Source organism: Megascapheus bottae, chromosome 14, assembly GCF_031878675.1.
Source record: "Megascapheus bottae isolate mThoBot1 chromosome 14, mThoBot2.hap1, whole genome shotgun sequence".
NCBI lineage: Eukaryota > Metazoa > Chordata > Mammalia > Rodentia > Geomyidae > Megascapheus > Megascapheus bottae.
The window spans coordinates 30581537-30697578 of record NC_143522.1 but is presented as its reverse complement, the minus strand read 5'-3'; the positions used below and the strand labels follow the sequence as shown (position 1 = coordinate 30697578).

At 50.4% G+C, this 116042-nt stretch overlaps 3 protein-coding genes across 8 annotated transcripts; 2 read left to right on the top strand and 1 right to left on the bottom strand.

The window, feature by feature from the left end:
• The first annotated feature begins 20888 nt into the window (after positions 1 to 20888).
• Hsp90aa1 (heat shock protein 90 alpha family class A member 1) lies at positions 20889 to 27097 on the top strand. The gene is made up of 11 exons (XM_090344855.1): positions 20889 to 20995; positions 21459 to 21620; positions 21722 to 22088; positions 23700 to 23833; positions 24125 to 24445; positions 24588 to 24753; positions 24872 to 25062; positions 25165 to 25312; positions 25475 to 25743; positions 25888 to 26221; positions 26374 to 27097. Exons 2-11 carry the CDS (start codon positions 21459 to 21461, stop codon positions 26481 to 26483), a joined length of 2202 nt encoding a protein of 733 aa, XP_090200981.1. The 5' UTR covers positions 20889 to 20995; the 3' UTR covers positions 26484 to 27097.
• A 3786-nt stretch (positions 27098 to 30883) lies between these two features.
• On the top strand, positions 30884 to 41923 carry LOC150054929 (uncharacterized). 6 transcript variants are annotated; one of them, XM_090345425.1, is made up of 6 exons: positions 32256 to 32330; positions 35367 to 35389; positions 36637 to 36755; positions 38307 to 38363; positions 40457 to 41044; positions 41733 to 41914. In XM_090345425.1, exons 3-5 carry the CDS (start codon positions 36657 to 36659, stop codon positions 40997 to 40999), a joined length of 699 nt encoding a protein of 232 aa, XP_090201551.1. In that variant the 5' UTR covers positions 32256 to 32330; positions 35367 to 35389; positions 36637 to 36656; the 3' UTR covers positions 41000 to 41044; positions 41733 to 41914. The 6 variants fall into 6 exon arrangements, with proteins under 6 accessions (XP_090201552.1, XP_090201549.1, XP_090201553.1 ...); XM_090345426.1 differs by lacking the exons at positions 32256 to 32330; positions 35367 to 35389 and adding an exon at positions 30884 to 30956; XM_090345423.1 differs by lacking the exons at positions 32256 to 32330; positions 35367 to 35389 and adding an exon at positions 31437 to 31503 and having other exon boundaries at positions 41733 to 41913.
• Positions 41924 to 42141: 218 nt separating this feature from the next.
• On the bottom strand, positions 42142 to 115098 carry Dync1h1 (dynein cytoplasmic 1 heavy chain 1). Its single transcript, XM_090344854.1, has 78 exons — positions 114758 to 115098; positions 100444 to 100531; positions 98112 to 98285; positions 97673 to 97928; positions 97147 to 97333; positions 93558 to 93829; positions 93242 to 93469; positions 91499 to 92575; positions 90848 to 91027; positions 90124 to 90273; positions 86540 to 86686; positions 84999 to 85139; positions 84236 to 84412; positions 84025 to 84135; positions 83822 to 83941; positions 83096 to 83335; positions 81173 to 81328; positions 80715 to 80828; positions 80438 to 80548; positions 80150 to 80359; positions 79821 to 79967; positions 79205 to 79371; positions 78947 to 79120; positions 78247 to 78412; positions 77975 to 78163; positions 77562 to 77756; positions 76641 to 76923; positions 76332 to 76432; positions 74271 to 74430; positions 72604 to 72847; positions 72312 to 72495; positions 71793 to 72005; positions 71363 to 71601; positions 71037 to 71193; positions 69229 to 69456; positions 68424 to 68654; positions 68058 to 68198; positions 67641 to 67874; positions 67346 to 67552; positions 67144 to 67265; positions 63820 to 63985; positions 61864 to 62027; positions 59180 to 59309; positions 58867 to 59000; positions 57772 to 57886; positions 57527 to 57688; positions 57227 to 57441; positions 56928 to 57132; positions 55443 to 55616; positions 55236 to 55355; positions 55018 to 55138; positions 53142 to 53337; positions 52634 to 52751; positions 52329 to 52544; positions 51567 to 51779; positions 51304 to 51431; positions 50891 to 51044; positions 49311 to 49457; positions 49068 to 49218; positions 48707 to 48960; positions 48452 to 48586; positions 48260 to 48354; positions 47935 to 48109; positions 47425 to 47500; positions 47063 to 47223; positions 46812 to 46923; positions 46671 to 46731; positions 46464 to 46587; positions 46268 to 46381; positions 45705 to 45875; positions 45374 to 45591; positions 45172 to 45275; positions 44412 to 44623; positions 43650 to 43803; positions 43060 to 43202; positions 42820 to 42988; positions 42582 to 42709; positions 42142 to 42488 (listed from the first exon to the last, which is right to left on the bottom strand). The coding sequence occupies exons 1-78, from the start codon at positions 115020 to 115022 to the stop codon at positions 42360 to 42362; spliced, it is 13950 nt and encodes a 4649-aa protein (XP_090200980.1). The 5' UTR covers positions 115023 to 115098; the 3' UTR covers positions 42142 to 42359.
• Between the last annotated feature and the right edge of the window lie 944 nt (positions 115099 to 116042).

Here is a 116042-nt window from a genome sequence, read left to right as displayed (position 1 = left end):
GTGTGCTAGGCAAGCACTCTACCAGGGCCATGCTCCAGGGCCCCTAAGCAGAAACTTTTTTACATTCTGAGTCCCTAATGCAAACTCGTAGCTTTGGGAGTTGCTCAGTGCTTTGATCATCCTACGTAAGGAATGTACTGCCTCCAAAATCCAAAGAATTGGGCCTCTTTCCTGGTTGCAGAAGGGGCTGTGTGCAACAACTGACCCTTCACCTTAGAAAGGATATCTTAGTATGCCCCACATACTGGACTCGTAGAAATTTCTATGAGGTAGGAGTTTTGGAGCTTTAGTTGGATTCATTCTCCAGCCTTCTAGTACTCAAAAGCTTTACCAACACACCTACCATCGTTGGTTACTCCCTTTCTTATTCAGTCCAGTGAACATGTCAGCAGTGCATGGAGCAGCAAGAGAGCTGGTGGACGAAGTGGCAATCAAGTTTCCTGAGAATTACATTGTGAAACAAGGATGGAGAGTTAATATACTCCTAATGTAGGACAGTGAAGATATACTCCTGGCCTTACCAGCTGAAGGAAAGTTCCTGTGGATGGGCCTTAAGGACAGATAGGAAGAAAAAGCCATTTGCCTGATCAGTCACTCAGTCCACTGCCTACCAGGTATTAGGAAGAGGTGTGTTAATCTGCTCAAGCAAAGAAACCACATCAAGCACAGCAACTGCAATCCCTTACCACTTGGTAACTGTTATCTCTGAGGTTCATCTGCCTTCTGCACAGGCCAAATAAAGTGGAAGAAGGTAGGCCCGGAGTTTGGCCTCGTGGTAGAGTACTTGCCTAGCATGCATGAAGACCTGGGTTCGATTCCTTGGTACCACATATATAGAAAAGCCAGAAGTGGTGCTGTGGCTCAAGTGGTAGAGAACTTGCCTTGAGAAAGCCCAAGAACAGTGCTCAGGCCCTGAGTTCAAGCCCTAGGACTGGCAAAAAAAAAAAAAAGTTGAAGGTGATAAACATGCCATCCCTAAGCCTGGCATCAATGGTTCACGCCTGTAATCCTAGCTACTCGGGAGGCTGAGATCTGAGGATTATAGCCCAAGCAGAAAAAAGTCTATGATATTCTCTATCCCAATAAACTACAAAATATAAAAGGCCAGAAGTAGAACCTTAAATGAAAAAGCTAAAGGAGGGGCCGGGAGTTTGGCCTAGTGGTAGAGTGCTTGCCTAGCATTCACGAAGACCCGGGTTCAATTCCTCGGTACCACATACATAGAAAAAAGCCAGAAATGGTGCTGAGGCTCAAGTGGTAGAGCTCTAGCCTTGAGAAAGTCCAAGGACAGTGCTCAGCCCATGACTGGCAAAAAAAAAAAAAAAAAGAAAAAGCTAAAGGATAGCAAGCTGGTCCTGAGTTCAATCTCTAATACCATCACAAAAAGAAAAAAGGACTGTCAGGTCTGTGGTCATGATTTCTGTGAGCTTCCAGATTGCAATATTATATTGTTATTGCTCAAAGAGTGGCAGTTCTGATAACTTTCCTTTTGCCTTTACCAGCATAACAACCCTCTGCCCACACATTAGGAAAAATACTTTATCAGCCAGGCGCCAGTAGCTCACACCTATAATCCATACTACTCAGGAGGCTAAGATCTGAGAATCGTAGTTCAAGGCCAATCCCAGGCACTAAAGTCCACGAGACTCTTATCTCCAATTAACCACCAGAAAACTGGAAGTGGCACTATGGCTCAAAAGGTAGAATACTAGCCTTGAACTGAGGAGCTCAGAGACAGCACCCAGGCCCAGAGTTCAAATCCCATGACCGCAAAAACAAACAAAAACTCAAACTTATCTATCCCAAGTACACATTCTGGGAATAAGGAAATACATGACCAGGAACCCACCAAAAACACTGAATGGGAGCCTTGGTTACGTTCCGTTGATCACCAATGACTATAAGCTCTCTCTGACTGAAGGAGTGCCATAGCATTTTGGATCTACTAGAATCAAAGTCAGTGCAGAGCCAATGGCTTCAATGTTCAAGTTACCTGGTAAAAGCCCATGGGTTCCTTTGGGAATTAATGTTGACAAATTCAGTCTGTTGCAGTTTTATTTTCCTTCCACCATTAGCCTACACCCATTTCCCGACATCTGCCTAGGTGAATGAAAACCCTTAAGTTCTGTAGCAGTATACGACACCTCGTCATGGATCGCTCTGTGTATCCCATCTTTGACCTGGCACACACTTCAAGGCCCAGAGTTAAATTAAGTTTGCAATTCAACTAATCCAGTAATGAAGGCCTGCTTGGCTTTTGACAAGCCTCAGGACAGAAGCCTCCTTTAAGGCACACTTAGTAATGTTGTGTTTACACACTTCTTTACTTTTGCCAGTCAAGGGGCATGAACTCAGGGCCTGAGCACTGTCCTTGGGCTTTTCTCAAGGCTAGCGCCCTACCACTTGAGCCACAGTATCACTTCTGTATATGTGGTACCAAGGAATCAAACCTGGGTCTTCATGCATACTAGGCAAGCACTCTACCACTAGGCCAAACTCCAGCCCTTACACACTTCTTGACCTGGGAAATTACATCCCTGAGCTCATTATTTTTCCATTGTTACTCTGTGCAGAGCTGCTGGAAGTAATCACATTCTCTAGTTTTCCAGAAATATTTAAAAGTATTATGTATAGGGCCGAAGGATAAAGGAGTAGAGTGCCTACCCGGCAAGCATAAATCCCTGAGTTCAGAACCTCTGTACTGCCATAAAATAATTTTTTTGACAGTCCTGGGGCTGGAACTTCGGGCCTGAGTACTGTTGTTGGGCTTTCTCTAGATTAGAGCTCTACCACTTGAGCCACAGCACCATTTCCAGGTTTTTCTATGTAGGTGGTACAAAGGGAAGCAAACCCGGGTCTTTGTGCATGCTAGGCAAGCATTCTACCACTAGGCCGAACTCCTGGCCCTAAAATAATATTTTTAAAAGAATCTTGCATATAGTCACTTAAATTCTTTGTCTCACAAGTGGCAAATTAGAAATATCTCATATAGGGCCCGGGAGTTTGGCCTAGCGGTTAAAGTGCTTGCCTAGCATGCACAAGGACCCGGGTTCGATTCCTCGGTATCCCACATACACAACCAAGCCGGAAGTGGCAGAGACGAGACTGCGACGGCGACAGAGAGCGAAAGCAAGCAAGCGGAGCCCAACCGAGTGGTGGCTGGAGCGAGCGGGGCCAGAAAGAGAGAAGGGGGCCAAAAAAAAAAAAAAAAAAAGAAATATCTCATATATTTACGTGACACTCTTCTTTTGAACTGTTCCTGCTGTCTAGACTGTAAGAAGGACAATTCTTAGTGAAGTTAGGTCTAATCAGATTAGAGGGCCAACCTCGAAACTACAGAACCAACTAGGGAAATGTAACTTTGTTTCTCTAGAACCACTCTTGCTAGTAAAATCCAAAATCTGTATGTTTGCTTCCTAGAGGAACACAAAAAAATAGTGTCTATCCATCCATCCATGTGTTTTATAAAATTGTAATTATACAGTGATTTTTTTGGATTGTCTTGCACAGTTGGAGACTGTTGTATCCCAACAGTGACCATTCAAATGCTAGAAAAGCAGAAAAGCAGCTATTAAATCCAACAAGATTGATGCCTCCAAACAAGGGGACCAGTGAAACATGGCTGAAGCCCAGGAAGCCCCTGATGTCTGTTCATGTTGAAAGCCTGGAAGCGGCGGGGGCCAGTGGTTCTCCCCCGTAATCCTAGCTACTCAGGAGACTGAGATCTGATTATCATGATTCTAAGCCAGCCAGAGCAGGAAAGTCCATGAACTTCTAATCTCCAATTAACCACCAAAGCTTGAAAGTGGCAGTGTGTCAGCTCTTGAGGAGGCCGAGATCTGAGGATCTTGGTTCAAAGCTCAGGGACAGCACTAAGTCCTGAATTCAAAGAATGGCTAGCATCATGGCTCAAGTGAGCATCTGTCTAGAAAGGATGAGGCCCTGAGTTCAAACCCCAGTGCTGGGGAAAAGGAATCTATCATTCTGTCAGAGACACAGAACAAATGATTGCCTGGATATTATAAACCCAACTAAGACAGCTCTTACGCAGCTGGAATTCAAACTCCCTAGAGATGGTGGCTGGTGCTGTAATCTCAATTGATGAGGAAGGGTCAGGCAAGGTCAAGAATTTGAGTCCAGAGGGCCTCACGCCTGTAATCCTCCTAGCCACTCAGGAGGCCGAGATCTGAAGATTGAGGTTCAAAGCCAGCCTGGGCACTAAAGACCATGAGGCTCATCTCCAGTTAACCACCAGAAAACCAGAAGTGGAGCTGTGGCCCAAGGGGTAGAGAAATAACCTTGAAGTAAAGAGCTCAGGGACAGTGCCCAGGCCCAGAGTTCAAGTCCCATGACTGACAAAAAAAAAAAGAAAAAGTGGGGAGTTTGGCCTAGTGGTAGCAGGCTTGCCTGCACACACAAAGACCCACAAACATAGAAAAGGCCAGAAGTAGCCGGGCACAGTTGTTCTCCCCTGTAATCCTAGCTACTTAAGAGGCTAAGGCTTGAGGATCATGGTTTGAAGCCAACCAAGCAGGAAAGGCTCTGAGACTCTTATCTCGAATAAACCACCTGCCAACTGAAGTAGCGCTGTTGCTCAAAGTGGTAGAGCATTAGCCTCAAGTAAAAAGCTCACAGACAGTGATTGGGTCCAGCCTGGGCCACAGAGTGAGCGCCAGGCCATTCTCTGTCTTCAAAATAAGAATTCCCTTGTATTGCTAAGCCTATTGTAAATGCTCAGATCAAATACATACTAACTTGAATTTCTAGTTTTCTCCTCTTCCTCCATTGTCCTCCCGTTAGTATATGGAATAGTCCATATGTATGCATGTATGGAAATGTCCTAATGCACAGTTATACTGCACTAATGGACAAAATCAGCCCAATCCTCTCTATTGCTCTCCATCCCTACCACACTTTCCACTTTTGGGGGTTTTTTGGTCTGAGACCAGGGCTTAAACTCAGTATCTGACATTTTCCTTCATTGGCTTGAGCTCCACCAGCTGAGCCACGCTTCTAACCATCCTGCCTTTCACAGTTTTACCAGGTTACCTTGTTCTGATTTCAGGTACTAAGTCTACACTTTGACCGTATTCACCCTCACCCATCCTGCTGGTATCGCATGCCCAGCACAGCCTGTTTTTCCTTCCTCATAGTTTGGGGTTTTCCCTTCATTTTCTTCCCAGTGTTGGTCTTCCCACACGCCTTCTGCCTGGGCACTGGCTCTTGTGGCTCTTCCTGCCTGTCACTCCTGTGCTTTCATGTAGAAGTGAGGTTCCCCTTCCTGTCTGTCCATGAGGGAACAGAACACTGCCATCCTTAAACTTTAGCTCCAGAATCACCTCTGTAAAGCCGACTCGTGGCTCTTCTGTGCCCTCTCTCCCAGGCTTTTCCTGACACCCCAAATCTAACTTCATCACCTCGTTTTTTTCTGTAGCATTATTTATTTGTAGCACATAACCACAATTTCTAATAGAAGATCATTTTATATACACATTGGATACAGTATACAATTTGAGGCTTGATGAGTGTAAGAACTGCTGCCTGGATATGTGTGACTGAATGGTTCTTGACAGAAAAAAAAATATTTAGGAATTTGGTATTAAACATTTTTTTTTTTTTGCCAGTCCTGGGCTTGAGCTCAGGGCCTGAGCACTGTCCTTGGACTTTCTCAAGGCTAGAGCTCTACCACTTGAGCCTCAGCACCACTTCCGGCTTTTTTCTATGTATGTGGTACCAAGGAATCAAACCCGGGTCTTCGTGCATGCTAGGCAAGTACTTTAACCACTAGGCCAAACTCCCGGCCCGGTATTAAACATTTTATTTTTTGGTCAGTTGTGGGGCTTGAACTCAGAGCCTGAGCGCCGTCCCTGCGCTCTTCAGCTCAAAGCTACCGCTCTATGCCTGGGGCCAGAGTGTCACTTCCAGTTTTCGAATGATTAATTGGACATAAAGAATCCCATGGTCTTTAGTGCCCTGGCTGGCTTTGAACTGCGATCCTCAGATCTCCGTCTCCTGAGTAGTTAGGATTCTAGGTGTGGGCCACTGTGCCCAGCTGAAACATTTTCTTTTTAGCATGTTTGTCACAAATAGATTTTCTTTTTTTCTTTCTTTTTTGTTGTTGTTTTTGTTGTTGGTTATGAGGCTTGGGCTCTCGGTCTGTGCACTGTCCTCTTCAGCTCAAGGCTACCACCCTACCACTTAAGCCACAGCAACAGTCCTGGCTTTCTGATGGTTATTTGGAGATAAGTCTCACAGATTTTTATTTTTTGTAGGTCATGGGGCTTGAACTCCTGGCCTGGGCGCTGTCCCTGAGCTCTTCAGCTCAAGGCTACCGCCTACCCCTGGAACCACAGCCTCACTTCACATTTTCTAGTGGTTAATTGGAGATAAGAGTCCCAGGTTCTTTAGTGCCTGGGTGGCTTTGAACCTTCATCCTCAGATCTCAGCCTTCTGAGTAGCTAGGATTACATACATGAGCCACCACGCCCAGCACAAACAGATTTTTTCTTTTTCTAATTTCTTTTTAATTTTTTGCAGTCCCTTGAACTCAGAGCCTGGGCACTGTCCTTGGGCTTTTTCCTGAAGGCTACCACTCTGCCACTTGAGCCACAGCACCAATTCTGGCTTTTCTATGTATGTGATACTAAGGAATGGAGCCCAGGGCTTTGTACATGCTAGACAAGCACTCTACCAGTAGGCCAAACTCCTGCCCCCCCAAGCTTTTTATTTATTATTTTTGAGGTGGGGAGGTGACTGTGGGTATTGAACTCAGGACCCAGGTGCTATCCCTAAGCTATTTTTTGCTGCTAGCATTCTGCCAATTGAGCCACATTTCTACTTCTGGCTTTTTGGTAGTTAATTAGAGATGAGCATCTCATGGACTTTCCTGCTAAGACTTACTTGAACCATAATTCTCAGATGTCATCCTCCTGAGACAATTTAACAAACAGTATGATATGTAATAGGATTATAAAGTTAGTATTATTTCAAGTTAGAAAGTAACTAACTGGGTGGGGTAGCTCATCCCTATAGTCCTAGCTACTCAGGAGGCTGAGATCTGAGGATTGTGGTTCAAAGCCAGCCCGGGCACTAAAAAGTCCTTGAGACTCTTTTCTCCAATTAATCACCAGAAATCTGGAAGTGCTGCTGTGGCTCAAGGGGTAGGATAGTAGCCTTGAGCTGAAGAGCTCAGGGACAGCGCCCAGGCTAGAGTTCAAGTCCCACCACCAACAGGATAAAAAAAAAAAAGTAATTTATGGGCTGGGAATGTGGCCCCAAGACTGGCCAAAAAAAAGGAAAACAAAAAATTTGTAAAACAAAACAAATTTCTAAAGCAGACCAATAATGGTAATGGTGGGTATGGTATGGGGTCCTGCCTTCATGGTGAAGTGGTATAGCATTACATCCCAGTACATATGAATAGATGACCCATATGGCAACACAAATTTAATAAAAGGTAGCGAAGCAATCAGCCAGTCATGTATAATAGCAGACTACAGCCTCCTTACTCCAAAATAAACTCCAGATGGCTGAAAGGTTTAAATATAATAATTAGCCATAGGAGTCCAAAAACAAACTGCCTGACTAGATTTGTTTATAATTGAAATAGAGGAGGCTTTTCTAAGCATAGCACAAAACTCAGAAGCCATACTATTTTTGTTTCAAATCTTGTATGGTGCAAATCACCACTTAAAAAGACAGACAAAGCTGGGCACTTGTAACTCATGCCTATACGCTTAGCTACTCACAAGGCTGAGATGTGAGGATCAAAGTTTGAAACCGTCTTGGGAAGGAAAGTCTATGAGATTTATCTCCAATTAACCACCAAAAATCCAGAAAAAGGAGGATGGTTCATGTAGTAAAGCACCAGGTTTTAGCTAAAAAGCTAAGAGAAACTGAGAACTTGAGTTCAAGCCTCATTACACACACACACACAGCTTTAAAATGCTACAGAAAGACTCAGAAGAGCAAACTAAGTACATGGAAAAGCACACCATGTTCTTGAGAAAATGACTCAACGTCACAGGGTATTTTGAGTTCTTAAGTGAATGAATATGTAGATGTAACAGACCGAGGCTGTAGCTTAGTGTCAGAGGACTTGTCTAGCATGTGCATAAGCATGGGAAGCCACAGCTCCACTTCTCAGTAATGGTAGAGCACTAGCTTTGAGTACAGAAGTTCAAGGCTAGCACCCAGGCCCTGACCAAATTCAACCCCCGGGACCAGTACAAAAAAAAAAAAGTTTGCCGGGCTTCGGTGGCTCACATCTGTAATCCTAGCTAGGATTCATTATGGTTCCTTCATCTTCACTCATAGGTTACTAGGTTTTGAAATTATTCGCTTTTGCATGTTCCCTTCCCCCTCATTTCCTGCATGGATACAGCATGATAGAGCTGAGTGCTGGTGGCTCACACCTGTAATCCTAGCTATTCAGGAGGCTGAGATCTAAGGCTCATGGTTCAAAGTCAGCCTGGGTAGAAAAGTCCCAGTGGAACATGTTTTTTGTTGCCATTGGTCATGGGATTTTAACTTTGGGCCTGGGCCCTGTCCCTTAGCTCTTAAGTTCCAGGCTAGAGTTCTACCACTTGAGTCACAGCGCCACAGCGCCACTTCTGGTTTTCTTGGGTCATGGGGCTTGAACCTGGCCTAGGCGCTGTCCCTCAGTTCTTTATCTCAAGGCTACCGCCCTACCATTGAGCCAATCTCCCTTCCCATTTTCTAGAGGTTCATTGGAGATAAGAGTCTCAGGTCCTTTCGTGCCCAGGCTGGCTTTGAACCTTGATCCTCAGATCTCAGCCTCCCAAGTAGCTAGGATTACAGGTGTGAGCCACAACCTGGCACTTCCGGTTTTCTAGTGATTAATTGGAGATCAGAGTCTCATGGACTTTTGTTCCTGGGTTGGCTTTGAACTGTGATCCTCAGATCTCAGCCTCCTGAGTAGCTATAGCTAGGATTACAGACCACCAGCACTGAAACTCTTACATCCAATTAACAACTCAAAAACCAGAAGTAAGCTGGGCGATAGCTTCTGCCTGTAATCCTAGCTACTCAACGGGTTGAGATTTGAGGATTGTGGTTCAAAGCCAGCCAGGGCACTAAAAAGTCCATGAGACTCTCATCTAACCTTGAACAAGGTAAGGACTTAACAGGGGCTGGGAGTCTGGCCTAGTGGTAGAGTGCTTGCCTAGCATGCACAAAGATCTGGGTTCAATTCCTTGATACCACATACATACAAAAAGCCAGAAGTGGTGCTGCTGCTCAAGTAGTAGAGCTGTAGCCTTGAGAAAGCCCAAGGACAGTGCTCCAGTCCCGAGTTTCAAGCCATAATACTGGCAAAAAATAAATAAATAAAAGAAGTTTAACAAACTTTCCTGCCCAGGCTGGCTTTGATCCACGATCCACAGATCTCAGCCTCCCAAGTAGCTGAGATGACAGGTGTAAGCCATCACCATATGGCTGACATTTGCCTTTTTGAACTTGGCTTGTCCCACTCAATATGATGTTCTCCACTTTCATCCTGTTTTCCTGTGAGTGATGTCACTTCGTTGTTTCTTACAGCTGCATCATTCTCCATGGCACATTTGTATCATACCATTATTATCCACATTCATTTGCTGGGCACTTTATGATTCCACCATGTTCCTCTAGGGAAGAGACCTGCAATAAACACTTAGAGACAAGTATCTTTCTTCTACATTGTAGTGTGTGTGTGTGTGTGTGTGTGTGTGTGTGTGTGCGTGCACGCGCGCGTGCGCGCACACTCGCATGTGAGCTGGTACTGGAGCTTGAACTCAGTTCCATGTTCTCATTCTGTTTTTTTTTTTTTTTTTTTTTTTTGCCAGTCCTAGGCTTGAGCTCAGGGCCTGAGCACTGTCCTTGGACTTTCTCAAGGCTAGAGCTCTACCACTTGAGCCTCAGCACCACTTCTGGCTTTTTTCTATGTTGTGGTACCGAGGAATCGAACCCGGGTCTTCATGCATGCTAGGCAAGCACTTTAACCACTAGGCCAAACTCCCGGCCCCTCATTCTGTTTTGTTGCGTGTGTTGTGTTTTGTTCTTCTCATAGCTGACCCACTTGAGGCACACCTCCAGGTTTTGTGTTTATGTTGTTTTGTTTTCTGGTTATTTGGGGATATAGAGTCTTTCAGAATTTTCTGCTTCAGCTGGCTTTGAACCATTATCTTTGGTGGGTTTTTTTTTTTTTTTTTTTGCCAGTCCTGGGCTTGAGCTCAGGGCCTGAGCACTGTCCTTGGACTTTCTCAAGGCTAGAGCTCTACCACTTGAGCCTCAGCACCACTTCCAGCTTTTTTCTATGTATGTGGTACCGAGGAATCGAACCCGGGTATTCATGCATGCTAGGCACGCACTTTAACCACTAGGCCAAACTCCCGGCCCCTGAACCATTATCTTTGGGTTTCATCCTGAGCAGCTAGGATTACAAGCACGAGCCCCCAGAGCTGGGCTTTGTTGACTTACCCACAGCGCTGTGCTGTGTTTGGAGTTTGAGGAAGCTCTGTGCCGATTCCCAGCAGTCTACATTTCACCAACCTTTGCTCCTACATCTGACAGTTAAAGTTTCACCAATTAATTGTCCATTATAAAATGACAAAAAATTCAGTAAACCCAAAAAGAAATGAAATTCAGTGCACCATAATTCCACTAGGATCAAGAAGAAGAAGACAGCAGCTACTGTCTCTGCTACCACTAAATGGTTCTTAAGTTATTAACAAGTGCTGGTGGCTCACACCTGTAATCCTAGCTACCTCTCAGATCTGAGCTACCTCTGAGGATCATGGTTCAAAGCAAACTTGAGCAGATAAAATGTAGAGACTCCTTATTAACCAGCAAAAAGACAGAAATGGGGGCTGGGAGCGTGGCCTAGTAGAAATGCGCTTGCCTGCCATGCACAAAGCCCTGGGTCTGATTCCTCGATACCACATACACAGAAAAAGCCGGAAGTGGTGTCGTAGCTCAAGCAGCAGTGTGCTAGCCTTGAGCAAAAATTGTCCAAGGACAGTGCCTAGGCTCAGAGTTCATGCCCCAGGAATGGCCAAAAAAAAAGGCAGGAATGGAGGTGTTACTCAAGTGGTAGAGCACCAGCCTTAAACAGAAGCACTAATAGTTCGAGGCCCCGAGTTCTAGCCCCAATACTGAAACAATCAAAAGACAAGCCAGTCAGGCTCTAGGAGCTTACGCCTGTAATCCTAGCTGCTCAGGAGGCTGAGATCTGAGGAGAGTGTCTGGGTAGGGAAAGTCCGTGAGACACTTACCTTCAAAACCAGAAGAAAGTCCAAATAAAGGTGTGGTTCGAGTGGTGGAGTGCTAGCCTTGAACACAAAGAGGCTCAGAGACAGCCCCCAGCCCCCAGTTCAATCCCCAGGACCAGGGCAAAGAAGAAGCTCCAGGGAGGGGAGGAGGGAGCAGGCGTGGTGTGGAGTAGCACACCCCTATGTGGAGCGAGGCGAGAAGAGCTCCAGCACTCCATGCAGCGCCTAAGCAGTATGAAGGGCTTTTTCTTCCTTCTTCCAAGTGCTGGCAAGAGGCAGCACAATCCTCTTGGTAGGGGTGTTCAGGATTTATGCAGAGCTATCTGACTTTGTGGCTTGATTTTGTGGTCCTCACCTCTTTTCCTCTGTGTGCTGATACTGGGACTGCATGCAGGGCCTGCGCACTGTCCCTTGGATGTCACTCCCGACTTCATACTCTACCACTTGAGCCGCAACCTCACTTCCAAAGTTTCGGTGCCTAATTGGAAATAAGACTCCTACAGACATGCCTGCCCTATCTGGCTTTAAACCTCGACCTCACAGCTCTGCCTCCTGAGTAGTTAGGATGCCAGGCGTGGGCATTGAAGCCACCTCCTTCAGCTGTCAACAACAAACAGCTGAGCAAGGAGCAGGGGCTGGCCCCCTGCCTGCCCCACCACAAGCCCCCTTTCTTCTCATCAACATGGAGTCATCATTGTAGACACTGAATTTCTTCTCAGAAAGCTCCCTACTGGACAATAGCTCACAGAGCAAAGGCTCGAGATGAAATGATGCGGGCTCAGCACGACGCATGGAAAGTCAACACTAATAAAATATTTGGATTAAAATGGACTTGGGGCTGGGGTATGGCTTGGGAGAGCCCTTGCCTAGCAGGCATGAGGCCTTGAGTGTGATCCCTAGCACAAAGACAAAGGAAAAGAAAGGAGCAAAGAGAAGGGGAGGGGAGGGAAAAAAAAGAAACCTGAAAAACTTCCAGGAGCAAGTGCATGGTTTCTGAAGGTCAGGGTCATTGATCGAGAGGGTTATTTTGAACCAAAGGAGAAGCCAATCTCCACCACTGCACCAACACAAAAGACAGCCAGACTGCCAGCTCCTGCTGGCACTGAGTTGTCCCCTTCCCTGTCTGTGCCACTGCCACCACTTTCCAATTTCTCCTCGTAATTAATCTGTGGCCTTCAAATCTGAAATCAACCCACCACCAAAATCTACCTAAAACACAAATCTCAGAACGATTGATCTCCTTCCCCCCCTTTTTCTTTTTTTTTTTTTTTTGCCAGTTCTAGGGCATAAACTCAGGGTCTGAGCACTGTCCTCGGGCTTCTTCTTCAAGGCTAGTACTCTGCTACTTGAGCCACAGCACCACTTCTGGCATTTTTTTTTTTTGTCAGTCCTGGCTTGAGCTCAGGGCCTGAGCACTGTCCTTGGACTTTCTCAAGGCTAGAACTCTACCACTTGAGCCTCAGCACCACTTCCAGCTTTTTTCTATGTATGTGGTACTGAGGAATTGAACCTGGGTCTTTGTGCATGCTAGGCAAGCACTCTACCACTAGGCCCCTCCCTAATTTTTCCCTTTTCTTTTGGTGGGAATACTGGGTTGTGCAGAGGGCCTGAATGCTGTTCCTCAGCTTTTTCAGTCAAAGCTAGCGCTCTACCCCTTGAGCCACAGGGCCACTTCTGGTTTTCTGGAAGTCAATTGGAGAGGAGTCCCACAGACTGTCCCACCCAGGCTGGCTGTGAACTTCACCCTCAGATCTCAGCCTGGTGAGTAGCTAGGATTACAGGTGTGAGGAACTAGTACTCAGTTCTCACCTCTCATGTGTCCCGTGCAAGCTGAGGAAAGTGCTGGCTGAGTCCCTCCTCCCACGCCTCTGAACTTTTCATCCCTTACACCCTTACAGCAGGCACTGCGGAGCCTGGCTGTCCCTTTCAGATCCGCTCAGCTGTCATCTGCCATCACAAAGTCTTGATTCCCAGAGCCTCCATCACACCCTGGGTCTATTTTTGTCATGGCACTTATGTCAAGGCACACAAGTACCTATTCCTGGCTCTGCCTTCTCAGCCCGAGCTCCTGAACTGGGTGAACAGGAACTGGGTCTTGTGGATCTCTGAAGCCCTAGGCCTAGCAAACACTCTGGCACATTGAAAACTAGGTCAGCGTTGGTGGAATGGAAGTTGAATGAAACGCCTTTCAAGGGACGTCAGGCACTAATGTTGCCAGTTCTCTATTCTTGCAAATTATTCCTTGTAAATGATTTTGGAATGTTTGAAATGCTTTGGTATTACACACACAAAAAAGGACTTTTTGCTTTGTTTTTGTTTTTTGCCAGTCTGGGGCTTGGACTCAGGGTCTGAGCACTGTCCTTGGGCTTTTTCTTCAAGGCTAGTACTCTGCTACTTGGGCCACAGCACCACTTCCAGGTTTTTTGTTTTTGTTTTTGCCAGTCCTGGGCTTGAGCTCAGGGCCTAAGCCCTGTCCTTGGGCTTTCTCAAGGCTAGAGCTCTACCACTTGAGCCTCAGCACCACTTCCAGCTTTTTTCTATGTATGTGGTACCGTGGAGTCGAACCCGGGTCTTCGTGCATGCTAGGCAAGCACTCTACCACTAGGCCAAACTCCAGGCCCCCAGCTTTTTTTTTTTCTATGCATATGGTACCGAGGAATCAAACCCAGGTCTTTGTGCCTGCTAGGCATGCACTCTACCACTAGGCTAAACTCCTGGCCCCTCCAGGTTTTTTTTTTTTTTTATGTATGTGGTACAGAAGAATCAAACCCAGGTCTTTGTGCATGCTAGGCAGGCACTCTACCACTAGGCCAAACTCCCAGCCCCTCAAAAAGGCATTTTTATAATTAAAAAAAATGCTGCCATGTGTAATGGCTCTTGCCTATAATCCTAGCTCAGGGACAATGTCCAGTCCACAGTTCAAGCCCCCACGACTGACAAAAAGGGAAAAAAAAAAAAAAGATGAAGTAACAATTTGGCTCACGCCTGTAATCATAGCTACTCAGGAAACTGTGATCTGAGGTTCAAAGCTAGTCTAGGCACAAAAGAATGTGAGACTCTTATTGTCAATTAACTTCTAGAAAACTGGAAGTGGGGCTGAGGCTCAAGGGCTAGGGCAGAAGCCTGGAGCTGAAGATCTCAGGAATAGTGCCCAGGCCCAGAGTTCAAGCCCCATGACCCACCAAAAAAAAAAAAAATTAGTGAATTAACTACTCTTCCTTCAACTCAAGAGACTCCTGTTTATGCCTTATTGCCTGGTACTGGATCACATGGCCCTCTGAGTTTTTTTTTTGTTTTGTTCCCCCTCACCCCCGCCAGTCCTGTGGCTTGAACTCAGGGCCTGGGCACTGTCCTTGAGTTTCTTTTTCTCAAGTCTAGCACTCTACCACTTGAGCCATAGCACCACTTCAACCATTTTCTGTGTATGTAGTACCAAGGAATCAAACCCAGGGCTTTGTACAAGCTAGGTAAGCACTTTAACACTAGGCCACGCTCCCTCAAAGAAAAAAAGTGTTTTTTTTGCATTGTTGGTCATGGGGCTTGAATTCAGGCAGGGCTTGAGTGCTGTCCCCAAGCTCTTTGGCTCAAGGTTAGCATTTTACCACTTTGAGCCACAATGCCACTTCCAGTTTTTTGGTGGTTAATTGGAGCTAAGTCTCAGGGACTTTTCTGCCTGGGCTGGCTTCTAACCTCAATCCTCAGATCTCAGCTTTCTGAGTAGCCAAGATTACAGGCGTGAGCACCAGTACAGGCTTTCAGAGAAGCAGTTCTCCCTAAAGTCAGTAGAACAGAGGAGGGACAAAGAAGGGGCAAGGAGGAAAGGCACAGGAGTCTACTGACCTGGCTTTTCAAGGAAGGGTGACATTATCAGGCAGGAAGAATGGCCCGGACACAGAAGTGTAGCTCAAGAGCTTGTGGGGGCAGTGGCTGATAGGATCTGGTTATAACCTTCCAGGCCCAGCCCAAGAGCCTCTTGGCATGTGTCCAGCCCCTGGTCCACTGGTCACAAAGGTAGATGCCTGATAGTTACGGTGGGCAGCCTCTGCCTCTGTGTAAACAGAAAGAACTGTCAGGTCCTGAGCCAGCCAAGGACCTCCGGCCTGCAGATTCACTGTCTGCCTGTCCCACTCCGCTGGCTATCATAGAGAAATCTCAGCCCCTGGACACCTGTCAGGTCCACTTTGGCTGCATCTTCCACAGGAGGCTGTCCAAGCTAAAAGGAAGCCCCGTGGACAGCAAAGCTAGCTTGTACCCCTCCTTCCCACTCCTGCCCCCATGGGCCCAAAGAGATAAGGAGATGGGAAGGGGACCGAAGAGACAGCCCAGCTTTCTCAAGATTAACACTGCAGGGGGCCAGGAGACTGGCCTAGTGGTAGAGGGCCTGCCTAGGATGGGAAGCCCTGGGTTCGACTCCTCATACACCACATACACAGAGAAAGCCAGAAATGATGCTGTGACTTAAGGGGTAGAGCGACACAAGTCTGGAGGAAAGCCAAGGACAGTGCTCAGGCCCTGCGTTCAAGCCCCAGGACTGGGGAAAAAAAACAAAAACCAAAAAACACTGCATGGTTCGGGGTGGGGGGGGGGGGAGAGTGAGCAAGCGAGTGTGCAGGAGAGCCGGAGTGCCTGCTTCTGCAGCTTCTGTAGTTTCAGCAAGTGGGAGGACAGATGGGGACAGTGGCTGGAGCCTAGAAAACACAGACCCCATCTTAGAAAGTAAGCAGCTTTATACCTGTCAGCCTAGCTGCTCCTAGACTGAGCTCTGAGGAGCAGGTACATGGTTCAAAGACAGCACAATCAGGAACATCTGAGACTCTTATTGCCAATTAACCAGGGGTGGGGGGGGAAGAAACCAGAAGTAGTAGAGCACACGCTTTAAGTGACAAAGCTAAGGGATAGCACATGGGCTTTGAGTTCAAGCTCCAGCATTCGCACAGGCACATGCAACCACACACAAATATAAAGGACCAAGTGTGGCTCAGGTAGTCCAGAATCTGCCTAGTAAGTGCAAAGCTCTAAGTTCAAACCTCATTGCCCTCAATTAATTGAGTGACTGACTGATTTAGGGGATGGAGGTCTAGCTCAGAGGTACAGCACTCATCCAACAGACTCAAAGCCCAAGGTTTGATCCTCCACACCATAAAATATACCCGTTCCCTTCCCTTCCTTGACAATTACAGCCAGCCTCATTCTATGCAGTGGAATACTAGAATCTTTGCCATGAACTTCTTGGGATGTGAAATTAAAGATCTTGATCTGCACTGACGGTCACGTCACATTTCCTACTGGGAGTTTGGCCTAGTGGTAGAGTGCTTGCCTAGCATGCACGAAGACCTGGGTTCAATTCCTCCATACTACATACATAGAAAAAGCCAGAAATGGTGCTGTGGCTCAAGTGGAAGGGTTCTAGCCTTGAGAAAAACCCAAGGACAGTGCTCAGGCCCTGAGCTCAAGCCAGGACTGGCAAAAAGAAAAAAAAGAAAAAAATCAGAAATGGGCTGGGAGTTTGGCCTAGTGGTTAAAGTGCTTGCCTAGCATGCACGAAGACCCGAGTTCGATTCCTTGGTACCACATACATAGACAAAAGCCGGAAATGGTGCTAAGGCTCAAGTGGTAGAGCTCTAGCCTTGAGAAAGTCCAAGGAAAGTGCTCAGGCCCTGAGCTCAAGCCCAGGACTGGCAAAAAAAAAAAGAAAAAAAAGAAATCAGAAATGGTTCTGGCTGGAGGCCACAGTTCACCCATCACCAGGTGGCGCTAGAGGTCCACTTCTCCCTTTGGTCCCTTTGGTTCTGATTTTGGACAGATGTCATTCATTCTGTACACACAGATAGCTGCCCGTCATGGTGCTGGGTTTGGAGATGGGTTGGTAGAGGAGTAATAAGGTGAGAAATACAGCCTCATTTCAGTGTGTTCCCATGGGCTAAGGGCAGTGGAGGCACCGAGCAACTCTGGCCAGAGAAGATGGTTTCAGTGCTGATCAGCAGACACATTTGCCTGGAGAAGAGGCTTTGGGCACAGCCCATGGTGGGGAGAGATCAGATGGATCGGGCAGTGGACTCTGGGACTGCTGCACCGATCGGAGTGTGGTGACGTGCATTGTGCAGCGTGTGTTTCCTGGATGGGGTGGAGAGAGAAGCAGCACACTACCAGGAGCTGGAAAGGGGAGAGGGTGGCTAGCACAAACCAGAAGACCATGTATCAGCATAGTCATTGCAACCCTACCCAAACCCCCCTCTACAGAACGCGTTCTCTCCATGTCTCCACAGTGGCTGAGCTGCTGTGACCGAGGGACTTGGGGTGCCTTTGGGCTGAGGAGCCAAAGTCCACCTTGGTGGAGAATATAGGTCAGTGCCTCAGTAGGGCACCAGAGAGGTAAAATGAGTGCGCTAATGATTTCCTGAGGGTTTTTTCTTTTTGTCAGTTGTGGGGCCTGGGTGTTGTCCCTGAGATCTACAGCTCAAAGCTACCGCCCTACCCTTAAGCCACAGCACCACTTCAGCTTTTCTAGTGGTTAATTGGAGATGAGTCTCACATTCTTTAGTGCCCAGGATGGCTTTGAACCACAACCCTCAGATCTCAGCCTCCTGGGTAGCTAGGATTACAGACATATGCCAAGCCACCAGTGCCCAGCACAAACAGATTTTTTTCTTTTAAATTTCTGGGGGTTTTCTGTAGTAGAAAATGGGACAGAGAAAGGGGCAGACCAATCCCGCAAGGGCCAGCTGAAGTATGTAGGTATAGCAGGCCCTGAAGGCCTGGACCAGGATGTGGGAAAAGAGCAGATCAAAGAAAACAATTAAAAACCTGCTAGATTTGGCAGCCTTCAGACATGGAGGCAGGCAAGGCTGAGTCAAAGATGACGCAGAGGTTTGGAAGTGGGTTCCAGGGAGAAAGACCGTTGCCAGCATCGAGGCCTGAAGAGCTGCCCTAACGCTGTCCCCTGGTCCTCCACTGTGCATATGTGGGGCCCTGAGGCTCCCCTGGGGGGGTTGCTCCAAGTCCCTGGCCTGGCTGGGGTTGCGGGGCTCACACATACCTATCCACCACCAGACTTGGTGTGGAGAGAAGCAGATGGACTCCATCAGAGGAGACAGACACCTTCTGAACCAGACCCCACTCACAGGCTGGGCTCCGTGTCCCCTGCATCTCTCCCACCTAGCTGGAAGGCTCTCCAGCTCCCCTGAGATTGCTGGGACTGTCATTACTGGTGTAGGTGGTTAACTGGAGGTGAGTGTTGGCTGTGGTGACATTGGGTCTCTCACAGCCCCTCCATTTCCCCCTTTCCCCCTTTCAGTCCCAGGACCATGAGATGTATACGCCGATAGTGATGTGTGCCAACTGTCACCACTGGCCCAGGCCTCAAGCTCCTGATCATGGTCACACGGCTACCCAGGACCCCCTGGCTCCTTCCTTTTGCTGGCTAGCCAACATTCCCTCCCAGCTCTGCCCTTTCTCTACCACCACCAACGGGTCACAAGGTCTCCAGGCTCCCTGGCGGGCCAGCTCCTCTGCAGCCCCAGGAGGAGATGGAACGGGGCTCCCGGGAAGCCCCTCATTCCTGCACAGTTCAGGTCCCCTGGCCCAGATCACCTGGGCTTTGGCTCCTGTCTATCTCTCTAGCTGGCCACCTCCCACCCCCCACTGTTTGTTTGCTGTGCTGGCACTGAGGTTTGAACTCAGACCCTCATGTCCCCACTTAGCTTCCCTACATATCCCAGGCTGGCCTTCACTCTACCACTTGAGCCACCCCTCCACTTCTGGCTTTTTAGTGGCTGAAGATAAGTCTTGTGGCTACGTGCGGGTGGCACATCCCTGTAATCCTGGCTGCTCACGAAGCAGAGATCTGAGGATCAAGGTTCATAGCAGCCCAGGCAGGAAAGCCCCTGAGCACAAGGAAAAACAGGCTCAGGGACCCAGGGGCAGGCTCAGGCCTGTGATCCTAGCTCCTCAGGAAGTTGAGCTTTGGCGATCATGGTTGGAAATCGGCCCAGGCAGGAAAGGCCATGAGACGCCCATTCCCAATTAACCATCAGAAAACCAGAAGCTGCGGCCCAAACGCAACCTAGACCCTAAGTTCAAGCCCCACGACCAACAGAATCTCAGCCTTCCTGTCCCATCTGGCTTCCAACCACAATCCTCAAGCCTCAGCTTCCTGAGTAGCTAGGATCACGGGTGTTGAGCCACCTAAACATCTCATCTCTCCCTCCTCTCTAGCCCTACAATCACCAGCTCACCTGCAAGTCCTTCACAAGCCAGCTGAGCATGCCAAGCCTTTGCTCTGCTCCCAATCCAGAGCTAGGATGAACATACAAGGAGAGCAGAGAGAGCTCTGACTCAAGAGCCTGAGCCAGAAAGGATCACAAATTCCAGGCCTGCTTGCTCCACATAATGAGACGATAGCCTCAAAAATAAGAAAGACAGGGGCCGGGGGTTTGGCCTAGTGGTCGAGTGCTTACTTAGCATGCACGAAGACCCGGGTTCCATTCCTTGGTACCAAATACATAGGAAAAAAACGCTGGAAGTGTTGCTGTGGCTCAAGTAGTAGAGCTCTAGGCTTGAAAAAGCTCAAGGACAGTGCTCAGGCCCTGAGCTGGCAAAAAAAAAAAAGACGAAGAGGAGGAGGAAAGAGACAAAGAAAAGGGCTCTGGCTGGAAGTCGTTCAGCGGTAGAGCATTTGCATGTGCTTGGATCCCAGGGGCCGCACTCAGGTCTGAAGGGGCGACACAAAACCAGCCCACAGCTTTGTCCCATTGTCCCCTTCCATCCTTCCGGAGCCCTGCTGACAAGGTCAGAGGCCCCCACCCCGCAAATACTTGGCTTTGCGCTCTGGTTCAGCGCGGGGACTGGAGGTAGACGGTGTGGGGGGAGGCCTGGCTTGGGGGAAGCTGAGGAGTCGAGCTGGCCGGCGAGGACCCCGGAAGGAAACGGCCAGGGCGAGTTCCCTCCCAAGCGGAGGTCTTACTCTCGTGAGCCAGGCGGCTCCGGCCTCCCGAGGCCGTCCCAGAACCCAGCCGGCCTTCACGAAGCCGCCTGGGGGCCGACGACCCGACGACCCGGCCGGGGGCGCGGGAAGCCGAGGGCCGCGCCAGGGCGGGCGGGCCCTCGAGTCCGCAGGGGTCCAGAGTGCTGGCCTGGGGCCAGGGGTGCAGGGACCCCGCCCCCCGCTCCCCACCCAGGCCGCGGCCCGGGCCTCGCCTCCGGCCCCTCCCCGGGTCCCCGAGTGCCCAGCCCGCCGCCAGGCCGCGCGCGAGCCCCGCGGGGCGCCATGTCCCCGCCGCTAGGGTCGCAGCTCTAACCCGCACCGCAGCCAACGCCCCCGCCCGAGCCAAACGCCCCGAGCTTGAGAACACGGCCCGCGAGCGCCGGGCCTCGGCGCCGCGCGACGCATGCGCGCCGTGGGGGGCGGGGAGGGGCGCGGCGCGGCGACGCGGGAACGCGCTGGGCGGGGGGCGGGGCCCTGGGACACCGCGAGACTTCGCGAGAGCGGCGGCGCGCGCCGGCGCGCGGGGCTCGTGGGGGGCGGGGCGGCCGCCTCGGGGGCGCAGGCGCGGGCGCGCGGCCGCGGCGGCGGTTGGGGGGGGGCTTCCGGAAGGTTCCCGAGGCTTCTGGAAAAGGCGCCGCGCGCTGGGCGGGCCCGCGTCTATATAAGCGAGCCGCGGGGGCGGCGCGCCAGTTGCTTCTGCGTCCCGGGGTTGCTACGCGCGGAGCCTTGCGCTCACCCAGCCAAGGTGAGCGGGTTTCGGGGAGGGCGGAGGGGGGGCGCCCCGGGCGGGCGGGCGGGCGAGGCCGCGGTGGCGCCCGGACCGCCTCAGCCGCGGGCCCCGGCCGCGGCCCCGGGGCCTCGGCCGCCCTTCCCCGGGAGCGGGCCGCGGAGCCGGAGCGGGGCCGGCGGGCTGGCCGGGCGCGCGGCGCCTGCGGGCCCGGTGGGCGCCGCGGCGGCGGGCGGGGCGGGGGCGTCCGTTTGGGGGTCGGGGTCGGGGTCGGTCCGGGCGGCCTCGGCGCACGCGCGCCGGGCGGCGGCGGCGGCTGGAAATGAGGTCATCCTTTGTGAGCCGGCCGGGCCGCGGGCTCGGCGCCTCCCCGCCGGCACGGCCCCCGGCGAGCTGGGGAGGGGCCCCGGGCCGCCCCCCGACCCCCGTCCGCCGCCAGGGGCGCGGCGCGAGGCTTGAGGCGGCTCGGTGCCCTTTGCAGATGCCGGAGGAAACCCAGACCCAAGACCAGCCGATGGAGGAGGAGGAGGTCGAGACCTTCGCCTTCCAGGCGGAGATCGCCCAGCTGATGTCGCTGATCATCAACACCTTCTACTCGAACAAAGAGATCTTCCTGCGGGAGCTCATTTCGAACTCGTCCGATGTGAGTCCGCGGGGGGAGCCTGGGTTTCCGGGGTCGCGTCTCGGCCTGGGCCGCACGTGTTCTCCACCCCCATCCCCTTGGCTTCCTCTTTTAACATGCAGGCTCTGGACAAAATCCGCTACGAAAGCTTGACAGATCCCAGCAAACTAGACTCGGGGAAGGAGCTGCACATTAACCTCATCCCCAACAAGCAGGATCGCACCCTCACCATTGTGGATACTGGCATTGGCATGACGAAGGCCGACCTGATCAACAACCTCGGGACCATCGCCAAGTCTGGGACCAAAGCCTTCATGGAGGCTTTGCAGGCCGGTGCCGATATCTCTATGATCGGCCAGTTTGGTGTCGGTTTCTACTCTGCCTATCTGGTTGCCGAGAAGGTGACTGTCATCACCAAACACAACGATGATGAGCAGTATGCCTGGGAGTCCTCGGCAGGGGGCTCCTTCACCGTGAGGACTGACACAGGTAGGCCCTGGGAGAAAGAAGGGTTCTGTCACGTGGGGGCAGGGTGCCGCACGTGCTGGGCTCCTGCGAAAACGCTCTTTAAAAGACTTTAGGGTTGGGAGTGTGGCCTAGTGGTAGAGTGCCTGCTAAGTATGCATGACATCCGGAGTTTTATTCTTCCGTACAGTGCTCAGACCTTGAATTCAAGCCCTAGGACTGACCAGAAAAAAGATTTTAAAAAATTCCCTTGAAAAAAGGCAAACTTGGGGGCTGGGAGTGTGGCCTAGTGGTAGAGTACTTGCCTAGCATGCATGAAGACCCAGGTTCAATTCCTTGGTACCACGTACATAGAAAAAAGCCAGAAGTGGTGCTGAGGCTCAAGTGGTACAGCTCTAACCTTGAGAAAAGTCCAAGGACAGGGCTCAGGCCCTGAGCTCAAGCCCAGGACTGGCAATAAAAAAAAAAGGCAATCTTGGGCCGGAGCATGGCCTACTGGAAGCATGCTCGCTTAGCATGCAGGAAGTCCTGGGTTCTATTCCCCAGAACCACATACACAGAAAAAGCTGGAAACGGCACTTGGTCAAGTGGCAGAGCACTGGCATTGAGCAAAAAGTGTCCAATGACAGTGCCCAGGCTCTGAGTTCAAGCACTAGAATTGGGGGGAAAATTGTTCACACCTATACTTCTCTATCCAGCAGCCTGAAATCTGAAGGTTGTGCATTGAGGCCACCCTGGGCGAGAAAGTCCAGGGGACTCATCTCCAGCTAACCACTTAAAAGCCAGAAGTGGAGCTCTGGCTTCAGTGGCCAAGCGCTAGCCATGAGTAAAAGAGCTCACAAGTAGCAGCAGAGTGCTAGTGGCCCATGCCTATAATCCTGCTTATTAGCTTAGGAGACTGGGAGCTGAGGGAAAGTCCCTGTGGGACTCCTCCAGTAAACTACAAAAGAAAAGGCTGTTGCTCAAATGGTAAAGTACTAGATTTTGAGCAGTAATTTTACACATGCATAATGAAGTGGGGTAAGCCAGGTGCCTGGTGGCTTGCTCCTGTAATACTTCCCATAACTGCTTGTGGAGATAGTGGTTTAAAACCAATACAGACAGAAAAGTCCTCAAGCTCTTCACCTCCAATTAAGCACTGTTCCAAAAGCTAGCAGGGGAGATGAGGCGGAAGTGGTAGAGCACCAACCTTGAGCAAAAAATGCTCAGGGTCAATACCTTGACCTTGAGTTCAAGTCCCAGGACAAACGCAAAAGTAAACTGCAGGGGGCCGGGAGTTTAGCCTAGTGGTAGTGTGATTGCCTAGCATGCACGAAGACCCGGGTTCGATTCCTCGGTACCCCACATACATAACAAAAAGCTGGAAGTGCTGTTGAGGCTCAAGTGGTAGAATGCTAGCCTTGAGAAAGTCCAAGGACAGTGCTCAAACCCTGAGCCCAAGCCCAGGACTGGCAAAAAGAAAAAAAAGTAAACTGCAGGTGTATGGGAGTGTTATTGTGCTGGGACCATTTTGCTAACATTTTTGAGACTATGTCCTGCTAACTTGAGGAATCCTTTTTAATCCTTCCCAGTGGTGGGATTACAGGGATAGGCCACGCCCAGCTTGATCTTGTTTTCACTCCATTTCCCTTACAGGGGAACCTATGGGCCGAGGAACCAAGGTTATCCTGCATCTGAAGGAAGACCAGACTGAGTACTTGGAGGAAAGGAGGATCAAGGAAATTGTGAAGAAACATTCTCAGTTTATTGGCTATCCCATTACCCTTTTCGTAAGTATTCATTTAATTGTCGAGCTAAGATGAATGCCCAGGGTCTGTTTTAACAGGGACTTAAAAATACTAACTAGTATGAAACCTTTCTGGGAGCCTGAGCAATGGAAGGCTACACACTGGGTAAAGGTGCTGGGCCAAGATTGCTTGAAAGGTAAATGACAATGCAGAGCTTAATGTCACTGTGCCTAATTTGTGCTTTGGTGTAATCAAGCCAGTTTCTGTAGATCATCTTTTCATGTGTACATACAGTGCAAATCAAAATGATTAGTGGCTTTTTTTTTTTTAAAGGTCGAGAAAGAACGTGACAAAGAAGTCAGTGATGATGAGGCTGAAGAAAAGGAAGATAAAGAGGAGGAAAAAGAAAAAGAAGAAAAGGAGTCTGATGACAAACCTGAAATAGAAGATGTTGGTTCTGATGAAGAAGAAGAAGAAAAGAAGGATGGTGACAAGAAAAAGAAGAAGAAGATTAAGGAAAAGTACATTGACCAGGAAGAACTTAATAAGACAAAGCCAATTTGGACCAGAAACCCTGACGATATCACTAATGAAGAGTACGGAGAGTTCTACAAGAGCTTGACCAATGATTGGGAAGATCACCTAGCAGTCAAAGTAAGTAACCAGTGAGAGGGCTCAAGGGGGCTGAAGGGCTGAAGCATCAGCCTTTAAGCACAAGCATATCTGTCACAGCTCATTCCCTGGCTGTTAATGAGTGCTGTTTGTGGGTTTTGGTTTTTTGTTTTTTTTTTTGCAGCATTTTTCCGTTGAAGGACAATTGGAATTCAGAGCTCTTCTTTTTGTCCCAAGACGTGCTCCTTTTGATCTATTTGAAAACAGAAAGAAAAAGAACAACATTAAGCTGTATGTCCGTAGAGTTTTCATCATGGATAACTGTGAGGAGCTGATCCCTGAATACCTGAGTAAGTATGAGCAGGAGGCGCGTGCCGCCTGTCCTGTCACCATGTCACCTTTTGATTTTGAAGCATCCAACTCTTGTATTCTTGTTCTTGAAGTGACCATGCTCTGTCTTTCTTTCAGACTTCATCCGAGGGGTGGTGGATTCCGAGGACCTCCCTCTAAACATTTCCCGTGAAATGTTGCAACAAAGCAAAATTTTGAAGGTTATCAGAAAGAATTTGGTCAAAAAATGCCTAGAACTGTTCACTGAGTTGGCAGAAGATAAAGAGAACTACAAGAAGTTTTATGAGCAGTTCTCTAAAAACATAAAGGTAAGTGGATACATAATTGACAGCTTTGAGCGGGGCCTCGTTTTAAAAATGGTTTCTTGAATGCAGAGCAGACCAAGTTGAGTGCGTGGTTTGTTGTTTCAGCTTGGAATCCATGAGGACTCGCAAAACCGGAAGAAGCTTTCGGAGCTCTTGCGCTACTACACGTCTGCTTCTGGGGACGAGATGGTTTCCCTCAAGGATTACTGCACCAGGATGAAGGAGAACCAGAAGCACATCTACTACATCACAGGTGCGTGCAGGCAGGACCGACAGGCAGCCGGCCGCCCATTGGCTCTGCTGGCTTTAAAGAGGTGGTGGAGATGTTGGCTCTACCCTGAACTAGGTTCTGGTTAATGAGGCTCAGCAGAAGGAGGGAATAAGTCAGTGAGGAAGCTCTCACGATGCCTTGCAGGGGAAACCAAGGACCAGGTTGCCAACTCTGCCTTCGTGGAGCGGCTTCGGAAACACGGCCTGGAGGTGATCTACATGATCGAGCCCATCGACGAGTACTGCGTCCAGCAACTCAAGGAGTTCGAGGGGAAGACACTAGTGTCGGTCACCAAAGAAGGCCTGGAGCTCCCAGAGGATGAGGAGGAGAGGAGGACACAGGAAGAGAAGAAGACAAAGTTTGAGAATCTCTGCAAGATCATGAAAGACATCTTGGAGAAGAAGGTTGAGAAGGTAGGTTACCACTGGGGGCGCTGTGTGCTCGCCATGGCAGAGCTTTGCTTGCCCGCACACTTGACCCGGAACACGGTTCCTGCCCCTCCTTGTAGGACTAGCTTGGGAGGTGGCACAGTCACCACATGGGGATTTCAATTACAGGTTGTCGTGTCCAACCGCTTGGTGACATCCCCGTGCTGCATTGTCACAAGCACGTACGGCTGGACAGCCAACATGGAGCGCATCATGAAGGCCCAGGCCCTCCGAGACAACTCAACCATGGGCTACATGGCGGCAAAGAAGCACCTGGAGATCAACCCTGACCACTCCATCATCGAGACCCTGAGGCAGAAGGCAGAGGCGGACAAGAACGACAAGTCTGTGAAGGACCTGGTGATCCTGCTCTACGAGACTGCACTCTTGTCCTCGGGCTTCAGCCTGGAGGACCCCCAGACACACGCCAACCGCATCTACAGGATGATTAAACTGGGGCTCGGTGAGCGGGCAGGCTGGCGGGAGGAGGGTGACTTAACAGTGTGCTTGCAGGGACAGAAGCGTGGGGTGTCAAGTGACGGAGAGTGCCGGCCCTGCTAGGCTGCTTCTGCTTTGCTGGTTTCACCAACTAATGCGGGTTGTATTTCTGAGCAGGGATCGACGAAGATGATCCCACTGCAGACGACACCAGTGCGGCTGTGACGGAGGAGATGCCCCCCCTGGAGGGGGATGACGACACCTCGCGCATGGAGGAGGTGGACTAGGCCACGCTGCCCTTCTCTCCCTCAGATGAGAAGTCCAGGATTCTGTTTATTTTGGTTAACATTTTAAAAAGTCTGTGGCATGACCCCTGCTTAAAGGGGAGGATAAGATTTCTTTCTACTCTTAAGTGATACTGTGACGCTATAGGCAAAGCAGAGGTTAGTGATGCTTTTTCTAGTTTCACCTTGGTTTTGAACAGGTGGAGATGTTTGCTGTTAGCTGTAATGTGACCTATTATGGTCTGGAGTGTTAAGCTATTAAGCCAGATTCCTTAGTAAACCAAATCTTTTGTCACTTACGTGTGTTCTGGCATATTTACCTTGACATTTAAAGAAAATTTTGCGTTTCAACAGAGGGTCCAATTTTTTTTTTCCCACCCCTTGTAGTTCTGCATGTGCTAGTCCCTAGAAATACGTATGTTAGGCAGACACGGCTGGATGGGAGGAACTCCACAGGGCTTGTTTTCCAAAGAAAAGTGTACTATTGAGAGAAATACAAGTAAACTCCCTAGATGTTGTGTTGTAAAAACATTAAAGCAGCAGAGCTTGTATGTGGAGATGTAGTGTGCCCACAGTGTGCTTTAAAAGGTAGCAAATACAGATGAGTTAAAAGAAAATGGTGGAAGTGTCTTTATTTTGGAGTGGGATTCCTATCTTGCTGTTTAAATAAGATACTTTTTTCTTGCGCTGGGAATGTATGGCTTAGAGGTAGAGAATGCTTGCCAACGTGCAGGAAGCCCTGGGTTTGATGACGTGGCTCAAGTGATAGAGCAAATGAAGCTCAAGAACAGTGCCTATTCCTCGTTTAAACCCCCAAGACTAGCGAAAATGCCTGAGCCTGTGTTTGAAAAGTTGACCATAATGCTTGGGTGCTTGTGTTGTGTGCTGCTACTGGGGCTTCCACTGGGCTTCACTCTTGGCACTCCACGTGCTAAGGCATCACACTTAAGCCATTCCTCTTTTTTTTTTCCCCAGTCCTCGGCTTGAGCTGAGGGCCTGAGCACTGTCCTTGGACTTTTCTCAAGGCTAGAACTTCAGCACCACTTCCAGCTTTTTTTCTATGTATGTGGTACTGAGGAATCGAATCCGGGTCTTCGTGCATGCTAGGCAAGCACTCTACCACTAGGCCAAACTCTTGGTCCTGCCATTCCTTTTTTTTTGCCAGTCCTGGATTTGAGCTCAGGGCCTGAGCACTGTCCTTGGATTTTTCTCAAGGCTAGAGCTCTACCACTTGAGCCTCAGCACCATTTCTGGCTTTTTCTAAGTATATGGTGCCAAGGAATTGAACCTGGGTCTTCATGCATGCTAGGCAAGCACTCTATACCACTAGGCCAAACTCCCAGCCCTGCCATTCCTTTTTAATAGTTGGGAGGGATTTTTGATTCCTGGACTTGAACTCAGATACACAACAATGGTTTGCTGCCTCCTAACCAGGTAGCATTGTGGGCATGAGCCACCAGTACCTGGCTTTCAGAAGCTTTGGTTAGTATGCACCAAACGAACGAAGAAAGACTGGGGTGGGGAAGGAAGGGGGAGGGTAGAGAGAGGGGCCTGGGGTCCAGTACTAAGGAGAAAGGGCCTGGTAACAGTAAGCAATCACTTCAGTTGAATCCTTAGTACTTCTCAGTCCCAAATTTAAAGCCTGTTAATCATCGAAAAACTTCCCAGCTAGGAGAAAGCTATACAAAAAAGCAAGAACATAAGCTGTACTCCAGTGCATTACACTGTAATCCTAACTACTCAGGAGCTTCAGGATCGATCAGGCACTCAGTCGAGTTGGCAAGGAGGTATCTGACACACTCATCTCCAGTTATCAGCAAAAATTCTCAGCAGGGAAGTTGTAGCTCAAGTAGTCAAAAAGTTCAGGGAGTGTCTGGATACAGGACTCACACTGCATGCTCTGAAGATCAACCTTCTTAATGAAAAACTAGCTTGGTACATGACATGGACTTTTGGGTACAGTACTCCTAGCTACTCATCTGAAGCCAGGAGTTTGGAGCCATTCTGGACACTTTTTGCTGGCCTTGGCTTGAACTCGGCCTGTTTGTTACCTGTTCCTGAGCTTTTGCTCAAGGTAAGCACTCTACCACTTGAGCGACAGTACCATGTCCCATAAAAACCTCAATCTGCTTTTGTTACGTGCTTGTTCAAAGCCAGTCTTTTTTTAACTACTAAAAGAGCCAGAGATACAGAGCTAGCTCAGGCCGTGAGTTCAAGCCTCACCACCAACCAAAAGGACATTACTGATCATCAAAAGTAGGAACGTTCTGGAAGTGGGTGATGGTGATGATGGCTCAGCAATCTCGACCCTATAGACCCCCTCAAGTGCGCATGAGTGTTAAAGCAGGACTGAAGCTGAACGCTGTAAGCCTAGCTACTCAGGAAGCTGAGGTCAAGAGCACAGATTGGAAGGCAGCTGCAGAAGGCAAGTCCATGAGACTTGTGGAGCTGTGGCTCAACAGTGTCAGCTTTGAGTGAAAAGCCACCACACAGACCATGTTCAAATCCTAAGACCACACCAAAAACCCAGGCCTGGAGGTGTGGATCAAGTGGTAGATAGCCAACCTAGCCAGCAGGCGCAAGGCCCTGACGTCAGACTCCAGCATTGCCACAGGAAAACATGGTTAAAGTTTACACCAGGTACTGGGGGCTCACGCCTATAATCCTAGCTACTTGGGAGGCTGCAAGGTTAGAGGTTCAAAGCCAGTCCAGGCATAGAAGTCCCAATTAAACAGAAAACCAGGAGTGGTGCTGTGGCTCAAGTGGTAGAGCGCTATCCTTGAGCTGAAGAGCTCGGACAGACCCTAGGCCCAGGGTGGGCAGAGTTCAAGCCCTACAACTGACAAAAAGTTTACATATAATCACAAACTACTCAGCTTCCGTGTATGCTGGGGTCCCACAAAGATTAGTGTGACAGCCCTGGGCCCCTCCGCGTCCCCCTTCCCCCCCGCGACACCCAGCAGGCACTGACCACTGAACTATAGCCAGGTGCTGAGTTGGTTTCTTGCCCTCACTAGGTTTTCCGTGTTACCCAGCTTGGTCTTCAACTCTTGGGCTCTGTTCCTTCTACCTCAGCTTCTCAATTGCTAGACTTAGGAGCTACACCCCTAACCTGAATTCAGATTCTTTTTTTTTGGGGGGGGGGTTGGGGTAGTCTCACTGTAGCCCAGGTTGTCATCTATGCAGCACAGTTGGCTTTAAGCCCACAGCCAAGTTGCCCCAGCTAGCTCATACCCACATAAGCCACAAACAACCAAATCCCTTGCTTTCCAAACTGGTCATCTCTGGATACTGATTTTTCCACTACTTTACCAAGGCCGCATGCTTGGCTAAGTCCATGTCATGCATCTGTGTCCCAGAGACAAGGTGGAAAGATTTGCCTCCAGTGGGTGGCCGTCACAAAGGAGGATTTGGGCTCACCTTAGGGATTGAACTCGGCTGGATGCTAGCCCTGTACTTTGATGTTGTTGGTTGTGGGGCTTGAACTCTGGGCCTGGGCTCTCTCCCCAAGCTCTTCAGCTCAAGGCTAGCACTCTACCACTTGAGCTACAGCACCACTTCCAGTTTTCTGATGGTTAATTGGCTGGCTTTGAACCTTGATCCTCAGATCTCAGCCTCTTGAGTAGCTAGGACTGCAGGCGTGAGCCCCTGCGCCCAGCTGGTCCCTGGACTTGTGTACAAGGCACTTTCACTTCCGTTTCCAGCTGCTGGTTAATTAACTGGAGGTGAGAGTCTCATGGAGACGTTTCTGCTGATCCCGGAGTGGCTGGGAAAATCTTTTTCTGACAGAAATCCCAGGCGTCCCTGCACTCCGTCCTTCCCTGTTGCTGCTGGGAAGAGTGCAGGCCGTGTGCACGGGTGGCGCTCCTGCACGGGTGGCGCTCCTGCACTGACCCCTGCTCGTGCTCTCCCTTTCTAGGCAGCTTTTCGGTGGAGGCTGCCTGTCCTGGGAAGGAAGGCCTGAACCTGACTTATTTATGGCTGTCTTGTGCCCGTGGCAGGCACCTGACTCACTGGTGGACCACATGAGTAGTGCTAAGTACAGCTGGTATTTTCCCCTTCCTGAACAGATGACAATGGAATGATTTTGTGTTATTTAGGAAACGTGTTTCTCCTGCTCAGCTTCCAGATCTGTTCAGACCTTTAAAGAATGATAGCAGATTCGTCTTCCATGGGAAGAGACATCACCTCGTCAGCCTGGGAAGAACGTTCTGGAGAGCCACGCTCCTGATGAATCACCGAGTATTAATAGCACCACCAAAATCTGAACAAAGGTTCCATTATGTGAGCGCAGAAGCCATGAGCTGAGCGCGTCTTCCTGGTCTGTGACTCCACACTGGGCAATGGAAATGTCAGCAGCTGGTGACTCCCATCTGTAATCTTAGCTATCAGGAGGCTGAGATCTGAGGATCACGATCTGAAGTGAGCCCAGGGAAGGGAAGTCTGTAAGAAGAATCTCCAGTTAACCAGCAAAAGGTTCGAAGTGGAGCTATGGCTCGAGTGACAGAGGGCCAGCTTGGAGCAAAAAAAATCTCAAGGCTAACGCTCAGGCCTGGGGTTCAAGCCCCAGAACTAGCAAAAATAAGTCTTGTCAGTAGTTGCTTTGCCAGCAGTGTGTGGAATACTTGGGTGCTTCGGGCTGGGAGGTGGGTTGGGGCTCCCCGGGTTTACTGTAGGAATGCGGGGTCGGGCGGGGCCCTGGGTCAGACGCGCTCAGCTTTGGACCAGAAGCTGTGGCAGTCACGTGAAGGGTCCTGAGACCCCCGGGGAAGGACAGTCGGGAGGCCTGGCTGGGACACAGGGCAGGGGCCCTCCCAAGCCCCCAGGTGGAAGGTGTGGAGCAGGTGGGTGACCTGTGAGGGCGGGGAGGAGCGGGTCTGCCATCCAGGCCAGGCGCTGCCCAGAAGCTGCCCTGAGAGCGGTTGCCATGGAGGCTCCTGTGACCTCACTGGGCCTGGGCCCAGGGCGGCGCCACCACCTCCCTTAGCACTCACGGGAGCAAGATGGATGTCCCATCCTGGAGGTAAACCTGGAGGGAGAGCCTGGAGCCCAAGGGGTCTGACTTCATTTAACAGCTGCCTCTTTCAGGGGCCAGGCCCGCCCCATGTGGGCTCCTTTGGGCCATGGGGATCTCTGGGCAGGGGGAGGTAGAAGGGCAGGTCTGACAGGACTGCAGTGCTCCAGGCCCCCTGGAGGATGGAGGCTGTCGGGTGGAGGCTGGCCTCCAGCTGTCAAGGAGACCCCTGCTCATCTTGTGAACCCCCCCAAGAGATAAGACCCTACTGCAGGGTGAAAATGGGGACCCCACTTTCCAGATATGGCCTGCAGCAGGGGGACCTGGCTTTGAGGTGGCCACGTGGCACCTGCTGTCTGCCACATGGGGCTGAGAAGGAGCGGGGTAGGGGGGGGAAGGCGTCTAGGGTGGAGCTAGCCCTTCCCCTGACTTCAACCCAAATACAATTGCATTGGAGGCGTTTCCTGTCCAGCAAGGACTGTGCTTTGTGCAACACTTTATTTATTTATTGTTGGTTATGGGGCTTGAACTCATGGCTTGGGTGCTGTCCCTGAGTGTCTGTTCTCTAAGCTCTACCACTTGAGCCACAGCGCCACTTCTGGCTTTTTCTAAGTAGTTTATTGGAGATAGGACCTCATGGACTTTTCTGCCTGGGCTAGCTTCAAACTCTGATCCTCAGATGTCAGCCGCCTGAGTAGCTAGGCTTGCAGGCCTGAGCCCCTGGTGCCAACAGGCTCTGCTTGGTGCAATTTTGTGATCAGATGGATTCTGAGAAAAGCCGTGACCTTGTGGTGACTGCCAGTTGGGGAACAGTCACCCTATACCTCTCCGCAGAGGTGGGTTGATCTGCCCTTCAAGCTTCCTTAGCGCTGTCTAGAATTTGAATTGTCTTTCAGGGGCCATCAAGATGGAAAACTGCAAACTAAAAGAAATAATACATTGTTAATTCTTTTCATTTTATTTTTTGCCAGTTTGGAGGCTTAGACTCAGGGCCTGGGCACTGTCCCTGAGTGTCTTCTGCTCACCCTACCACTTGAGCCACAGCCCTGCTTCTGGCATTTTCTGTGTATTTGCTACTGAGGTGCATGCTGGGCAAACACCCTACCACTAGGCCACACTCCCAGCCCTCGTTTAAATTTTTTTTTTTTTTTTTTTTGCCAGTCCTGGGCTTGAGCTCAGGGCCTGAGCACTGTCCTTGGACTTTCTCAAGGCTAGAGCTCTACCACTTGAGCCTCAGCACACCAGTTCTGGCTTTTTTCTATGTATGTGGTACTGAGGAATTGAACCCCGGTCTTCGTGCATGCTAGGCAAGCACTCCACCTCTAGGCCAAACTCCTGGCCCCTCCTTTTAATTTTTAACTTTAAATTTATTCTTGTGCAAATACTGGGGCTTAAATGCTGGTCCTCACCCTCTTGCTTGGCTTTTTCACTCTATGCTGGTGTTCTGCCACTTGAGTCACAGCTTTTTGTGAGGTTAACTTGTTCAAAGCCAGTCTGGGCTTTGAGCGAAAGGCTTCAGATCCCAGCCTCCTGAGTTAGCTAGGATGATAGGTCTGAGCCCCCATGCCTAGCTATTACTCCTCTTTAATATACCAGGAAGAGTGTCTATGTACACATATACACACACACGTATATATTATATATATAATAAGTGATATATGGTGGCTGGGAGTGTGGCCTAGTGGTAGAGTGCAATTCCTCGGTACCACATACGTAGAAAAAAGCCAGAAGTAGTACTGAGGCTCAAGTGGTAGAGTTCCAGCCTTGAGAAAGTCCAAGGACAGTGCTCAGGCCCTGAGTTCAGTCCTCAGGACTGGCCAAAAATAAAGAAAAATTCCCGGGGCAAAAATAAAATCTGATTTGCACATGAACGTACAGGCGAGCTGTCCCTCGGTGGGGGGGGGGGTCACAAAGTGGCATTTTCCTCTGGACTGCCAGCTCTGGTCTGTGTTCAGGAGAAGTCTGTCCTGTGACTTTGCTTAGATGAGAATAATGGTTCCTGTGCACTGACCCCAGCTAAGAATAGGGAGAAGCAGGATCTCAGAGTGCTGTGTGTGTGTGTGTGTGTGTGTGTGTGTGTGTGTGTGTGTGTGTATCTCGGAGTGCTGTATGCGTGTGTGTATGTGTGTGTGCATGTGTGTGCGCGCGCACATGCACGCATGCATGCTCGTGTGTGTGTGTGTGTGTGTGTGTGTGTGTGTGTACCCCTCATGGTGTCCTGTTGTTCAGGAAAGGAACTTGGGTATTTGAAGCCTGACTGTAAAGGAAGGCTCCCATCTGCTGTCCACGCTAAAGCCGCCTAATCCTCTCAAAGGCCCAGCTGGGCAGAGCTCAGGGAATCTTTCCAGGCAGCGCCCGCTGTGGGTGCGGGCGTGCTGAGAAAATCTGCACCGCTAAGCCTGGCCTTCAGGGCTGGGCTGGCAGCGGGCTGCTAGCAAGTGGCAGAGCAGTAGACCTGGGTGAGTGGCGTCTCCGCCCGCGTGCTCACGTCCCTCATCTCCACACAGCACGCTGGGATAGCTGGACTGCAGTCACATCTTTTTTTTTTTTTTTTTGCCAGTCCTGGGCCTGAGCTCAGGGCCTGAGCACTGTCCTTGGACTTTCTCAAGGCTAGAGCTCTACCACTTGAGCCTCAGCACCACTTCCGGCTTTTTTCTATGTATGTGGTACCGAGGAATCGAACCCGGGTCTTCATGCATGCTAGGCAAGCACTTTAACCACTAGGCCAAACTCCCCGGCCTGCAGTCACATCTTTATGACGTTTTTTTTCTTTAATTTTGAGAGCGTCTCTCCATGTTGTCCAGGCTGGCCTCACAAGACTGTCCTCTCGGCACTGCCATGTCTTGCTCTGTTTCCTTGTTTTTGGCCAGTCCTTGGGCTTGAACTTGGGGCCTGGGCACTGTCCCTGAGCTGCTTTTGCTGAAGGCCAGTACTCAACCACTTGTGCCACAGAACAACTTCTGGCTGTTTCTGTGTATGTGGTACTGAGGAATTGGACTCAGGGCTTCAGGCTTGATAGGCAAGCACTCTACCACTAAGTCAGGCTGGCTTTGAACCCCTGTCCTCAGATCTCAGCCTCCTGAATAGCTAGGATTACAGGCGTGAGCCACCAGCACCCAGCTTCTTGGTCAGTTCTTGTATTTCCTGTGCATTTGGGGTTCTTTCTAGAAAATAATTTCTGCACTAATGTCTTGAACTGTCCTGTTGTGCTTTCCTCAAGTAATTTCACAGTTTTACATCTTGGCATTTCTGTTAGATCATCTGGAGTTGGGATTTTTTTGTATAGCATGGTACCTGGCGCTCTCGTTCCAGTCTCTTCTCTGCATACCCAGTTTCTCAGCTCTGTGGGAGAGGCTGTCTTTCCTCCAGTTATGTTTGTGGTGCTTTCACTGAGTCATGTGGCTGTGGGTGTATGGTTTATTTCTAGCATCTCTGTTCTGTGTTCCTATGCGTATGTGCTCTGTGTGTGTGTGTGTGTGTGTGTGTGCTGAGTCATAAGGGTATTAGAATAAGGAAAGAGTAGAAAATACTGTCAAGCAGATGAGTTCATGGAGATGCTGGAACAGGTGCAGGGTCGCTGGGAGCTGGAGAGTTCGAGTCTCTTTGGTTCAGTTTCTGGTACAGGCCTGGCAGGTCCAGGAGCAGGGGTGGCCTGCGTGGAGGTGTTCAGTGCCTTCAGCTGAGGGGTGGGGTGGGGGTGTGGGCTTTGACCTTGAGATTAAGATTCTAAGAGCTAGAGAATTTCAGGATGGCCCCCTGGGGAAGGAAAGTGAATGGGTCAAGCCATGCCGATTCCATCCACTGTGTGTGTGTGTTTGAGTCACGGTCAAATAGCTCAGCATGGCCTCAAACTCTCCATCCTCCTTCCTCAGCCTCTGGAGTGCTGGAATTACAGGTATGCCCTACTCTGCTACTTTGTTACAGGTGGATTTGCACATCAGAAATTGTGATATTTCTAATTTTGTTGTTTTTGTTCAAGATTGCTTTTCTGGCTGGGAGTGTGGCCTAGTAGTAGAGTGCTTGCCTAGCACACACAAAGCCCTGGATTAGATTCCTCAGAAAAAGCCAGAAGAGGTGCTGTGGCTCAAGCGGTAGAGCGCCAGGCTTGAGAAAGCCCTAGGACTGGCAAGGAAAGAAAAAGACTGCCTTTCTACCTGAGATCTCTTGGGATTCCATGTGAATTTTACAATTATTTTGTCTGACTCTGTGAAGAGTATCCTTAGTGAGGATTGCAGTGAATCTGTAGATTGCTCTGGATGGTGTGGGCTTTTTGCTTTTAGTCAGTCCTGGGGCTTGAACTCAGGGCCTAGGTGCTGTCCCTGAGCTTTTTTTGCTCAAGGCTTTGCTTTCACTTGATCCACAGCTCCACTTCCAGCTTTTACTGTGTATGTGGTACTGAGAAATCGAAACCAGGGCTTCGCGCCCGTCAGGCAAGCACTCTACAGTGAAGCCACGCTCCTAGCCCCAAGTGCATTTATTTTGGGACAGTGTTACCCCTTCCCTCAGCACCGCTCCTGGTTTTCTGGCAGTTAACTGGAGATAAGATTGTCGTGGACTTGAGCCGGGAATCTGGCCTAGTGGTGGAGTGCCTGCCTAGCATGTACAAAGACCTGGGGTCATCAATTCCTCAGGACCACATACATAAAAAAGGCAGAAGTGGTGCTGTGGCTCAAGTGGCAGAGCTCTAGCCTTGAGAAAGCCCAGGACAGGGCTCAGGTCCGCAGCCTTTTCTGTTTGTGGAACTGAGGGATTAAGCGTCTTCATGCCTGCGCAGCGAACGCTCCACCACCAAGTTACATCCCTGTCCTCAGCTTGTTTTCCTCAAACTAGCCATGTCTCTGACGAGTTCCGTGGCTGGCCTTGCTGGGGTTTATTGAACTCGTGGCTCTGGTGGTGGGCGTGAAGCTGGCGCCTGGCGTTCTTTGTGGACTTGGTTGTTCTCTGGCCTCAGCCTCCTGAGTGCTGGGCTGCAGGCAGGGCTGCCACGCCTGGTGGCTTGGGGCTATGGACCGAGTCCTGTGGGCAGTGGTCAACTGCGGTGAGATAGAGGCTCCAGAAAGTTCTGCTGGTGCTTTGGGGTCCCCCCTCCCGCCTCTGGGAGCCTCTGACTGCACTTTGTCCTTCCTGGCTGGTGTCTTCTAGGTAGGTAACAAGTCTACACCATGGCCTGCCTGAGGCACGGCCAGCTCAGCTGCATCAGGGCAGCGTTCGGCACGTCCTGCTTCCGAAGGCGGCAGCGAAACGCGCGCCATCGTCTCCAGGTGCCAAGGCGGGCAGGGCCGGGAGGGGTTGGGGGTGGGGGGGCGCCGGGAACTCAGGGGCTCTTAGTTCACCTGCAAAGCTCTCTCCAAAGAACTAGACCTGTTAACTAACGTCCCAGTGCTTCGAGAGTCCTTCTAGTAAGAAAAGCAAAATCTGCCAGGCACTGGTGGCTCACACCTACGATCCTAGCTACTCAGGAGGCTGAGATCCGGGGATTGAGATTCAAAGCCGGCCCGGGCAGGAAAGGCTGTGAGACTCTTCTTTCCAATAACCATCGAAATGCTACAAGTGGACTATGGGACCAGTGGTGAACAAAAAAGCTCAGTGACAGGGCCTAGTCTGAGTCCAAGACTCAGAATTACACCCAAAAAAGAAAGGAGGAAAAAGGAAGAAAGAAAGACAGAAGCTGAGGGCCAAAAGTTTGGCCTAGTGGTAGAGTGCTTGCCTAGCATGCACAAAGACCTGGGTTCAATTCCTCAGTACCACATACATAGAAAAAACTGCAAGTGGGGCCGTGGCTCAAGTGGTAGAGCTTTAGCCTTGAGAAAGTCCAAGGACAGCGCTCAGGCCCTGAGTTCAAGCCCCAGGACTGGCAAAAAAAAGAAAGGGGGGACAGACCAGGAGTGTAGGCTAATGCTAGAGTGCTAGAGTGCTAGTCTTGAGAAAGCCCAAGGACGGTGATCAGGCCTTGAGTTCAAGCCCCAGGACTAGGGAAAAAAAAAAAAGCTGGGTGGCTGTGACTCACACCTGTAATGCTAGCTATACAGAAGGCTGAAGTCTGAAGACTGAGGTTCAAAGCCAGCCTGGACATGAAAGACTGTGAGATTCTTATCTCTAATTAACCACCAGAAATTGGAGGTGTCACTGTGGCTCAAGGGGTAGGGCCCTAAGCTTGAGCTGATGAGCTCAGGGACAGCGCCCAGGCCCAGAGTTTAAGAGATGGAGAAAAAAAAAAAAAAAAAAGGAAAGGGAAAGGGGGGAGGAAAGGAAGAGATAGCCCAGGAGTGTGGCTTAGTGGTAGAGTGCTTGCTTAGCATGCATGAAGCCCTGAGTTCGATTCCTCAGTCCCCCATACACAGAAAAAGCTGGAAGTGGTGCTGTGGCACAAGTGGTAGAGTGCTAGCCTTGAGCAAAAGAGACTTAGGGACAGTGCCCAGGGCCTGAGTTCAAGTCCTAGGACTGGCAAAAGAAAATGGAAGCAGCCCTTGGGCTGTCTGAGGCTCATGGACAGGGCCCTGGGCCCACTGTCCTCTCTGCGCCTCAGCTGCCGTCAGTGGTCAGTGGGGGGGAGTGACTGGGAGGGCTCTGGCTCTGGGGTGGCCTTGATGGTCCCCCCCATGGAGAGAGGGGGTCCTGCTGCTCCTGTTAGAGGCCCAGGTCCACATCTGAGTCCCACCGACCAAATCTGCTAAGAGCCCCAAGCTTCTGCTCAGGATCTGGGTGGCTTTCCTCCTGGACAGCTGTCCAGCATGGCACCCCTGCAGTGTGGGCGCCTGGCAGGCTAAGCTGCTCTCTGGCCTTGTGTAAAATTTCCTCTCCCACCTCCCCAGGTCTGTCACAAGAAGAGTCATCTGGACCTCGCAGTTGCTGAAGGGGTCTGGAGAGAGGTGTGTCCAGAATGTTCCCGGGAGCCCCAATCCTAGTGACTGCAGAAGGGACGGTAGAAGCCCCGCCCTCCCGTCAGACCCCTGAAAGGCTCTTGGTCCATGGCCTTGTAACATGCTAGGCAAATGTTCTGTCATGCCACAGCCCATTTCTGTTTAGTTTTGTGTGCCAGTACTAGGTTTTGAACTCGCAGCCTGGGCACTGTCCTTGAGCTGCTTTGGCTCAAGGCTAGTGCTGTACCACCTACGCTTTTTGTGGTTAGTTGGAGATAATCTAACAGAAAGCCACGTACTGTTGGCTCACACCTGTAATCCTAGCTACTCAAGCACCAGAGATTTGAGGATCACGGCTCAAAGCCAGCTCAGGCAGGAAACTGTGAGACTTTTATCTCTAATTAACTACCAGAAAACTGGAAGTGGTGCTGTATCTCCAAGTAGCCTCGAGCAAGAGTGCAGAGGGCTGGGAAGGTGGCTTAGTATGCATGAAGACCTGGGTTCAGCTCCTCAGTACCACACACACAGAAAAAACTGGCCCACGTGGTGGAAGCTCAGGAACACTGCTCAGGCCGAGTTCAAGCCCCAGTACTGGGAAAAAAAAAAAAAAAGAGTTGAGACAGTACGCATGCCCTGCATGTAAACACCATGACCAACCCCTCCTCTCCTTAACCCCCCAAAAGTCACAGACTATTCCTGCCCAGGCTGGCTTAGAGTGCAGCCCCTAATAGGATCACAGGCATAAGCCAGCTGGCCTTGTTTTTTTTTTTTTTTTTTGCCAGTCCTGGGCTTGAACTCAGGGCCTGAGCTCTGTCCTTGGACTTTCTCAAGGCTAGAGCTCTACCACTTGAGCCTCAGCACCACTTCCGGCTTTTTTTCTATGTCTGTGGTACCCAGGAATTGAACCTGGGTCTTTGTGCATGCTAGGCCAGCACTCTACCACTAGGCCACACTCCTGCCCTCCTGGCAATGGTTTTTTTTGTAAGCAAAGGGAAATAACTGATAAGCTCTCGTTAGCCTGGGCGCTATACGAAGCCATAGGTTTGTAGCTGGTCAACCTCGTAAAATTACTGTGCCCACACGGAGAGCCGCTTCCTGGGCAGGCGGGGTGGAGGAGGAGGTGGACGGGGCACTCGGGGAGGCTGCACCTGCCAGTCTTCCCAAGAGAGACGTGCGCTGGGCCCGTGAGCTCTGAGGTTCCCCTGCCCCAGGGCAAGTGCCGCGGCGTGCCGTCTGGGCAGGCCGATCCTTTCCCGTGTGCACTCACACAGGTATGTGTGCACTCGGGTCAGGGGTGTCACGTGCTCAGTTGTCCGTCTCCAGAGCTTTCCCTGGGGAGCTCAGGAATGACCCCAATGTGCAGCCACCCAGGCTAGCCAGGGGACCCAGGGTACCTGGGGGACCAGAACTGCCAGATTCACTCTCCCTGAGGCAGGCAGGGACCCCTGAGGCAGGCAGGGACCCCTGAGGCAGGCAGGGACCCCTGAGGCAGGCAGGGCGTAGCTGCCTGTGTGAGGCCCTCAGGAAGGGTAGGGAGAGCTGGTGCCAGCGTGAGTGCGGCCTGGCGGGGGGCGGGGGCTGTCCCCCAGCTGCTGCTTTGCCCTGGGCCCACGTGGGCAGCAGTGCTCTTCCAGCTAGAAGGCTCACAGCCCGCCACAGCTGACCCGGGCAGGTGGTGTACACACACCTCGGGAGAGTGAAGGAAGCTAGACTTGGGATCCACTTATTTTGTTCACCCTTCCCCAGGGCAATGGCTCCGGGATGGGCAGAGATGAGGGGCTGGGCCCCCCAGTAGATGGCAGGGCTTAGGCTGGGCCGGGAGATGGAGTCCCGGGCTCCAGTGCTCTTCCCGCAGTCCTTGGGCTCCGAGCGGCGGGGTCGAGGGGCATGGTCCACAATGCCTGGGCATTTGCTCTCGTGCCTGAATAGATTGTGCTGGGCACAGTGGCACAGACCTGTAACTCATCACTCGAGGCCACTCCCAGGCCAGCGTGTGCTGGACTAACACTCACCCAGCAATGCAAGGCCTGAGCTCAGTCCCCACTCCCAGGGCCGATCAGTCACCGGCGCATGCGTCACACGACACCACCGCTTGTCTTCAGCTTTTAGACTCCCGTGACGGCCACTCAGATGTCCCTGGTCATTCCTACTACGGCATCCACCGACCCCTGCGCCAGAACAACTGTGCCAGCTCTCCACCCATCCCGAAGTCCCTGCGCCCAGAGGAGGGGCAGCGAGAGGACACATCCTCCGGAACCCAGGACCTGCCGGTGGACGCTGCCAGCTGCACCCCACAGCCCCCGGCCTCTCTGGAAGCCAGTGACGTGGACATGCAGCCTGTGGGCGAGGCCAGGCTGCCCACAGCTGCCCGCAGCCCCCAGGGCTCTGCAAGGCCGGCCTGCAGGCCATGTGCACGGCCTGAGGACTGGACAACAGCCTGGCCAGCCCTTGTCTCCATGCAGCCCTCTGAGGTGGGCAGACGCCTGCTGGGCAGGGCCCGGGGGACGAGGTCACCACCAAGGCTCGGGAGCGAGAGAGACAAGGCGCCAAGACTGGTACTCTCCAAGAGAAAACTGGAACTTTTACTTGCAGAACCCGTGAAAACTAAGAGAAAGAAGTATGTGGCCTGTTCTGAGGTGATATGATTGAGTTCTCGAAGGATCTGGAAGGCTCCAGGGGCTGGGGTTCAGGTTTGTGTGTGTACAGGGGTGTGTACATGTGTGTGTGTGTGTGTGTGTGTGTGTGTGTGTGTCTATGTGGTACTGGGTCTTAAGACATGGCACTGATGTTGTCCCTTAGCTTTATTGCTGGTTGGTTGGAGATAAGTGTTTAAAAACTTTGGTTCCTTGGGTGGCTTCGAGCTGTGATCCTCAGATTCTCAGCCTCCTGAGCTGCTGGATTAGAGGTGAGAGCCACCAGCATGCAGCTTAGTTTAGTTTTCTTACTGTGTCACCACTGACTAGGGCTGGAACTCACAGACTATTCTGCTTATAGCTCATGCTCTGTCGCTTGACTTATGCCTCCAGTTGCTGTTTTCTCTTAAATTGTGACAGATGGGAGTTTACTCGAGCAGTGACCTTTGGGCAGGGCCAGCTTCTGGTAAAGGATTGAGGCATGCTAAGTCAGAGGCTGCAGGCTGCCCTGTGCAAACCACGTGACTGCCCTAAGGCGATGTCAGGCCCCGCGCCTGAGTCGAGGACACAGGAACCCATTTCCAGTGCTTCTTCAGCCAGGGCATGGGCTCTGTCCCCCGGGGGTGTCCCCGGACCCTCACTGCCGCCTCAGGAGTAGCGGTTTTCTGAGCTGCCAGCCTGGCACAGCCTGCTGGCAGGGCTCTCGTGGGGGGATGCTCACTGAGCTCTGATTTGCTTCTTGCAGGTAGCGAGAGCAGAGCACAAGTGTGGCGCCGATCGATGCGGGCGGCTCTGTGCCCGGCCTCCTCTCCCAACAGGGCGCCCCCCACCCACTGCAGGCTGCAGGAGCCCTCTACTCCCAAGTGCAAATAAAAGCCACTACCACAGGAGGCGCTCGTCCGTGCGGGTGGGCAGCTGGGGGCTGTGTGCACCAGGCGGTGTCCTGGTCTGTTGGGTCGTTCCTGGCCTGCCGCCCTCACCCTTCCCCTGTGCGGTGGGGCCTGGGGTCACTGCCCCCACCCCCAGTGGGTTAGCAGGCTCTAGCTTTGCTGTGCCAGCACAGGGTTTCTCCCAGAGGGCGGCCCCACCGGAGGAGGCCCCGCCCACCCGCCCGCCCACCTGCTCGGCCAGGTGACTCTGGAGGTAGAAGCCAGTCGTGCTTAGTGTTTTATTTCTTAAAACCAGCCGGGCCAACCTTCTAAGAACACATACTCCATCTTTACAATGCCCACCGTTGCCCACCATCGCGCCTTCCATCCGGCCAGCACACACCAACCGCTTCCCTCTGCGAGTCCACACCGCACGGCGTAGGGTGGTGAATATGTGTTAAATACTGAGTTTTGCTGTGACATTAGGGAAGCAGCCAGCAGCCTCACTCTGTGCACAGCACGGCCACCCCTCGCTCGTAGAAGCTTCGAGGATCTTCCTTGGTCGCAATTTCAAAGTCCACGGTGAAGATGAGGTCTGCCCGGGTGAAGTTCAGGTACACGGGAAGGGTCACCTAGGCAGGGCGGAAGGGGACGCGAGCGGAGGTGAGGTGTGGTGGGGGACTGGGAGTGCAGGGCCGGGCAGGGGCGGTGGGCCATCCACTCACCACGTTGGCCTTCTTCTCGGCGTTCGTCTGCTTGACCCAGCGCAGCTGTGTCAGCGGGAGGACGGTGGAGATGGCGTTGGACAGCGACAATTTGTTGTTGTTACACGTGGCCCCCTGAAGCTTCAGACCTGCGGGAGGGGAGGGGAGGGGAGGGAGGCGCTGGGCTGCTGTCCCCACACATCAGGAACGGTGCCCGGGGCTGCCCCGCCCCCCTAGCAGGCAGGCCACACCAGCTCACCTGTGACCCCAAAGCTGCAGGCGTCCAGGGCAGCGCCCTGGGAGGTGGTGACGTTCACCTCCAGGCAGAGCTCCTCCAGGGACCAGCTGGTGGCCTGGGCTACGTATTGCCTCGTGGCGGTGATGTAGGCCTCGGGCACGAATAGGCCGCCTAGGTACACGTGCACGTTCTGGGGAAGGGCAGCCGTGGTCAGCCGCGGTCGGCGGGTCCCCTCCCCGACCCACAGGGCAGGCGGCCCACCTTGAGCTCCTTGGCGCCGCCCGACGCAGCCGCCTGTGAGATGCTCTGCAGCTGCTTGACCCGCTCGCTGAAGTCCGACACCCACTGGATGACCGTCATGCCGGCTGGCACGGTGTAGTGCGACCAGCTCCGGGGCAGGATTCCTGCAGTCGGGCAGGGACCCGCTCCCTGTCAGCTCCAGCAGTGCCTCCTGGCCCAGGCCCGTCTGCCAGGGCTCACACCCTTCCCCTGCCTGCTCCCAGTGCCCCTGTGTCCTTGGCACCCAGGATGACGCTGGACGCGCCTGTCCAGGGTCAAGTTACCCTGGCGCCAGTGGTTTCCGGCTAAAATCCTTCCAGGTGGCTCAGGCTCCTCAGCGCCGGGCCTGGCCTGCCCACCGCTCCCGCAGCTCCTGCTCTCCTGCGAGTCCGCTGTGGGCCCCCTTCCCTCACCAGAATCCCCTGGGTTACGGAACTTGGGGCAAGCCTGGCAATACGCAGGAGTCCGCATAAAGGAAGAACCCCACAGTGTTTGCAAGGGCTTGGAGGGCAGTGCTCGGCCCCGCGGTGCCCAGTGCGGGGAGCCCCTCTCTGGAGCGCGTGGCACAGTACCTTTCACCAGCTCGTTGATGAGCGTGCGCAGGTAGTTGGTCTGCTTCTTCTTCCCCTCGCACACCTGCACGACGTCCGCGAGGTCCTGGCGCACGTCCTGGAGCAGCTTCGCCCCCATCTTCACCTCCCTCTCAAAGAACCTGAACAAAGGATCCTAAAAGCACGCCAGAGAAGCGGGGATGAGGCTCACGCCCCTCTCGGCACGGGCGACACTGCTGAGAAGGAATGCTGCTGACGCTGTCACTGGGGCCCTGCGGTGACCCCTGGGGGTCCACCTGAGGCTCCAACTTGGGGCCTGGGCGCTCTCCCTGAGCTCTCTTGCTCTACCACTCTAACACTTGAGCCCCAGTGCCACTTCTGGCCTTCTGGTAGTTAACTGGAAATAAGGATTTCACAGACTTTCCTGCCTAGACGGACTCTGAGCCGTGATCCTTAGATTTCAGCAGCCTGACTGTAGGCGTGAGCCACTGGTGCCCAGCTCTGTCCCCTTCTGAGGCCCCTCGCCTCGCCTACAGGAGGCGGCAGTGGTTTGACAGTAAAACAGGCTCTGGGGCGCAGGAAGCAGGGGAGGGTGGAGGGGGTGAGTTTGGTCAGGAACTTCACACGTAAACCCCGCAGTGAGCCTGCTGAAACTGGCTTACAGATGGGAAGGGATGGTTTAATGGGAATATGCTGTGTGCACGGACAGAAACGACAGGGACGCCAGCGGGAGGCTCCTGTGCTCCGCGGGCCCCGTGTGTGTCCTGGAGTCCTGCTAGCTACCTTGATGTTCTCCACCGTGCGCTTGAGCGGGCTCAGCGTCTTCGGGATGAGCTGCAGCCAGTTGGATGCAGTGGTGTGCAGGGTTCTCATCCAGGCTGGACGCCCGTCGGACGTGGAGTCCGTCCTGGTCTTCTTCTCGGTCTCTGCATAGGCCAGGTCGTCCTCATCCTCCAGCATCTGCATCTTCAGCATCTTACTAATCATGTCCACGCCTAGGCCGCCAGACAGGGAGAGGAACCAAGAGAAGAGACACAGAATGCAAACGTCATAGGGCAAGTTTCTGGGCATGAAGCTGGCATCTGACTCAAGGCTTTGTGGTAGCTGGGCTCCCGCAGGCCACCCCTTTCCTCCTGTGACTTGTCTAGTGACTAAAGCACTGGCCAGGAGCTAGTACAGCACAACTGCCACCAGGCTAGCCAGCAGCCTGGGCCCGCAGGAGGGCAGGCCCGAACGAGGGCAGGGCCGCTAGCCCCTCCGGGGGCCCTACTGGGCGGGCTCATGACAGAGCTCAGGGCTCTGAGGACATCGGGTGGCTGGGGTGCTCCTCTGGCCAGACCACCCTGAACCCCTCAGTGCCTCAGTGTGCTGTAGCTTTCCTGCAGGTGCCCAGGTGGGTGGCGCTGGTGCTCCCGTGGCGGTGGCTAGCCACCTCTGTGCTGGCTTCAGCTTGGGGCGGACAGCACAGCCTGCAGGGACACTGACCCAAGGGTCATGGGGGAGACCGGAGGGGGGGCGAGCAGGGGGGGTGGCGAGGGCCCACCTTGGGTGGTGAGCAGCACCTTCTCGGCATTGTTGGGCAGGCCCAGCCAGGAGGGCGTCTGGGTGTCAGGGAGCAGCTCCACCCACTGCACGAACTCCTCGCGCCTGGAAAAGCAGCACACGTGCACAGGGCGTCAGGGCGGGCGGCGCTGCTGCAGTGCAGCTGCTCCTCCGACCCCCGGAGCCCCGAAGGCCGCGCACACCTGATCCCGTCCGGCATTTGGATGTCCTTGTGCCCGTCCACCTTGCAGGCCAGCTTGAACTCGCTGTCGAAGCTGCTGGTGGTGAAGAGCCGCTCGAGGAAGGTGTTGAGCAGACGCTGGTCAAACTCATTGTCCACGCGGCCCCCGTAGATGGACTGGGCCATGAGGGTCTTCAGCGCGGACCAGGGGATCTTGTCGGGGGAGATGTTCTGCCTGCCCTGTGGTGAGGAGCCAGGTCACCGGGCTTTTAGATCGTGCTGCCGCAAGGCTGCGATTCAAGTCTGTGCTCCCCAGTGTGCCCCCCACCCCCGCGGTGGCCCGGAACACTTGCCTTGGCGGTGTCATCCAGCCACGTGTCCACTGTGTCGCAGGCCGAGCGCAGGTCCGATTCTCCGAACTCGTACTTCTTGGACCACCCCAGAGGAGCGTAGCGCAGGCGCTCCTGGATGACGGCGTGGAACCAGGCGAGCAGGAAATACAAGCGGGCGCGCTCGTTGGGGGACTAGGTGAGAAAGTGACGGAGGACAACTGTCAGAGGCAGCATGCTTTCTGCCCAAGAGAGCGTGAGACGCAAGCAAGACCTGTGCAGCTTTCTACCTGAATGCGCCCAGAGCACAAGCGGCCGCCAAGACGAGCAGGCCTGATTGCTAGGGGAAAGTACAATATTTTTCTAGGAACATGAGTGGGAGCCAGTGACACCTGCACTGTCAGTCAACAGAAAATTACACCACAAACTTTCTAGCAACATGCACCGAAAATGGATTATGGCCCAAAATCTAGTAGAGAGAACAGAGAACCCACCTAGGACCTTCGCTATACCCCCCCCCCCCCCGTCATTACGTGGCCCGGGATGCGTGAGTGGCCAGGGCCCAGGCTGGGGAGAGGAAGCTGCACCTTGCATATCCGAGACACGGGGATGCTGCTGAACGTCCTCAACATGTTGGCCTTCACGCCGGGCGGCGGCTCGAACACGAAGATGCGGCCTGCGCGGAGCAGGTTCACCGGCACCTGGGGGGAGCGTGGCTGTGACGGCTCTGCTCTGCTCAGCTCACACGGCACCCACGCCCACGTCCCGCCCACCCTCGCTCACCTTAGGGTTGATCTCCATGGTGAGAAACAGCCGGAAGCAGGCGTGTGGCTGCAAGGAGTGCAGTTTCTTCTCCAGCTGCATCAGCCAGCCCGGGGCCAGGTGCACGTTCTTCAGCATCACCCACCTGCACACAGGGCAAGCCCGTGACCCTCGGCCTCACCCGCAAGCGCACACTTTGGCTTGTAAGGCAAAGCCAGTTGGGCCTACCTGCCCGACTTCACTGCCGTGTTGATGGCCTTGTCTGCCTGGTTAAAGCCTTCTGCCGAGCCTGAGACAGAGAGAGAAAAGTGTGGGTAGGCAGCCGCAGCCGGGCTCCCGGAAGCTGCATCATCATCCAGTGCTCTTCACCTATGGCGATGGAGGTGATCTGGGTGTTCTGCTCAGCTGCCAGGTCTTCCACATGCCCGCTGGCGTCATACCCGGGCACGGAGCACATCAGGACAGGTGTGTTTGGCTTTACCTACAAGCAGAGGCGGACAAAGAGACGCTCAGCCCGCGGGATGGCACAGGGCTGGCCCCGGGTAGAGACAGGCAAAATCAGGACCAGTGGTGGGGGACAATGGGGGGCTCTGGGAAAGCGGGAGGGTGTGGGGCGTTACCTCTGTGCCCACAATGTGTGTCAGGTCCAGTGGCTGCTCCATGATGGACATGAAGGACTCGCCAAGGTTTGTGGAAACAAACACGTGTGCCATGGCCAGCAGGCGGTCAGGCCGGAAGGCCTGAATCAGGAGCAGCCGGTGGATGGCCTGTCCTATGGGCGCTGAAACGAGGGTGCCATGGTTGAGAAAGGCAGGTATTGCAAGACACCCACCCCGTCGGCCAGCTTTGTCCAGGTCATTGACTGGGCAAGCACTCAGTATCAAGGAAACCTCTGGCCAGGGTCCACCTGGAAGTTTTACTCCCAGACCCAGTCTTTGTGTTCAGGCCCAGAAAGGTGAGTAGGAACCCAGATGTCACTCACTGGAAGGTGTGTCCTCATTCCAGACGTACGGCACTGTCTGCTCTGGGGAGCTGCTGTCCAGCCAGATGCCAAATTGCTGTGGAAATAATAGAGTGTCACACAAAGTAGACCCGTGGTCAAGCCCAGAGCTGACCATCACGGGAGGCTGCTGAGCAGTGCACTGGGTTCCCTCCTCACCAATTTAACAGGGAAAAGGACAACTTTTTTTTTTTTTTTTTGCGGGGGGGGGGTCATGGGGCTTGAACTTGGCCTGGGCGCTGTCCTTGAGCTAAAGAGCTCAAGGCTACTGCCCAACCCCGGGACCTGGGTGTTGTCCCTGAGCTCATCAGCTTGAGCCAAGACCCCCCTTCCCGTTTTCTGGAGGTTAACTGGAGAGATGAGTCTCAGGTCCTTTTGTGCCTGGGCTGGCTTTGAACCGTGATCCTCAGATCTCAGCCTCCTCAGTAGCTAGGATTACAGATGTGAGCCACTGTGCCCAGCAGAAAGGGACACTTCTCATTGGACAATTACCTCGTCTGCCTGAACCTTTGCGATCAGATCTTTAAATGCGGGAAGACAGCTCAACCTCACAACAGCTTCTGCTTGCTCCATAGTCAGGCCCTGGACTTTGGGGGTGGAGCCAGCACTCAGCACAATCTCCTTCCCTCTCAGGAAGTGCTGGAACTCAGCATCGTAGGTGGGCTCCCTGGGGAAGGAGGTCAGAGGGGCTGCAGTCAGTCACCACGCAAAGAGGAGGAGGGACAAAAGAAGCAACGTATGTCCTGGTGGGAAATGCAAGCAGGCACCCAGTGACTTCTACCCCACAGTGAGAGGGAGGGCGAGGCAGCCGGCTCACCCCACAGTGCCCTTCAGCTTGATCCTCGCCAGCAGCATGGCGAAGGTGATGTGGTCCTGGTGCAGCATGCCTCTCGCCACGCGGTTAAAGGCCACCTGTGGACAGAGGAGGAGGTGCCGCACCCGCCCGCACAGCGAGGCGCACCGTGGGGCTGCCACTCCCACCCACGCGGCGGAGGTGTGCGTGCTGTACCTGGAAGAGGTCCCTGGTGACGGTGGCGAGGCGCTGCGTGTGGTCGCTGACGCCCTTCAGGTTGGGGTTCTCGTAGAGCACGTTGTGGTAGATGTCCAGGAAGAACTGCAGGGAGTACTGGTAGAGGAAGTGTATCTGCAGGGAAGCGGGTACGACTGTCAGCTCCGGTCCCACCCTGGGAAGAGCCGGCACCATCGCGGGCGCGCGCGTGTGTGCGTGTGTGTGTGTGTGTGCGTGCACGCGCGCGTGCGTCACCTGCTTCAGGGACTCCATGGTGAAGTAGATGCTGCTGCAGGCGGTGGAGAGCGGCAGGTACTGCTGGGACACCGTCTCCACCTCCTGCATGACGATGTCCGTCTCCTCCACCTTCCTGGTCACCTCGGCGGCCTCCCGCTTCAGGTTCTCCAGCGTGGTTATGATCGTGTCGTCGTCCAGGATGCGGCCCTTCACCTCGTTCAGCGCTTGCAGCAGGGACTTCTCCAGCTGGCGCAGGCGGAGCTGGAATTCCCCTGAAGAGAGCAGGACCCGCCCAGAGTTACAACCACCCAGATCCACCCAGATCCAGCCATCCGGTACAGCACGGCGCTCCAAAAGCCTCCACCCGCCCCACACCTACCTTGCAGCTTGAGAAGATCAGAACGCTTCTCATCCACATCAGGCCTCTCTGCCTTAAGCACTTCGTTGAGACACTGGCTCTGCAGACTGCTCCGGGTGACGGTGAAGTTCACAAAGGTGACCCGGGAGCACAGGTCCGGCGGGAACTCAACCTGGCCAGACCGAGGACACAACGGCCTTCCGTCAGGTCAGCTGCACAGACCCCCCTGCACATGCCCCTCCACCAGGAGCCTCGCTGCCCTACCGTGGGGTCTCTGGTGGACAGGAAGATGACAAACGACGGCGACAGGTCTATGTCCTGGTCACCAAGGGTAATCAGCACTCGCCCTCCTGTCCGCCGAACTTCACGATTCAGTACTGGATTCAAGACTGGATCATAGCTCTCCACATCCTGTAGCGTGTGAGTGACCAGACATCAACTTCCACCCCCAGCACCTACACCGTCGAGGACCCTGCCACTCACACTTGCACTGCCAAGGTGACAGCCATGAGCCACAAACACTTAGAATTAAAATTCAGAGCCAGGCGTGGTAGCTCATGCCTGTAATCCTCGCTACTCAGGAGGCTGAGATCTGAGGATCAGGGTTCAAAGCCAGCCCAGGAACTAAAGAATGTGAGACTCTTATCTCTAATTAACCAGTAAGAAACTGGAAGTGGTGCTGTGGCTCAAGGGGTAGGGCAGTAGCCTTGAACTGAAGAGCTCAGGGACAGTGCCCAGGCCCAGGGTTCATCCCTTCCCCCTGGCGGGAGCTTGAACATGGCTCAGAGCATCTCAAAACAAAAAAAAGAAAAAAGAAAAAAAGGAAGTAAAACGTCAAGCTAGAGAGGCCCCGAGTTCAAGCTCTGATCAACACACACACACAAATTCTGCACATACAATTCACAAGGCCCTAGTGGTAGAGTGCTTGCTTAGCAAGCACAAAGACCCAGATTGGATTCCTTGGTAGTACATAAATAGAAATAGCTGGAAATGAGACAAGCATGGCGGCTCATGCTGTCATCCTAGCTCCTCAGGAGGCCGAGATCTGAGGATCATCGTTTGTGAAGTAAGCCCTGGCTGGATTTCTATTTTATAGAATAATTTCAAACTTTACCTTTGTTCTGATATCAAGTCTGCAAAAGTTCAAATATCAGTGTTTGTACCATGTAATTTTAGTTGACAACTGTCTGAAAGACCTAAATTTAAGCCTGAAAGAAAATAAGTCTTGGCGGTGGGGGAAGGAAATGGGGCCAAGACATGAGAAAGGGTATCAATGTATGTGAAGTAATGCACCTTCTATCTGGTGAATATCATGTAACCCTTCTATTAATGACAATAAAAAATAAATGAAAAAAAAAGTCTCGGAACCTGGTCTTAGAATTCAAATACAGTTGGGTGTTGGTGGCTCATTCCTGTTATCCTTGTAACTCAGATGGCTGAGATCTGAGGACTGAGGTCCAAAGCTGGGCGAGGCAAGAAAGTCTATGAAGTTCTATTTTTTTGCTGGTTCCAGGTGGCACTCTTACCACTTGAGCCACTGTGCCACTTTTACCCTTGTCTGAGTGTTTTTATTGGAGATGAGAGTCTCATGGACGTTTTTCCTGAGCTGTCTTTGGACTGTGATTCACAGATCAGCTTCTCGAGTAGCTAGGATGACAGATGCGAGAACCACCAGTGCTTGGCTTCAATGAAAATTATAAACTTCCAAAAAGCCAGAAGTGCAACTGTGCCTCAAGGTGGTAGAGCGCTAGCTTTGAGCAAAGACAGGTTAGGGACAGTGCTCAGGCTGAGTTCAAGCTCAGAAACCGACAGACAGACATACAGACTTCAAGTGCAATACAAACCTGGACCAGAAGGGGGTTCCCAAATCTCAGCGCACTCTCCAGGTTCTTTCTGAAGGCATCGTCCAAGAAGCTGGTGCGTGTGATCTTACGATCCTTGTACTCGTTCATGATGAACTCCGTCGCCTGTCCGGAGGGATCGATGATCAGCGGATACCTGGAGATGAGGTGACAGAAGAATGGTAAAATGCCCAGCGAGTGTGTGGCCCGGCTAGCCAGGAGGGAAGAAAGGCTGTTATCACACACTTGGTGGTTTCTAGCTATTTCCAGGCACTGATGCCAGATGGTAAAATCAAGTTGTCTTCCTGGAGTGGAGCAACTCAGCGAAGCACAGGCACAAAGAACCACGCCCACCCCGTCCTCGAAGGGTGCTTTCAGAATGGAAAGGGTGAGCGCCCGCCATGCCCGGCTCCTACCGGTTGAAGCGCTTCAGCATGATGGCGTTCTCCGTGCACAGGTCGTCGGCGGGCAGGGAGCTGGCCTGCCAGCGCAGGCGCTCGTCAGCGTTGGACAAGTACTCGGTCCTCGCAATGTCTGTGCGGAACTGAGGAGGGAGCCGGTTACCTTCCCTTGGACTCGGCTTCAGACAGTGACTGTTCCCACCTGAGGACCGCAGATTGGGGACCCGGGGTGGACCGCCCGGCTCCCACCACCCTGGTGGCTCCCCAAGGCCAGTCACCTGGATGTTGGCCTGCTGCAGGTGGTGAGACCAGGTGGTGAACAAGTTCTGCCGCATCTGCTGGTCGAAGTAGCCGGCGTAGGCGATGAAGGCGGCGGACAGCAGGCAGTCCCCAGCGATGGTGGACATCTGGTTCTTGAACGTCTCACTCGTTTTTTCCCACCGCTCTCGCTCAGCAGACAAGCTCTTCAGGAGAGCAGTGCTCCGGTTCACCTACAGACCATTAGCGGTGTTTGGGGAGCAGCATGCGGAGAAGAGGCCATGCCACCGCGTGCCGGGCTGGGCTAGCAGAGGGCTTCCAGCCCCAGGCTGGGGTCTCCGCACAGGGCAGAGCAGAGCATTCCCTTCTAGCTCTGAGACACAAGCCTGAGAAGAAGGGGCCTGAGATGGACACCTGGGGCGTCCAGAGGGAAGAGGACGCCAGTGGCAGCAGACCGAGGAGCTTGGGTTGAGAACTGGAGAGGGAAGGGGGCGAGTGAGTGACAGCAGTGGGAGGGATGGAGGCTGGACAGGAGACCCCGACAACATTTTTACAAAGTGGGAGAACCGATAGGAGGAGAAAGACTCCCCTGTGGCCGCCCACCTACCTCATTAACCCCACCAAGGAATAAGCAGGACCCCAACAGACACAGACAGACCAACGGAGAACCAACAAGGCCTGTGCCGCCACGTTAACGCCTGGGCTCCCAGTTCCCAGCCTCCCCCAGGGAGGCCGCGGGCCTGTTCTGGTACGTGCAGGCTGCAGGAGGCTGAGCAGCTTACTTTGGCCTCGACTGCTGCCAGGTCGGCCTTGATTGCCTGGGCCTCGGAGATGAGGACGGCGTACTCCTCCTTATAGCGCGCGATGCTGGCCTCCAGGTCCCGGATCATCTGCTCCACCTCGTTGGCCTTCTGCTGGTTGTCCTTGGCGTCGTCCTCCAGCTTCTGCAACTCGTTCCGCAGGGGCTCCACTCGTTTCAGCATGTCTGCATAATTCAGCTGAGGAGGGAAGGCCGCGGATATGACTTACAGTGCCAGGAAGGGCTCGTCTCGTGTTTCTCCTCAGGAGCTGTCAGCCACCTGCTTACCTGTGCGATGGCCCATTTGACCATGGGCCCGCAGGCCAGGGAGGCGCGGTTGACAATTTCATAATTGTAGCTTGGATTGGACATGTAGTTCTTCTTCATCTTCTCCCTTATGGCATCACTGGAAAAGAGGAATTCTGTCTGAGTTGTGTGGGATAAAAACGAAAAGGACTCTGAGCCCTGGCCCTTGGATGGAAAAAGCAGCTGGCTGCCCTGAAGGGGGGTGCCTTGAGTCCGTTTTGGGGCACCAGGTGGGTGGCCCCTCACTCAGCATTCAGCCAGGGGCAGTGTCCCCACAGCTGCTTGAGAGGATGGGCCAGGGTGAAGACAGTGGACAGGAAACAGCCTGGACTGGACAGGCACCTGCGGGATTCGTGTACCCCACACCGCCTAGTGTTGTGAGGCACCAGAGATGGCTGTGCAGCCTGAGGGAAGTGCCAGCCACCCAGGGCCGCTGGCAGCACCTGTGCCCTGTCCCTGTGGGCTGGAGGAGGCCCTGCTGCTCGCGCACCTGATCTCCTCGGCGGAGAAGTTAACGATGGTGGGGATGAAGTTCTCCCGCATGATGATGGAGCGGATCTGCTTCCAGTCCGTGGTGCTCTCGCCCAGCAGCAGGCAGATGGACTCGAGCGCCAGCTTCACCGCCGCGGGAGGGTTGGCCATGGACCGCACCTCCACCAGGTGCTGCTTCTTGATGGACTTGACCGCTGAGAGGCGAGGAGGAGGGACAGCACAGTGAGGGGGGGAGGGACGATGGGGGGGAGGATGGCACAGTGAGGGGAGAAGGAGCTGCCTCGCCCACTCCTGCAGGACACAGCCACACTGCTGCTGAGGGTCACCCTTTTGTCTCAACCCCTACGGCGTCCGATCTGTCGTCATGAGGGTCGGAGCTGAGGCTCTACCACCGGAGACATGCCTCTGAGATTGGTTTTGTGCTCATGCTGGCTTCAACTAGGATCCTACTTTATGCTACTGAGCCACTACGCCCGGCTATTTCCTGTTGGGCTGGAGTCTCATAAGACTTTTGCCGCACCAGCCTTGGACTACAATCTTCTTGATTTCCATCTTTTCAAGTAGCTAGATTATAGGTATGGGCCAAACACACTTGGCAACATTGAACAATTCTAATGTAATCAATCATTCGTTCTTTTACCCTTTTTTTTTTCTAGGTCTGTTCTGGGGCTTGAACTTGACCTGGGCACTGTCCCTGAGCTCTTCAGCTCAAGGCTACCACTTACTTGAGCCACAGTGCCATTTCCAGTTTTTGGGTGGTTAATTGGGGATAAGAGTCTCATGGACTTTTGTGCTGGGGCTGGCTTTGAACTATGATCCTCAGATCTCAGCACCCGAGTAGCTAAGATTGCAGGCATGAGCCATAAGCACCCGGCTTTTTATTTTATTTTTTGCCAGTTCTGGGGCTTGAACTCAGGGCCTGGGCACTGTCCTTGGAGCACTCTGCCACTTGAGCCACAGCACCACTTCTGGCCTTTTCTGTGTATGTGGTTCCCAAGAATTGAACCCAGGGCTTCATGCATGCTAAGCTACCACTAGGTCAACATTCCTGGCCCCACCCGGCTTTCGGAGACACTTAGTCCTTCCTAACTAGTGCCTTAGAATTCACTAGGTGGCTCCTGCTGGCTCCAAACTCATAATCCTCCCGCTCTGAAAATGAGTGCTGGAATGAGATCAAACATCAAGGAGCAGCAAGGGAACACATGTAATCCCTTCCCTCTGCTTCTGTGGTGCTGGGGATGGAACCCAGGGCCCGGCTAGGAGAGAGTGCTCTACTTTAGTTGCACTGTCAGCTCTTAAGGTCACTGTTTTTGAGTGTGTGTGTGTGTGTGTGCCAATCCCTGGGGCTTGAAATCAGAGCCTGGATACTGTCCCTGAGCTTTTCTGGGCAAGGCTAGCACTCTACCACTTAATCCACAGCTCCATTTCTGGCTTTTTTGGTGTGTTTAATTAGAAATAAGAGTCTCATTATCTTCCCTGTCTGGGCTGCCTTTGAAACGTGATCCTCAGATCTCAGCCTCTTTAGCTGCTAGGATTGTAGGCATGAGCCACTGGCCCTCGGCTTCCTTTAAGGCCATTCTCAATGCCTGGGTGAAGTGCCAACTCAACTGTCCTACGTCCCTCGCATTCCACAGGCATGTAAGAGCAGGATGTCACCTCCCTTAACGAAGAATCACAAGCCAGGGCCACTCTCAGATCATTACAGGATGGTGACAGTGACTGATCTATCGTAAAACTCAGTGTGCTGATGAGTGGTTTTTAAAAGCTGTGGGCAGGCAGGTTACTGTCAGGGGAGTCTGCGGTCAGATGAGACTGTCACAGGAATGTGGGAAAGGCTTCAGCGCCCTTCCGGAGGGCCAGCGGCACCTACGTACCATTCTGGGCCTCGATGACGGCAGGCTCCACCTTGTCCAGGTCCTCCTTGACGCTCATCTGCTTGTCAGCAATCACCTCCTGCTGCCTGTGCAGCTGCTCCTGGATTTCTTGGCTCATCACCTGGGGAGGGGTTCAGTGAGCCAGCCCCGGGACCTCCCCTTTCCCGGCAAGGAGCAGTGTGTCAAGCCCAGGCCAGCGGCCTGAGATAAGGAAATACCTTCTTCTTCTCGGCCTCCTGCTGGTCCTTCACCATCTTTTTCAGCTTGTCATTGGCTGCGGCGTTCTTCACCTCCAGCTCCTGGCTCTTTATCCTCAGATCCCGACGCAGTTCTTCCACCTACAGAACCAAGGAACATGCGGCCACTGCCCTGTCCCACAGGGGCCCCCTGGTGGCGCTTGAGTGAGGCCTGCGCCCCTGCCCGACCTGGTCCACTGTTTCCTTTATTTTCCTCAGCCCGACGTTCAAGTGCATCTGCTGCTCCTCCAGCTCACTGCGCTTCTCATGGAACAGGTTGGCGTAGTGGTTGATGAAGTCCAGGTAGTGGCGAGGCGTGACAGCCATTGTTCTGCCACCTCGCTTTGCCAGACGGGCATTAGCCTTTCAGAAAAGAAAGTGAAATATCTTCACTCTTCTGCATGCGCTGTGATTTAGTTGCCAGTCCTGGGACTTGAACTCTGGGCCTGGCACTGTCCCTGAGCTCCTTTTGGGCAAGTCTAGCTGTCTACCACTTGCTCCACAGAGCCACTTCTGGCTTTTTCTGTGATTCACTGGAGACATGTCTCATGGACTTTCCTGCCAAGGCTGGCTTCAAACGTCACCCTCAGCTCTCAGCCTCCCGAGCAGCTAGGAATCCAGGCAAGCGTGGCCAGTGCCTAGCTGATAGTTCTATGTTAACAGACTGCTGCACTGTGAACTGAGCCATCGAGCTAACCGCCCTGAAGGAGTCCAGCCTCCAGCCGTCAGACACTCAGTGGGTCTTAGCTTAGCCACACTCGGGCTGAAGAAGCCCCCTAAACTTTAAAGCTTCACCTTAAATTTAGCTAAATGAGGGTGATTAGGTGAATTTCAGAGGCATATTTAATGAGAAAAGGTTCCAAAATAGCTACTATGTCAATTTGTGGCTCTTCTGCTGCAGCCTTCTAAGCACCGGTATTATAGGCATGTGCCACTAAAGGCAGACCTCAATCCTCCCGAACCTTTTACTGCTTTTTTGCAATAGAAACCAAAATAAGATGATATAAGAATAGACTCTTTGTGATAAACGTTTCTGGTGTGTTTTTTTTTTTTTTTTTTTTGCCAGTCCTGGGCTTGAGCTCAGGGCCTGAGCACTGTCCTTGGACTTTCTCAGGGCTAGAGCTCTACCACTTGAGCCTCAGCACCACTTCCAGCTTTTTTCTATGTATGTGGTACCGAGGAATTGAACCCGGGTCTTTGTGCATGCTAGGCAAGCACTCTATCACTAGGCCAAACTCCCAGCCCCTGGTTCTGGTGTTTGACTTCAGGGGAGAGGTGTGCAGCAGAACAATGGAGGGCTGCAGGCTTCCCACCCACTGGGGCCACAGGCTGCCTGCTAGCTCTGAGTAGCTTCTCTGAGCTTTTCTGTTATGGAGCCTCTGCCCATTGTCCGTTTCTACGTGGCAGGCCTGTGGCGGCAGCCATCATTTTGCTGAAGACTCTGTGCATCACAGTATGCAGCAGGTCTGAGCTGTGCAGTGTCCATGCAGTTGTTAGCACAAATGGTGTAGGGAGGGACAGCGAGGGTCAGTCACCCAGCTCTGGATTCAGAGCCTGGCACAAGGGTGGATGACTCACTAGAGAGGTTGACAGAACAGGTGGGAAACCAAATCTCTTGTATAGTGATTCCCTAGAGGCTCTTATTTTTACCATTGGTCTCAACACTGCCCCCACCTGGTGAAGGGTCTGATGGACGAACACGCAGCTGTTGACGATGGCCTCGCGGTGTGAGGGCGGCTGGGGCAGTTTGTCGTACACCACCGGCATGTAATCCGGCACCATGTAGTTAGGCTTCTCCAGGTCCATTTTGCTGGTGAATTCTTTGCCAACTTGATACAATGCTTCCGTGGACCAGTCACCAAACCAATTCAACACACACCTGAAAAGGAAGACTGGACCTCAAAACCGCTCCCCAAAATGGCCTGCCCAGGCAGGAAGCAGACTGCTCTGACCCAGAGCCAGAGGAGCCGTACCTATTGAAAAGGGCGGGTGAGGTGGCAGCCCGGTCCTTGAGTCCCTCTGAGGATGGGTTCATGGTGAACACAACGTGCAGGTTTCGGATCACCTGGCTGGTGAACCACTTGTAGAGTTCCTCGTGGGAGTCGAGCATCAAGCCTTCCTTCTGGGCGCCCTCCTTGCACTGCGTCATCAGTGTGGCATACTCATCTCCTTCAAAGAGCCCAGGAACCTGAGGGTGACACAGCGCTATGACTCACTGGTCCCTGCAACACGACGCCATGCACACAACACGGTGAGACACACTGTGCAGTCACCTCGCCATTGGCCAGAAGGGTGTTCATTCGTTCCAGGAACCCAGAATCTAGAACATTGGACTCGTCCATTATGAACGCTATCTTCTCATTTTTACAGCCAGAACGTCTCAACACGGTTCGAAGATCTTCATCAAAGTCTTCCCCTGTGTACTTTCTGTGGACCTACGGAAGCAGCCGGCAAGTCAGGTCCCTCTTTCTACCACAGCTCTGTTATGTGTTAGACTAAGAACTACTAAAAGACCCACCTTTATCTGATACACACTCAAACCATTCATCCAGGCGACGAACCGAGACAGAGTGGTCTTTCCTGCACCACTCACACCAATCAGAAGCAAGTGGCCTTGGGGCTGACGGAATATTCTGAAACACCACCAGAGCTGATTAGTTTTAAGGCTTTTCCACCTCTCTCTCTAGTGTCCACAATATTCTGAAAATGTCATAACCTGAAATACTATCTTTTTTTTTTTTTTTTTTTGCCAGTACTGGGGCTTGAACTTAGGGCCTGTGCACTGTCCTTGGGCTTTCTCAAAGTGAGCGCTCTTCCATGTGAGCCAAAGCACCACTTCTGGTTGTTTTTCTATGTATAAGGTACTGAGGACTCAAACCAGGGTCTTCATGCATGTTAGGTAAGCACTCTACAGCTAGGCCAAACTCCCGGCCCAATCTGACCTACTTTTGTTGTTGTTGGTTGGTGGGCTTGAATTCAGAGCCCAAGTACTGTCCCTAAGCTCTTTTGCTCAAGATTAGTGCTCTGCTACTTTGAGCCATAGCTCTACTTCTGTTTTTTTTTTTTTTTTTTTTATGTTTTTTTGCTGGTCCTGGGGCTTGAACTCTGGACTTGGTCACTGTCCCTGGGCTCCTTTTGCTCAAGCACTCAACTACTGAAGCCACAGTGCCACTTCTGGCTTTTTTTGTGATTAATTGGGAATAAGAGTCTCACAGATTTCCCTGTCTGGGCTGGCTTTGAATTGTGATTCTCAGACCTCCGCCTCCTGAGTAGCTAGGGTTACATACAGGATGTAAGATGAATTTTTATACAAATATTGGGCGAGTATTTATTTGCCAGGCCCAGTGGGGTTAGATTAATAAGACATGGCCGTGTTCTCCAGACTCCTAGCTGACATGAGAGACAAAGGCAGCAGGAGGAGGCAGCAGAAAGGCTAAAACTGGTGGCAGGCCTGGAAAACTAAAGAGTGAGTTCTTGAGGAAAACACTAGGAACAGTTAAGCTCGCTGGAGGCTGGTGGGGGAGGGGGCAGCTTGAAGTCTGGTCTGATTGCCCCGCCCTGCTTATTCAAGGGCAGCCAAACCACAGGTATAGTGTAAGAGCAAAAAGCTCACCTGTCGATCCTTAGCACATGGTCTAGCACTTCATTGAACAAGACGAGGGGAACATCAAGTTCTTCTTCATAGAAGACTTTCAGCCGTGCTTTGACATAATCTCTTAATTCTTCCTGGTCAACTGGGATGTAATCCTACAGGAAAAAAATAACACAAATAGTGCACTAATGGAGATCACACACACACACACATGCGCGCACACGCCCGCTACCAACACTCATTAGCAGTGCGTTGGAACCCCAGCCTCACATTTTTATTAGAGGATAAATTGAGCCAACAAAACAAAAGGAACGAGTGGGCAGTACAATGTTACCTTTGACAGCCAGTTGCTGTAAAGGATGGGGCGGCTCATAGCTTTCTCTTTGTCTATGTTGGGGAAGTGCTTCAGAGCTACCATGTCGATGTTCTCGTCAGTCCAACGCCGCTCCTCATCCTCCACGAGCCTGTTGTAAGGCAGGCAGTGAGTGTTAGAGCCATCCAGGTCCACAGGGAGACAGCACGCAAGCGCCATGGAGGCCTGAGCCATTTTTCTTCTTTTCTTTGTTCCTTTTTGTTAGTCCTAGGGCTTGAACTCAGGGCTTGGGCACTGCTTTCAAAGGCAAGTGCTCTACCACTTGAGCCATAGCACCTTTTCCAGCCTTTTCTGTGTATGCGGTACTGAGGAGTCGAACTCAGGGTTTGGCATACTAGGCAAGCACTCTGTCACTAAGTCACACTCCTGGCTCCTGAGCAACATTTCTCTGCAAGCATGGGAGGAGCCTGGACTCTGAATTGAGGATGACTTCAACAGTATGAGCTTCTGACACTCAGGGTGAAGGCCCTCACAACTAAGGCACCATGACATTTAAAACGTCCCTCTAAATACACTTAATTACACTGATGTAAGATATGAGCACATGAAGGTGGTTTCTTTCTGAAATGGGGCTGGTTCCTCCGTGTCTTCTCCATCAGCTAGTCCACATCAGCAAGTGGAGCTCAACTCAATTTTCTAAGCTTATAAGAAAGAAATGTTCCAAATATCATGGTAGCATTAAGGGGACACAAATGGGGCTGTGGCGTGGGAGGGAGGACGAGCAGGGCACCCTAAAGGGGGGGCTGGGGCCTAGAGAAGCCGAGAGTGGAGTTTGCAGGAGGGGTCAGAGAAACTGGATAGAGGAGATGTAGACCAGGCTGGGCTGGGCTTGGCATCCTCCTCCCTCACCTCTTGAGTGCTGGCATGATGGACGAGGCCCCATGCCATGTTTAAATCTAACGAAAGGGTCTATCTGTGTCACAGAGTGGATGTAGCGCTGAAGAATGAGAACTCTTTTCAAGACCTAGCCCAGGGGCTGCAAGTTTAGCCTAGTGGTAGAGTGCTTGCCTAGCATGCAAAAGACCTGGGTTTGATTCCTTGGTAACATATACACAGAAAAAAACCACAAGTGGTGCTATAGCTTAACTGGTAGAACGCTAGCCTTGAGGAAAGTCCAAGGACAGTGCTCAGGCGCTGAGTTTGTATTCCAGGATTGACCAAAAGGAAAAAAGAAAAAAGACTACTCCAGCTTCTCCTCACAGCAGCTCTCGCAAGGGCCCAGTAAAGCTTAAGAACTCTCAAGAGTGTGTCTTGAAAACAGTGCTCGATACTACGAAGCCCCCGACACCCACACTCACCCTGGTGGAAGCTGCAGGACAGCTAGCCCAGAGGTGCACTGCCAAACATTCCCCTCGTTCTTAGTCTACAGGGAGCCTTTGGTGTTCCTGAGAAGTCACTACCTGCCACCAACTAGCTAACCTTAGACTACCAAAGTCAGAAAACTTGCCCGATGGGCCCCTGTCCTGGGTAGCTGGGAGCCTCGACGTCCTCAGGAGTCCTCCCCATCTCCTCGCACTGTGTTCGCAGAGCCTGTTTATAGGCAGAGAGGTGGCTCCAAAAATGTATCAGGAAATTATAGCACTAAATAGTTAGGATGCTCTGCTTATTGAAATCTAAAGTTAAAAGTACACAAACCATAAACTGAAGGGTGCCAATAATAAAACAGAGGATTAAAAATGTGTGGTGTTGGAGGAACAGGTCTCCCACTTGTAATCCTGGCTACTCAGGAGGCTGAGATCTGAGAATCAAATCTAAGGCCTGCCAGGCAGGAAAGTCTGGGAGACTCATCTCCAATTAACCACAAAGAGCTGGAAGTGGAGCTGTGGCTCAAGTGACAGAGCTCTAGCCTTGAGCAAAAGAACTCAGGGACAGTGCCCAGGGCCTGAATTTAAGCACTACGACTGGCATAAGAAAACAAAAATTGAAAGCAGTAAAAGGGAGCGGGGGAAAAAGGAAAATGTAAAGTGAAGCTCATACTAAATTACAAAAAATGGAAAAAAAAAAAGACTGATTACATAATGGACTCACCCCTCTATCCTAGTGACTCAGGAGGCTAGATCTGAGTTCACAGTTCAAAGCCAGCCTGAGCAGATGAAGCCGTAAGACTGTTCTCTTCAGTTAACCACCAAAAATGTGGAATTGGAGATGTGTCTCAAGGGGCTGTGAGTGGAAAAGGTCTGGAGTTCCAGTACCAGCACCAAAACAAAATGAGTCATTTTCATGACCCCCCAAAAAGGTGGAGAGAATCTTTCTGGGTGGTAACTTGGGCGGGGAGGGGGTCTACCAAAGCCTTTCCTAAGTGACTCTGCCTATCAGTTCTTGAATCTAGAGCAAGAGCCCACAGTGGCCAACAGGGAAACAAGGAAATAGGCAGATACCTGTGAGGAAGACTAAGCTGTGGCAGGTGTGGGGGGAATGGAAGTCGCAGGGAGGCCCAAATCTCACCACAAACCAGGCTTTCACAAGCTATGTCTACAGCCCCTTACTCTACAGGTTTGTGACATGTCTGCCCATGAGAATGGCAGAGACTTCTGCGGGCAGTGCCGAGTGCTGTGACTGCTACTTGCTGAAGGCCCACCTGGTTGCGCATGTGTAAGTGGCCTCACACAGAGCCCATAACCAGAGGGGTCCTTGGCTCATCTTACCTGTCCTGGAAGAGACGGAGAGCCTCGTGCGCCCAAATCCGAATGAGGCCTTCAACAGGCAGAGTCTCCAGGGGTCTCAGGGCCTCAAAGATACCCCTGACCCACCTTGTCATCTCCCGGGGTGAGTAGATGTAGTGGGGCTGGGTGTCCTGAGTGAACCTTTCCTGCAGGAAGGAGGAAAATAGGTGAAGACATAGAAGTGACTGAATGCAAAATGCCACAAAACTCTCTTACACTGAAGACACAGTGGTCTAGGCTGGAGGTGTGGCTCAGTGGTAGAGCACCTTGCAGCAAGACCCTGAGTTTAACTCATAGTACGCCTCCCCCCAACAACAACAACAACAACAACAACAAAGAATCTAGATCTGGACTATTTAAGGATGTAACGGTAAATACTCTGAAAGATTTAAACAGACTAGGTAGTTCACAAAATATCCCACTTTAAAAAAACCAAAAGAACAAAAAAATTCCCCCCAAAACACAGAAAACAAGCTGTGCACCAGTGGTTCACAGTTATAATCCTGGCTTCTAGTAGGCTGAGATCGAAGGATAGCAGTTCAGAATCAGCTGGACATGCAAATCTGAGACACCCATCTCCAAACAACCAGCAAGGCTGGAAGTAAAGTGTGGCTCAAGAGCTACTGTGACCGAAAAAGCAGTCTGAGTTCTAGCTGAGTTCAAGTCCCAAGTACTGGCAAAACCAAACCAACATCAAGTACAAAACACAATCAGAAAGTAAAAGAAGAAAATGAAAAAAAAAGAAAAAGAAAAAATTACTGTATAGAAGTATGACACAAACTTTTCACTTTATGTTGAAATAAATTATATTTCAGTATTCAAATGTTTAAAACATGGTAATTAAAAAAAAAAAATCCTTATGATGGCTGGGAGCATAGCCTAGTGGTAGAGTGCTCATTTAGCATGCATAAAGCCCTGGGTTCATTCCTCAGTACCACATACTCAGAAAAAGCTGGTAGTAGTGCTGTGGCTCAAATGGCAGAGCACTAGCCTTGAGCAAAAACTCTCCAATGGGGCCAGGAGTTTGAGTTTGGCCTAGTGGTACAGTGCTTGCCTAGCATGTATGAAGACCCGGGTTTGATTCCTTGGTACCCCATACATAGAAAAGCCAGAACTGGTGCTGTGGCTAGAGTGGTAGAGTGCTATAACAGTGCTCAGGCCCTGAGTTCAAGTCGCAGGACTGGTAGAAAAAAGTCTCTAAGGACAGTGTTCAGGCCCTGAGTTCAAGTTGCAGGATTGGCAAAAAAAAAAAGGTGGGGGGGGAGGGCTGGTGCACCAGTGGCTCAAGCCTGTAAACTCAGATACTCGGGAGGCTGAGATCTAAGGATCGTGGTTCAAATCTAGTGGGGACAGGAAGATTTGTGAGACTTATCTCCATTTAACCATAGACACACAGACACAGACACAGACAGACAGACAGACACACACACAAATCCAACAACAACAAAAAATGCAGAGGTGGAGCTGTGGCTCAAGTGGGGGAGCACTAGCCTTGAGCTTTAAAAAAGCTCAGAGACAGACTGGTACCTAAAAAACAACAACAAAAAAGGTAAAAAAATTCCAATAAAACCAATCAAATACCAGAGAAAGTATCTACAGTCTTGAGACAAGGCCAATCTGGGCATGAAAGTCTGTGAGACTCTCCAATTAAACCACCAGAAAACTGGAAGTGGTGCTGTGGCTCAGGGGGTAGAGCGCTAGCCTTGAGCTGAAGAGCTCAGGGACAATACCAAGCCCGGAGTTCAAGCCCAACAACTGACAAAAGAAGAAAAAAGAGGTAAAGTCAGGCAGTTGGCTGCCCTTTGATCGTGGTCCTAATGCGCATTCTCCATGAAAACATGAGTAGCCACAGGACCTGATGGAACAAGGCTGAGGACAGAGCGGGGAGGAAAGCCCTGCAGGAGTTCAGAGCGTGCTCATCTCAGCTGGTGAACTGACCTGAGACATGGTGTAGAACTCCACCATGGCTGCCGTGAGTGGCTCGGCATAGGTGCGCAGGGAGGGGATGAGTCTCAGCATGGCGCGGTTAAAGGTGCCGTAGATCTGGGTCAGGGAGGCGGGCCCTGGGTAGTCCACGTACACCACAGGCACGTGCCGCAGGAACCTGCCAAGGACAATCAATCGGCTCACACCACTCGACTGGCTCAGCGTCTGGTGAGGGGGCCTCCAGCAGTCATTGGCCTGGACTGGGATGGAGGTCGTTTTCCACTTCCTGCCCTCCCGCACTAAGTGCCCGCTGCCATTGCAAGCACTGTAGGTTCAGAAAGCTTCAAGACCCGAGGAAAGATGGGAAATGGATTTGGGCTTATTTTAATCTCAATCTGGCCCTGCAGGTGGAAGTGGGCAGTTCACCTCCTCACAAGGTCAGTGCTCCTCATTTTCCTTGCTGCTCACAAAGTTCTTTTAGGCTTTTATTCCCCTCCCTCCCTCCCTCCTTCCCTCCCTCCCTTCCTTCCTGGTCAGTCAAAGGGACTGAACATATATTTTTTTTCCTGGCCAGTCCTGGGGCTTGAACTCAGGGCCTGAGCACTGTCCTTGAGCTTTCTCAAGTCCAGTACTCTACCACTTGAGCCACAGCATCATTTCCAGCTTTTTCTGTGTATGTGTGACCCAGGGCTTTGTGCGTGCTAGGCAAACACTCTACCAATAGGCCACACTCCTGGCCTGGGACTAAACTTTTATTAGGCCTGGACACTGTCCTTGAGTTCTTTCGTTAAAGACTATTGGTATACTACTTTTAAGCCACAGCATATACTTAGACCTTCCTTGCTGAGGCTAGCTTTGAACTTCGATCCTCTGATTTCAGCCTGAGTAGCTAGGATTACAGGGATGAGCCACCAGTACCCAGCTTGCTTGCTTGCTTTCTTTCTTTCTTTCTTTCTTTCTTTCTTTCTTTCTTTCTTTCTTTCTTTCTTTCTTTTTTTCCCCAGTCCTCAGCTTAAGCTCTGGTCCTGAGCACTGTCCTTGGACTTTCTCAAGGCTAGAGCTCTACCACTTGAGCCTCAGCACCATTTCTGCCTTTTTTCTATGTATGTGGTACTGAAGAAACGAACCCGGGTCTTTTGTGTGTGCTAGGCCAAACTCTCAGCCACCCCCCCTCCTTTTTTTTGCCAGTCCTAGGGCTTGAACTCAGGGCCTGAGTGGACTTTCTCAAGGCTAGAGCTCTACCACTTGAGCCACTGCACCATTTCTGGCTTTTTTATGTATGTGGTAGCAAGGAATTGAACCCAGGTCTTTATGCACACCAGGCAAGCACTCTATCACAAGGCCAAACTCTCTGCCTTCCCCTTTCTTTTTGTTCTTTTGTCAGTCATGAGGCTTGAACTTTGGGCCTGGGTGCTGCCCTGAGCTCTTTAGCTCAAGTCTAGGGCTCTTCTACTTTGTGTCACTGTGCCACTTCTGGTTTTCTGGTGGTTAATAGGAGGTAAGAATCGTACAGACTTCCCTGCACGGGCTGGCATGGAACCATGATCCTCGGATCTCAGCCTCCTAAGTAGGTAGGTTACAGATGTGAGCCACCGGCGCCTGCTTTCCCCTTGCTTTTTTTTTTTTTTTTTTTCAATTTTTTTGTTTGTAGTGTGCTCTGCCACTGAGCACTGGGTACCATCAGCTACTATACTGCCAGCAGCTCTATTGCTTATTTATTTACTTATTTACTTTTACAAAGTCTCTCTGTGTAACCAGGACGTTCTTGAACTCCTTCCTCCCTGAGTCTCCCCAAATGCTAGGACTGCATGTGTGCACCACCACATTTAGCTCCCAATTTTTTCTTTTTTTTGTGCCAGTCCTGGGCTTAGGTTCAGGGCCTGAGCACTGTCCTTGTATTTTCTCAAGGCTAGAGCTCTACCACTTGAGCCACAGCACCACTTCTGGCTTTTTTCTGTGTATGTGGTACTGAGGAATGGAACCCCAGTCTTCGTGTATGCTAGGAAAGCACTCTACCACTAGGCCAAAATCCCGGCCCAGCTCCTAATTCTTTTTCAAAAACATGTTTCCATCCTGAAGCTGGTGCCCCATGCCTCTAGCTAATCCAGAAACTGAGAGCTGAGGATCATGGTTCAAAATTAGCTGGGCAGAAAAGTCTGTGAGACTCTATCTCCAATAAACCACCTAGAAAAAGCTAAGTGGAGTTCTGGCTCAAGTGGTAGAGTGCTAGCCCTGAGCACAAAGAGGCCCAGGGTCACACCAAGGCTCCGAATTTGAGTCCCAGGACTAGCAAAAAGAAAGTTTCTACCTGGGTGCAGGTGGCTTATACCTATAATTCTAATTACTCAGGAGACTGAGATGTGAGAATCATGATTCAAAACCAACCTGGGCAAGAAAGTCTGTGAGACTCTTAATTCCAATTAATTACCAAAAAAGTGGAAAGGGGAACAGTGGCTCAAGTGGTAAGGCACTAGCCTTGAGCAAAAAAAAAAAGCCTCTTCGACATCATACAAGATCTCGAGTTCAACCCCCAGGACACACATGTGTTGGAAACTGCTTCTGGGTCTCTTAACTTGTTACCTGGGACTTTTAATATGATAGGCTCAGTAAGTAGCTTTAAACTGCTCTGCTGTGTTAAGAAACATCTGGACTGTTATCTTGACAGTTGATATATAGACTATTCTGATTTACGTTAAAGAAATGTTTGAAGTGTTATCTCGACAGGTCGACTTGCTCCATCTCCTGTCTTCCCAAACCCCCTTTCCTGCTTATAACAAGATTCTTGCAAACCCCCTTTTCCTGCCTATAATGAATCTTGCAAATTAAAAATTCCGCTGCGCTAGCCCCGCTTTAGAGCCCTATATAAACCCCTCTGACTTTCAATAAACAGACCTTGATCAGAGCACTGTCTTGGTCTCATTTCTTTGCGTTTGTCTGTCCCACTCATTTAGGTACGGCTCCCTCTCGGGAACCCCGCGGGCCGGGGCACACACGCACAAAAGAAAAACAAAAATAACATGTTTGCTTGGGAAGGTAGCTCAGTGATGGAGTGTTTGCCTAGCACGTATGAAGCTTTGGGTTCGATTCCTCAGTACCACATAGAAAATGCCAGAAGTGGCACTGTGGTTCAAGTGGTAGAGCGTTAGCTTTTAGTACAGAGGCTCAGGGGCAGCACCCAGGCCCTGAGTTCAGGTCCCAGGACTGGCAGAAACCAAAACAAATCATGTTTGTACCGTACTTGTACAGTACAAGTGACACAGCAGGAACCCTAGGATAGGCACCTCATCACTCAGCTCTTGGCTGTCCTACGTTATAGCTATCCTGGAGGTGAGATACCTGTGTGACAGGGGCTTTCTCCCTGGGTCGGTGGGGGGATTACAGGCCCCAACAAACTGGATCCGCTCCAGCTTCACCCATGTTTGATCTGAGGTGCGATAAAAGCCTCCGTGCTCCACCATCTGCGGGAAAGGAGGCAGGACCATTAGCGGGGGAAGTGAGCTGTGAGCGTTGGGGGAAGGAAGGCTGTGACATGACAGACCTGTCTGATGAAGGAGATGACCCTCTGCGTGCCATATTTATCCATGTCCGGCAGGTTGATCTCATCACAGAACAGCACCAGCCATTTTCCCAGCTGAACGGGAGCCAGGACCACGCCGTTGGGCGTGCGTCTGTACTCGCAGTAGTGGTCGAACGTCTTCAGCAGGAGCTCTGGAGTGGTGGCACTGGAGAAGTTAAGGCCCACGACCTTGGCAGGGACACACAAGATGGAGTTAGAAGAGCAAGCCTGCATTTAGGCCCTACACACCCCGCTGCTCGCCCCTTGGCCTCCCTACCTCCATGTCAGGCAAGGCCCGCAGGGCGCTGAAGAGGGTCATGGTCTTGCCCGAGCCTGGAGGGCCGCACAACACTAGCGGCTTGTGTTCAGCCAGCCAAGTGTATAAGAGCGCTTCGTGGCGGACCGTGTCCAGAGTTGGCACGACGACATCTGGGGCTGCCACCTTGTGCGTCTCCACTTCAATCTGAGGCACCTTGGCCTGCCACGGGGACCACTCTCCACTGATGGACACCTACACACAAACAGGGTTTGGCAGTTGTGGCCACTGTGCCTCAGTTACCAGACCTGCCCCCTCCAAACACCCGTGAGAACTTTCAAGGCCAGGACGGACCGCCGCGGGCCTGCACTCAAGACCAAGTGAAACCCTCAGCAGCTCATCTGGGAAGCAGGGACAGAGTGGAGCCGCTGCACTTACTTCGTAGTCGATGATGGGTATGTTGGGCGCGGTGGGCAGAGGCACGGTGGTGATGCGTCTGATGTATTCACCCAGCTCTGCTCTCATTTTCAGCCGGCTGTCTCCAGACAGGGACCAGAGGATGGCATAAACCAGGTATCGCTGTCAAAATAATTACCATTTCATTGCTACCAAATCTCAACTAGAAGACAAAGGAAGCTACTGACAGCAGAGTTAGCCCTGAAGCTGTCTGGGGCACCGGTCGCTGTGTCTTTTCAGCCCTCAGTAAAGCCTAGTTCTGCAGGAACACAACACACCACTGGGGTAGAAGGTTCTGGGCTTTCCCAGTCTTTCCCCCACTCTCCGCATGACCTGTGGGCCCCTGACCTGAATGTAGCGCTCCAGCTGCTCGATGTGCATGGGGAAGTCGGGGTGGTTGGCGTTGTACTGGGCCACGTTGCGGCAGGCCTGGTGCAGCATGGAGAAGAGCGAGCCCAGGCAGCGCAGGCGCGTCAGGTCCATGATGTGCTCTAGCTTGAAGGCATGCTCCAGGGCCTTGGTGACCAGGCCGTTGGACGTGAAGTACGGCTGCATGATGGTTGCCGCGTCCCTCTGGATCTGGAAGACAATGCTCGACTATCACTTCAAAGAGCTGGGGACTGGGGACCAGCTGAGTTACACAGCAAGACAGTCAGAAAACCAAGCAAAGCTGGGGCACTTCCCCTAGCTCAAGTGGCTTTCCATTGACTAGTCCCATTCCTTCCTGCTGGAAACCTGGAGCCTTTCGGGTGTTACATACTGACTACCCAACAGCTGTGTCGAAATCCCCCCAACCAGGATCATGGACAACGTGAGAGGTGAGCTGCAGAAACGCCAGTGGATCGTGTTTGATGGCGATGTGGACCTGGAGTGATACTGAAGTAAATCTTAGCTAAAGCTTTCATTTGCAGAGAAAACAAGGGAATTCAGCTTCACCACGAACACAGTCTAGCTTTTGCAGCTGCGCGGTGTGCTTCCTCAGCAGCTGCTCTTACACAAAGTGTGCTGAGGGTGTGCGCGTGCAGATGAGCAGTGGGCAGACTTCCGACCGGCAGGACCTTGGGGAATGAGTGGTCCCGCCTCACTGCAGCCCAGCACCCAGGCTCCTTGGGCCCTGACTGGTGGCCCCACTCTGTGCCATGTGCTCTCGCACCTGCAGCATTGGGGAGGCAGCCTCTTCTCCCTCGTCCTCTTTGCCCTTGCGCCGCCGCTGCGCCTCGTCCTCCCCTTCGTCCAGGGGGATGCTGCGCAGCCTGGCCAGGAAGTTGTTGAAGATCATGTCTGTGCTGAGCACGTCCTCACTGAACCAGACCATGCCACAGCGGGACACCGTGGCCAGGGTCGCGTACTTCAAGTCCTGCACTTCAAACATTATTCGCACCTGAAAGAGATTTAGCAGACACCTGGGTATTAGTTATTTATAACTATATATATTCTGAAAGGATTCCTTAAATTTAATTTTTCTAGGAGAGAGGAAAGAAGAAGAATGCAAGGTAAACAACTTCAAAGTGCACTGAAGTACAGATGATGATGGCATAAAGAATCTCAATGCAGCTGGGCGCGGTGGCTCACGCCTGAAATCCTAGCTACTCAGGAGACAAACATCTGAGGATCTGGGTTCAAAGCCAGCTCAGGTAGGAAAGTCTATGATACTCTTTTTTTTTTTTTTTTTGTCAGTCCTGGGCTTGAGCTCAGGGCCTGAGCACTGTCCTTGGACTTTCTCAAGGCTAGAGCTCTACCACTTGAGCCTCAGTACCACTTCTGGCTTTTATCTATGTATGTGGTACCGAGGAATCGAACCCAGGTCTTCATGCATGCTAGGCAAGCACTTTAACCACTAGGCCAAACTCCCGGCCCCTATGATACTCTTATCTCCATTAAACCACCAGAAAATGAAGGAGTACTGTGGCTCAATGTGGCAGAGTACAAGCCTTGAGCTCAGGGATGGTGTCCAGGTCCAGAGTTCAAGCCCCATGATTGACCAAAAAGAATCTTAATGTATGCTGTTGACCAACAAGTGTTTGGGGCAGGGAAAGAGAACACAATAAAGAAGGTTATTCTGATTAAAATATAATATACCCACACCTTAAATACCATGGTATAACTCCTCTGGACACCATCCCCAAGCTCTTTAGCTCAAGGCTTGTACTCTGCCACTTTGAGCCGGGAGTTTAGCCTAGTGGAAGAGTGCTTGCCTAGCAAGCGCAAAGACCCGGGTTCGATTCCTTGGTACAACATACATAGAAAAAAAGCCAGAAATGGTGCTGTGGCTCAAGTGGTAGAGCTTTAGTCTTGAGAAAGTCCAAGGACAGTGCTCAGGCCCTGAGCTCAAGGCCCAGGACTGGCAAAAGAAAAACGAAAACAAAAAACAAACCCAAGATGGGCATAGTGGCTCACACCTGTAATTCTAGCTACTCAGGAGTCTGAGATCTGAGGATCACAGTTTAAAGCCAGCCTGGGCACTAAAGTCCATGAAACTCATATCTCCAGTTAACCACCAGAAAACCAGAAGTGGCACCGTTGCTTAGAGGGTAGGTAGTAGCCTTGAGCTGAAGAGCTCAGGGACAGTGCCCAGGCCCAGAGTTCAAGTCCCACCCTCTCCTAGCTCATCAGCAAACCCCATCACCACCTTATAAACTGCAGTCACAGGGAGCCCCTTCTCAGCGCCTCAGCAAAAGGGGACAAGCAACAAGATGGCCAACTGATGCCCCAACCACAGACATTACCTTTCTCAGACATGCAAGAATATTCAGTCAGCACATAAGAGATGGACAATTTTATACCAGTTATAAAAAAATGCATAAACCATGAACTTCTGGACTTTTCTGGAGTCTTTCCTGACAACAGTTTAGCTTGGTGGCTGAACTCTTGGAAAGCAAAACTGAACAAGGAGATCGCCGCCTGAGGAAACTACCCCCAGCTGCCCCCCAGGCTCGCCGCGCGGCCGTGCAGGGTATTTACATTGGGTGGAAGGCTGAGCCGCTCTCCGTTGGGCAGGGTCAGAAGTTTGTTGTCGTCTAGCACTGAGTTCAGGTTCTCAACCCACTCCGGGTCCACATCGCCATCAAAGACGATCCACTGGCGTTTCTGCAGCTCGCCTCTCACGTTGTCGATGATCCTGATTGGGGGGGGATTTCGACACAGATGTTGGGTAGTCAGTACGTAACAACCGAAAGGCTTCTAAGTAAGCCTTTTCTAATGAGAACAGTGAACCCCCAGGCAGTGAGAACCAAGTGCGTGGGCCCCCGTATTCCCCTAAATGTAAACGCCAACACAAGCAAACGCACTTCCTCAGCACGTGTGTGAAGAGCCCGTCCGTCCACTCGCGGGTGTTGGGGTCCAGAGTTCCGTAGAGGTGGTCTTTGCTGATGGCCTTAGGGTCGATGATGTGAGCCACACCCTCTACGCCTTCCAGCCTCTCCAGAGCCTTCAGGAGCACTCGCCAGGCCATGCTCTTCCCACTGCCAGAGGGTCCCACCATCATCAGACCGTGGTTGATCTGGGTGATCTGATAGAGCTGGAGAACCTGCAGGGCAAGGAGCAGGCTGTGAGCACCAGGGCAGCCCAGAGGCATCTCCAGCTGCCAGTGCAGGGAGAGGACAGACAGGCTACGGATCCTTTCTTCCCTGTTTGGCAAGGGAGCCAAGCCTGCCGCCTAGACTATGGAGCAGCATTACCACAGCACTGGCTGAGAGCACAGCAGAGCAGGGGAATTACCTTCTCAACCCACATTCCGCCGACTTCTTCTCCATCGCCGTACGTCAGGTACATCTCCTGACACACTTTCTTCAGCTCTTCTCGCAGGGCGGTCATCTCCCCTCGGTGGTACTGGACTCCGGGGAACACGTCCGACAAGAGACTGAAGAGCAGCGGGATGTCCTCAGCCACCAGCTTGGGCACCATGGTCTCGCAGACGCTCTGTATTAGGATCTGTGAGGGGAGGAGTGAGCTGTAAGAGGAGGGGCCCCGCCCCACAGGAGCGCATGAACAATGGCAGTGATGGGGCTGGTAGCATGCATGAAGCCCTGGGTTCGATTCCTCAGACCATATAAACAGAAAAGGCTGGAAGTGGGACTGTGGCTCAAGTGGTAGAGAGCTGGCCTTGAGCGAAAGAAGCTCAAGGACAGTGCCCAGGCCTGAGTTCAAGCCCCAGGATCCCATTGTCATTAGCCCATGGAGACAACCGGGAAGGCCACCTCCAGGCACGCCGAGGTCTGCGGGAGAGGGAGTGCGCACCTCTTGTTCAGGCAGATTCTCCGCAATCTCCCCTTCATCAACCGCTTCCCCTCGTTCTTCTTTCTCCCTCTTGATCTTCTGAATTCTCTCCCTCTTCACGTTGCCAGCACTCACCAGCACACTCTTCAAAGCCCGAAGACCGAAGTCGTAGTGGCTTTGAGAAGACAGCTGCTCGTCACACAGTCTGCAGTGGGAAAAGGGGTTAAGAATGGAAGAATCAGAGGCGAACAGTTGATGGGGACATTCAACAGCAGGCTAGAAACACAGCTACAACTGAGTCCAGGCTACTCACTTAAAGAACGGGACGATTTTGTTGGCCAGAACCTCCGCGGTCCGGAAGCCCTGTGAGTACAGCATGACCTGGGCGATGAGCTGGCGGTCAGGCTTGGTCATGGCCAAGCTCCGGAAGAGCTTCTTGAGGTTGTCGGGGAGGTTAGAGCGGCCTGCGTAGCCGGGGTTCATGGTGATGAAGATGGCCATGTCTGGGCTCACCTTGACTTGCTTGTTGAGCAGCTCACAAGTAATGGGGGCTGAGGCTGAAATCAGACCAAGGTGGTGTTAGCACTAGAGACAGTGAGGCTACCTACAAACTTTCCAAAGGACACAAACCCTGTCCCTTCCCGGTACCTTAAGCCTAAAGCCCAAGACTCTTGGAGAGAGGTCTGGGGAGACTCCGCAGGAGCTGCTGCTAGCAGCCATGCATGCCCCCAACACCCTGTATCACAGGTTAGATACAGAAAGGTGCAGCTGTAAAGCCACTGGGGCAGAGAGCCCAGCACTCCAGTTTGTGCAAGACAATGCTGCTGAATGCAACAGAACCCAGCCGCATTTGGTATGTAACACTACCAGCTGGTGATGATATGAAAATTTACTTTCTTTAGGGTCATCAGGACTTATAACATGAATTTATTCCATGAGCTCTGATCACAGACCCACGGTTGCTCCCACATGCCCTTCTGTTCAGGAGGCTTGGAGAATCTTTGTAGGACAAGTCACTTTGATTATGGAATAAAAGAAAGTAACAGGGGTCAGGAGTGTAGCCTAGTAGTAGAATGCTTGCCTAGCATGCATGAAGCCCTGGGTTGATTCCTCAGTACCACATACACAGAAAAAGCTGGTAGTGGTGCTGTGGCTCAAGTGGCCGAATGCCAGCATCAAGCAAAAAGTGTCTAAGGATAGTGCCCAGCCCAGATCCTGAATTCAAGCCCAGGACTGGCAAAACAACAACAACAACAACAAAATCTGCCAGGCGCGGTGGCTCACACCTATAATCCCAGCTATTCAGGAGGCTGAGATCCGAAGATCAAGTTCAAAGCCAGCCAGGGCACAAAAGGACCTGGGACTCTAATCGCCAATTAATCCTAGAAAACAGAAAAGTAGGGCCTGGCTTGAGGGTAGGGTGGTAGCCTTGAGCTGAAGGGCTCAGGGACAGGGTCCAGGCCCAGAGTTTATGCCCCATGACCCACAAACAACAACAACAACAACAACAACAAAAACAACAACAAAACCAAAAGCAAACATACAAAACCCCTAAAAGTAAGCACATGAATAGGCAGGCACAAGGTCACCCCCATTCTGCTGTACCTGAGACTCACTCTACCACATGTGAAGCCATGCTCCGAGCAACTCAGAGCTAGGATAAACAAACAATGGAACATTCTGGTCCAAAGGGGACCTGGAGAAGGGTGTGGGGGCCTCGCGGCTGGGGTACCCCCTGCATAGCAGAGGTCATAGGAGGGAACACATACAGGCTTCAGCCTTCTTGAAGGAGGATGACAGCTAGGTCCTGTCAGATGACTGCTCTGCTGCTAGCCAGCATTGGGGCATGAACCGCTGAGGCAGAATCATCTTAGCCCTGACCTTCCACCTTTATGGAAAGCTCACTATACTGCCTGTGAAAATGAGTTCTTGCTCCCCTCTATTCCCGCGGAGTAATTTTTTAGCAAAGCAAAATCTTACTCTTGTCGTAGTTGGGGTTGGAGTGTTCTCGCAGTGCTTCTTGTATGCACTGCACCTGCTGGGACACGGCTGAGAGCATCCGCTCCTCCAGGCGGTTAAATTCATCAAAGCAGCCCCACGCACCCACCTGACAAAGCCCCACGAAGATCCGTCCCATTGCCTGGAATGGAGAAAGAAAAGACGCTAAAACCGCTCGCCACCAACCGCATCCCCTCCAAGCCACACATTACAACGGAAGCCCCAGTGATTTCGGAAATGGCCTTTTGTGATAGACAGCAAATGAGGCAGAGGTGAGCTTCTCTACAGGGCGTGTTGGCCATCTACATACCAGGCCTCACCCAGAGTCAAGACCTCTGCCTCCAGAACTGTGAGGACTGTGGTTCAAGCCAGGCCCTGGTGGTCCACTATGGGGGGGCCACTGCCTCAGGGGAGCTTGACAGGGCGTTGATCTTGGCTTTGATGACTCATTCAAGCAAGGCACATCTTTCTGACAACAAACTCCTCACTTTAAATGAGTATCCCCCAACCTTCCGAGTGACAGTGAAGGTTAACCTCCTGCATCAGGGAAGGGCCTGGTGCCACCTGTGACAGGCATTTCATAAACTGACACAAAGGGACTGTGTCATTTGTTTTACTTCCTGTTTTTTACTTAAAAACCCATTGATGAAAGTGGCTGGAGGTGTGGCTCCGTGGTAGAATGCTTGCCTGGCATGAGTGAAGCCCTCCTTGGATTTGATTCCTTGGTACCACACACACAAAAAAAGCCAGAAGTGGTGTTGTGGCTCAAGTGGTAGTGTTATCCTTGAGCACAGACACGCTCAGGGACATAGCCCAGGCCCTGTGTTTAAGCCCCAGGACTGGCCAAAAAATAAAAATAAAAGTAAAAAAATTGCCATTTTTAAGCTAGGCACAGATGGCTCATGCCTATAATGTTAGCTACTTAGGAGGTTGAGATCTGGAAGAGCAAGGTTGAAGACTAGCTGGAGCAGAAAAGTTTGCTTAATTCCAGTTCCAAAACAAACAGCAAAAGCAGGATTAGAGGCATGGTCAAGTGGCAGAGGGTCAGTCTAGAAAGTACACGTGCCTCAGCTTAAATCTTGGGGCTTGGACTCTGGGCCTGGGTGCTGTTACTGAGCTCTTCAGCTCAAGGCCATTGCCCTACCCTTGAGCTACAGCACTACTTCTGGTTTTCTAGTAATTAATTAGAGATAAGAGTCTCTCCTCTTTTTTTTTTTTTTTTGGTGGGTCATGAGCTTGAACTCAGCAAGGGCACTGTCCTTGAACTCTTCAGCTCAAGTCTACCACCCTACCCCTTGGCCTGGGCATTGTCCCTGAGCTCGTCAGCTCTAGGCTACCACCCTACCCTAGAGCCAAGCCCCACTTTCCATTTTGTAGAAATTAACTGAAGATAATTCTCAAGTCCATTTGTGCCCAGGCTGTCTTTGAACCTTGATCCTCAGATCTCAGCCTTCTAATTAGTTAGGATTACAGGCACGAGCCACCCGCCCAGCTGAGTCTCCCTGTCTTTAGTGCCTGGGATGGCTTTGAACCGAGATCCGCAGATCTCAGTCTCCTGAGTAGCCAGGATTACATGTGTGAGCCACCGCCTACCGCGCCTGGCAAGTATTTTTTTCTTTTTTTTTAAACTTGCATTTCAGTGTTGAGTTGCAGCCTCAGTGGTAGAGTGCCTGCCTGACTTGTGTGTGGGTCCTGGGTTTGATTCCCCAGAACCACAAAAATATAGAAGTATATCTGAGTATAGTGGCACACTATAACAACATGCTGTAACCCCAGAAATCTGACCTCAAATTTAAGGCCAGTCAGGGCTACTCAATAAGACCACGTGTCTCAAAAAAAAAAAATTGTTTTAGAAAATAATGTTTAACTCTGAAAACATGAAGTGAAAATCAACTTCAAAGCACCATATGCTGACTGCACTCGTAGTTCAGAATTACAGTTAGAGGAACTCCAAAGGCCAGACACACCATGCTGAGCTGTGAGGTGAACGGCTTTGAAAGGAACAAGCTCAATGATCTGGGCAAAACCTGTCACATTTCTCACCTGGAAATCAAAGGTTTCATCACAGTTGAAAACTAAGACAAACCGCCCAAGCTGATGGCCCAAGGCTTTGACAGACTCAGTCTTCCCGGTTCCAGCAGGCCCTGGTGTTGGTAGAAAGTGAGTCAGTTACCTAAGTGTGAACATAGCTTCAGCTGAAAGACAACTGGAAAAGCTGTTTACAAGTCAAAGCAAACATATGCAACGAATACAAACTTAACTATCCGATAAACACATTTAAATCTTCTACTTAATTTTTAAAAATCAAGTTTATGACCTGATCCCATCTGCCTAGTGTGTGGAGAAACTTACCGAATGGGGAGCCCCCAAGCCTAGCTTCCAAGGCTTGTGTCATTGTCAGGTAGCAGCGGTCAGTGAGCGGGGTCTGGACCAGCTTGTCCTGAACCCCCAGGTACTCAAAGCCATAGTTGAATTTGGCATTAGCCATTTGAATTGACAATTGCTGCAGCACATCAGTTTGTTTAGGGTCAAAGTAAAATCGCATCTGGCTGAGCCACTCAAAGGACTTGGCGTTGTCAATCTTGCTTTTGATCAAGGATCTGGTAACATCTCTCTGGTGAACCAACTCTGTAATCTGAGGGAACAGAAGACTGCCATAAGCTGTAAGATTGGAATAAAACGTAAATGTGGAAATGAAACAATGAAGTGCGGCTTCCTGTCCTGTATAACCCACACAAACCAGTAACAAGGTTTGCCAAATGCTTCAGTAACCGGGTGTATTTCCTGGTTTTGTGAATTGTGAATTATTTGTTAAATTTAAACTAAGATTCTAGGTCCTTTCCAGTAGCTTTTGGTACATGTTCAACCCACATATCCACTTCCAGAGACTGCAGAAATGTCGTCCACATAACAGTGCAGAAACCCGAACACCCACTGTGGACAGAAGTGCTGTCCCCACAGATCACGTTCTGCCTCGTGGGGCAGAGATGAGGGGAGAGGGAGAGGGAAAACGAGAGGGGGGGCAGGAGAGAGAAGAAAGGGAGGGGCAGCCTGATCAGGGAGGCTGCAGACTTCCTCCCATGAGGAAGTCTGATTCCGAAGGGTAGCTACCAAAAGCACTTCCAAGACACAGCCCCATATTCCCAGAGCACAGGAGTACACCTTCTAGTTTTCTACTTGACACTAACAAACATGTTCAAGTGAAACCTCCTCTGACTGTTAGAAGAAGCTGCAGGAAGCCTAGGAGGCAGGAAGGGACCAGGCGTGACGCACCAGGTGCTCCAGTTTCCGCCTGCGCAGTGGGGGCTGCTCCATGAGGACAGAGTCCGCTAGCACGTTCAGGGTGACCTCGACATTGCTCAGCACAGACTGCAAAGGTGTAGTATCCCCGCCTCCGCTAACGTTGCTCAGTGCGTTCTCCACGTTTTCAGACCAGGCTATCTGGGCTGACAAAACCACAAGCTGGGCCTGAAGCAAAACAAGACAGGAAAACTAAGGGTCATTTCTTTTCTTTTCTTTTCCATTTGAGACAAGGACTCCCTGAACTCCCGGGCTCAAGCAGTCCTCCACGTCAGCCTTCCATGCTGCTGCAATGCAGATGGACTATGGCGCATACATTAGTAGAACAGGGTCACCTGAAAGACAGCAGTGCTTTTGTCTCCAGCCTGCCCACGTCTATACATTACCTGGTATTTATCGATCCAAGTGATGTAGGTGCTTGGGTCAATTGATGTCGCTTTGCCAAAAATTTCCACTTCCGTGACAGATTCAGCAAGAAGTTTAGCCAGGGTCACTCTCATCTCCTTCTCCACCAGCGTGAGCCACTCGTTGATTTTGGGATGTTCAGTGATAGACACAGGCGTTTTAAACATGACCTGAAATTAAGGAAACATCGTAAGAACTAACAAGAGCAGAGCCGACCGGCGTGTTCTAGGTTGCAAACGTCAACTTGACCAACCTCCTCCCCTTCCCGGGACGAGACACCCAGGACCACGCAGTTATCCTCATTGAGGATGATGCTCGAAACGCCAGCAAACATTTTCTTGAAGTGTTTCTGCAGTTTAGCGACGTTCTTGCTGTTTCCAATGATTTCAAGCAAATCTTCATCACCCACAAAATAGAACCTGAAATTAAGACAGCATCCAGTTGCTACTACTTTCTATAACAGGACTAAGTGACCAAGGCAAAAAGTAGAACCGCAGAAGAGGGACGATGTGACTGCTGGTGGAAACCTCCAGCCCAAAGTCGGATCACATTCCAGTCTCTTCCAGACCTCAGGGAAAAAAATACACATTTATCCAACAAGATTTGAAAGCAAAAAGAATTCAATTCCATGATCACATTAACTTATTTACAAAGAACCTGTTCCATGAATCCTAAGCAACTATAGGGAAGGAAGAGAGAGTCTTCTTAGCTAGAGCTGGACAGAGCTAGACAGTGCTAGACAGCAGAACCGTGACTGTCGCCTAAGAGGGAGGACGATGGGCTAAATAAAGCCGCACAGTAAAGCCGAGGAAAATCGGAAATTAGGGTACAATCAGTGCACGAAAGGCAAAATGTTCAGCAAATAACTCTCTCAAACCCTTGGTGTCAAGATGGACTGGCACACAAGGCCAGAGGAGATGACAGCTGGACCGAAGCACAGCTGCAGCTCTTACCTGGGGAAAGATGAGCGCTCTCTCTCCAGATATTCTCCAAGGGCTTTCTGGATCTTTCCGAGCAGGTCTGCCAACCTTTCTAGTGACCTCTGCACGCCCTGGATGTTCAGAACATCCATGACAAGGGGAGACTTGGATACTTTTTTCATTAGAGCCAAAAACTCCGTGCTGATACTACAAATCAAATTAAAAATGCATCAGCGTGTGGGCATGGGAAGCACAGCCCCTCTGATACCGGGCCCTGGCCGGGGGCCATACCTCTGGAACCGCTGCGTTTCCACGGGCAACAAATGTTTGATGTCGGCACTGCCTGTGAAGATGCCTTCCAGGTAGACCCATCGCCTCTGCACATCGATCCACACGTCGAAGAGAGCCATGATCCGGTTCAGTTTGTCTTCCCAGGACAGGGCATCCTCCTCGAAAACCTGGTGGGTTCCCGGGAGGGCAGGGGTCAGCAGCTGGGCTCTTCACTCACAGACATGCCAGAACTCACTGAGAAATGCGGACTAGGAGCAGGGCACAGCGACTCACACCTGTAATCCTAGCTACTAAGGAGGTTGAGAGCTGAGCATTGTGGTTCAAAGCCAGCCTGGGCACTAAAATCCGTGAGACTCTTTACAAGTAACCACTAAAAAAATGGAAGTGACACTGTGGTTCAAGGGTTAGGGTGGGTAGCCTTGAGGTAAAGACCTAAGGAACAACACCCAGGCCTAGAGTTCAAGCCCCACAACTCACCAAAAAAAAAAAAAAAAAAAAAAAGAGAAGAAATGCAGACTAGGATCCACCAACCGACTGACTCATGCCTCAGGCTTCAGAGAACAAGCATACAGCAACTTGCATTCCAGGGAACCACCATGAAGGCGAGTAAGTGTACCTTGTAATATGGGGAGAGCTTCATGGCGGAGACACTGTTAATGTGCTCTTTGACTTTGTTGAAGAGGTCATCCCAGCCTCGGATCAGGCGGCACTTATTCTGATAGTTGACGAGGTCGAGTTCATAGGTATTCCACACTTCCCGGATCTGAGTGAACCATGGGGGAAGGGGTATAGTAAGTTTCCAGGCATTTACCAAAAGCTCAGAGACCACACATCAGGGAGGCAGAGGGACAGCAGAGCTTGTAAGACAGATTCATCTTACAAGCGCAACTCCTTACAATGGACTGAAACATGGAAGCAGGTAGCAGCTATCCACCGTTCGCCTACCTGCTTCAGAAACTCCTCCAGAGCCATCTCCCCCTGTGCCACCAGCAGCACGTCCTTGACGACAGCCTCGTTCTTCTGCAGGTCCACATCCCAGACCTGGCCCAGGGTCAGCTCAGAAAGCACCCAACTAACGTGCAGCCGCTTCATTAGCTGCTTCCAGTGACGGTCTTTCAGCGCCTCAGACTTCAGTTCTATCACCAGCATGTTGATCTGATCAGAGAGCACTCACAGTCACCTGCTTCTGTGTACCCACGGGACACCCGCCATCACGGAGCCCCAGCTACCTACCTTCATATAGCCTTTCAGCAGCCTCTGGACGAATTCATAGGAGGCGTACTGCCGAAGCCGGGCAGGGAAGTTCTTCAGCTGGTTCAAGAGGCCATCTAAATTTTGTCGAAGCTGTCAAGAGACACAGAGAATATTTATATTGCCGATATTGCTTTAAACAGTGAAATAGTCCCATGGCTCTTAGTCTGGATGAATCATACAAACAACACACAGGAGAATAACATCTGTAAGCTCTCAGGTAAGGTCTGTCACCCACGTGCATTTCAACAAGACATACCTTTCGAGGCTGCACTGAGACCCATGGCTGCTCCTTCATCTGGTCAATTTGTTCCCAGACCTTAGAAAGCTCTGACCAAACACCTTTGAGGTCCTGTAATTCCTCTAAAGCTACCTGTGATTGAGAGTAATGAAGCAGTTAAACTTTGGAAATAGAAGTCATCTTACAAAGAAAGAAAGGAAAGGTGGGGGGGAAGGAGGAAGGGAGGGAGACAGGACAGAGGGAAGAAGGAAGGAAAGGTAAAGAACAAAAGAGAAAGAAAGCCCCAACTCCCCAACTAACCAAAGAGAAGAAACTAGCGCAGAATGTGGCAGGACCACAGTGACACCGGTGGGTGGCTGTCAATGGGGCAGGACCCCACCTGAGGGAGGGGGACATCAGTGGGAAGGGACCGCCCGAGGAAGGGGCAGCAGTTACTGGGAGGAGCCGGAACTGGCGGAGGGCAGAAGGTGTCTGACCTGCACTCGCTCCTCACTGCCGCTGAGGAGCCCTGTGTCCGTCAGTTCCAGCGCCTCTTTGGCCTTTGCACATTTCTCTCTGTCGTCCTTCAGCCTGCCAAATTTTCCTTCGTATATGGTCAGAGCTTGAAGAGCCTCCTCCGGCCGAAGATTACCCTAAGAGTGGTCAGAGCACAGAGCACTGTGCTGATTCACGCGTGAGGAGGGCGGGGCTTCACGTGGCGGGGCTGCTGCTGGTTCAGGATGCTCACATCTAAGCATCAAAGCCCGCCTAGCAGGGAAGTTAGTGAGACTCCATCTCCTTGTCAACTAGAAAAATACAAAACTGGAGCACTGGTTCAAGTAGAACCAGCTAAGTAAAAGCTCAAAACCCCGAGTCCAAGCCCTGCCTCTGCTGCCAAGAAATACACAAACAACCCAAACCCAAAAAACCCTGGTGGAGGACTCTGCAGAATTTCAGAGGCTGAGAACATGTGTATAGGTAGATATTCAATGAATGTCCATGGATACTACTGTTTTATATCAATACATCACATATAAAAGTAGAGTTTTTTTAAAACAAATATATATATATATACATACATATATATGTATATATCATATAAATAAAAAAGGTGTTTTTAATGCAGGCCTGGTCTTGAGAGGTGGGCGCAGTCTGGAAGAATTAGAACAGACTCTGGCATGGCGGGCACTTACAATGATCCACTGGACTGAGCCCTTGGGCCTGCAGCCTTTATTCCCTAACATACTCTTACCTTAGTGATCACTGCAAGAATGCAAAATCACCCAAGATGCACTCTGCTTCAAGCACACACATTACATTTACATACTTCCTTTTCATTTTAATAGCTCTTCTGATTATATGAGTATCACTTTTTTCTTTTTTTAAATTATGTTCAGTCGTGGGGCTTGAACTCGGAGCCTGGGCATTGTCCCTGAACTCCTCAGCTCAAAGCTAGAGAGCTCTACCACTAGAGCCACAGTGCCACTTCTGGTTTTCGGTGGTTAACTGAAGAGTCTCAGGGACTTTTTAGTGCCTGGGCTGACTCTGAATTGCGATCCTCAGATCTCAGCCTCCTGGGTAGCTAGGATCTCAGGCATGGGCCACCAGTGCCTGGCTTACTTCTTTTTTTAATGCCAGTCGTGGGACTTGAACTCAGGGTCTACGTGCTGTCTGTGAACTTCTTTTGCTCAAAGATATTGCTCCACCACTTGAACCACAATTCTACTCCCAAATTTTTGGTAGTTTATTGGAGTCTTGTAAGAGTCTTGAATGGAAGGGCTGAGAATGTTGCTTAGTGGTAGAGTGCGTGCCTAGCATGCAAAAGGTTCTGGGTTTGATTCCCTAGTACTATATACACAGAAAAGGCTGGAAGTGGCACTGTGGCTCAAGTGGTAAAGTGCTAGCCTTGAGCAAAAATAAGCTCAGGGAGGCGGGCAGTTTGGCCTAGTGGTAGAGTGCTTGCCTAGCATGCACGAAGACCTGGGTCTGATTCTTCAGTACCACATACATACAAAAAAGCTGGAAGTGCTGAGGCTCAAGTGGTAGAGCTCTAGCCTTGAGGAAAGCCCACGAACAGTGCTCAGGCCCTGATTTTAAGCCCCAGGACTGGCAAAAAAAACAAACAAAACCAAAAAACCCAGCAACAACAAAAACAACAGCCTCATGGACTTTCTGTCCCAGGATGGCTTTGAACTGTGATCCTCCTATCTTAGCCTCCTAGTAGTTAGCATTACAGGCGTGAGCCCTGGGCACCTGGAGGCTAATGGGACTTTCTTGCCTGGGCTCGTTTCCAGCCCCAATCCTCAGATCTCAGCTTCATGAGTAACTAGATTATGAAAGCAAGTACTGCAAGGTTACGGTGCTGCGTCTGAAGTAAGTACAGCAGGCGGAGGTGTCGGCTGACATGTAGTAGGACTTACTGTGACAGGCTTGGTCTTCTCCCAGTCCGACAGTAGGTCAGTGGTACGGCTTTCCACAGCCCGGTCCTCCTGCACAATCTTCATCTGCAGGTTTGCCACTTGCTGCTGGATAGCCGAGTCCTTCCGCCGCATGATGTCATTGAAAGCCCCCCACTCTCCCTCAATGTTGTCGATATATAGCCAGGAAGGCGGGAACTGGAACCGTTGTTTTTCCAGCAGACGCTGACCATTGCGGTAAAGCTTTGAGAATGGAAAGATTCATAGAATTAAAAAACCAAAAGGACTGTTAGAGAACACTTTATAGCCACAGAGCACAAGTGATCTAAACCGCTGCTCTGCTACAGCTCTCCACCCTAGCACCACTGCGCCCTGAGGACAGCGCTGAAAGCCTGGCTCACCCGCCAGAACTGCACACGAGCCCAGTGAGGATGGAGGACAGGGTGCTAGGCTCCATTCCTCTACTTCAAACACAACAGGACCCCGAGTCCTCGAAAACAAGCATAGCAAAAGACTCATACACTCAGCACTGGTTCTCAGGCTTCCTGGGCCTTTGAGTCACGTGCAGAGATCTCTCAAGCATAGACCCCAGGGTGCTACTGGCTGCACTGTATTTTTTGCAAGCACAGTGGGTGTCCTGACAGGCTATGAGTGACTAAGAAACGGTGCTTGACGGCTGGGTCAAAACAGTCTCTATGTAGTTTGAGGACTGCTACCTAGAGAACTCACCTCAACTTGTTTCTCAAATTGTTTAATCTTCCGTTTCAGAGACTGCACATAAGTGATGAAGGTCACAGCGTCAGAAGTGCTGGCTGTGTCCACAGAGTGCTGCTCCAGCTCTTGGCGAGACTGTTCGGAGAAGGCGGCATTTTATCACAGGGTCCAGAACCACCCCCCAGCCCAGTTACACAGGCACAGTTCTAGTTCCTCACCTTGGAGATCTGGGAATGGAATTCGGTCATGTTTGATCCTAGCATCTGACCAAATTTGCTGAGAACTTCCTTATGCCAGGAGTCATACTTCAGGTTCACCTTGGATTGTACCTGCGGGTGAAATGCACATGTGGACATCATCAGTTCAATCCTGCAGTCAAGGTGCGATTGCAGCCTCCCTGCCACCTTCCACGAACAAAGCTGCGCTCACCTTGCCATAATCTATAACCACTGGCCCAAACTCTTTCTTGGTTTCGGCATTGTCGAAAGTTCCTCTGGCCTTCCTGATCTGGACCAAAAGAGCTTGCCACTTGTTGAGATCTTCTCCAAGGCGGTTGTAGATATTCTCAGCTTGCATATCCCACAGGCACTGATACTGAAGCCAAACCTGCAAGTGGAACGTACCGTTAAAGACCACAGTTTAGGTTTTCATTTTATGGACTGTTACTGGTCACTACGTTCATAGTCCATTAAGAAGACCCGTGTTTGCATCACCATTACAAATTTATTTCAGATTCTCAGAACCAAATTAACTATTCTCAAAACACATAGCTAAAATCTCACTATATGTGTCTCGGTCACTCTAGTTTTGAAATAAGCCACTAGTCCCTAGGAAACAGTACTCTGTATGGTTTAGTGCCCTATCCTTGCTACCTCACGCTCATTTTTCCTTCAGTGCTGGATACCAAACCCATGGTCTCTGAGCTATACCTAGCTTGACTCCCCTCCCCCACCCCAACTTTTTAAAAATTTCTGTTTTTATTTATTTGCCAGTCCTGGGGCTTGAACTCAGGACATGGGCACTGTTCTTTTGCTCAAGACTACTTCTAGCTTCTTCTGTTTATGTGATACAGAGGAAGTGAACCCATGGCTTCATGCATGCTAGGCAAGCACTCTACCACTAAGCTGCATTCCCAGCCTCCTATCTCTAAAACAGAGCACAGTTCATTTGGATGAAATTAGGATCTGTGTACCTTAACATACTGCTCCACCTCGGTCACAATGCCCATGACTGCAGAATATGACTCTTCTAGGGCAACAGGGCCATCGGGCATCCGCGTTAAAGCATTCCGATAGAATTTCTCCTCTTCAGTCAATTCATAATGCACGCCCACCTAACCAACAGAAGTCAGAAGTCAATGCCAAGTAGTGTGCACAAAAATGCTCATCTTAATCACCAATATGAACTGATGACAAAGCATCAACACAGCGGTATTTAAAGGATTACATCCCCTTACTTTCAAGTAACCCAAAGTCCATTTACATTTAACCAATAAAAGGAGTATTAGATTCACCACTACCTGCACCACTACCTGAACAAGGTAAGAGCAGCAGAACAACATGCGGAACTGCGTGTTCAACTGTGGGGATTCTTGCTATGTGTGTGCTGGACACTTTTAAGTACAATAAATAAATAAGCAGAAAAAAAATCCTTATCATGTGAACTTACAGTTTAGGAAGGGACAGACAATAATGGAATATGCAAAAGACATACAGAATACCAGACAGGGAGAAATTCTATGGAGAAAGAGCAGGAAAGAGAACAGGAAGTACGGGTTAGGGCAGGAAGGTTTGTGTTTGTGTATTTGTGTTTTTCTGCAATGCTGGGGCCTTATGCATTACCCCTGAGCTATACAGCAATATGCCAAATCCTGATTGTATTTGAAATGAGTAAGTCAGAGGGTGGGAGCTATACAAGGCACTGGTGGCTCATGGCTATGATCCTAGCTACTCTGGAGGCAGAGATCTGAGGATCAAATTCAAAGCCAACCCAGGTAGGAATAGTCTGAGAAACTTTTTTTTTGTTGGATGTGGGGTTTGAACTCAGGACCTGGGTGGGCTAGTGCTCCAGCCCTTGAGCCATGGTACCACTTCTGGCTTTTTCTATGTATGTGGTACCAAAGAATCGAACCCAGGTCTTCATACGTGGTAGGCAAGTACTCTACCACTAGGCCAAACTCCTGGCCCTCCTGGCTGGGAAATTCTTATCTCCAATTTACCACAAAAAGCCACAGTACAGCTATGGCTTAAGTAGAGCACTAGCCCTGAGTGAAAAAGCTCAAACAGTGCCCAGGCTCTGAGTTCAAGCCCCAAGACACAGATACACACACACACACACACACACACACACACACACACACACACACACACACGATAGTCAGACACAGACCAGAAGGAGGTATAAAGTAAATCATGTGATTATTTGTTACTCTCAGCAAGTGCAAAGGCTCAGGGGCCAGAGTCTGTTTGATCTGCAGATCAGTGAGAGCCCAGTGTGCTGAAGCAGAGCCTACAAGGGGAAAAGAAGGAGCTGAGGCCAGAGATGCATAATGCGGGGCCTAGCCAGCACGGTGAGGTGCCGGCTTTCCTGCCGAGTGAGACAGGATGTGGCTGAAGGACTTCAAGAGAAGCAATGTCAGGGTCAATGTAGAACTCAAGGCTTTCTGGAAAGTGTTAGGGAGTGGCTCAACCAACAGAGGATGTCACCTTGACAGAGCCCAAGGGAGAGGCTTACCTGGTACCTCTGGCTCTGGATCCGAGGGAGGGACAGCACGACCATCTTCCAGGCGAACATTTCCTGGTATAGCTTGTATCTGCACTCTTCAATTGGTGGGTTCAGGTAGATGACCTGATTGGTTATTCGTAGCTCATGAACAATGTTCTGTAAAACAAAGGTTTCATTTTCCCCTCAGTAATGTATTCCAAAAATTAATTTATTTTTGGTGGGTCTTGGGACTTGCACTCAGCCTGGGCACTGTCCCTGAGCTCTTCAGCCCTACCCTTGAGCCAAGCCCCACTTCCCATTTTCTAGAGCTTCATTGGAGATAAGAGTCTCAGGTCCTTTTGCGCAGGCTGGCTTTGAACCTTGATCCTCAGATCTCGGCCTCCTGAGTAGCTAGGATGACAGGCGTGAGCCACCGCACCTAGCAAACATTTTTAATTCTCCACACCCACTCTCTGAATTATCACAAAGTGTAGACTTCATGAGACAGAGTCTTGTATAGTTTCATGTTTGTCATCTGCCCCCTTTCAGGATGTCAAGAGGCTGGGGGGGGTATTGCTCATCTGTTCCTGGTCCCCAAGCTTGGCTGTGAATCCACAACTAGTGCTTAAGAGAGCAGCGCATAATGGCCTACACCTGACAACGGCACCACATATGACATAGGCCTGAGAACGCAGTGCAGCAGATTCAAAGGGAAGCCCTGCTGCCAGCCACAGAGGCACTCATTGCATTATGCCAAGTTAAGCCTGTCATCCACCAGCCCATTAGGCTAAATTCCAACAGTCTCCTCTAGATAACTTTATTGGCTTAGACATACTTACTGCTCCTTTGGGATTTAGTAGTTTGAAAAATATGCCTTGTGGGCCAGGAGTTTAGCCTAGTGGTTAAAATGCTTGCCTAGCATGCATGAAGACCCAGGTCCGATTCCTCGGTACCACATACATAGAAAAAAGCCGGAAGTGGTGCTGAGGCTCAAGCAGTAGAGCTCTAGCCTTGAGAAGTCCAAGGACAGTGCTCAGGCCCTGAGCTCAAGCCCAGGACTGGCAAAAAAATAAATAAATAAAATAAATGCCTTGTGAGTAAAAGAACTGCAATACTATAAAGTTTAAAAACAAAAACAAACAAACAAAATAACAACCAACCAGATGGGTGCAGTGGCTCACGCCTACAATCCTAGCTACTCAGGAGGCAGAGATCTGAGGACTGAGGTTCAAAGCCAGCTCGGGCACTAATGACCATGGGACTCTTATCTCGAATTAACAACTAGAAAAGCACAAGTGGAGCTGTGGCTCAGGGACAGTGCCCAGGCCAAGAGTCCAAGACCCACCACCGCAAAAAAAAATTAAAACCAAAACCAAAACCAAAAAACAACTAAAGAGTGAAAAATAAAAGTTTGTAACAACAACACATCCAGTTGCTCCTCCTGGCTCCATCTTTACTGGCAGTTCCTGTGGGCTTCCATTCCTAGTGTATGCAACACAACTACTACAACTACCAAAAGACGAGTATGAATGGCTGGAGACATGGCTCAGAGGTATGGTGCCAGTCTAGCAAACACTGAATTCAAGTCCTGAGTACCACCAAAAAACCACAGTAACAATGGAATACCGCAAGGCAGACACCTTTGTAACACTGCCTGGGGGTAGGAGACAAGACCTCTGCGCAGGACTCCGATGAACAGAATTGCAGAATTTTCTAGAAAGCTAGCTCCATTGCTCTACTTGGCTGTTTCTTCACACAAACGGAGAACACGTGCTTTGGGACAGCAGAGACTCATGTCACCTTCGTGGGGACACTGGGTGGTTGTGTTACCTTCATGGGGCAACCTTGGAAGAGCACAGCATTTACTGCATAAATGCCTGCAAAGCGAGAGTGTTCCCCCCATCAGTGTATTTTTGTTGTTATTGACTGTGGGGTTTGAACTCAGGGCCTAGGCACTATTCCCAAGCACTTTAGCTCAAGGGTGGCACTCCACCACTTTGAGCCACAACACCGGTTTTCTGGTGGTTAATTGAGATAAGAGTCTCACAGATTTTTTTGCTTGGGCTGGCTCTCAACCATAATTTTCAGATCTCAGCTTCCTGAGTAGCTAGGATTACAGGCATAAACTAGTGGAGCCTGGGAAAATTTGTTATGTTTTAAGGGGGTCTGAAGATGGTTCAAGTGGCAGAATGCTTTTCCAGTAAACCTGACAGCCCTAAGCTCAAATCCCAGTAGTTTTCACCCTCCCCCTACACACACAAAAATTAAAATTTCTTTTGTTAGGGCGTATTTCATTTAGTGCTAAGAATCATGCCCACGTTCTTGCACATGCTTGGCAGGCACTCTATCATGGGAGAACACTCCAGCCTTTTTTTTTTTTTTTTTTTTGCCAGTTCTGGGCTTAAGCTCAGGGCCTGAGCACTGTCCTTACCACTTCCAGCTTTTTCCAAGTATGTGGTACCAAGGAATTGAACCCGGGTCTTCGTGCATGCTAGGCAAGCACTCTACCACTAGGCCAAACTCCCGGCCCCTTGTTTTCTATTTTTGAGAGAGACTGGCTTGGCACTCAAGTCCTTGGGTTTTACCTCCTGAGTGTGTATGACAGTCCTGTATCATCACCACATCCAGTTATGGCTTCTATTGTTTGCAATTAGACTTGTAGGACTTTTAGCCTTACAGGAGATAAGGAGTTCTTTTTTTTTTATGGGTCATGGGCCTGGGCGTTGTCCCTGAGCTCTTCAGCTCAAGGCTACCACCCTACCCTTGAGCCAAGTCCCACTTCCCATTTTTCAGAGACTGGCTTTGAACCTTGATTCTCAGATCTCAGCCTCCTGAGTAGCTAGGATTACAGGCATGAGCCACCCGTGCCCTGACAGTGAAAAGAGTTTTGAGAACCTTCACCAACTCTTACGCTCACACCTATCTGGCACAAGGATGGAAACACTAAACTAAGTCTATTAACGGTTTCACTACACTCCCGGCCCATCAGCGACACTTTCTCAGCTTTCCCTCCTGTTTCACAATCTGGACACTTGGGACAGTAGTAGTCAGGTGTTTCACAGACCGAGCTGCAACGATCTGGGAAAGAATACCAGCGGTGAACCACAGGACATCATGTCCATGACATCACATGGCACACTGTGTCCTCCTGTTTGGTGTTGGGGAGGAGCCCAAGGCCTTGCACCTGCTAGGCCAGTGTTCTGTCACTCAACTCCATCCCTAGTCCTCTGATATTTGAACTCAGGACCTTATGCTTACAAGACAGGCAATCTACCACTTGAGCAGCAGCACCTGCAGCCCTTCATGCTTCAGACTGCCAGGGCCAGTCTGAGAACCTTATCAACCTCCAGCTGGGATCATAGGCATACGTGTCATCAAATATACATCCTGTTATTTGTTGTGATGAAGTCTTGCTAAGTTCTTACCAAGGCCAGCCTTAAACCACAAAACTCCCATTTCTGCCTTCTGCCAGCCTACCCTAGAACTCAACATCTTCCTACCTCAGACCCTGAGTCTTGGGATGAGACTTGGCACAGCCATGCCTGGCTCCCTAGGTACTTAAGCAGAGTATTCCTTCTGCTTTCTTGTAAATGGATGCCATGGAAAGTACTCACTTTGATTTTTGGCTCTCCACCGGGCTTGTGACTAAGTTGTGGAGCGTCTGTGTCCATGTCCACTTCTGCTTTATCTTCAGCCTGACCCAGAAGCACCTGGGTCCAAGCCCTCAGGCCCGCTTGAAGCCGGACACCCAGGATCCTTTCAATCTACAAAAAGCATTTCATTCCAAGAGAATTAGAAGTCAGTAGGTGTTTTGGATTAAAGGTGAAAAGTTCTTCCTCTCATTCTGTCTCCCTTCTGTTTCCCTCAGTTTCAGACAGCCCATCTCAGGCTGTCTATAGCTTGAGACCTGACCAAGTGACTGCCCTGTAACCTCTCTGTAAAATGTGCTCCTGCCACGCTGCTCTGTGTGTGCTCTTAGGCCCTAGGTGTAACACACACCCTTGCCCTTACCCTTAGGGGCGAGCAAGAGCCTCTGTACCAGGAGCAAAAGGCGTTTTGTAGTTGGGCATTTCTTTCTCAACGGGGGTGCAGAAGAGCAGGGTCAGAGAACCACGCCTAGAGGGCTAGGGAAGACAAGTATGCAATAGCAGAGAAAGGCGCTCTGGTCCCTTACAGCTCCCTGCTCAGAACTGCGTGGGTAGGACGTGCAGTATCACCACTCAGCTCTAGAATTAACTGGGATTCCATGGGGGAGGGAGATGGACTTGACAGGAAACTGTGTTCCAGAGTCAGACCAGCAGTAGAGATGTGAAAACACCACATCACCCCATGCCTCACCTCCATATCGAGCTTGTTGACCCAGATGGGCAGGTTGGAATACGAATGCAGATTCAAGTCATCCACGGCCTTCTGGACTCTGTTCAAGATCTCAGAGAAAGTCTTGTGATCATACATGCAGGTTTCCAAGGAGCGGACTTCCAAGTCTATTTTTTCTTCAATAATCAGGAGGTCATCCACCTAGAAAAAGATGTATTTAATACCCAGAAATTCACTTGCCCTGTTCTTCACTTCTATACATGCCCTAGTGAGGACTGTGGTCCTCACCTCCATGTCCTCACTGGGGAAGGAACAAGTAGGGGAGTCCCCTACTCCTACACAGAAGGGTCTCTGATCGGTGTGCCCTGAATGCCTCAGGGAGGCAGCCTGGGCATAGATACAGACTCTGGGCCAGAAGGTCTACACCTGTCTGACTGGGCTGGAGACAGGCGAAAGCAGGTAAGCACTCACGGCTGAGGAGCTAGCCATGCTCTCTCCAGCCACATAGGTGTGCTCTCACTTGGCCTGTCAGCCTCCTACGTCCTCCCTGTGGCTCTACCCCCATCAGACCCACAGCAAGGGACGTGGCCCCATCAACCATGCCTGCCTTCTATGAGGGAGCTAGCGCGGTGCCAACTTAGTACTATCTTCCTGAGCATCAGGACAGAGCACCTTTTCCTGGAAGTTGAAGACAGTCTCTGCAAGGCGCTGTACATAGGGATCGAGCTTGTAGGACTCCCACACCAAGGCAATGCCCTCTGCAATCAGAGCCTGCACTTCCTTTTTCAAGCCAGCGACTAACAAGGAAATGGTGTTTCGCTCCTCCACTTTCTCACAGGTCCGCTCATATGTCCGGACGCTTTCAATCAGTGAGATGGCAAATGGGTAAAGCTGGTTTGCTTGATGGGCTTTGTTCACAATTGCCAGTGGGACCCGGAAGCCGAGCCACTTGAGGTTCCGGACTTCCTTTGAAAGTGTGATGATCTCCGGAAGAAAGTTCACTTTCAGTTTAAGGACATTTCCAGTCCGGCCCCGAACACGGGTGCTTTCGATGGTGAAGATACGGCCTGAGACGCCGAGGTTGCGCTGCTGCACCTTCCTCGCCCAGTCATCAAAGATCTCCTGGGTGTTGAGCTTCATGCGGAAGCTGTCTCCGTCCTGCTTCAGTTTCTGTCCTTCCACGTGGTTCTCCCAGCCCTTGCCCAGGACATCTTCCACCCGCTTCATGTAGGCAGTGAGCTGCCTGTCAATCTGTTTAGCCCAGATGATGGACCCTGACACAGGGGGCAAGTCACGAACGTGACTCATCTTGCAAGCCTGACTTTGTGGGTACTGAACCTTGAACTTGTCGTGCAGAGATTCGATGTCATCTTTAACCCGCTGTATCAGCTGGGTCTGGTATTCACGGATAGCCCCTCGGATGTGAGGCCGGACAAACAGGGCATTGAACCTGGAGAAAATCCTGAACATCTCGTTGGCGTTCTTGGCTGTGCCGAGCTGGTCGCGAAGGCGAGCGGTGATGCGGGTCTCCACGCGGTCAATCCTCTCGTCGTATCTCTTCATGGCCGCCTCCCAGGCCTCGGTGCCTTCTTTGGAAACGTCCAGTCCATCGACCTCCTTGACATTCTCGTAGGCCAGATTCACCTCTTCAATGGCATTGGCGTCCGCAGCGTCAAAGAGGACCTCTGCCACCTTCATATCTTGGGGTTCAGGAACCTCACCTTGATTCTGCTGTGCAACAGCTGTGACCTAAAGGGAAGACTTCTAATAAAAATGACTGCAAAACACATTTTGTTTTGGTACGTGCTATAACAGAATTATCTGTCAGCAACATGAGTAATTACATTTTAATTACCCAGCCCGGTAATTACATTTTTTATTCAAACATTTTATAGGGGCTGGGAGTTTGGTCTAGTGGTAGAGTGCTTGCCTAGCATGCATGAAGACCCAGGTTCAATTCCTAGGTACCACATGCATAGAAAAAAGCCAGATGTGGTGCTGTGGCTCAAGTGGTAGAGCTCTAGCCTTGAGAAAGCCCAAGGACAGTGCTCAGGCCCTGAATTCAAGCCCCAGGACTGGCAAAAAAAAAAAAAAAAAAAAAAAGGTACTGGGCTGGTGGGCCGGGAGTTTGGCCTAGTGGTAGAGTGCTTGCCTAGCATGCACAAAGCCCAGGTGCCATTCCCCAGTACTTCATATACAGAAAATCTCAGAAGTGGTTCTGAGGTTCAGATGGTAGAGCCTGGAGAAGGCTCAAGGGCAGTGTCTAGGGTCTAAGTTCAAGCTCCTGGACTGCCAAAAATAAATAAAAAGATAAATAAAGTATTCATTATCTGACTTGTGAAAGTATAAGCCCTCTGTACATCCTGGTTTTAAAAGGCAATGCAGTCCCGAAGTATGAGTAGAATGCAGCCATACCTGTGGCCTCAGGACCCTGACAATGACAGCTCTCAGCTGCTCATGCTGGCGTCTGAATTTTCTCATCTGGTCCAGTCGAGCCTGGAGCTTCCTGTGGGCAGGATTAATGCGCCACACCATCTTCAGATTTTCCTCCCTCTTTCTCTTGACGATGTCTCTGAGCAACACCTGTAGTTTCTCATACTCATCATCCCAAGTCTGGAAAACTTCGAAGCAAGCTACCATAACCTAGGATGCAATTTAGGAGAAGGAACTTAGCATTGGAGTGGATTTCTTCTCATTGCCTGGAGCTGGGTTTCCTGAGGTTAAAACTTACTTTTTCAAATTCCTCATAAGCAACGTGCATTAACTTTCTTGTGCCCAGCACTTTGAGTAACTGGGAACTCAAGTCTCTTGAGATTGCCTCCACCAAACGCAGGGCCCTCTGAATGGGATATTTGGTGTTTCGAATTTTTCTCAAATGGGTGAAAATTGCAACAAGTGCCTGCCTTATTTTGTCCAGCTCGGTGGCAGAGAGTAAGTCATTCAGAGGGAAGTCTTTCATCAGTGGGTTGTAGTCATTCACTGTCTCCAATGCCTGTTTTAGACCTAGATCAACAAGGAAACAGCTATGGGTTTTCATATAAAACAGTAAAACTCACCGAAGAGATACCCTAACAGGCACACACACACACACACACACACACACACACATTTTTGGCCAGTACCCTAACAGGCACGCACGCACGTACACACACACACACACACACACACACACACACACACACACACACACACACACACACACACACACACACACACACACACACATATTTTTGGCCAGTCCTGGGGCTTGAACTCTAAGGCCTGGGCACTGTCCTTGGACACTTTTTGCTCAAAGCTAGTGCTCTGCCACTTGAGCCACAGCACCACTCCTGGCTTTTCTATTTATGTGGCACTGAGGCCACAAATTCTGGGCCCCTGGCCTTTTCTGTGTATGTGGCACTAAGGAATCGAACCCAGGGATTCCTGCATGCTAGGTGAGCACTCTACCACTAGGCTACACTCCCAGCCCCAGGAAAACATTTTGATGCTATGATGCCACAAAGCTTTAGTGAATGGTACCTGAAAAGGAAGCATTACTAGTAAGGTAGGGTAACTCTAGTGTAAGAGCAGAACAGGATCAACCTATGGGCATTCTAAATACTGCAGGCCGAGCACTGTCAGTTCACAAACACACACATATACATGCGTGCTCAGTCTATATCATCTACATGTAAGTTTAGAGATACTAAAATGTTGTCATTTAGTGAACACTAAAATATAATTTCAGCTAGACTCACACTTGCAAGTGGAGCTAGCAAGAGGCTGAGATCTGAGGATTGAGGTTCAAAGGCAGCCCTGATAGAAAAGTCCATGAGACTCTATCTACAATTAGCTACTAAAAAAGGCCAGAACTAGAACTGTGGCCCAAGTGGTAAAGTGCTAGCTTTGAGCAAAAAAGGCCAAGGGGGCCGGGAGTTTGGCCTAGTGGTAGAGTGCTTGCCAAGCATGCACGAAGACCCGGATTCAATTCCTTGGTACCACATACATAGAAAAAGCTGGTGCTGAGGCTCAAGTGGTAGAGCTCTAGCCTTGAGAAAGTCCAAGGACAGTGCTCAGGCCCTAAGCTTAAGCCCAGGACTGGCCCCCCCCCAAAAAAAGGTCAAGGAAGCCAGGTTTTAGTGGCTCAGGCCTGTAATCCTAGCTACTCAGGAGGCTGAGATCTGAGAATAACATTTCAAAGCCACCCGGGGTACAAAAGTCTGTGGACTCTCATCTCCAATTAACCACCAGAAAACCAGAAGTGGCACTGTGGCTCAAGTGATAGAGCACTAGCCTTGAGCTGAAGAGCTCGGGGACAACACCCAGATCCACGGTTCAAGCCCCACAACTGACCAAAAAACCAAAAAAGTCATGATAGAGCCCCAGGCACTGAGCTCAAGCTCCAGGACTGACACCCACACACACAAAATAATGTAATTATATAACCATGCTCAAGTTCCATGAGTGTGTTATTATGAACATGGAATCAGGGAAACAAGTGCTTCTTAGCATTTTTTATTTCTTTTGAAAAATATTAAGACAAGACTCTAAGTAGGCATTCAGTATTAGCGCATGATCAGTACCACACTTTACTGAGGGGAGGCAGGGAGGGTGGAGACAAACTTGACAGGCAGTATATTTTTGTATGTGTGCCAGTACTGGACCTTGAATTCGGGGTCAGGGCACTGTCCCTGAGCTTTTCCCCTCAAGCTGGTGCTCCATCACTTGAGCCACACCTCCACTTCTGGCTTGTTTGCTGGCTAAATGAACATAAGTCTTACATTTTTCTGCTCAGAGTTGGCTTTGAACTGTGATCCTCAGATGTCAGCCTTCTAAGTTGCCAGGATTACAGGCATGAGCCATTGGCATCAGGCAGACAAATAGCATGTTTCTAATTACTTAATGGAACATGTCTCTGAGATTTAGAGCTATAGAGAAATGCCTCACAATGATGGGTGAAAACATTTGGTTGGATTAGTCTCCAGTTTATCAGCAAAAAGCTAGAAGTGGAGGTGTGGCTCAAGTAGTAGATCACTAACCTTGAGTAAAAAAGCCAAGAGAACTAGACTTCAAGCTCTGGTATTGGGACACACATGAAAAATTTTGTTCAACCTCACTCCCACTGTTTATTCAAAAATGACATTAAACTTTGGCTACTTGGACGAGGGAGAAAGGCAGGACAGGGAAAGGAAGGGTTAGACAGAGGATGAGGAGGCTGCATCGATCAGCACGCCTCAAACGGCTTCCCAGAACAAGGCCTCTTCACAGTCCAAACACCTTCCTGTCTGGATTGTCAAAAGCACACACACCTATGCGTGTACAGAAACCAAGTCGTTGAGAAACAGAAGGAAAATTCCCAGGGCTCATATCATTATCTTCATATCTACAAATTGTCATAGGTTTTCTAAAAAGCCCTGAAGGGCAATTCTGGAGGTATGTGGAAAAAACATTTTAATTCTCTAGAGCTAAAGGAAAGATGAGACAAGGTACAAGAAAGAAAACAAAAACAGCTGGAAATGAGGGAAGAGGTGATACTGCTCTAAAACAAATGTACTTATTGCCTGACTTGTGTAACATCCTTTACAATAAAATAACAACAACAACCAAAAAACAAAAATCGGCTGGTGTGAGCCAGAGGCATGGCTCAAATGGTAGAGTGCAGGCAAGCAAATAAGCCGAATGAAGATAAGCCATCAGTGCAAACCCCAATACGAGCAAAACCAAAACTGAAACAGTTGGCAGAGTGGCTCAATTAGTGGCCAGGTGTGGTGGCATACACTTGTAACCCCAGGCTGGCCTGTGTCCACACCAACAGAAAAAGGGGCTAGAGGCAGGTTTCAAGAGATAGAGCATCTGACTAAGCAGCGGATGCTCTGAGTTCAATCCCCAGAACTGCCAATAATAAAACACCAAGAAATGCTGTGCTGGTGGCTCATACCTGCAGTCCTAGAGATTCAGAAAGCTGAGATCTGAGAATCATGGTTCAGAGCCAGCCTGGGCAGGAAAGTCTATGAGATTCTTATCTCCAATTAACTACCAGAAAACTGGAGGTGGAGCTGTGGTTCAAAGTTGTAGAGCACTAATCTTGAGCACAAAAGCTCAGGGACAGTGCCCAGGCCCTGAGTTCAAACTCCACAACCAATCAAAACCAAAACGGAACAGAACAGTAGTACGAGGCTAAGGCTGTGGCTGTATGGAAGGTCACGCATTTGGCCTGCACGCAGCCCTGCTCTGATCCCACAGTACATCTACTCATCTCCATTCTCTACATTAAAAAAACAAAACCTCACACAACCCTGTTAGTTTAGTAGCTTATGGATCAGATTAGTTCTGGTTCTCACCCGTGTCGGTGTCGAAACTAACAGTGGCATGGAAACGCTTGCCGTGCTTCAGGATGTCGAGGGTGAGGAGGACTTCCGGGCTTTCCCGTTTCTCCTGGATGCGGTACAATGCACGCTCCAAGTTTAGCCAAAAACTGATTTCCTGTAAAGCAGTTCCTGATGCAGGATCTCGATCCAGTTTGGTCACCTATGGAGATAAAGTCACCTTCAAGGAGATGTAGTACTTAAACAGAGACGAAAGAAGTATTCCTGAAATACGTTACAATGGCACGCAGACTGCTTCCCTGTAAGGGAGGTTTTGGCTAGAGACTGTGGGATGGAGGCTCAGGGTTCATATTTACACGGCACCTGAGCATCCCACTCAGACTGGCTTGGTCTTGCCTGAGCACTGCCAGGAGCAGGAGCAGGTGACACTACCAGGCTACCCCTTGAGTTACCTCCCTGACAAAGCCCAGACCAGCTCCCATAGATATTAAAGAGTCCTTGAAGAATTTTCACACCGTAACTGTCAACATTGTGTTCTTACTTTCTGAATTTCTCGGATCCAGCGGTTAACTCCAGATTGCAACTGGTTGAGAAATGTTGGATCTTCAACTTTATCTCCAAAATCGGTAACTTTTGGCTTTTCTCCACGTTCGTAGCACTGCTTCGCAACATTAGTGATGATGGGATGAATGGGGAGGCTGATCTCTGGAATCTCAATATTCTGCTGCAAGTGCAGGAGCCCCATCTCAAGTTCTGCGATCTTCTTCTCAACGGAAGGAGCCATCTTATCCCCATCCCTGCAAGGACACAACAGCTCAAAATGAGGGCACGAGCTTCTCCACGGGGACCAGCAGAGAGGAGTTACACCTTCATTTACTAACTTTTCTCATGGGCTCACAAGTTCTATATCATCCTCCACAATGCCTGTGAACAAATCACATGAAATTAGATTCAAACTACAGAAAGAAAAATGATTTTACCTGTCTGCCTTGCCAGACTCTCTGATGTAGGATTTGAAAAAAGGAGCCACAGCATTGCTAATGAAAGAATGCAAAGTTTCATAGGGCGAGTCTTCACTGAGCGTGAGAACACGGAGCTGAGAAGAGACTGGCTTGTCTGCGTCAATCACAGGGGTACGCTTGATGAATGCCAAGCTAAGAAGGAAACAATGGAAGAAATTAGACAGGACAAAGAATAGCATTCTTAACCATCCTTACAACCATTGCCTTTGTATTACATTTAAATTCACCCTCCTGACGGTGTGACTTAAAAAAAAAAAAGGTAAGAACTGATGTGGTTTCTTTTTTTTTTTTGGGGGGGGGGGGGTCGGTCGTGGGTCTGTGATTGGGCACTGTCCCTGAGCTCTTTAGCTCAAGGCTATACCCTACCCCTTGAGCAACAGCACCACTTCCCTCTACTTCCCATTTTCTGGTAGTTAATTGGAGATAAAAGTCTCTGAGACTTTAGGACTTTAATGCCCGGGCTGGCTTTGAACTGAGATCCTCAGATCTCAGTCTCCTGAGTAGCTAGCATTATAGGCGTGAGCCACTGGCACCCGGCTAAGAATTGATGTTTTTCTAATTGTGAAATTGACTGCTTGTCTTTCTGCACTGAGTACATGAGAACGATTAACCCAAGGTTGTAGTTATGGCATTCTCCTGGAAACCACAAAGGCAACAGTCTTGAATTCACAGTCTTGCCTTAAAAATACCTGTCTTGGGCTGGGAGTTTGGCCTAGTGGTAGAGTACTTGCCTAGCATGCATGAAGACCCGGGTTCGATTCCTCTGTACCACATACATAGGAAAAAAAAAAAGCCAGAAGTAGTGCTGAGGCTCAAGTGGGAAGAGCTTTAGCCTTGAGAAAGTCCAAGGACAGTGCTCAGGCCCTGAGCTCAAGCCCACGACTGGCAAAAGAAAACAAACAAACAAACAAAAAAAACCTGTCTTCCCTAGGCACCCATGGCTTACACCTATAATCCTCATTTCTTGGGAGTCTGAAATGTGAGGATCCTGGTATGAACCTAGCCTGGACAGATAATCTGAGATCCTACATCCAATAACCAGCAAAAAACTGGGAGTGTCTGGGGCCGGGAGTTTGGCCTAGTGGTAGAATGCTTACCTAGCATGCATGAAGACCTAAGTTTGGAAAAACAATAGCAAAAAAAAAAAAAAAACCAGGGCCGGGAGTTTGGCCTAGTGGTTAAAGTGCTTGCCTAGCATGCATGAAGACCCGGGTTCAATTCCTCGGTACCACATACATAGAAAAAAGCCGGAAGTGGTGCTGAGGCTCAAGTGGTAGAGCTCTAGCCTTGAGAAAGTCCAAGGACAGTGCTCAGGCCCTGAGCTCAAGCCCAGGACTGGCAAAAAAAAAAAAAAAAAAAAAAAAAAACCCAAATCAAACTAACAACAACAACAACAACAAAAAAACAAGTTGGAGGGGGGACGGCACGCTGCAGTAATTCTAGCTATTCAGGAGGCTGAGAGATCTGAGGATCAAGGTTCAAAGCCATCCCAGGGCACAAAGCCTCTTATTTCCAATTAACCTCTAGAAAATGGGAAGTAGGTCATGGTTCAAGGTTAGGGTGGTAGCCTTGAGCTGAAGAGCTCAAGGACAACTCCCAGGCCAAGTTCAAGCCCCATGACTCACCAAATAAACCAAACAAACAAAAACTGGAAGTGGATGTATGGCTAAAATGGTAGTATGCCACACAAGAAGGTAAGGCCCTGAACAGAAGCACTAAAGAACCAGTACAAGTGTGCATGCATGCACACAACTGGGGCTTAAACTCAGGGCTGGGCACTGTCCTGGAGACTGTTTGTTAAAGCTAGCACCCTTTGCCAGGCGCCGTGACTCGTGCCTGTAATTCTAACCACTCAGTAGGCTGAAATCTAAGAATCATGGTTCAAAGCCAGCCCAGGCACTAAAGACACTAAAGAACGAGACTCCAATTAATCACAATGAAAATGGGAAGTGGGGATGTGGCTTAAGAGATAGGGCAGTAGCCTTGAGCTGAAGAGCTCAAGGGCAGCACCCAGGCCCAGAGTTCAAGCCCAAGACCAACCAAAACAAAACGAAAACTTTAACAATACTTTACATCTGAACTAATAATGCTACCTTTAGGAATGGCTCCAACAAAAAATCAGATATGCCAGGCTGGGCATTATTTTAAAATTATGCCAAATTGAAAGTCTGAATTTGAAGGCACAAAACCCAAAACAGAAACTTTAAAAAGCAGAAATCTTTTTATGTACTCAATTAGGATTCAAATTTGTAATCACAAACATGCCATAATGCAAATTTATAGTACTCACCTATTGGACTTAACCCCATAATGAATGTCTATGTTGATGTTGTAGGAAATGAATTCTTTTTCTTCTTCTCCTTCATCACCAACATCCTCTACAATCATAATAAATATTTTATCAAATTCAAGTCCACATTTCCAATTTCTTATCAACTGTTTGGAGAATGATTCCCTCATCCCACCTCAGGCTCTAAAGTCACTAGTCACTGGAGCTACTATTTTTCCCAGCTCCAGACCTGGTGATGCACTTGCGGGGCTCCAGGTGCACCAGCGCGTTGTTGGAGGGATTCATGAGTGGGCAAGGACAGATCTGGTGTAGAGCAGGGCTCGTCTGCACACAGATGCTGGCAGATGTTGTTGGCTTGGCCATCCTAGCCCAGTAGACTCATCCCCAGTGCTCCCTGCACTACCAAGTACACCTGGCTCATCTGACTACTCCACACTCAATACCAGTCACACCTAACCCTAGGGGTGGCCCCATCCCACTTATTCTCTTTATTCCCATTTTTCAGGCACACAGGCGCCTGGCTGGAAAGCACAGAAGCCTGGGACTCCAAAGTCCAGGCTCCACACCAGCACAGGGCACAGGCAGGCCCAGGGCAGAACCCAGCTAGGGTTGAGGCATTGTCTATTTGGGCTTGAGTTACAAATGCCTTTTCTCCCCAACTGTGAGCTCTTAAAACCTAGGGACTATGCTAGAGCATGGCACAAGGCTGAGCATTTATTCAGGAGTCTCTTTACAAAAAGAATTTGGGCCAGGCACTGGTGGCTCATGCCTGTAATCCTAGCCACTCCAAAAGGTGAGATCTAAGTATCATGGTTTGAAGCCAGCCCATGCAGGAATGTGAGGCTCTCATCTCCAACTGACCACTCACAACCCAGAAGTGGAGCTGTGGCTCAAAGTGGTAGAGTGCTAGCCTTGAGCCCCAAAGCTCAGGGATAGCTCCCAAGACTCAAGTTCAAGCACCATGGCCAACAAAGAAAAAAAGCTAATTTGGGCCAGGTATGGTGGCTTACAACTATACCCAGTACACCAAAGGTAAAGATAAGCTGGGCAAGGCGGCTCACACCTGTAATCCTAGATACTCAGGAGGCTGAGATCTGAAGATCCAGGTTCAAAACCAGCCCAAGCACTAAAAAGTCTAAAAGACTCTCATCTCCAATTAACCACCAGAAAAGCAGAAGTGGCACTGGACTCAAGGGGTAGGGTGGTAGCCTTGAGCTGAAGAGCTCAGGGACAATGCCCAAGCCCAGAGTTTAAGTCCCACAACCAACAAGGTGAAGATAGTGGTTTGAAGTCAACTTGGTCACAATAACTATGTACAAGGAATCGTTTGAAGGAAAGGAAAAGTGGGAGAAAAACATAGGAGTGGGTAACAATGTTCAAGAAATGTACTCACTACCTTATTTATGTATCTGTACTCCTTCGTACACCATCCTGACAATAAAATTATTATTATTATTATTATTTTTGCCAGTCCTGGGCTTGGGCTCAGGGCCTGAGCACTGTCCCTGGATTTTTCTCAAGGCTAGGGCTCTACCACTTGAGCCACAGCACCACTTCTGGCTTTTTGCTACGTATGTGGTACCGAGGAATCGAACCCGGGTCTTTGTGCATGCTAAGCAAGCACTCCACCACTAGGCCAAATTCCCGGCCCCAAAATTAATTTTTTAAAGGAATACTTCAATCAATAATGGTCTGAGATCGGCCCCTGGCAAACCTAGAGACCCTATCGGAAAAATAACTAGAGCAAAAGTGGGTGGAAGTAAGTAAAAAACTGAAACACAACCCACTTCTTATTTAACAATTAACTAGCTTCAAAGTAAAATTTCTACATATATAACACAAACTCAAAACTGAAAAAGTACCCAGGAATGAGAGGCTCACACATTTATAATCCTAGCTACTCAGGAGTCTGAGATCTAAAGATCATGGATTGAAACCAACCTGGATAGGAAAGTCTGTGAGACTCTTACCTCCAATAAACTACCAAAAACCCCAAAGTAGAGCTATGGCTCCAGTGCTAAAGCACTAGCCTTGAGCAAAAAAGCTCAGTTACAGCACCTAGGCCCTGAGTTCAAACCTCAGGATCAGTATACACATGAAAAAAATAAAATAGGGGCCAGGAGCATGGCCTAGTGGTAGAGTGTTTGCCTAACATACACAAAGACCCAGGTTTGATTCCACAGTACCACATACATAGAAAAAAAAGCTGGAAGTGGTGCTGAGGCTCAAGTGGTAGAGCTCTAGCCTTGAGAAAGTCTAAGGACAGTGCTCAGGACCAGAGCTTAAGCTGAGGACTGGGGAAAAAAAAAGGGCTGGGAGTGTGGCCTAGTGGTAGAGTGCTCGCCTAGCATGCACGAAGCCTTTGTTCGATTCCTCAGAATTACATGCATAGAAAAAGCCGGAAGTGGCGCTGTGGCTCAAGTGGCACAGTACTAGCTAGCCTTGAGCAAAAAAAATGTCCAAGGATAGCCAGGAGCAGTGGCTCGTGCCTATAATCCTAGTTACCCAGGAGGCTGAGATCTGAGGATCATGGTTCAAAGCCAGCCTGAGCACTAAAGACTCTTATTTCCAATTAATCACAAGAAAACTGGAAGTGGCACTGTGGCTTCAGGGGCAGGGTGATAGCCTTGAGCTGAAAAGCTCAGGGACAGTGTCCAGGCCAGGCCCTGAGTTCAAGCCCCAGAACTGCCAAAATAAATAAATAAATAAATAAAACAAATAGAGCCAGGGGCCAGTGGCTCATGCCTATATTCCTAGCTACTCACTAGGCTGAGATCAGAGGATCACAGTTCAACGCCACCCCAAGAACAAAAGTCCATGAGACTCTATCTCCAATTAGCCATTAGAAAACCGAAAGTGGAGCTGTGGCTCAAAGTTGTAGAGTGCTAGCCTTGACCTGAAGAGCTCAGGGACAGCCCCCAGGCCGAGTTCAAGCCCCACAACTGACAAAAAAAAAAAGAAAGATAGAAAGATTTGTAAGAATGGAAGACAAGCCTAACTTTTCCATTAAGCACTAATCTACAAGTAACCTAAACATCCTGGCAGAATAATCTTTGCAATCATAGTGTGGAATTTGTTTTAGCAAAAAGTATCATCTAGAGATCCTTTATATATGATTTACTTTTACTTTTACGCCATAAACTTAACAGATACCGAGTCAGGTCCTATTGTTTAGTAGCTAAGCGCGGTTGGGAAAGTCATTTTTATTACTCTAGGTTTCAAATTCAGTTCACCACTGAAATAAGTGAAAGTGGAGGTATGGCTCAAGTGTTAATAGCCTTGAGAACAAAAGCTCAGGGACAGTGACCAGCCCTAAGCTCAAGCCCCAGGATCAGTAAGTGTGTGTGCATACACACGTACACACACACACACACACGAAGAGACACTGATTCTGGATGTTGGTGGCTCATGCCTATAATCCTACTCAGAAGGCTGGGCTTGTGGTTTGAAGCCAGCCCCAACAGAAAACTCAGTGAGACTCCATCTTCAAAATAACCAGTGAAAGGCATGGCTGGAGGCATGGCTCAAGTGACAGAGCAGCGACCACGCAAGCAGGCAGAGTTGAATGCAAGGCACTGTGTTCAAACCCCAGTACTGCCAAAAATAATTTAAAAAAATTCCCAAACCCCAGTACTTCCAAAACAAACCAAGCAACTAATCACATTAAAGAAATAACATGCCCAGTGGGATGGCTCACACCTGTAATCCTAGCTACTCAGAAGGCTGATCGTAGTTCAAAGCCTACCTGGGCACTAAAGAACATGAGACCCCCATCTCCAATTAATCACTAGAAAACAGGAAGTGATGTTGTGGCTCAGGGATAGGGTGCAAGCCTTGACCTAAAGAGCTCAGGAACAGCACCGGGGCCCAGAGTTCAAGCCCCACCACCCATGGGAGGGGGGGAGGGATAACATGTGCACTATTCTTCCAAATTATTGTTTTTTACTATAGTTTAAGAAGGGAGAAGCTGGCAGGATGGCACATGCCTTATAATCCTAGCTACTCAGGAGGCTGAGACCTGAGAATCAAGGTTCAAAGCCGGCCCAGGCACAAATGGACCTGAGACTCTTATCTGCAAATAACCTCTAAAAAATGGGAAGTAGGGCTTGGCTCAGGCCCAGAGGTAGTGGTGAAGAGCTGAAGAGCTCAGGGGCGGTGCCAGGCTGAGTTCAAGTCCCATCACACCCACTCACACACACACACAAGAAGGGAAAAGCAGGTAGTAGAACATTCTAGTATACCAAGCACTACCAGTGTTTTTGTGGGCATTGGCAAGAGGAACAAAGTAGCACAATGGCCTTGAGGACCCTCCCTGAGCAAGGGGGTGGAGGCTGTGCCCATGCCAGGTGCACTATTACCTCTCTGCATAGATCTTTGTTGTGCATTAAGCCACTGACAAGGCTCACAGCAAACAGCGTCTGCCAAGAGAGGGCGGGGGGTTGAGAACCCCAGTGGTCAGCGCTCAGGGCAGGTCCTGGAAATACCAGAACCTAAGAACCTCACCACCACCACCTCCATCACCACCCCCAAGGGTGCTGTCAGCCAGCGCTGGGGAGGCATGGGTCCCCAGCATTATGGTCCAGACCAGGTCATGATTACCACCAAGAAGGCCAATGTGTCTGGTGTGTGGCCCTCCATCTGTCTGCCCCAGCAAATTCCCCGGCAATGGCACCAAAAGGTGATAATTTAAAATCATTTCTTAAAAATGGCTTCAGCTGGGCCCGGTGGCTCGTGCCTATAATCCTAGCTACTCAGGAGGATGAGATCTGAGGATCATAGTTCAAAGCCAGCCCTGGCACTAAAGTCCTCATTCCAATTAACCACCAGAAACCCAGAAGTGGCACTGTGGCTCAAGGGGAAGGGCTTTCAGCTTTTAGCTGAAAGCTCAGGGACAGCGCCCAGGCCCAGAGTTCAAGTCCCATGACTGACCAAAAAAAAAAAAAAGGCTTCAAAATGGCTAGATAAAGCAATCATTTCTCCAGCCATTTCTGTGTGACTGCACTGTAAGATAGCTCATACTGCCACACCTTATGGCTGCCATCTACAAACCACAAGCACACAGAGACAGAGTAAAGACTGTCCCCAAATCAGAACAGGTGTCCAGGCGATGGATTATGAAATATTTTCTCTATCATTTTCCATCATTATGGAAAATTTCCTAAATTTTCCAGAATGCTGGTCTACAGCTCATATAAAATACGTGATATAATGACACTCAAGCAACCTACAGAAAGTCAAAGTGTCAGTGTCAGGGGTGGACAGTATAGTCCCAGTACCTGAGGGGCAGGGGCAGGGGATTGAGGCCCTCTGGGGTATTACAGAGTAATACTATGTCTCAGGGAAACCAAAAAGCTAGGCGCTGGTGCTCAGGAGGCTGAGCTCTGAGGATCTCTGTTCAAAACCAGCTCCAATTAACCAGGAAAAAGCTCAAAGTAGAGGTGTGACTCAAGGGCCAGAATGTCAGGTCTTGAACTAAAAAGCTAAGGGAAAGTGTCCAGGCCTTGAGTTCAAACTCTGGTACTGACACATATATACAAAAATTAAACCAACCTAAACAAACTAATAAACGACAACAAAGCTGGGTACTGGTGGTTCACATCTACCAAGTTCAAGGCCAGCTTGAACAGAAAGGTATGTAAGATCCCATCTCCAAAGTAACTAGAAAAAGCTGAGATCAGGCCAGGAGTGTAGCCCAGTGGTAGAGTGTGAAAGCAAGAAGCCCTCCGTTCAATTCCCTGGTACCACATACACAGAAAAATCTGGAAGAGGTGCTGTGGCTCAGGTGATAGAGCACTAGTCTTGAGAAAACCCAAGGGCAAGGGCAGTGCTCAGGCTCTGACTTTAAGCCCTGGGACTGGAAGAAAAAAAAAAAAAGCTAAGATAGAGGTGTGGCTCAACGGGTAGAGTGCCAGGTGCCAGTCCCTATGACCCAAACACTGACTGGTATTGACAAAAAAACCAAAAAAACCAAAGTTCTATAATGACTAAGGAGAATCACGGGGACACTAGCCTGCATCTCATCTCAGCATGCTGCCAGCAGCTCCTAATGAAGTTCCAGAAGGAAGCTCCCTTCCAGGAGATGAGTCATGCTGTGTGGCAGGCACTCCAGTTCTGCATTGGGGATACTGCAATGCAGTCTGGTGCTGCTCTGACTCCGGAAGACACACCCAGTGACGTAACCCTGGCCCAGTGCTAATGCAGACATTCCTCACTGCTTCACCGCGGCGGAGGAAAGAAGGCATGGAGGTTATTACTGATCAGCCACACAGAATGCATCCTGGATTAAGTCTTTCTATGCACATTCCCTACAGGTGCATAATATACACAGATCAAAGCAAGTCTCTATGTCTGAGTCCTATATACTATTACAAATGCCATTATTTGATTAACTGTCAAATAAACTTTTTGCTTCTCTGTAAATCATTATATCTTCCCAAGAAAAAATGTGAAATTCTTCTATATAAACATTTTTAAAAAGTTATTCAGAGGAAGATGATTGCTTGCTATTTTATAATAACAAAAAGGCTGTTTCTCTCTCTTTCTTTCTTTCTTTCTTTCTTTCTTTCTTTCTTTCTTTCTTTCTTTCTTTCTTTCTTTCTTTCTTTCTTTTTGGTGGTGGGGCTTGATCTCCGGGCCTGGGCATTGTCACTGAGTTCTTCAGCTCAAGACTACCACCCTAACCCTGGGCCTGGGTGCTGTCCCTAGCTCTTCAGCTCAAGGCTACAACCCTACCCCTTGAGCCTCAGAGCCACATCCAGTTTTCTAGTGATTAATTGGAGATAAGAGGCTCTTGATTTTAGTGCCCAGGATAGCTTTGAACCACAATCTTCAGATCTCATCCTCCTGAGAAGGTAGAATTACAGGCATGAGCCACCGTGCTTGGCTAACTAGTATTGCCTTGCCGGTTCTATTTAGAAGCTTACTCTTTCTCTCTCTTTCTGCCTATTTTATCAGACAGTATCAGTGGCATCACTAGAGTCTTGGGGACATTCTGGTCATCTTTGGGGTCTACTGACTTTCTAGAGATGTTCAATATGGCATCAGTCACTCATCTGTGAATAACTTTACTGGATTAATTATTCCAAGATACTACTGATTTATGCTATGACATTGGGAACTAGGTGACCGAGGTCTCTTGATTAGTATACATAGGATGACAGCTCAGCCACCTCGAGAATCACATTACCCTCCTCCTGAGCAGAGGGCTCATGAGCCCACAAAGCATGGCGCAAATGGCAGCCAGAGGAGGGGTAAAGGATGCAGATAGGAACAGGAGAGACCCAGGAGAAGCTGCAGCATGCTGCATCATTCTCTGCACAGCTCTTTGCTCCCAGCTTCCTGCTTCTTAGCTCTGGGTAAGATGAAGTCATCCCCTTCCTCTGCCCTTCCTATATTCCAGGTTTCGTTTCCCTTTTAAAACATGACACATTCTAGCCCCACATTACGTGGTCAATCACCATCCATATCCTCTTTTTTTTCTTTTTTTGCCAGTCTGGGGCTTGAGCTCAGGGCCTGAGCACTGTCCTTGGGCTTTCCTCAAGGCTAGTTCTACCCTGAGTCACCGCACCACTTCTGGCTTTTTCTATGTATGTGGTACGAGGAATCGAATCTGGGTCTTCGGGCATGCTAGGCAGGCGCTCTACCACTAGGCCACACTCCCGGCCCCCATATCCTCTTTTTGTGCTTGCTCTTCAACTCTCCCCACCTACAGAGGCCAGGTCTTGTTGCCACATCACTCCTGACTCAGGTTCCGAGCTAATGACCTGTGAGATTACACTCCCTACTCTAAGGTCCCTAGAGGGGACTGAGAAAGGGGCCCTAAGTCTCATTTAATACTCCCAGGACACAAAAGTGGAGCTCATTTAGTATTCCTGGGAAAAATAAGCCAAGGAAATTTAAACACTGAATTATTAATCCCTCAACATCTTGAGAATTAGTGCTTCTTCATACTAATTTTTATTTTATTTATTTTTTTCTGCCACTACTGTGGCTTGAGCTCAGGACCTGAGCGTTGTCCTTGGGCTTTCTCAAGGCTAGCACTCTACCACTTGAGCCACAGCACCACTTCTGGCTTTTTCTATGTATGTGGAGGAACTGAACCCCAGTCTTCGTGCATGCTAGGCAAGCACTCTTACCACTAGGCCAAACTCCCAGCCCCTTAATACTAATTTTTAAATATTCCCATTTTAATAGGTATCAAGTAATTGCAAAGAACTTCATTTTCACGTTTCAGAAACATTCTTAAAAAGTCCTTCACCTGGTTTGTTTGTTGAAATAGCCTCCCAGCCAGGAACTGGTGGCTCATGCCTGGAATCTTAGCTACTCAGGAAGCTGAGCTCTGAAGATCTTGGTTTAAAACCAGCCTGGGCAGAAAAGTCCATGAGACTCTTATTTCTAATTAACCAGCAAAAAGCTAGAAGCGGAGCTGTGTCTCAAGTGACAGAGCATTAGTTGTGAGAACAAACCCAAGCTGATGAACTTGTACGAGGTTTATAGAAAACTCTCCCTACTATTAATCATCTAAGTAACCATTTGAAGGGTCATTAAGGACAAAATCTGAAAATCTGAAACCTTTTGAGCACTGAAACAAAACTCAAAAAATAATTTGGATTTCAAAGTAGAGATACTCAAACAAAAATCTTGGGGCCGGGAGCGTGGCCTAGTGGTGCCTACCTAGCATGCACGAATACCCGGGTTCGATTCCTCAGCACCACATACATAGAAAAAAGCCGGAAGTGGTGCTGAGGCTCAAGTGGTAGAGCTCTAGCCTTGAGAAAGTCCAAGGACAGTGCTCAGGCCCTGAGCTCAAGCCCAGGACTGGCAAAAAAAAAAAGAAAGAAAAAAGCTGAAAGCTGTACTGTGACTCAAGTGTAAAGTATTAGCCTTGAGAAAGCTCCAGGACAGTGCCCAGGCTCTGAGTTTAAGCCCCATGACTGGTTAAAGAAAAAAGTCTATAGGGGGGGCCGGGAGTCTGGCCTTAGTGGTAGAGTGCTTGCCTAGCATGCACGAAGACCCAGGTTCGATTCCTCTGTACCCTACATACATAGCAAAAAGCCAGAAGTGGTGCTGAGGCTCAAGTGGTAGAGTGCTAGCCTTGAGAAAGTCCCAGGACAGTGCTCAAGCCCTGAGCTCAAGCCCAGGACTGGCAAAAAAAAAAAAAAAAAAAAAAAGTCTATAGGGGCTGGGACTGTGGCCTAATGGTAGAGTGCTTGCCTAGCATGCATGGAGACGTGGGTTCAATTCCTCAGTACTACATACATGGAAAAAAAGCCGGAAGTGGTAGAGCTCTAGCTTTGAGAAAGTCCAAGGATAGTGGTCAGGCCCTGAGCTCAAGCCCAGAACTGACAAAAATAAATACATACATAAATAAAATAAATCTATATAGAATAACCAAGTCTGATAATTCTGGTCCCAATATTTTGGATCAGAGAAACCTAGTTTGTACTGTTTTTCAGTCATCAATCTACTAAATTTCTTTATTCCGTATGAAAATAAGGAAAAACATTTAAAGGCATTAAAACATATTTTATAAGACTTTCTTTCCATCTTTCTTTCCCACTCCCCTCCCAGCCTCCACATTAATGAGGATGAGACAAAACCACAACACTGCCTACCTCACTCTGGACAAACTGCAATGACATGTGTCAGATAAGCACACACTCAGGGCAATCACTGTTTTCATTCCTAAGCATGAAACACGAGCACACACAGCCCCTGACCCTGCTCAGGGAAACTCCCTTGCCACTTTCTTATTTTCAGCACACACAGAACACAACAGCCACAATTCAAGCCCCAAGTGCTTCAAAAGTGTCACAGGAGTGACCTGATTCAGTAATGAGTGCCCACCTGGTCAGAATGTTTTAAGTACAATGTGCAGATGATTTCCTGAAGATCAGAAATTAAGGAGAGGAGATTTCTTAAAAGTGAGAGCTTTAACTTTTCATTCCCAACTCTCCAATATTTCACTGTCAAAATAAGCTCCTAAAACCAGGTACCAGTGGCTTACACGTGTAATTATAGTTACTTAAGAGGCTGAGATCTGAGGACTGTAGCTGTCTATGAGACTCTAATAAATTATTCAGAAAGGGCCAGAAGTGAGTGGCACTGTGCCTCAAGTGGTGGAGCAATAGCCTTGAGCAAAACAAAACAAAACGCTCAGGGACAGCACCCAAATCCTGAGTCCAAGCCCAAGACACTCCCCCCCCCCTCTCTCTCTCACACACACACACACACACAAAATGCTGCTAACTGGGTGTGGCTCAAGTGGTAGAATGCTTGTCCAGTAAGCATAGGACTCAAGCGCAGAATCCATACCACATACACAAAGGTACCAAAACAACCCACAATTTTTATTTCTACTCTGAGGAATGCTATATATATATATATATATATATATATATATATATATATATATATATATTTTTTTTTTTTTTTTTTTGCCAGTCCTGGGGCTTGAACTCAGGGCCTAGGCACTGTCCTTGGACACTTTTTGCTCAAGGCTAGTGCTCTGCCGCTTGAGCCACAGCAGTACTTCTGGCTTTTTTGTGTACGTGGTAGTGAGGAATGGAACCAGGTCTTGCTGTGCATGCTAGGCGAGCACTGTACCAAGAGGCCACATGCCTGACCTCAAGGAATGTTATACTTCTAACAAAAAATGTACAGCTAGCTGACATAGCTATGTTTTCATATAAATGTGTTTCCATATTTATCAGTTGTTTGGAGACTTCCTTGTATTAAGGGGGTGGGGGGATCTCAGCTACTTGGGAGACTGAGATTTGAGGATCAAAGTTCAGAGGAAGTCCAGGCAGGAAAGTCTGTGAGTCTCTTATCTCCAATTAACCACCAGAACACCGGAAGTGAAACTGTGGCTCAAAATGGTAGAGCTAGCCTTGAGCAAGACAGCTCAGGGACTGGGAGAAAATGTGGAAGGAGAACACACTGTTCAAAAAAAGAAATACATTCATTACCTAAGTTATATAACTATAGCCCCTGTACCTTCCCTTTACAACAAAATTTGAGAGAGGGAGAGGGAGAGAGTGCTCAGAGACAGGTTCCAGGCTCCGAATTCAAGCTCCATGAGCAAAAAAGAAAAAAGAAAAAAAAAGCACCAATGTTTTCTCATAGAAATGACCTGCAAGCCCTCCCACCAGAAAGTTCTAGGTCTGTACTCATGTCTAACCTGCCCTCGTATAGCCAGGTTGCTCAGAAGACCAAGGAGCTCACATAACATAAACTTGCAATTTTTAAGTCTTTCCTCGGCTTTTTTAACAAGGTGAAAAATAACTTATAGGCAGGCTGAATCACTAGAAATAGCAAGGATTTTTACAGACAAACATTAGGACATGTTTCAATTTTTGACAACTCTTTCCCTCTCAAAAGTGCAAGTCATTATGGAGCTATGATGTGGATGCTGGCCGTTCACTGAGGACAAGTGCACTGCCTAAATACGCTCACCCGCCACCACAGGAACTCCATCACGGTCTAATTCTAAAATGCTGAGAAAAATGAATTCTTGATGACCAGTGTCGAAGTAAAAAGCAAAACATAAAAAGAAATAATGAGGCAGCAGTGGTATTCACTAGATACTATGTTGAAAACGAACTATAAACTTGTGAGTGGGGATGGGGGAAAAACTGATAGGAAGGGAAGGGGTGACACTGTCCAAAATTAATGTACTCATCTGACTTATGTAACTGCAATCCCTCTGTACATCACCTTCATAATAACAATTTTAAAATAAAAATTCATGATCCAAGGTAAAAAAAAAATCGCTAATTAATTTTAATTAAAATTTTTTTCACTTGTTTGTTAAACATGTCATTTGAAATATGATGTACAAATCAATGTTAATAAATTCTTTAATTTAAAAAAAAAAAAAGGTTTTTTTTGCAGTCCTGGGGCCTGAACTCAGGGCCTGGGCACTGTCTTTGAGCTTTCTCAAGGCTAGCACTCCACCACTTGAGTCACAGCACTATTTCCAGCCTTTTCTGTGTATGTGGTACTGAGGAATCAAATCCAGGGCTTCATGCTTGCTAGGCAAGGATGATACTTACTACTAGGTCAAACTCCTGCCCCCCCCTATAATCACTAATCTAAATTCATAAATTGCACAATAAAAATATGACAAATGGGTCCATTACAGGCTATGTCTGTAATCCTACTCACTCAGTAGGCAGATCTGAGGATGGAGGTTCAAAGCCAGCCTGGGCTGTTAGTGGAACTATGACTCAAGTAATAGTGCACTAGAGTGAAAAAGCTCAGCCCCTGAGCTCAAGTTCCAGCACACACATACAAAAGTCAAATGAATTAGCTATGAATAAACTAATTAAACTGTAGCTTTAAAAATACAGTTTAGGCTGGGAGTTTGGCCTAGTGGTAGAGTGCTTGCCTAGCATGCATGAAGACCCTGGTTCCATTCCTTGACACCACATACATAGAAAAAAAAAAGCCAGAAGTGGTGCTGAAGCTCAAGTGGTAGAGCTCTAGCCTTGAGAAAGTCCAAGGAGAGTGGTCAGGCCCTGAGCTCAAACCTAGGACTGGCAAAAAAAAAAAAAAAATACAGTTTATTCATTTTAATAAAATACTGTACATGCAGGGGCCGGGAGTTTGGCCTAGTGGTTAAAGTGCTTGCCTAGCATGCATGAAGACCTGGGTTCGATTCCTCGGTACCACATACATAGAAAAAAAAAGCCGGAAGTGGGGCTGAGGCTCAAGTGGTAGAGCTCTAGCCTTGAGAAGATCCAAGGACAGTGCTCAGGCCCTGAGCTCAAGCCCAGGACTGGCAAAAAAAAAAAAAAAATACTGTACAAGCTTCTAAAAAATGCCCAAAAAGCTATAAGCCAAAATAGCCTTTTCTGGATAAAAATTGGTCATTCTATCTTATGTGCATATTTTAAATTTTCTACAATTAAGTATATTTCTGACAAATGTAGATGAGCTAATGTTTGTAATTTTTTCCCCCCAATCCTGGGCTTGAGCATTGTCCTTGAACTTTTTCAAGGCTCGGCTCTACCACTTGAGCCACAGCATCACTTCCAGCTTTTTCTATGTATGTGGTACCGAGCTATGCAAGCTCTACCACTAGGCCAAACTCCTGGCCCCATGAGTTACTATTTTTTAATCACTAGAGCTCCATGATATATATGGATATTTATATATATAAATAACCAAAGAAAAGAAACCTAAGCAACATAAATACTCCAAATATGGGTACTCTTGAATGGGTATTTGCTTTGAACATTCCAGGCAGACCACAGAAAAACACTCCTTTGCACACCTATGGCCCAAACCAGGACTACAGTGAAACATCCCACTGGTAGAGATGAAAGAAACGATCAGAAAGAAACACATGGTGAGGGGACAGTATGCAGGCTAAATGTACAGACTGGGAGTAAGAGACTTGTTCCAAGACACTTTCAGACCCCCTCTAGTCCCAGATGGTAACCTGACAGTTCACTTCGGACACCATCCGGGTACCGCCGAGCCTGCCACACCCAGTCGCAGAACTGTCATGCCCACTCCACACACAGCCATGCCGCGGTTTGGAGGGGCCTGGCTGCAGGCCCAGGCGTGCTGCGAAGGGTCTCTAGAAGACACCGCTGGAGCACTGCTTGCCTCCTCCTTTATTAGCTCCCTTCTAATTCTTTTTTTAAATTGGTAAGGTCAGATTCTAATATTTCAGGGTTCTTATTAGGACCATGGAGTCACCATCAAGGAAAACCAGGCGACGGGCCGGGAACGCAGGACCCCGGCCAGCCGCCGAGCCCCAGACTGTTTCCTGGAGGGCCGGGGGAGGGGGCCGACGCGGGGCGCCCGCCCCCAGCAGCCGGGCCGGTCCCCGCCGTGGCCCTCCCGAGGCCGGCCGCGAAACGAAAGCAGCGAGCTCACGGGACACCGGAGGCCGCGAGGCGGCGGCGGCGGCGCCCGCCCGGCCGGCCCGGGAGACGCCGTCTCCACCCAGCTCGGCCATCTTGCGAGGCCGAGCAGACAAAGCGACCCCATTGTTCGGGGTGACGGCGAGACAGGGGCCCCTCATCCCTCCCCGGGCGCAGAAGGAGGTCATCCCGCGGGGACCCGGCCTGGGCAGGGGTGTGGCGAGAGCGAGACGCGGGCGCAGCGCCGGCCGCCCCGGGCTCTCGGTCTCCCGGGGTCCCGGGCGGGACTCTGCGGGCCCTGGGGTCTCCCGGGGGCGTCTGCGGGCCCGCGGGCTCCGGGGCCGGCGTGTGCGGGCGCGGGCGCCTGCGGCCCACGAGCCCCCGCCGGCCCGGCCCTCGGGTCGGCCCGCGCCGCCCGCCCGCCCGCCCGCGCCCCGCACCTTTCAGGGTGGAGCGCTCCACCAGCACCGTGTGGACCTGCGGGTCCGACAGGAACTTGCGCATCTGCTCCAGCGCGCTCTTCTCCTCCAGCGCCGCCTCCAGCGCCGCGGGCGCCTCGCCGCCGTCCTCCAGCAGCAGCGGCACCAGCTTGCGCAGGTGCTTCTGCAGCACCGACACGTCGGCCACGTTCTGCACCGCCGACACCTCCAGGCCGGCCGAGCCGTCCTCGCCGCCGCCGCCGCCGCCGCCGCCGGGCTCCGACATGGCGCCGCGCTTGGGACCCGTGGGGACGCTCTGAGGAGGTGGCCGCGACCCGGCGCGCGAGACGAGAGGGGCCGAGCGAAAAGGGAACCCGAAGCCGCCCCGTCCGCTAGCCCACGGCCGACTGCGGCGAGCGGAGCCGGCTCCGCCCTAAAGCCTGCCGCCGCCCGCCGGCCCCGCCCCGGCCCGCCCGCCGGCCGCAGCCACCGGCGCCCGCTCGCGGCTGGCGTCATGGCGTCGCGCGTGCGCAGGAGCCTGGCCTGGGGGGGGGGGGTGCCGCCGCGTGGCACCCTGGGACTTGTAGTCCCGAGGCTGGGCCGGTCCTGTGTCTCTGACGTCTGGGCTGGGCGGGGGGGGGGGGGGGGGGAAGAGGGGAACCGGGTTTGGCACCCGGAAAGCGGGGTGGCCAGGGGGCCATGTCCGCGTGGCTCACTGCAGGGGCTCAGTGAGACAGCACAGAGCCCTAAAACCCCATACACAGTGAGTGATGCATCGAAAGAGCTGGCATGTGCGGTTCTCTGAGCGCCCTGCAGGGTGAGGAGAACATTTACAGGGCCCACCATCACCCTGCAGGCTGGGCAGGCGGGGTGGAGACCTTCCCAGCCTGAGGGCCGCAGCGGTCGGTGCAGGCTAGGCCTGGATCCTTGGCTCTTGAAGACAAAGCCTTTCCTCTAAGGAAGGATGCTGGGACTCGCGGGGGACTTGGAGGGGAGCGGCCGCCTACAGCCGGGATGCGCCTGGCTGGGCTTGCAGGGAGCCGGGTGGGTCTCCTGCTGGCTGGGGCTCAGCCACCTCGGCCCTCCATCCCTGCTCCCTTACACCACGATCCCCCAGGCGTCCCACCTTCAGTCAGGAAGTGGCCGTTTCTGTGACTCAGGTGAGCTGCCTACCCCGTGTGAAGCTCTGCACCAAACCTGCGGCCCTAACTCCATCGAAGAGCCGTCGTGCTCAAGGATGGTCGTTGAAAGTGCATGTGTATAACTTTTTCCTTCAGTTGGCTGGAAGGAGACTAAATGTGTGTGT

Coding starts and splice junctions, on each gene's coding strand:
- Dync1h1 (XM_090344854.1), bottom strand. CDS start 115,022: ATGTCGGAGCCCGGCGGCGGCGGCGGCGGCGGCGGCGAGGACGGCTCG. Junction 100,532..114,757: donor GGAGCGCTCCACCCTGAAAG/GTGCGGGGCGCG, acceptor TTATGATTGTAG/AGGATGTTGGTGATGAAGGA. Junction 48,961..49,067: donor TGATCTTCTCAAGCTGCAAG/GTAGGTGTGGGG, acceptor TGCTCTCTTCAG/GGGAATTCCAGCTCCGCCTG.
- Hsp90aa1 (XM_090344855.1), top strand. CDS start 21,459: ATGCCGGAGGAAACCCAGACCCAAGACCAGCCGATGGAGGAGGAGGAG. Junction 22,089..23,699: donor CACCGTGAGGACTGACACAG/GTAGGCCCTGGG, acceptor TTTCCCTTACAG/GGGAACCTATGGGCCGAGGA. Junction 25,313..25,474: donor GCACATCTACTACATCACAG/GTGCGTGCAGGC, acceptor GATGCCTTGCAG/GGGAAACCAAGGACCAGGTT.
- LOC150054929 (XM_090345426.1), top strand. CDS start 36,657: ATGGCCTGCCTGAGGCACGGCCAGCTCAGCTGCATCAGGGCAGCGTTC. Junction 36,756..38,306: donor ACGCGCGCCATCGTCTCCAG/GTGCCAAGGCGG, acceptor CCACCTCCCCAG/GTCTGTCACAAGAAGAGTCA. Junction 38,364..40,456: donor CTGAAGGGGTCTGGAGAGAG/GTGTGTCCAGAA, acceptor GCTTGTCTTCAG/CTTTTAGACTCCCGTGACGG.